Source organism: Coenobita brevimanus, chromosome 8 (assembly GCF_032717465.1).
Source record: "Coenobita brevimanus isolate Jiangsu-jjx chromosome 8, ASM3271746v2, whole genome shotgun sequence".
NCBI classification, from domain to species: Eukaryota; Metazoa; Arthropoda; class Malacostraca; order Decapoda; family Coenobitidae; genus Coenobita; species Coenobita brevimanus.
The window spans coordinates 17,888,989-18,013,415 of NC_136961.1; the positions used below are offsets into that span (position 1 = coordinate 17,888,989).

The 124,427-nt window shown below is 41.4% G+C and overlaps 1 pseudogene across 1 annotated transcript; it reads left to right on the top strand.

Annotated features, from left to right (window-relative positions):
- The first annotated feature begins 26,344 nt into the window (after positions 1 to 26,344).
- Positions 26,345 to 119,230, top strand: LOC145408093 (carboxylic ester hydrolase-like; annotated as a pseudogene). Its single transcript, XR_013898856.1, has 12 exons — positions 26,345 to 26,557; positions 36,464 to 36,628; positions 38,050 to 38,197; positions 45,569 to 45,624; positions 49,282 to 49,411; positions 50,244 to 50,437; positions 54,345 to 54,495; positions 57,679 to 57,857; positions 58,750 to 58,903; positions 109,602 to 109,755; positions 111,494 to 111,608; positions 119,021 to 119,230. The product of XR_013898856.1 is annotated as a carboxylic ester hydrolase-like (transcript).
- Positions 119,231 to 124,427: the final 5,197 nt, after the last annotated feature.

Here is a 124,427-nt window from a genome sequence, read left to right on the forward strand (position 1 = left end):
GAGGAGAATTCCATGGGAAGGTTATGTGCATAATAACTCCTTGATCCAACAAATTGCTTCCTTCACTATGGCCTGTCTTTGACATGAGGGAGGCGATAAGCATATACTTACACTGGATGCGTCTCTGGCTTAAGAGAAGTATGATGTTGTTTTAAATCTGACTTATCTAGTGGTTTACCTGGCTGGGCAAGAACGCCAGAGAACTCATTGAGAAGATCCAACAATCTTTCTGTCTCGTGAGGATGATCAGCAAAATTTATATGGGGGGCTATTAATCTTTTCTTGTCTAGGGGCTGTTATAGGAAAGACTGGACTGAAGCAATGACGAAGTTACTCTGCACCTTTTTTACTGTAGTATGGTAAGCCAAGAAACTAGCTAAACAACAGCCATCTTCCAGTGTAGTGGGGCCACCAGTCCAATTAAGAACAAAAATGTCTGTCAGACTAACGGCCCTAACTATGCTTAAGGTGGCCTCAAGCGACAAGCCGTTCACATGTGCTATCTCACTCAAGTACATCACATCTGTATCCTCACGCACATTTGGCAGCCGGACTGGGACCCTTGTAAGGGTCTGACTATGAAGTTGTTGGCCACCCGAGAGCACAACCGAAACCAAGGTCCAATCTGAGCCTCTAGCAATCGGGATGCCACTGAGGCCACCAGGAGGAAAGTCACATGAGATGTGGGACTTCAGATCTAGCCCTGATAACTCCACAGACAGATTCTCCAAAATCTTCGAAGGAATAGCCGCCAGAATGACACCCGAATGAAACAAAGATCTGGAAGGAGACAAGGCATTATTATTCACTTGATTATGAGTAACAAAATATGTATGAAGGTGAACATCAATTTCATATTGGTCAATAGTTTCAAGACCAAGGAGGCCATTTCCTGGTATACGAAACTTCCTAATAATGTGAAAATTAACAATAATAAGTTCAGCAGAGAGTGACGTTCGAAGCATAAGAATAACGATTCCAGCAATATCTAAGAGATCCTCAGTAACACTGGACAACTGAGTGTCAGGTGGGTGAATGGACCAATGTGTGTGAGGCATGCGATACATTAGTCCATTTATTGAAGACTGGGAGATGAGGTTAGTGCATGCACCAGCATCCATAGCGAGTGACTTACATCTGCCAACCTGCCAAGAGACAGACAAAATATCCATCTTTAGTAGTGCAACTATTGAGTGAAGCAGCGGTGAGCTTCTTTGAAGATCATTTGACTGGCAGCACGGACCTTCCCCCTACTGACGTGATCCACAACTTGCATATTCGGTCTGTTGTTGAAGACCATTGCAGCACTGATCTGTATCATGACCAGATGACTGATAGACAACTCACCACTTAGTACTGCCACGACGTAGTGGAGTGCGAGTCAAAATTGTCCTGAACTGAATAGTTTTGGTTGTGCTGAGAAGCCGAGTTGGAGAATAACTAAGATGAATTCCGATGAGGACGTGTAGTGTGCGACGCAGAGGCAGAGACCGAGTTATCTTGGTCCTTCCTAAAGAAACATTATTCTGTTGTATGACTACATCTCTTCTATGGTAGGACAAATCTAAACTGGCGGCTAGGGTGGGGCACAAAGCTCTGTACAGTGTTGCCACGTTTTCCATGCGTGCAATGCCCCCCCCCCTCTCTCTCTCTCCTGGGATAGATGTGCATCACCCTGGGGAATTTTGTTTCTTTTATGAGTGACTCATAAACTTATGCTTTCATTTAGTTATTTTTTTATTATATCTAATTATATTTCAAAATATTTATTATTGTTTTGTATATGTCGCCAGATGACCTCGCTGGTGCGGTGCCTTGATTTTTCATTCAATCACTCTCTCCCTCCTTCCTTCCCTCCCTTCCTCCATCCCTTAACACCTCCTCTGGCCTACCTTCCTCCCCCCCCCTTTCTCTCTCTCTCTCTCTCTCTCTCATCTATGGTGTTTTAGGATACATTTTGGTTATTTTCTTTAACATTATATTGTACATATTGTAAATTTGACTTTATTTTCACACCTCCCAGGAGGTAAGGATACAGTAAAGGCTCTCGGGTTAGTCTGGGTCTGTGTGAGTGTTGCCGCTCAGGAGGGTTTAATGTATTATTTTTTCTTTTACTAAGAAATTGGCATATTTTTACTTATATTCCCGCACATTATCTTATAATCATAATTGTGACATTATTACCCACCCCAGAAACGCGGTAAAAGCCAATAAAAGTGACTACATTTTTTTTTTTAGCAACACTGTAAAATATATATGCCACGTTTCTGTATTGCCGTATAAATATTTCATGCATAATGAGTTTACTGTTCTTTCATATACAGTATTATAATACACATGTTAACATTGTATTCATATGTGTTTATCTTATTCGTGATGCCTTTTACATATATAACTGCCGTTTCACATCGCGGGGTTTGGGAAACATAGCACCACTGTACAGAGGGTCGCGCCACACCCTAGCCGCCAGTTTAGATTTATACCACCATAGTCAGCACAATTTTTTTTAAGGTTTTGTACCTGTGGTAGCTAAAATGGGAGTATTTCCACTGGAAGTAGTTACTGGAGAAGTGGCACCTGGGTATTGTCACGAGTCGGCTCGTGACATCATTTGGTGGGAAACCGTGAACTCTAGTGGAATTCCAGTGTTTATCGTTCAGTTTAATTGCTACGTATTTACCCGGTCGGGAGTGTTTTCAGAACAATTTTTCACTGTCATAAATAATCATCTTTGTGCGAGACATTAGTACTTCCACTGAGCGATTTATTATGGGCGTGTTTCGCTCATTCTAGCCGTTAGTAATGCAGTTGGATGCTCGCCTCTTTCCCACGATTTGAAGTCAGGCGAGGTTTGAGCACCGTGAAAGCAGGTTGGGCCCAGAGCGTATTCCTGTTGTCCAGTTCCTGAATTTCCACCTAGACGGTGAATCGGCGAGAGACTTAGCGAGTGCAGTGTCCTTCCAGTAACGATGTCCAGTCATCCGCTTTGTCCACTTTTCTGACCTGTATTTTCTTTTCGTATTTTCCTAGGTTTAAGAGTTTAGCTTTTGAGTGAGCGAGTGAGTGTGATCTCCTTAGTTTGAATTCATTTTGAAATGTAACGTAAATTTATTTTATTGTAATCAATAAATTTAACAGTTCTTTTTCTCGAGCTTAATGTAATGTAAACTCGTGTTTTATTTTCCATATTAAGCTTATTTCACTTATAGCTCCTAGTTTGCATAAACGCTTTGCTATTCATAACTGGTACTTACGCCAGTCCTTTTGTATTAAGCTTAAAATCCGTTGTGCCATCTAGGAGTTAATGCATCAGCAAGAATCTGTTATCATTAATAGCATGTTATTGATTGTCAGGGGTGAAGTCACTTTCTCCAGAGGCTAACAGTACTAACAAACAGCAATTGTGAGGAATTAGTGTCTGCTGTGTACTGTTGAGAAAGTTTATGAATTCTCGTTCTTAGAGAATCGGCGAAGCAAGTCAGAATAAAGTAATCATTGCTTGATTTTTAGCAAGACAATTCATTGTCCTGTTCTCAGTATTACTGAAAATTATCCTTAATATTATACATACTTTAAAAACCCCATGACAGGTATGAATGAGAGCCTTCCAACGTTCGATCAAAATGTCTGTTGGCTCATATTTACACCTAGTGGCTTTCTCTCTCTCTCTTGGTCACGAAGACACAAAATAAAATTACATGTCCTCAATTAAGCTTATCACATTTTCTTTAGACATGCCTGTGTCGCCATCATTATACCACCCATAATTTTCTAAGCATTCTAAAGCATCGGAACCTGTATCCCCAGTTCTTATCAGAGCTCTAAGCAGATCACGAGATCCAGTATTTTCCTTGGTCCTGTCATATATACGAAGCCTCCAATCCAAGGAACCAGACACCTTTAGAACATCTGCTGTGAGACTACAGACTTGTCATATGAAGAAATAAAAGAAATCGTATCCTCTGTATTCGTAATGCTACTTTTCCGCAGTGTGTGAGGTAAGTTTGAATGCTATAATTAATTATCATCCTTTCTAGGAAACCTGTGTACGATGTGGCTTTGTGGCAAGACATTCATTGTTGTACCTAAAATGAAGACATGCTTGATTCAGGGTCAGCAACTGTGAGTGAAACAGATGTAAGAAAAGTTCTTCCTGAACCTATGTTCACGGGGATGTAGACTTGTAATTTCAGAATAAACAGAAGAAGTGTCCAAAAATGATTCTAACACCTCGACAGACTAAGGGCTAGTTTTAGGATTGGCTTCAATTTTATTTACAGGTGAAGCTGAAACGCAGAGAAGCCTTACAAGGGAAACTTCACATTCAGGACATAATTCATCTTTGTGCCACTCTGGTAATGACTTGACTGGATGTTATTTGCTGTCAAAGGCTGAACAGAAATTTAAATGAGACCAGATAAATACGACTCTTCAGACAACTATGAGGCTGAAGAATCACGACACCTACACTTCTCTGTTTTGCATTTAAATGCACAGAACAAATGCGTCATACTCGTACAAGGAGATCCATACCACTGACAGTGACAGTTCCGGAAAAATAGCAGTGAATATATATATATATATATATATATATATATATATATATATATATATATATATATATATATATATATATATATATATATATATGGAGAGAGAGAGAGATTACATATACAGTACTACTGTCATTCATATACACAAATTACGGGAAGTAAGGCTTCAGTATTCGTTATTCTGAGCGAGCAAGTGCAGCGAGTGAAATGATTTTTACTGTATGTTCAACTGAGAAATGTACGGCCCAACAAGACCTGGTCTGCCCGACATGACACGGCCAGACTGCAATGGTTTTCAGAGGCTAATTACTTTTCTACTATGCGAGATAGAGAAGAGATTCATTCAGCTGGTAGTAGATACATTCAAAAACTTTTTTTTTTTTAGCTATATATTTACTCATGGGACCAAAAAAGCCCCTTGGAATCTCAGCTTTCCAAGGGAAGGTACTGAGGACTTCAACTGACATGCTACACTATGAAATCGAATTTAAATAGATTTCCTATAGTAACACCATGTTTTACTGCATGAATTCTAAAAATTTAATATCGGATATTACGCTCAAAATTCTACATGAACGTTCCTTTCCATGTTTTGGGGGTGAAATCAGCAGGGATAATCATCCCATTTCTAGGTTTTATCATTCGATTAAAATACTGACACAGTTCATTGACACGGCAAGTCGGCAGCAGAGAACTGAACATTGCACGTGTGATAAACGCTATGGCGCCTGGCTATATGCAGATTCAGAGAGAAATCGTGAGAGAAAGAAAACGTGAGAAAGTAAATATTTTAGCTCAGTTATTGTTCTGTTTCTGTTCAACTACCAGAAATGTTGAAAGTTTACACCATGATGAAAATACAATGACAGGAGTATGCACAAACGCTCGCTCGTTCGTCATGGCTCACAAAGCGCACTTTACTGGTATATTTATGAATAGATGAAAATGTATGAATAACCTAGTTTGGAATAAGTGGATGCAAATTGAGGTGAGCCCCATTACAGAGAACAAATTATTGTGGGTAACCTATTGTAAATGAGAAAATATTTTATCAAAGTATTTTACTGTTAAATTCACTTTCAGATTACGAATTTAAACAAACATTAAACTTGTGTGGACTGCTAAGTATCAGTGTAGTATAAAGATATTTAATGTTGCCATAACTAACCAAAATATATTAGGCTGACTCTTGAAATTCTTGACCATTCATCACCCTGCCTCAGCTGACAGCCACGGGGCCACTACACAGGGAAAGGAAGGAGTTGAATGGAGGCTGCCCGTGATGTTGTCCATGACTAACCCCTGACATCGTTTGATATTGTCCTTCCTGGCTGGAGCACAGGCCTTCCCATTCCTCCCATTCCATGACGTAGTCGAGACATGGCATCAGAGCATTGCTTTGGCTCTACTTGGTTACAGTCTGCAGAACCCGCCGGGAAAAAGAAAAGAAAAGAAAAGAAAAAGAAAATACTTGTCAGCAGTCACACACTAGTAATGACGAGTGAAAAGACTAATCTAGCATGAAACTGGGGTATTTTGAATTGGACAGTGGACAGGAATAATTAAATAAAAGAACATGAGGCGTCAGAGATCTGTAAGACAAAGCAGATGAATGACTGGAGGAAAAAAAAAAAAACATCCCTACAACAATCAGCAGAATGCGGAGGAATAATCTAGGTGCCTATGTTTATAAAACGAATGCATTACAAAACTGGTAAGTTTCCTTGCCTCTATATAATGATGTGCGCCCGAATGATTGTTAAAAGGAGGCAGGATTGAATAATGATACTACTGTAACAACAACAAGTACTACTACTGCAACTACTACTGCTACTATTAATGATGATGATGATAATAATAATAATAATAATAATAATAATAATAACAACAATAATAAATAATAATAATTAACACAATATTTAAAAAAATACTAATTATAATAAACACAGGAAATAACATTACCGCAGATCTGTTACTTATGGTTACCTCCATATGATTTAATGTAAAATAAAAGTTTCCTTTCGTCTTGGGAAGACTAATTGTGCATTATCAAGTGAAGATTTAAACGTTACTGTAGAAACTGTTGATCTTGAACGAGACGCAGGTGAAACAATGCCATCCGAACAACTGTTTGGGAGTTATAGTGGGGTGGAATGGTGTGAAGGAGGTGAATCGGAAAGCTTCATTTAACCGAGCTGATGTCGTTCCCTCTCGTCGGAAAAAGAATAGAGGATTCAGTAATATGTAACAAACTCTAAGATTTGCATACTATATTCACAGCATGTAAGGATGTTGAGAAATATAATTAGCCAATTGATTAAGGAGTATGCTGATGCAAAATAAATATAATAAAATTTAGGAACAAAATAACATGCCAGAAATCTATGCCACTGTTTATTCATACGGTGATGTCTGTAGTGCCCTTAGATGAAGGATGTATTACAGGGTAAACCAAAAATATCCTCTCCCAGTCGCACAAGGCGATAATTGAACCTGGAACCTTCCAACTGCGTGTTTATTGTAACACTTAATAGCTCTACCATACCGGTGTCTAAAACTGTAAATCTAATCTCTTTGGAGGGCAACCTTTCTCTCAAAATATATACGATCTTTCATATTCTTGTCTTATGGACTGTTAGGGTTGAGGATGTTTTAGTTTAAATACGCATACAATAATGCGATATTAAAGTTCTGAATGATGAGGGACAACATTAATATTGCTTCAATTGGCGATTCTCTTTATATCAAATATTTACAAGGTTCCTTAGCCTTTACATCTATACCTTGCTTAATGATCCATAAAGATGTTAGTTTCTTGAATAGTCTCATTGGTTGGTGTTTTGTTTAACGGTGTGGGAACGTATCTGTTCACCGAATAACATGCTACGATTATGAGGTGACTGTAAATAATCATTAAGGCCCTCTCCCACTTCGGCGTAAATAGGCACGATGAAGCCACGATGAAAATCGTGGCTGAAGTCGGTGATGTGTCGACGATTCTGACCAAGAATCGTGGTGTCGGTGTAATACCGGCGACACCAGTACGACAAAACGCCGAAACCTCGGCGAAGTATACGATATAACCGGCGACTAGTAGCCGACATATCGCCGATATGTCGGCGTAATGCTCAAGCACTATTCTAAATTCAAATTTTAACGTTTTTTTTTACTGCGATTCAACGGCGATAAAGGTAAAACGGCGGTGTGCTGTCGACAATGTATCGTCAATGTGTCGGCGAATGCATCGGCGCCAATGTGGAATAAATCGCACGCACCTCGCAGACAAAACGCCGAGGCCATCGCAGGTGCCTCGCCGTCATCGGCGTATTTAAGGCGATTAATCGACGGTTCATCCGCGAAATGTCGGCGATATATCACTGACATTCATAAGATGAAATATTACTGTCGCACAACCCGGTACGTATCGTACGGTTTACGTAGGCTATGTCGTATTAACCTCACCGATGCATCGCCGATACATTGCCGACGCTTCGCCGTATGACCTTACGACATCTCAATGGTTTTTTTCACCGCCGACGCCTCACCGATGTCGGCGATCATACGCGGTTTATACGCTGGGTAATCGCCGACGTCGCCGAGGCGTCGCCTTGTTGTCAACGACTAATCTGCGAAATTTTACAAAATCGTGGAGGGCCACGACGTTTTCATGAAGCACGAAAACGTCGTGGCCCCCCACGACAAATTTCCACCTCGTGCGACGTATCGGTGACATGGCACGAATGGACAAGATTTTGATCACGAATACCCACGATTAGGGATTTTTGACACATCATGACTTTATCGTCCCCACTTTCGCCGAAGTGGGAGAGGGCCTTTACGGAGGTTATTCTGTCGGGCATGGAAGCATGCATTCAATTCTCATATCCCTTGACTAAGGCAAGAGATCCTTGATTTATTCATGCTTATTCTAATGATGACCGCAACAAGGAGGGGGCCTATAAAAGATACCAGAGTCAACCCTCCTCTGAATCACATCTTAATTATGTTTCTGTCCCCGAAATCGTGCTAAGTCTGTTCTTCGCTCTGGTAAAAATAATTTCATCCGTACTAAATGCTCTCAACTCTCCAACTCGACTTCCCGCTCCTTCTGGCACTTTGCCAAAAACCTTTCAAAGAACTTTATCTCATCATCCTTCCCTCCTCTTTTTCTACTCTGATGGCTCTGTAGCTTTTTCTTTTATTCATAAAGCAGATCTCTTTGCTCAGACTTTCTCCTCCAATTCCACCTTAGACGATTCCGGTGCTGTTCCTCCATCACTTCCCCCCCTCTGACTTCCTCATGGCTGACATTAAAATTTCTTCAGCTGATGTATTTTCTGCCATCACTGGCCCTAATAATAAGGCATATGGGTCTGATGGAGTCGCTCCTGTTGTCCTCAAGAACTGTTCCTCGGTGCCTACACCCGTCTAGGTAAACTCTTTCGCCTTTGTCTGTCAACTTGTACCTTTCCTACTTGCTGGAAGTGTGCTCTCATTCAGCCAGTCCCAAAGAAGGGTGACCATTCCAAACTCTCTAACTATCGTCCAATTGCTTTAATATCCTGTGTCTCAAAAGTTTTCGAGACAATTCTTAAGAGAAAAATTTTAAAGCATCTTTCCTATCACAACCCTCTTTCTGATTGTCAGTATGGGTTCCGTCACGGACGCTCCACTAGCGATCTTCTCACCTACCTTTCACTCTCCTGGTCATCCTCCTTTCGGGACTTTGGCGAAGGCTTTGCCATTCCACTTGACATCTCGAAGGTTTTTGATCGAGTCTGGCATAAATCTTTACTTTCCAACCAGCCCTCTTACGGTTTCTATCCTACCATCTGTGCCTTCATCTATAGCTTCCTTTCTGGTCGTTCTATAGCCGCTGTTGTAGACGGCCATGTTCTTCTCCTAGACCTGTCAACAGTGGTGTTCCTCGTGACTCTGTCCTATCACCAACTCTCTTCTTGTTATTCATGAATGACCTTGTAAGCTGTACATCTAACCCTATCCACTCGTACGCTGATGATTCCACCCATCACCTTTCCATTTGAAGCCCGCAACGTCATCTCAGCAGTTACTTCAATAAACAAGGGTTGAGGCTATGGCAAACCTAATTCCTGACTTGGCTCGTATCTCTGACTGGGGTAAAATTAATTTTGTTGTTTTTAATGCATCAAAAAATCAGTTTTTACACCTATCAACCCGACACAATCTTCCATAGAAGTACCCACTAATGTTTAATAATATCTAGCTCAATCCTGCATCATCCTTGAACACACTTGGGGTTTCAATCACTGGGGACTTATCTTGGAAAGATCATATTGCATCTCTTGTTAAATCTGCTTCCAAGAGATTGGGTGTGCTAAGCTAACTCCGTAACTTCTTTACCCCTGCACAGTTGTTGACTTAATACACGAGATTTATTCGCCCCTGTGTAGAGTACAACGCTCATGTGTGGGGAGGCTCCCCACATACAGCTCTTCTCAATAGGGTGGAGTCAAAGGCCCATTAATGCCTCATGAACTCTCCTCCTCTTACTGGCTCCCTTCAACCTCTGTCTCTTTGCTGCACTGTTGCATCTTTATCTCTTTTCTATCGCTACTTAATGGTCATTGCTTCTCTGATCTGTCTGCTTGCATCTCTCCACCTCTATGAAGGGCGCATAGCACCTGTCTAGCAACAAACTCTCATCCATTTTCTGTCAAACTCCCTAATGCAAGAGTTAACCGTTACTCCCAGCCCTTCATTTATGCAACAATTCAACTCTGGAACTGTCTCTGTATGTCTGTATTTCCTACGTCCTATGATCTCCGTTTTTTCAAACGCAGTGTGTCCGGGCATCTCGAAATGAATGGATCTTAAATTTGGCTCTTTTTTGTATTGTTTTGTTTTTTTCTGGGAAGGAACGGTTTGTGGGCCCCTGGCCTTTGGTTTATTCTTTCTTGCGTAAAAAAAAAAATCCCCATTCATGGCCTAGCTGAGGATCGACTCTGGGCCTCTCCTCGGTGATTTAGTAATTTTCCTGCTCCGCAGGATAACCCCTTCCAGGATAGTTTACTCTGTAACTCTTGCTTGAGAGAGAGAGAGAGAGAGAGAGAGAGAGTTGGGAGGGAGGGCATTACTCCATTAACAAGTGGCGGGATTTCTGGTGGCGAGGGAGGGAGTGCCAGAGGGGAGGGAAGGGGAGAGATGGAGGGAATTACAGTGTTACCAATAGAGACCTATCTCTTGTTTTCCACACCTGTGCCAGGACTTCTATCCACGATACCACATGATCTTTCTAGAATAGAAAGAAATATTGAACTAAAACAAGTAGGATTAGAGTGTTTGCCTTTTTCGTCCGTCAACGCCGGATACCCCAGCTAGTGTATATATATATATATATATATATATATATATATATATATGTATATATATATATATATATATATATATATATATATACGTGTGTGTGTGTGTGTGTGTGTGTGTGTGTGTAAAACAGGAATTACAGATTATTATCCCGTTCACTGTCTATATATGGAAACTTTTTTATTATTTTTGCAAATAAACCCATATGATTATATCAAGTGGATTTTATAAACTACATTGTTACCCAGCAATTGCTCTGAAGGCTGTGTATATGATAGCGCAAGATAAAAAAAAACCTGAGTACAAATGCTTGTTGGTATTCAAATACTCGTGCTTGTTTTAGTGCTTCGTATATTGACAGTACATTAACAGCGCAATTTATTCCGTACACACTGTGATTATAAAGAAAAACAGTTTTTACCATTAGTTTGTTTAAATGTAACTTCATATCGCTTTGAATTTTGTGAGTACACTATAAAGACCATGAGTTAAACCCATCTCCACGGAAAGGATCATAGACTGGTAAATTACAAAGATCCCGACTAACACCATAATGAAACTTTGTTTGGCAAGTGATTTTATCCTGACTTGAACAAAATAGCCACTAAAATGCCTTGACTGCTCGTTAGCTGCATTAATTATGAGATGCTTGGTAAATAATAGCATGTTAAACTCATAGAAAAACAATGCAATTGTCTTTGGATGTAATTCAGTATACTTGTAATAGCTTGGGGCCTGGGAGTGTAGGAAAACTCTTCCGTCTGTCATATGGAGTAGCATATAGGAGGCAGTTTCTTTCTTGCATTGTGTCAGTGAAGAACAACGGCAGCAGCTCAGTTAAAGATCAAGGTAATATTTATTATTATCAGTTATCTCTTTGGGACAACAAACTTCTGCCTCTGGTAAGAGCTTGTAGCCTTGTCTCTCTGTTTTTCTACATCATTCTTACAATCAGAATCTTCATCAGTCAGCTCATAACTTAGGAGGCTCCAATTATTCGTCACACGTTATCCTTATGACCAACAATGCGCCTCATCCCACTGAATGCAAGATTCGAACAACAGCAGATTGTTGTTGTTGAGCAATTCGTTTGTCTGGCCAAACAGACCTATCAACTGCAGACAATCAACCGCCCATCAGGGCCATTCCATGCAATGAACCAATGTCTTCCTGCGGCAGACGGCCCCTCGCCACAGCGAGGCACGGAGAAGAGTGCTGAGTTTAGTGTTCTATATGGATGCCGCATTTGCGTCTCCACCCAGTTAAGCGGGTCACCATAACAGACTCCACGTCACCCCCTTACTTGTCTACATGGTTCCCATCCAACGTTGTAAACTGTTTCTTAGATTACAGGAGAACATCAGGCTTGTGACTGTGTGTAGAGACACCTCAACTGGAAAAAGAGAGAGAGAGAGAGAGAGAGAGAGAGAGAGAGAGAGAGAGAGAGAGAGAGAGAGAGAGACTAATATAAAATAACAGGAAGAATGGGAGAAATTGGGTGAGAGGAGGGCAGACAGGAAAAAAAATGATACAGGTGAAGGAAGTAGTCGGTACTACATGATGTGCGAGTATAATGGTCGCCACGACGTACGACCACCAATAACAGGGTGTTCATATGAGAACAGTTAACACTAGCATTGTACATAGCTGGGTGGCAGGTGGTGGTGACCATCAGTCACTCCTTCTTATAGTATTGCCTACTTCTTCGTTCTCCTTTATCATTCTCTTTCTGTGTCTGTCCTCTTTTCCTTCTACTTTTCCCTTCCCTGCCTTTCACTTTTAATTCCACTTCAGGTGCTATAACTCTGGGTGTTGGCCATATAGCCAAATAACTGGGTGATGTGGAGCCTACTAAAGTAACTTAGTTAACTCGGTGGACAGACGCAAATGCGGCGTCTATCCAGTAACCAAACCTCCACATTTTCCCCAAGCTTCGCAATAGCACAAACTTAGGGAACATCGGTTCACTGCATGGGACGGCTCTGCAGCTGCGGTTGCTTGTCTGTGGTTGATAGGTCTGCAGGATCGGACAGATCCAGGCTAATCAGCAACAACAATTATATAAAGTAAAATTTTTACATAATATACAAACGGTAACAGGAATATATTTAATTCTGCAGATTAATGAAATGCTAAACCTTTCGGGTTCGATATTTTGTAGATAACAAAACAAATACAGTATGTCCACTTTCCATGGGGACTGACTTCCACTTGACAAGTTTGAGTCAGAACATAATTATACTGTACAGTATAAAGTGGGAGGCGACATGTTTGTGCTTTATAAGAAGATGGAGCTAAAAATATGAAAGGAGAAAGGGTCCTATATTTCTGGCTGATGTCATACCACAACGCTACAAGAGAAGAGGATAAGGAGCTGTTTATTTATAGTTCAGTAATTTTTTTTTTTTTTTTTTTTTTTTTTCATGGCAGAGAGCCTTTTAGTTTGCAGTAACTGGTTCATTACCGCATTAAAGCAACTCACATACCGAAGAGTAAAGGGGAAAAAAACTTTTGAAAAGAAGACAGGTTTTGGCAGATATTAACAGGGCAATAGCTATCCATGACAACATGATATCTCACACCTCTGACACAAAAAACACAACACTAAAAAGAGCAGAGATATTTCAAAATAATTAAAAAATATAAAAATTTATAAATAGAAATTAAGTATAACTGTTGGAAAAAATAGCAAGTATATCAAGGTTACAATTTATGAACCTAAGGTAAGATGAACAGTGTTTCAATAGGATTAATCCGCTGACGCATAAAAATAAGACCAACATAACATCAGTTCATATCAAATCATCGAAACAGTTCCAGTTTACTCTGTTAGTATAATGTTAGGCTATCAACATTCATGCTCTGACAAAATGTTTGGAATATCACGTTAGCTTTCTCGGTGTTTGAATGTGTGCCTGTGTACATCAGTTCCAATTCAGTTTCAGTTCAATTCACAGTTGATCCCATGTCAGGCTGTAATGTATGCAGATGTATGTGTGTGTGTGTGTGTTCTTACCTAATTGTACATTTACAGGAATGAGTCAAGCTCGTATTGTCCCGTGTCTTAAACCATAGTGATCGTACATATCCTTAATTTTGTAAATTGTTTTGGCACACACTATTTTATTCGGTAGTGCATTCCATTGATCAATTGCTCTGTTTGGGAAACTGAATTTTCTTACGTCATTATCACCTCTCTTCTTATGCAGTTTTTTGCAGTGTCCTCTTGCTGATCCTTCTCCATATGTTAAGTAATCATTTATGTCTATTTTCTCCTTCCCTGATATGCACTTATGTAGCATTATCATGTCACCTCTTTTCCTTCTCTCCTGTAGTGTTGATAGATTCAGTTTATTTAGTCTTTCTTCGTAGCTTAGGTCCCTTAAGCTTGGTATCCATCTTGTAGCGGCCCTTTGAACTTTTTTAATCTTGTCTATGTGTTTTTTGAGATGAGGACTCCAGACTACTGATGCATATTCCAGGGTTGGTCTAATGAATGATGTTATTATCCTTCTTAGGATGTCTTCATTTATGTATGTGAATGCTATTCTCATATTTGCAAGCAGTGTATACATGTTCCGTACCTTCTCGCTGATGTGGTCAGCCGGAGATAGTCTGTTATTGATAATCACACCTAGGTCCTTCTCTCTTTCTGATGTGTATAGGGTTTTATTTCCTAACTTATAATCCCAATCAGGTCTTTTTCCACTTTTACCAAACTTGATTACATGACAGTTGTCCACATTGAATTCCATTTGCCATGTATTACTCCATTCATGACGTTTATTTAATTCTTCTTGTAGCTCTTTACAAGAGTCTTTGTTAGTAATTCTCCTTTGTATTTTTGCATCATCTGCAAACATGTTCAGATAGCTCTCATTTCCAGTGTTACTGTTTATATCATTTATATACACTAAAAACATGATTGGTGCCAGCTCTGAACCCTGTGGTACTCCACTAGTCACTTCTTTCCATGATGAGTAGTTTCCTCTTAGTACTGTTCTCATTTCTCTTTTTATGAGAAAATCTTGCATCCAACAAAACAGTTTGCCTCGAATTCCTTCTTGATGGTACAGTTTCCATAAAAGTCTTTGGTGCGATACTGTGTCAAAAGCTTTCTTGAAATCTAAATAGATACTGTTCACCCATCCTTCTCTTTCCTGTATTGTGTTTCTTACTCTGTCATAGTAGCTCAACAGATTAGTAACACATGATTTTCCTTTTCTGAAACCAAACTGTCTTTCTGTTATCATACTGTGTTCTTCTAGATGATTTACCCAAGCTTTTCTTATAAGCTTTTCTAATACCTTGCTTACAACACTGGTCAGTGATACTGGATGGTAGTTGAGTGGATTTTGTCTATTTCCTTTCTTGAATAAGGGGACAATATTTGCTTTCTTCCAAACATCAGGTAGTTTACCTTGATTCAAGGATTTCTTGAAAATTAAAAATAATGGTTTACTTAACTCCTTTGCACATTCTCGTAGTACCCAACATGAAATTTCATCAGGACCACTTGCTTTTCCTCTGTCTAATTTACTTAACTCCTTCTGTATTACTTTTTCTGCTATTTGTATATCTGGTAGTATGTGTGGACATGCATGTTCCACATAGTCCCTCTTAAAATTTTTTTCTTCTGTTAAAATTAATTGGAAATTCTTATTTAGTGCTTCACAAATATCTTTCTCTTGCGTATAAGTGATTCCCTCGTCCGTAATGGATTGTATTATGTCTTTTATTTTGGTTTTGCTTCTGACGTAGCTGTAAAACAGCTTTGGTTGATCACTACTTTTATTTATTATATCCTTCTCAAACTGTTTTTGGGCTTCCCTCCTTATTCTTGTATAATCGTGTCTTGTCTGTTTGTAATTATTATACGCCCTTTCACTATTGTCTTCTGTATCTATTCCACAACAAATCTTTTCTATCTTTCGATTTTTTACATTCTGTATTGAACCATTTCTGTATTTTCTTATCTGCTTCTTTGTGCTGTGGGATGTACTTCTGGACTCCTATTTCATAAAATTCACAGAATTTTTTATATACAGCATTTTAATCTTGTCCTCTAAGCTCATTTTCCCAATCAGCTTCTAAGAAATACTTCTTTAGGTCTTGATAATTTCCCTTTTTATAGTTTAGGCTCTTTTTGTAACTTTGATTGCTGTTAACTATGTCATATGCTATCTTGAAGTTGCAATTTAGTACTGCATGATCGCTTTTGCCGAGTGGAGGGTGATATATTAAACTGTCAATATCATTTTCTTGCCTAGTAAATATTAGATCTAGTACTGAAGGTTCATCGAGTCATCTTTTTCTAGTGGTTTCCCTCACATGTTGCGTTAGGAAAAACTCTTGCGCGAGATCCAGGAGCTTTTGGTCTCAACAGCTTTCTTGGCTAATTATATCTAGAGTATTCCAGTTTATATTTGTATTAAAATCTCCAGTTAGTATAATTCTTTCCGATTTTTCTTCCATTCTATGTAGTAATGATCTGAAATTCTGAATTGTACTCTCTGCCAGGTCCTCATATTCGTCTCTTTCCCATGTGTTTGATCTGGGTGGCATGTACAAATTGGCTACAATTACTTTCCCTTCAGGTGTGTTGATCTCTACTGCAATCAGTTGTACTTGTGATGGTATATCTAGTTTTATTTCATTGACTTTTAGATTTTTCTTAGTTAATATTATAATTCCTCCTCCTTTTTTTAAATTTCTGTCTCTTCTCCATATATTGTATTCCTCTAAGTTTAGTATGTAATTGGATATCTTTGGTGTTAATTTTGTTTCGGTTTGGCATATTATTTGTGGTTCATTTTCTCTGACATAATCATTCATCTCTAGTAATTTAGATACCATTCCATCCACATTTGAGTACATCAACTTTATCATCTTGTTTATATACTTGTCATGACATGGTTCTACTACCTTCCTCATTTTTATTCCATCCTGTTCGTGTACCACTTTCGTACCTGCAATCCTATTACTTTGTAAAAAAATTTGTTCTCTTCTGATCTTCCCTCATTTTTTGTTTTTGCTTCCTCCCTCTTCTCTTTCAGTAATTCCAGTTCCTCTTTTGTTAGGCATCTTTTTATCCATACATTTTTGAACTCCTCTTTTTCCATAAGATTCTTTGCATTTTTTTAGTATCTCCTCCACAGTGTTTACACTCTGGAAAGTCACCTTTAGAGGTCTTGTCTTGCTTTTCTCGTATTTCCCTAACCTTTTGCGTTCCTCTATGTCTTTACTACAGATTTCCTCTGATACTTCTTTCAGTAATCTCATTACATCTGCCATCTCCTTTTTGTCTCTTGTGATCTTGCTTTTTACTTCTTCCTCTTCTATACCAGTGATTACTATAGATTTGTTTATATCTACTGAATCTCTGATTAACTTTGGGTTGTTTTGGATTATTCTTTTCACTTCCTGTTTAATGCTTTTTTCCTCCACACTTGTTTCTAAGTCTTTCTTTACTTTCACCATTTCAGCATACGTGTTTTCCACATCATTTTTATAGCTTTGCACAGCTTCGTTCACCTGTATTATCTTCTCCTCAATATCACTGCTTTGGTCTATCAGACTGCTTACTTGCCTAATTGTCTCTGTATCATTTTTGAACTCCTCCATAACAATTTCGTGATTGACTACTGTATTTGCCATTTCACTCATTTTCTTCCTAAGTGTACTCAATTCAACTGTTAGTTCACTGATGAGTGTGTCTTTCTTGTTGGCCTCCCTTCCTAGTTTTTCTATTTCTTCCTTTTGCAAGTGCATCTGCTTCTTTATTTCATCAATTTCATTTTTGAAAGCCATTTCTAGTTTGTGTACACGTTCAACCAGTCTATGGTGAGTCTCCACTTTAACCAGTTCTTGGTAGAAATCATCATCTTGCTTTCTACCTTTAACCTTTTCTTTTCCAAATTTCCTTTACTAAAGTATGTGTCCATTTTGCAATACTAAAAGCACAGAGTACATGTACTTACATTGCCCGTGCGGCTGTAGTCTAAACAAACCTCAGCTGACTGAGCACATTCTTTCGCCTCATGGTTCCTTTTCTGTTTGGACAAGTCTTGTTTAAACTTTTTTTTTTCTTTTAATAATGAAAAATCATTTAGTCTAAGCTGGTACAGAGCTTGACTCATATAAAGATACTAATTTAGGTAATGCCACTGGCCGTGCTGGTTCGGTACGGAGCGCCGACGTCGCACGTCTGCTATCTCTGACTCCCTCTGTGTGTGTGTGTGTGTGTGTGTGTGTGTGTGTGTTTTACCTTTCTTCCAATTACAAACGTACTTTGCTATTTCTTCAGACTAATTCCGGACTAATTTTATCCACACGAGGGAAATTCAAGCGTTGAAGGGGTTACTCGAGGCAGTTTTCAACTCTCTGACCTCCAGAATTTTCCTCAGGAGAGGAAAATTATCTTTTTTTAGGCTGACTACAGGACCATCCCCCTTTCAGAACTTTTTCAGTGTTTCAGTAACACAGAGAGTAGGCCAGCATGCTCTCCAATACAAGTTTCTCTATCAACACCAAACTACATGCGGTATCTAATAACCAAGCCTCGGAGTCACGGAGGGGGGGACCATAAATGTCCCCACCATCTGCCTCTATCCCGGTGACGACTCTATGAGCTGCCTGGAACCACTGTCTGACTCACTTCTTCATTTCTGCAACATTCGTGGCCTATCTTCTAACTTTCCCTCTGTTGAGCACCACCTCTCCTTCTCTAAACCTCAACTTCTTTTCTTAACTGACACTCAGCTGTCTGATGCAACTGACAGCAAACTCTTCTCTGTATCCTCCTACTTTTTCTATACTCATTTGCAAGCCAAAGGTTGCTGTTGTGTACATGAACACAACGGCTTATATTATTATATCCTTCTCAAACTGTTTTTGGGCTTCCCTCCTTATTCTTGTATAATCGTGTCTTGTCTGTTTGTAATTATTATACGCCCTTTCACTATTGTCTTCTGTATCTATTCCACAACAAATCTTTTCTATCTTTCGATTTTTTACATTCTGTATTGAACCATTTCTGTATTTTCTTATCTGCTTCTTTGTGCTGTGGGATGTACTTCTGGACTCCTATTTCATAAAATTCACAGAATTTTTTATATACAGCATTTTAATCTTGTCCTCTAAGCTCATTTTCCCAATCAGCTTCTAAGAAATACTTCTTTAGGTCTTGATAATTTCCCTTTTTATAGTTTAGGCTCTTTTTGTAACTTTGATTGCTGTTAACTATGTCATATGCTATCTTGAAGTTGCAATTTAGTACTGCATGATCGCTTTTGCCGAGTGGAGGGTGATATATTAAACTGTCAATATCATTTTCTTGCCTAGTAAATATTAGATCTAGTACTGAAGGTTCATCGAGTCATCTTTTTCTAGTGGTTTCCCTCACATGTTGCGTTAGGAAAAACTCTTGCGCGAGATCCAGGAGCTTTTGGTCTCAACAGCTTTCTTGGCTAATTATATCTAGAGTATTCCAGTTTATATTTGTATTAAAATCTCCAGTTAGTATAATTCTTTCCGATTTTTCTTCCATTCTATGTAGTAATGATCTGAAATTCTGAATTGTACTCTCTGCCAGGTCCTCATATTCGTCTCTTTCCCATGTGTTTGATCTGGGTGGCATGTACAAATTGGCTACAATTACTTTCCCTTCAGGTGTGTTGATCTCTACTGCAATCAGTTGTACTTGTGATGGTATATCTAGTTTTATTTCATTGACTTTTAGATTTTTCTTAGTTAATATTATAATTCCTCCTCCTTTTTTTAAATTTCTGTCTCTTCTCCATATATTGTATTCCTCTAAGTTTAGTATGTAATTGGATATCTTTGGTGTTAATTTTGTTTCGGTTTGGCATATTATTTGTGGTTCATTTTCTCTGACATAATCATTCATCTCTAGTAATTTAGATACCATTCCATCCACATTTGAGTACATCAACTTTATCATCTTGTTTATATACTTGTCATGACATGGTTCTACTACCTTCCTCATTTTTATTCCATCCTGTTCGTGTACCACTTTCGTACCTGCAATCCTATTACTTTGTAAAAAAATTTGTTCTCTTCTGATCTTCCCTCATTTTTTGTTTTTGCTTCCTCCCTCTTCTCTTTCAGTAATTCCAGTTCCTCTTTTGTTAGGCATCTTTTTATCCATACATTTTTGAACTCCTCTTTTTCCATAAGATTCTTTGCATTTTTTTTAGTATCTCCTCCACAGTGTTTACACTCTGGAAAGTCACCTTTAGAGGTCTTGTCTTGCTTTTCTCGTATTTCCCTAACCTTTTGCGTTCCTCTATGTCTTTACTACAGATTTCCTCTGATACTTCTTTCAGTAAGCTCATTACATCTGCCATCTCCTTTTTGTCTCTTGTGATCTTGCTTTTTACTTCTTCCTCTTCTATACCAGTGATTACTATAGATTTGTTTATATCTACTGAATCTCTGATTAACTTTGGGTTGTTTTGGATTATTCTTTTCACTTCCTGTTTAATGCTTTTTTCCTCCACACTTGTTTCTAAGTCTTTCTTTACTTTCACCATTTCAGCATACGTGTTTTCCACATCATTTTTATAGCTTTGCACAGCTTCGTTCACCTGTATTATCTTCTCCTCAATATCACTGCTTTGGTCTATCAGACTGCTTACTTGCCTAATTGTCTCTGTATCATTTTTGAACTCCTCCATAACAATTTCGTGATTGACTACTGTATTTGCCATTTCACTCATTTTCTTCCTAAGTGTACTCAATTCAACTGTTAGTTCACTGATGAGTGTGTCTTTCTTGTTGGCCTCCCTTCCTAGTTTTTCTATTTCTTCCTTTTGCAAGTGCATCTGCTTCTTTATTTCATCAATTTCATTTTTGAAAGCCATTTCTAGTTTGTGTACACGTTCAACCAGTCTATGGTGAGTCTCCACTTTAACCAGTTCTTGGTAGAAATCATCATCTTGCTTTCTACCTTTAACCTTTTCTTTTCCAAATTTCCTTTACTAAAGTATGTGTCCATTTTGCAATACTAAAAGCACAGAGTACATGTACTTACATTGCCCGTGCGGCTGTAGTCTAAACAAACCTCAGCTGACTGAGCACATTCTTTCGCCTCATGGTTCCTTTTCTGTTTGAACAAGTCTTGTTTAAACTTTTTTTTTTCTTTTAATAATGAAAAATCATTTAGTCTAAGCTGGTACAGAGCTTGACTCATATAAAGATACTAATTTAGGTAATGCCACTGGCCGTGCTGGTTCGGTACGGAGCGCCGACGTCGCACGTCTGCTATCTCTGACTCCCTCTGTGTGTGTGTGTGTGTGTGTGTGTGTGTGTGTGTGTGTGTGTGTTTTACCTTTCTTCCAATTACAAACGTACTTTGCTATTTCTTCAGACTAATTCCGGACTAATTTTATCCACACGAGGGAAATTCAAGCGTTGAAGGGGTTACTCGAGGCAGTTTTCAACTCTCTGACCTCCAGAATTTTCCTCAGGAGAGGAAAATTATCTTTTTTTAGGCTGACTACAGGACCATCCCCCTTTCAGAACTTTTTCAGTGTTTCAGTAACACAGAGAGTAGGCCAGCATGCTCTCCAATACAAGTTTCTCTATCAACACCAAACTACATGCGGTATCTAATAACCAAGCCTCGGAGTCACGGGGGGGGGGGACCATAAATGTCCCCACCATCTGCCTCTATCCCGGTGACGACTCTATGAGCTGCCTGGAACCACTGTCTGACTCACTTCTTCATTTCTGCAACATTCGTGGCCTATCTTCTAACTTTCCCTCTGTTGAGCACCACCTCTCCTTCTCTAAACCTCAACTTCTTTTCTTAACTGACACTCAGCTGTCTGATGCAACTGACAGCAAACTCTTCTCTGTATCCTCCTACTTTTTCTATACTCATTTGCAAGCCAAAGGTTGCTGTTGTGTACATGAACACAACGGCTTATCTTGTTCTCGTATTCCTGAACTTGATTCTTCTGAATTCTCTACAGTGGGGCACCAATTTTCGCGCCTAATTGGGTCCAAAAATAATGCGCGAAAGTGGAATTAGCGAAAGTTGGGGCATTGTCTTTATGGCAAAAAGGCTAATTGGTTCCCGGTCATCCTAAAGTAACATCAGATTTTCATTTTCACTTGCAATACAGTACATCAAATCACTATTGTACATTGCATTGTGAGATACAAACAATAAAAACGGTACAGTACACATTATATGAGGAGAAACATACCACAGAGACCAGGTTGAGGTGTTTAATGGATGTTGGGGGTAAGTATCCGAGGCACGTGGCGGGCTTATTTAGCCACACCAGACGTATTGGCGCCACCTCTTGCTGCCTCGCTACCACTCTCTCTCTCTGCCTCCTCAGATGCAACTATCTTCCTTTTCATTTCATTATTATACTGCCGTTTCTTCACTCCAACACGATACTCTCTTTTAGCCTTGGCCTTTACTCCTGACCTTGAATGTCCCGGCCACTTTTTATCACCACCACTGCCTCCCGGCCCTCCCCCTATATCACCAGGCTCTCCCCCCACACCACCAGGCCCTTTCCCCACACTACCAGGTATAGTAGAGGCCACTGAACCGTGAGAATCCAACACAATGGAGCTAGCACGCTCGTACACAATGGCGGGAATGGGTGGACAGAGTGTTGACATGACGTCATTCAAGATGGCGGTGGGTTGCGGGCGGGCGGTGCAGGAAATTCAAAGTTCAAAATATTGTCCCAAACCCAAAATTTGTGCGCGAAAATCGATTTTTTTCAAGCGAAAGTGGAAGTTAGGGAATATTTGGTGCATGCCGCGAAAGTGGATTCCGCGAATCCTGCTGTAGCGAAAGTTGGTGCACTACTGTACGCTCTGGCTTCGGCTTTCATGACATTTTGTGACTAAATATATCTGTGCTGTTTACTTATCCCCTAATTCTACAATGAAAAATTCTTCAACTATATTTTCTGTAATGGAACACATCCGATCCATTTCTCCTTTCTCTGAAATCTTCATTCTAGGAGATTTCAATGTTCACCACCACCTTTACCTCTCCTCTCCTTTCACTGATACCTGGTGAAGAAGCCTAATTCTTTTTTATCCTCAGTGACCTAATGCAGCTTGTACAGCACCTTACCCTTATCCCTGACTGCCTTGGAGAGAGCTCCAACATACTTGACCTCTTCCTTACAACTAATCCTTCTGCTTACACTGTTAATCTTTACTCTCCGTTGGGCTCCTCTGATCACATCTTTATTACCTTAACCTGTCCTATCACTCCAGTACGGCCTGTGGACCCTCCAAAGAAACGTCGATTGTGTCACTTTGGAGCTGCTGATTGGGACGCCCTCATGCAGTACTTTTTTGATTTTCCTTGGAATGATTGTTCCTTCCATGGCCGGGAGCCATCTGAATGTGCCCTGCCCGTTGCAGAGATTGTTCTCTCTGGCATGGAAACATACATTCATCCTCATATCCTTTGACTAATGCAAGAAAGACTTGGTTTAATCACGCTTGTTTTAATGCTGTCAACAAGGAAATGACCTATAAAAGTTACTGGAGCCAACCCACCCCTGAATCATATCTTTTTTATGTTTCTGCCCTGAATCGTGCTAAATCTGTTCTTCGCTATGCCAAATATAACTTCATTCGTATTAAATGCCCCCAACTCTCGGACTCGAATTCATCTCGCTCCTTCTGGCACCTTGCCAAAAACCTTTCTAACAACTTTACCTCATCATCCTTCCCTCCTCTTTTCTACTCTGATGGCTCTGTAGCTATTTCTCCAACTGATAAAGCAGAACTCTTGGCTCAGAGTTTCTCCTCCAGTTCCACTTTAGACGATTCTGGTGCTGTTCTCTTCCCCCCTCTGACTTTCTCATGGCTGACATTAAAATTTCTTCAGCTGATGTATTTTCTGCCATCACTGGCCTCAGTACTAACAAGGCATATGGGCCTGATGGAGTCCCCCCCGTTGTCCTCAAGAACTGTGTTTCTTTGCTTACACCCTGCCTAATTAAACTCTTTTGCCTTTGTCTATTAACTTGTACCTTTCCTTCTTGCTGGAAGTGTACTCTCATTCAGCCAGCTCAAAGAAGGGTGACCATTCCCAACCCTGTAACTATCTTTCAATTGCTTTAACATCCTGTGTCTCAAAAATTTTCAAATCTATTCTTAACAGAAAAATTTGAAAGCATCTTTCCTATCAAAATCTTCATTTTGATCGTCAGTATGGATTCCATCAGAGATGCTCCACTGGCCATCTTCTCACCTACCTTTCAGGCTCCTGGTCATCCTCCTCACGGGACTTTGGCGAAAGCTTTGCCATTGCATTTGACATCTCAAAGGTTTTCGATCGAGTCTGGCACAAATCTTTAATTTCCCAATCGTCCTCTAACGGTTCCTATCCTTCTATCAGTGCCATCATCTATAGCTTCCTTTCTGGTCGTTCTATAGCTGCTTCTGTAGACGGCCATCGTTCTTCTCCTAAATCTATCAATAGGGGTGTTCCTCATGACTCTGTCCTATCACCAACTCTTCCTTTTATTCATCAATGACCTTCTAAGCTGTTCATCTAACCCTATCCACTCATACACTGATGATTCCACCCTCCACGTTTCCATTCGGTTCTTGCAACGTCCATCTCAGCAGTTACTTCAACAAACAAGGTATGAGGCTATGCCACGCATAATTTCTGACTTGGCTCGTATCTCTGACTGGGGTAAAAATAATCTTGTTTTTTTATGCATCAAAAACACAGTTCTTATACTTATCCTGACATAATATTCCACAGAAGTACCCCTTAATGTTTAATAATATCCAGCTGAATCCTGCATCATCTTTAAACGTACCTAGGGTTTCATTCTCTCGGGACTTAACTTGGAAAGATCATAATACATCTCTTGTAAAATCTACTTCAAAGAGATTAGGTGTGCTAAGTCGACTTCATACCTTCTTTACCCCTGTACAATTGTTGACTTTATACATGGGTTTTATTCGCCCCTGTGTAGAGTACAACTCTCATGTGTGGGAAGGCTCCTCACATGCAGCTCTTCTCAATAGGGTGGAGTCAAAGGCCTATTAATGCCTCATTAACTCTCCTCCTCTTACTGGCTCCCTTCAACCTCTGTCTCTTTGCCACGCTGTTGCGTCTATATATCTTTTCTATCGCTACTTCAATGGTCATTGCTTCTCTGAACTGTCTACTTGCATCCCTCCACCTCTACGACGGGTGCATAGCACCTGTCTATAGTCGATCTATTTTATGAAGGCAGTTTGGGTGGGGTGCTCTGGGACCTCACTCTGTTAGCTCTGTTGTCACATCGTCGCCACACATGTGCTCTCTCTCTCTCTCTCTCTCTCTCTCTCTCTCTTATATTTATATTAACTTCTACTAATTTTCTTTTCTTTATTGTCTTTCTTGTTTTCAACTTTTTTCCACACCACTCTTGAGGTAAAAGTCTATAGGTGCGTTTTTTTTTTTTTTTTTTTTATAGCTTCCATGGCGGGAGACTCACCGAGTATGACCCGCTCACGCAGGGCTGTCCCTTGTGTCACCACCTGACAACGTCGCAAAAGCAAATCTGACAAGTCTTACGAGATTTATACTATACTATAGCTTTTTTATTGAATTACATCTATACAGAGTGTTTAAAATTCATTTATAAGTAGTTACTAGCTTAAAATAGGAGAGTGAGACAGAGAGAGGTGAGCACAAATAATTACACGTGTGTCGGCGGCAATGTGGCAACAGAGCTAACAGTGTGAGGTCCCAGATCGCCCCACCCAAACTGCCTTCATAAAATAAAACGACTGTAGCAACAAACTCTCATCTCTTTTTTGTCCAACTCTAATGCAAGAGTTAACCATAACTCCCAGTCTTTCATTTATGCAACAGGCCAACTCTGGAACTGTCTCCCTCTGTCTTTATTTCCTACTTCCCATGATCCCCAGTCTTTCAAAAGCAGTGTGTCCAGGCATCTCAAAATAATCAGATCTTGAATTTGGCTGTCTTTCATATTGTTTTTGTTTTTTTTCTTGGAAGGAATGGTTTGTGGGCTTCTGGCGTTTGTTCCTTGTTCCTTGCATTAAAAAAGGAAATTTTGTGACAATACATTTTATTCTTGCTTAGGCTATGGCGCAAAAACAGTTATAATCAGTTAGTCGATAACTACAGTTCGTCGGTCTCTACCTGGATGAGATTTTCGTCTCTTGGCTGCTTTTTTCTTGTTGTTCAAAAAATAGAGTAATGTGGCTCTACCACTTCTGCGAGTCACTTGTTCATTTTTAGCACTATATTAGAATATAAATCTCTAATTACTACTCAACAATCAAGAAGAGGAAAGGGCGATTTTAGTCCCACCTTTCAAGGTGTAGACATGGCAGTCCTGGGTCAAGCTACAGTGGCCCAGTGCACTATCGCCTTTTTCTTTGTTTTGTATTTTTGTCAGGTTGATCAAAGAGGAGGAACAATGAGGGTTGGCATCCTTGTGGCGGCGCTGCTGGTACTGGTGGCGGCTGTAGGAGGGACTAGCCAGGCACCCATTCTGAACATCAAACAAGGACACATCTCTGGCGTGGTGGAGCAGGCAATTAAGGGCAGGACCTTCTACTCCTACTACGGCATACCCTTCGCCAAGCCTCCCCTCGGACCCCTACGCTTCAAGGTATGCCATGTTGTTGTGTTTGACCACTTACAGCCCACGGCAGCAGTTTCTAGAACATAGCTTGTTGACAGAAAGTGTTAGAATGTCAATGATCTTGCCTCTTAACCCCTTCGCATGCGATGAGGCGTTTGACGTCATTTGTTGTGGTGTAATATACTGTTTATCTCATATATTGATAGATTTGGTTATGTTTTCATGTGAAAGACAGTAAATAACTGACCCAACTGCTCGCAGGGAAGAGTGCGTCTCGTACATCTGAGTTAGCACAAAGGTAGTGACATGCAATGAGAGGTTAGGAACAAGTGCATTTACATTTCATTGGTGAAATATACTATGTATCTCATACAGTGATATTTTTTGTTATTTGTTTTTGTGAAAAGAAGGTGAAAGTGAACCAAGTGCTCCTCCAGAAATCATCGTCTGCTACACCTTATCGGCAAGGTTTGGGCCACGTAATTGACCTACGTAGGATGTGCATTTACATTTTATTGGTGAAATAGACTGTGCATATCATATATTGATAGATTAGGCTACGTATTATGTGGAAATAACGTGAAAGGCTGAGCCACGTGCTCGTAATGAAGAGTGACGTACACCTGAACTAGCACAAAAGTAGCAAAATGCAACGCGAGATAAGTAATTTAGATGGTATGATATACCGTGCATCTCATACAGTGATATATTTTATAATGTTTTAATGTGAAAAGAAAGTGAAAGTGAACCACATGCTCCTCTAGAAATCATCGTCTGCCACACCTTACCGGCCAGGTATGGGCCATGTAATTGACCTACGTAGGATATGCATTTACATTGTATTGGTAAAATATACTGTGTATATCATATTTTGATAGATTCGGCTACGTATTATGTGGAAATAATGAGAAAGACTGAGCCACGTGCTCGTAATGAAAAGTGTCTTTTTTTTTTTTTTTATATGTGACCGACTCTGGGCATAGGCTTCACAGCCTGCTTTCAAGGCCCAGTAGTCCTCCTACGTACCGCACACCTCTACATGTCACCACTTCGGCGCTAACACCCACCGTCCATATTGAATACATGCTAGGGCTGTCTCATACAGGACTGGTGTATTGGTATTAGCGGGGGTATTTTTACGACATGTCGGCGGGCCTTCTGGTAGATCAGTAAAGTCTGATTTTATGAAATTCAAATCCTTAAACTGTTCCCTGCCTCAGCGGGATTTGAACCCGGGTCCGTCAGGACTGCAGACCAATTCTCTACCGATTGAGCCACCGCTTCCCCCAACTGAACTGGCACAAACGTAACGAAATGCAAGGCGAGGTTACGAACACGTGCATTTACATATATATATAATATATATATATATATATATATATATATATATATATATATATATATGTTTTTTGTGAAATATACTGTATATTCCATGATATATATATATATGTTTTTTGTGAAATATACTGTATATTCCATGATATATATATATATATATATATATATATATATATATATATATATATATATATATATATATATATATATATATATATATATATATATATATATATATATATATATATATATATATATATATATATATATATATATATATATATATATATATATATATATATATATATATATTAGCGGGGGTGTAGCCTATACACTGTATATACACTGTATATAGCCTATACACTGTATATACACTGTATATGGCTAGTGAGAGAGTGATTGCCCTCTACCTACACAGATCAAAAGCCCTCGGGAGCAGGGGGGTGGTTGCTTTCTCAGGCAGAGGAACTCCTTGAGAGTGAAATGGCTGGGAAGCATGCCGGCACGTGACTGGCAACAGCATAGCTGGGTCTTTCGGGTGTGGGCAATCAGGCAAGTTAGCTGCCTACTGCGACTGCAACACAATGGCTAGGTGTTCAGGAAGTTAGCCAAAGAAACCTTGATGGACTCTGAAAGAACAATAATGGCCCCCAGTCCCGTGCAGCCCTTAAATGGGCAGGGGGTGCTAAGAATCTCACGGTTGCCTCAATTACAATCTAATTCCTTTGTCAATGCAAAAAATACAATTAAAATTGGTAACTGGAATGTGAGAACGCTAAATCATGACGGTAAAATCGATGAGTTAGTGAAGGTTTTTCAAAATTACAGACTTGATATTTGTGCTCTGACAGAAACTAGATTAACTGGAGTCGATAAGTTGGATTTGGAGGATGGTATACGTTTATTGATATCTGGTCGACAGGACGGAATGCATTATCAGGGAGTAGGATTGTTGCTGGGTTGTAAGGCAAATAAGGCTTTATGTGAGTGGGATCCTATCGATGCGCGATTGTTATACGCACGGTTTAAATCAAATCATGGCAACATCAGTCTGTTTGTGTGTTATGCACCTACTAATGATGCACTCGATGAAAGGAAAGACACATTTTATGAAAAGTTGCAAGAAGGAGTAGGAAGGGTACCTAGACATGATGTTTTGATCTGCGTTGGAAACTTTAATGCAGTAATGGGCTGTTCAAATGAGGGATTTGAGGCATGTATGGGTAAGATGGGAGTTGGTAGTAGGATGAGTGAAAACGGAGTGAGGTTTGGAAGCTTCTGTCTAGCAAATGACTTAGTCATCGGGAGCACACTCTTTCAGCATTGCAATATACACAAGACAACTTGGGTGTCGCCGTGTGGAAAATATAAAAATCAGATTGATCACATCGCTATCAGTAGGAGGCATAGAAGTTCTCTGCTAGATGTTCATGTTAAACGGGGAGCGGATATTGGTAGTGACCATCAACTCAGCATTGCAAAAATAAGGTTTAAACTTAAAAATCAGAAGAAGGAAAAATCTGGTGTTGGTAGATACGATATTGTTAAGCTTAGAAGGGAAGGAGAAGAAAAGAAGGAATTCAGATTAGAATGCAGAAATAGGTTTTTGGTGTTGGAAACGTTGGAAGAGGGGGAGAGAAGTGTAGATGAGATGTGGGAGGATGTGAACAAAGTTTTGCATGAGACTGCTGAATGTACGATTGGAAGGAGACATAGCTTCAGGAGAAAGAAATGGATATCAGGGGAAACGTGGGATATGATAAAAAAGAGAGGTGAGGCTAAATTGAGGAGTGAGATGCAATGCGTTGATGAACAAGAGATTGAATTAGCAAGAGCTGCGTACTGGAGTTTGAATTCAGAAGTAAGAAGGTTAGCTAGGAGAGATAAAAGAAGATGTGTGGATGAAAAGGTTGCAGAGACTGAAATCTTAATAAACAAAAATGATGGACAGAGTCAAAGAATAGCATATGAATCGATTAGAGAACTGAGTGGTAATGCAGGTAAACGCAAGGAAATACCAGTTAGAGACAGGGAAGGAAATTTATTGACCAAAGATGGAGATATTAAAAATAGATGGAAAGAGCATTTTGAGACAGTTCTTAATAGACCAATACCACCAGAAGAGGATATACCGTCTGCTCAGGAAGATTTAAATATAGAAACAGAAGAGTTGAGGCTTGCAGAAGTGGAGAAAGCAGTAAAACAGTTAAAGAATAATAAGGCACCAGGGGAGGATGGTTTATTTCCGGAAATGTTTAAAGTGGAGGGGGATAGATTAATAATGATCTTGACCAAACTATTCAATAAGATATGGGTGACGGGGTTACTACCATCAGTTTGGAAGAATGGTGTAATTGTTAAAGTTCCGAAGAAGGGAGACCTGAGTGAATGTGGTAATTGGAGGGGAATCTCTTTGTCACCGATAGCTTTGAAAGTTTTCAGTAGTGTTGTTAAATAGGTTGGAGCCGGTGGTTGAGGGTATTCTGAGGGATGAACAGGCTGGTTTTAGAAAGGGACGTGGTTGCAATGATCAGATCTTTATAGTTAGGCATTTGATGCAGCAAGTTAATGAAATGAGAGTACCGTTAAGTCTTTGTTTTGTTGATTTTGAAAAGGCTTTTGATAGTGTTTCGAGAGAGACTATGGGGAAGATCATGAGACATTATGGAATACCAGGGGAGTTTGTGAGGGTCATTATGAACATGCATGAGGACACATTTTGTAAAGTGATGGTTGATGGCTGTCTGAGTGATTCGTTTGAAGTCAAGTCCGGAGTAATTCAAGGTGGTGTTCTATCGCCTTTACTATTTATATTGGTCATTGATTACATTATGAAACGCGTTGGAACAGAAACCGGTGCAGGTATACTTTGGGGAGAGAACAGGAAACTTTTGGATTTAGATTATGCAGATGATATAGTTTTGATTTGTGATGGGCCAGAAGAGATGCAGAGAGCGTTGGACTGTTTGGTGAGTGAAGGTCGCAAGGTGGGTTTGGTTATTAATTGTGGAAAAACTGAAATAATCAATATGAATATGGAAAATGCGCAGGAATGTGTAATTGGAGGTATGGTTGTAAAGCAAGTTGATAGGTTTAAATATTTAGGTACTTATTTAGCCAAGGATGGTTCTTTGAACTTTGAATTCGAGGAAAGGTTAAAGAAGGCTAATCAGGCAATGGGAATGCTTAAAAATATTTGGAATAATAACAATTTCTCTGTGCATACAAAAATCAAACTTTATAAGGTAATGGTTAGGAGTATCTTAATTTATGGACACGAGCCTTGGTACAGCACAGTGACTATGGAAAATAAATTCTTGGTGTTTGAAAATAAAGCACTTAGAAGAATATTAGGAGTTACTCGTAAGTGATGGGAAATGATACCAAATAGTAGAATTAGAGAAATAACGGGAGTGCAGCCGATCGATGACTATGTTAGATTCTCACGATGGAAGTGGCTAGGACATGTGTATAGGAGACAGGAAATAGTACGAGGTACACCAGGGTGGGTGGCACTTGGTAGGAGAGGTAGAGGAAGGCCAAAAGAGACGTGGGTGAGGACAATGAGACGGGAAGCTGGAGATGAGTGTTGGGGAGATCTTGAGGAGTTAGCACAAGATAGGATGTGGTGGTGTGAGTTCATCGAGGCCCTATGCATCCCCGAGGGTGCCACAGGAAATGATTGATTGATTGATATATATATATATATATATATATATATATATATATATATATATATATATATATATATATATATATATATATATATATATGTTTTTTGTGAAATATACTGTATATTCCATGTAGTGATATATTTAGCTATGATTTATGTGCAGAGACTGAAAAACTGACCCACGTGCTCATAATGAAGAGTGTGTGTTGTACACCTGAGCTAGCAATAAGGTAGCAAAATGCAACGCGAGGTTAGGAACACATGCATTTACATATATGTATACATCCTGGGGGGTGAAATATACTGTGTATCCCATGTATTGATAAATTTGGCTATGTTTTATGTGAAAAGACAGTGAAAAACTGAACCACGTGCTCGTAATCTCGTAAGGGAAACACCATCTGCTACACCTTAGTGCACAGGTAACGGCCTACGGAACACGTCCATTTACATATTACTGGTGAAACGTACTGTGTTTCTCATAAAAATGATAGATTTGCTTATGTGTAATGTGCAAAGAAAATGACAGAGGTAACCACGTGCTAGTGGCCCCTACTTGTGCGCTAAGTCAGGTGCAGGAAACGATGTTTTTCAAGGACATACACGTATATCATGAACCCTTGCGTTGTGCCAGTGTTGAGCCAAGTTCTTGGCTGGCTGTGAAAAATATCTTGACTCATACAAAGTGATAGATTGGGTTATGTTTAATTTGTAAAGACAGTGAAAGACTGACCTACTGCAGTGTGTTCTCGTAAGGGAAACATCATATGCTACACCTTTGTGCACAGGTAACGGTCGACGGAACATGTCCATTTACTTGTTACTGGTGAAATGTACTGTGTATCTTATAAAAATGATAGATTTTATTATGTGCAATGTGCAAAGAAAAGAAAGAGGTAACCATGTGCTAGTAGCCCCTACCTGTGCACTAAGTCAGGTGTTGGAGACGATGATTTTCAAGGACATATACGTATTTCATGAACCCTTGCTTTGTGCCAGTGTTGAGCCAAGTTCTTGGCTGGCTGTGAATAAAATATCTTGACTCCTTTATTTCAGCTCACACTCCTACAAGAGCATTGGACTGCCACAGGGTCCACAATCCCTCAGACAGCAATTTATTCTCCAGTTGGTTTGCAACGACAGCAGTCTTGCAAAGATGAGACATGGGTTGGCACCACACGAGTGGCATCAGATCCTCGTTGAGGTAGAGTCTGAGAGCGACATTGAGACCAACCGTTCTGGGGTGGAGGAGGTTGAGCTGACGCCATCCAGTCAGCAAGTGGAGCTGCTCTGCCACCTTCCATCGTGGGAGACCACATCACCATCATCAGCCGGCTTCACCGGAGAACCCTTCCCACCTGTAGGACCTGCCGGTCCCACCACTTTATTTGTCTGCTCCAAATCTCCAGGCTCCTCTGCCCCCCTTGGCCAGCCAGTGTGCAGAATGCTACGGTGACATCCTTGCCGGCCAGGCCAAGGAGACTTGTGTCCCCAGAGCTCTCTGTCTCATCCTCGTCCTCGTCTGAGGCGTCACCTCCCAGACGAGGGTGCTGTGGTCCACTGCCTGGACATGGGGGACATCCAAGGGGTCGGAGGGCAGGCTGACCCACTGCCACCTCCGCTAAAGAGGATCCTGGGTGGCCCATTCAAACCGAACCACAGGCCGTTCACTGGCTCCCCAGGGATCCATGTGGATATTTCAACAACTCCCCTGCAGTTCTTCCAGCTCTTTTTCACGCGGAAGTTGTTGTCATACCTCACCTTGGAAACCAACCAGTATTCCACATTCCTGGGGACTCTGCTGGATGCCTGGTTCTCCTGCAATGAAGAGGAGATGACCAAGTTCCTGGGGTTATACCTTTTCATGGGGGTCATGCACATGCCGATCATCAGGCACTACTGGTGGAGCTCCGAGCTGCACAACTACCCTAGGGTCTGGCGGGCGATGAGTGGAAGGCGCTTCAACACCATCCTGAAGCACTTCTATGCCTTCAACTCGCTTGCCATTCCCCTTGACAACCAAGATCGGCTGATCCGCATGCACACAGTCATGGAGTACCTCCTTCAGCGGTTCCAGTCAGCGTACCTACCTGAGGAGCAGCTCTCTGGGGTGGAAGGGCCGGCTGTCCTTCCGCATCTACAAACCCCTGAAGCCCAACAAGTATTCCATCAAGATGTACATGCTGGCTGAGTCATCCTCGGGCTACATCTGGAACCTTGAGGTCTACTCGGGGGTGCAGCGTACCCTCCAGATCACCATGTTGGGTCTCGTGGGACTGTTGAAGGACCAGGGCTATAAGTTGTTCATGGACAACTATTACAATTCTGTAGCACTGTGCGAACGACTTCACTGCAGGATTTTACGTGTGTGGAACCCTACGGTTGCCTAGAGGAGCGTCACGCCAGCAGCAGGCCATCACCAGGACTAAGAGTCTGCCTGAGGGGGGCATGGTGTACAGGCACAAGGACAATGTGCTAGTCCTACCGTGGAGGGACAAGAGCATCGTGAACATGATGTCCACCTTCCACATTGTGGGCACCATTCCGAAGAGGGTTCGAGGAAAGGTGCGGAGCATGACTGGCGGACAAGCTACGTGGAGAAGGTTGTTCACAAGCCCATCATTGTGGAGGAGTACAACAGGTATATGGGTGGGGTGGATCATTTCGATCAGATGGACCAGTACAACCCCATCCAATGCCGAACTGTCAAGTGGACGAAGAAGATCACATTCTACTTCATCCAAATGGCACTGTTCAACACGTTTGCCTTGTATAAGAAGTACAGATGCACGCAAGTAACTCTCCTTGAATTTGTGGAGCAGATCATCTATGATCTTCTGCATTTCCATGAAGAGAACTGGCCCGCATCTGGACACACATTCCCCCATGCCCCAGACCTACCTAAATGGTGGTCAGCACCAGCATCACCTGGCACCCAGCAGGGACAACCACCAGCACCAGGATGGGCCCAGCCATCACCAGCACCAGAACAGCCTGCAGGAGACCCCACACCAGCACCACCAGAAGCAGGGCCATCACAGGTGCCACCATGACCACCAGAACCCAGAACCACCTGCAGGAGGCCCATCAGGGGTGCCAGAACCACCACCACCTCCAGTTGCTGGTCCGTCGGGAGAACCCGTGCCTGGGCCTGCAGCTCCCGCATGACAGGACCACAGAGCACGAGGGTATCCAAGCAAGCATTGCCGAGTGATTGACGACGACGTGAGGTTGGATCGCACTCTGGACCACAACCGGGCGAGGATCCCTGACAAGAAGAAGCTTAGATGTACCTTGTGCTTCAAGTTGGGGGTGAGGAAGGACACAAGGAACATGTGTCCTGTATGTGATGTGCCGTTTTGCATGGGTGATTGTTTCGACTGGCACCATACTGAGCAATGCATTCACTAGTGGAGCACACACACACACACACACACACACACACACACACACACACACACACAACGGTACAAAACTCCTCACCTCCCAACCGATCTGGTCCTGCAGGAGAATCATCACCACTGGAGAAGTATGTGATATTCTTTTTTTATTAATCTATTTACCTCTATTTATGTCAGTATATTTACAGATACAGATACAGTATATTGTGGTTTTCCTCAACACTAGTGACAGGGAAATAAGTCCAGCTTCAGTTTCAGTTGCTTGCAACAGGTTAAGTGTCATGTGTAGTTTCTGAGAGGACTAAAAACAAAACAAAAGTAGTTATATAAAATAGTTGTTGGTATAAAAGCAAAGAAAACATAGCTAGCAAGCATAAAAGTGTTAGTGCGCTACGGGAAAATAACATAAGTAAGCGCTGCTGACAGTGGGTCAGCGAGCAGCAAAATACACTGTAGTTTTCTGCATTTTTCTCAAAAACTATGAGGCCTAGGATCACCGTTCTTTACTGAGATGAAAGAAAATGAAGTTGTGCATAGGATGATGAAATAAAAACATAACAGTGCCGAGAAAATTTCTTCGCAAACCCTCCTCGAATAAAAAAGTTGTTTTCTCTCGAAAATGGGTTTCAATTTTTTGCTTATTACTCGAAGACCATTCCTCATATCAAACTGGGACCCCCCTCATTCGAAAGCTAATAAAATTTTCTTTCGATTGATGGTATAACATGTAGAGATTGGTTAATAAACATTCCACTTATGATGTTGGGAAGTGAAATCTGTGATCCTGAATGTTTATTCCAAGGGCCCTAACATACATATAGTGTGTTTTTCTTGTTTGTTTTTGTTTTTTTTTTGCTTATCGTGTAGAACAAACATCGACGAATAGGAATACGTGGGTTTTGTGGCAAAATAAATATGCTTGGGTGATGAAAATAAGCCGAGAATACACATTTTTGGAGTGCGTGGCAGCCGGGGTGGAGGGGAGAAACGCCCGCACATCATAGCCCAGAAAACTTAAAAACTTATCCGCGCGTGCGGAGGGGTTAAACTTCGAGAATGTTGTTAGGATTGCCTTTCAAAAATTTTTATGATATCACCATAATTGCTTTTAAAAAGTATTATAATGTTGCCTAATATGACTATCAGTGTTGGTACGTTGTTATACTAACCTTCAAAAGTTGAAATATGACCATAGCTGATCAACTATTAGTCTAATGTTAGGCTATCAACATTCATGCTCAGACAAAATGTTAGAATATCACTTTAGCTTTCTTGGTGTTTGAATGTTGTTAAATACCAATAGCATTACATAGTATTAGGGTAGTTATGGTACAGCATATTCGGTGTAACCTGAAGATGATCCACTGATGGTCAAGTGTAGTCAAATTTAAAGGTTCATTTCACTTGTAAGGAGGAGTCTCATTCCGGCCTTATAGCAAAGTTTCATCGATTTCCATGCAATTTATCTCTTGTTTGATGGTGATGATGATGATGATGATGATGATGAACCACCCGTTCCAGGACCCAGAACCAGGTGAGAAGTGGTCGGGTGTGCGAAACGGGTCGGTGATACCTGAGCCTTGTTTACAACTCAGCCTCGAACCATTCGTCACCAACCGCAAAGCAGAGGAAAAGGACTACTATGGCAGTGAAGACTGTCTCTACCTCAATGTCTTCACACCTAAGGTAAAACGATTGGTCTCATTCTATGTAGTCATGAAGATTTCGTTATACAGTGCAGTACATTTTCGTCAGTAATTCATTCAGTACATTATACCCTAGTATCTTTTGTGTGCTATTAATGCAAACTGTTTCAGTATTACTGCGATAAAAATAACATACAAGAGCACACTTAGACGTACTGTGCATAAGAATTCTCTATGAAAGACACACAATTTAGCATTTCATGTCCAGCTGGTTGACCCTCTCACGGATTTCATATACATTTGACTGTACGAAGAACTTTTCACGCTGAGGTTACCACAACCTTAACCCTTTGTTAGTCAGGTGGGGTGTTTTAGAACCCCCATTCTTTTTATTTTTAAGTTGATATTTCCTGCCAGTAATTCGAATATTCCTCTCCGTTCCAGTACTCTCCTGATTCAGTGAGGGGAAGGAGCATGTGGATTGGTTTAGTTCTGCCATTGCTCTAGTGAGAGAGAGGGGCATTTTTTCCTCATCTGGGGTGTCCAGTCACCCCATCAAACTAACCGGTTAGATCATATTGTGATAGAGACTGATTTTTAAATCTTGTTTTCACATACAGTTTATCATTATACTGATGTCAAAAATCACAAAAAAATATTATCCTGTGAGTGTTTACCTGATAAATGAGATTTGAGTCCATTTGTTGCTTTTTTACTGATATTATAATTTATTGTATTTTATTATAAATTAATAAACGTCAGCTATAAGGCATTCAATCTTTTCATTAGTGGTTGCAGAGATTTGTTGAAGCGGTAGTATTAATATATTTTACATATTAATAACACTACATGTATTTTTGTACTGGGGTGTTGTAACACCCCACCAGACTAATCACGTTTGAAAACCCCGCAGGACTAACGAAGGGTTAAAAGACTTTATGTAGTGGATTCGTGGTAGAGAAATGGCTAAATTGGATGTTCAAGTTTCAGATTCAAAATTTTGTAGAATATTACAGAACTTCCTTAACAACTACACTGGATCAGTTGGGAGTAGTTCATTAGATACTGATATTTCGTTCTACTTGTACACTGTAGAATATAGCGGTTAACCGAGGGACGAGGCTATGGCTGTCTCAGTGTGAACATTCGCACTAAAGGACATTTAGTTTTTATTTTGGCTAAATCCAGAAGACTTTATTTAGCATAGGAAATACCCTTCAGGATGAAGGTTTTCAATCATTTAGCAAAAGTGATGTACTTCGCATTTTCTCTTGCTATACTGTATTCTGTTCAAGCACGCTTATTGAATCCTAGTATGTATGGAAGTGACGTTATGTGTTAACTCTTTCAGTTAAAAAAGAAAATATCTAATCAGAACAATATAATCTGAAAATAAAGAATAAATGTATAATCACACCATGTTATCTGATTCCTGATGTTAATGACGTGTTCGTGATACAGCCAAGGGACGACCCTCAAAATCTACCGGTGATGGTGTGGATCCACGGAGGCGGATTCTTCTCTGGTGGCGCCAACCATTACCATCCACACTACCTTCTGGATCACGATGTGGTGCTGGTGGTGGTGCAATACCGCCTTGGCATCTTTGGTACGTACAAATGCCGACGTTTATTTACCTGTCTAAACTCTTTTACTTCTCACATCCCTCCATTGACTAATGTTCTGAAGGTGAGCGAGGTTTGGTATGTTTCTCTTCCGATAGATACAAAAATTCTCTCTTTCCTCTCCTGGCTGCTGTTCCTTAGCTGAGAGGAAATGGTATGTTTCTCTGTCTACAGATGACTTTTGATAATGTTCCATTGTGGAGGAAACATGCGTTATATAAAGTATTTGTAGTACAATACTGGGCGAAGATTTGACCCAGACAGTACCTTTCTGGTCGAAAATATTGCTGCATTTAATAGTGAATAATAAAGTGAAAGTGAACTGACTTTTCAAAACCAGCGAAGCGACATTCGGAATCCAACAAGCTCTTCAAAAGACTGGTTAAAATTTTTATATTTGTTTGATTAAGTGGACTGATGCTGCTGACCGCAATTGTCTGTCTATCTATTTATTGCCTGACGCCTTAATCCCGTAAAAGGTGGCCACAGACAAATCACCTCCATGTCATTATGTTCTCAGCCTTTTCACTGCCCCGCTCGCAGATCCTCCCCCCCCCTCTTATACCTCTCCAGTCCATCCCGTCATCTCATTCATCCCATCCTCGGCCTCCCCCTCCCTCTTTTCCCCTCCACTTCACTCGATTACAATCTCCTCGTTAGTCTCTCGCCCTCCACCCTCTCCACATGGCCAAACCACCTCAGTGTATTTCTCCTAACGCTTTCTATCACATCCACATCCACATCACAACTCTTCTTCACTTACTTATTTGCCAGTCTGTCTCCATGTAATTTCACATGCTCCTGTCATATGCTCTCAATATTGACTTAAGCCATTCTAACAAGGTCCAAGCTTCACTTCCATACATTAAAGTTGGTATCACAATACTATCATGCAGCAACTTTTTTACTTCCATGCTCACTTCCCTGTTTCTTATCACTGCTCTCAAAAAACCAGGCACATTTCTTCGTTGTTGCACCCTTTCAAGCTTTTCATCCTCCAAACTTCCATCCTTACTCATCACATTACCCAAATACTTAAATGAACTCAAATTTTCCATTTCCTCATCATGCAAATTCACTAGGCATTCAGTGACATTATTTCCCACGAAGACCATAACTTCACTATTCCTTAACACTGATTCTGTTTCTTACACACTCTCCCAAACTCATTCACCAAACCTTGCAGTTACTGTACCCTTCGTCTTCACCTATCAGTACGGTACCATCTTGAAATTAAAATATAGAACTTTCCCAAACGCTACGCTCTATCTTATTGGGGCCGCTCCAGCATCCACTGCCCTATCTTGTATCTCTTTTATAACCCCATCCATATACAGACTGAGCAACCATGGAGACATGACACATCCCTGTTTCAGTCCAACATTCAGATAGAATAATTTCACTCAGTTCATTATCCACACGCACTGCAGCCTTAGCACTCTCATACATACTCTTCACCGCATTCAACAACTTCCCATTTACTCCATATATTCTTAGTATTTTCCACATTCCTTGTCCATCCACTCTGTCATATGCTTTCTTCAAATTCATGAAGGCAGCATACAGCTTCTTTCCCTTTTCTAGAAACTTTTCCACTAAAGACTAAAACTTCCATGTTCTTCTCTCACTAGTTCCTCTGTTATTTACCTAACTCTGTCAGTTAGTATCCATATACCTTGCCTGTTTCACTACACTTTTTTTTTTCCTTTTCCTTTGTACAAGCGAATAATTATACATGACTTCCAATCCTCCAGGACTCTACCTTCCTCCCAGGGCAATCTGCACATCTTCCATATCCATTCTACTACTATCTCTCCTCATTGCTTTATCATTTTACCACACACTTCATCAGTTCCTGGGGCTTTCCCCATTTTGACCTTCATTGCTTCCACTACTCCCTTCCTACTGATCTCTTCCTCCTTTCTCACCACCCTCCTTCTCCTAGCCATTCCCCAGCCACTTATACTCGCATTGCTTCCATTTTTTATGTTTTACAGTTTTTGCAAATGTTCTCTCCATGTGCTCACTTTTTCTCCTTTCACAACTATCAATCTATGATTTTCATCTATTACTCCCCTACTAACTTCTTTATCACCTTGTCTAACTCTCTTTACCTCCTTCCAGAACATTTTCTTACATTCCCTCCACTGTATACTCAAATTCCTTACAAATTCCTCATCCATTCTCTTCTTACTCTCTCCTACTAATCTTCTTACTTCTTTCTTCATCCCTACATATAATTCTCTCTTCCGTTTCTGAGCTTTCTCCATGCCTCAGCTTCCAAAGCACTCACTATATGCTTTCTTCGTTTGTGCTACAGCTTGCCTCACCTCTTCCTTCCACCATGCTGTTCTGTGCATCCCCTTTCGTCTTCTCTTCACCTGATGCACCGCCTGAAGTGCTGCACAGATATTTTCTTCTGTGAATATCTTACACACACTTTCCACCTGCTCCATCTGCTCCAAATCATATTTGCCCAATCGCTCCTCCGCTCATAATATTCAGCTTTCTTTCCATCCTTTTGGAACCTTTCTACCCTCCTCTTATGGACTACTTTCTCCTTCAACTCCTCCATTGCACTTGAACCCTGATTTTCATCACCACCGAGTGGTGGTCAGAAAGTCCAATTCCCCAACCTCTGTAAGCTCTTGCTTCCATTACATACTTAGTCATTCTGTCATCCACACACACATAATAGATCGCTGCCTTCCTGTCACTCAGTTCACCACCCACCTTTCTCATCTCTCCAGGTATACCACAACTGTCTTAAGACTGAAAAAAAAATAATAGTATCATGCATGAGTGACTATGCCCTTCATGATCATCATCACAACTCGTGATGTCCCAGGAAGGCTAAACCTTTATCGTCTGAATGAGCATAACAAGCATGTCTACTGACTGCTTCTGACGGGCCCTCAGGGAAAATATAGGGTCTGGTAAAAGTAGAAAACAGAGCTTATATTTTATTGACAGTCGGCTCCACAGCAATCCGCCTCAGAGCTGCCATACACTTCCGCTACTCATGTATTAATGTATCTGGTCTTTCATTTAATCATCTGTGCAATTATATCTAATCTATTTATGGGAGGCCCTCAGGCAGTACTTCTATGATTTTCCCTGGAATGATTAGGCCTATTGCTTCCATGGCCCGGATCCATCTGAGTGTGCCTTGTGCATTACAGAGGTTATTCTCTCGGGCATGGAAACATACATTCATTTCTCATATCCTTAGACTAATGCAAGAAAACCTTGGTTTAATCACACTTGTTCTAATGCTGTCCACAACAGGGAGAGGGCCTATAAAAGGTACCAGAACCAACCCACCCCTGAATCACATCTTTTTTATGTTTCTGCCCGGAATCATGCTAAGTCTGTTCTTCGCTCTGCTAAAAATAATTTCATCCGTACTAAATGCTCTCAACTCTCCAACTCGAATTCTTCCCGCTCCTTCTGGCACATTGCCAAAACCTTTCTAACAACTTTACCTCGTCATTCTTCCCTCCCCTTTTCTACTCTGATGGCACTGTAGCTATTTCTTCTACTGATAAAGCAGATCTCTTCATGCAGACTTTCTCATCCAATTCCACCTTCGACAATTCCGGTGCTGTTCCTCCCTCACTTCCCCCCTTCTGACTTCCTCATGGCTAACGTTAAAATTTCTTCAGCTGATTTATTTTCTGCCATCACTGGCCTCAGCACCAACAAGGCATATGGGACTGATGGAGTCCCTCCTTTTATCCTCAAGAACTGTGCTTCTGTGCTTACACCCTGCCTAGGAAAACTCTTTTGCCTTTGTCTTTCAACTTATACCTTTCATTCTTGCTAGAAGTTTGCTCTCATTCAGCCAGTCCCAAAGAAGAATGACCATTCCCAACCCACTAACTATCGTCCAATTGCTTTAACATCCTGTGTCTCAAAAGTTTTCGATTGAATTATTAATAGCAAAATTTTAAAGCATCTCTACTATCACAACCTTCTTTCTGCTCGTCAGTATGGGTTCCGTCAGGGACGCTCCACTAGCGAACGTCTCACCTACCTTTCATCCTCCTTGTCATCCTCCTTCCAGAACTTTGGCGAAAGCTTTGCCATTGCACTTGGCATCTCAAAGGTTTTTGATCACGTCTGGCATAACTCTTTAATTTCTGAACTGCCCTCTTACTGTTTCTATCCTTCTATCTGTGCCTTCATCTACAGCTTCCTTTCTGGTCGTTCTATAGCCGCTGTTGTAGACGGCCATTGTTCTTCTCCTAGATCTATCAACAGTGGTGTTCCTCAGGGCTCTGTCCTATCACCAACTCTCTTCCTTTTATTCATCAATGATCTAAGCTGTACACATCTTACCCTATCCACTAGTATGCTGATCAATCCACCCTTCACCTTTCCATTCGGTCCTCACAACGTCCATCCTAGCAGTTACTTCAACAAACAAGGGAAGAGGCTATGGCAAACCTAATGTCTGACTTGGCTCCTATCTCTGACCAGGGTAAAAATAATCTGGTTGTTTTCAATGCATCAAAGACTCAGTTTTTATAACTAACAACCCGACACAGGAGCCAAATGTTTAATTATATCCAGCTCAATCGAGCATCATCCTTGAAGATGTTTGGGGTTTCATTCACTCGGGTTTATCTTGGAAAGATCATATTACATCTCTGGTAAAAACTGTTTCCAAGAGATTAGGTGTGCTAAGCCGACTCTGTACCTTCTTTACCCCTGCACAGTTGTTGACTTTATACACGGGATTTATTCGCCCCTGTATTGAGTACAACTCTCATGTGTGGGGAGGCTCCCCACATACATCTCTTTTTAATAGGGTGGAGTCAAAGGCTTTTCGTCTCTTTAACTCTTCACCTCTTACTGGCTCCCATCAACCTCTGTCTGTTTGCACTACTGTTGCGTCTTTATCTCTCCTCTATCGCTACTTCCATGGTCATTGCTCCTCTGAACTGTCCACTTGCATCCCTCCACCCCTACGACAGATGCGTAGCACCGTCTATCAGCAAACTCTCATCTCTTTTCTGTCCAACTCTCTAATGCAAGAGTTAACCGTTACTCCCAGTCCTTCATTTATGCAACAGGTCAGCTCTGGAACTGTCTCCCTCTGTCTGTATTTCCTACTTCCTATGATCTCCAGTCTTTCAAACGCAGTGTGTCCAGGCATCTCAAAATGAACAGATCTTGAATTTGGCTCTCTATTGTATTGTTTTTGTTTTTTTCTTGGAAAGATCTGTTTTGCGGGCTCCTTGCCTTTGGTTTCTTCTTCCCTGGATAAAAAAAAATTATCTGTCCATCCACTAATCTGATTCTGCCACTACCCACAGTTTCATCCATTCCATCCATTAACATTATCTGTGTCTTTCATTTATCCATTTATCTGTCAACCTAACTATCTATCTCTCTAACCTTAACACCAATACTTATATCAACTTCTACTAATTTACCTATAAACTACCGACAGACTTATCTCAGCAAAAAAACATACTAGTATCTAAACTTAACCCGTCCCATCCCATCGACGTATGGACAGGTTGCAACATTTTGCATTTGCCAGTCCCGGCGACGTGCTGTTACGTCGTGCAATTGCAAGGTCCCTAATTTGCACAATTTTCAATTTTCGCATGTGATTTTTCGTACATATACACGGGACACCTTCCTCTATTCCTCTTCAAGATGCCAAGCAGGAACAATGCCTTACACCGCATAACCTCCCCCCTCCCCCCCCTCATGCCACTGTCTCGGCAATTCACCTGTTATCATTGACCTGGCCAGTAAAGACATTCAGGGCCAGAGTGATTCCCCAATCGAGGACAATGTGGAGGACAAAGTTTACATAGCATTAGAGGAAGAAACAGTCAAAAATAATGATCAGGTAATGTGGCAAAAGAAGGTCAGGTATGGTGATGAGTTAGTGAGTGAAACAATGCTTATAATGCCTATATTACTGTTTGAAAACCAATATACTCTCGTACTACATGTAAATTCGTATCAAGTAAATAAATAAATACTGTTTATGAGTGGTGTGAAATAGTTACCCTCCCATAGAACTCGTTTTCTTTGGTGCCAGCTTGTTACAAAACCCAGTCAGGTACTGGTACCTGGATCGAGTATTTTAAACCTCAGGTGAGCGATTTCTCTATGAATTTTCGATGTTTCTAAACAAAAGAGGAGGTTTTAGCCAAAAAAAATTTTTTCGAAAGTACCTCGGGATTGGGGGATGTCAGAGGTGCGAAATAGCTCGGGATGTGACGGGTTAAACAAAGTAATGAATACTTACCAATGGGAAGTTGACATTAGAGAAACACCTTAATAACTCAACACCACGCATTCAAGAGCAGAGCTAAGGGACATCAACCCCATTCCAAAACTAGCTCATCAGATTTTAATCTTCTCTTCACATCCTTAAAGGTTAAACACTGAATTCTTCAAATTTTGAAACTTACCTACCCTTATAAGAGACAACAAATCACATGGTATAACAATGTAGGCGTGCTGGGTGTTGGTCTGGCTTATGTTTGATAAGCGGGTCATTAGTATTTCAGTAACCAAATAATTTAGTACTTGAGAGACAAAAGCAATTCTAGGACAGGCCTCTGGGAGGGTCTGGCAACAATACAGACATGCAAATGTCATAAGCATATGAGATATGGCATCATCATGATAACAAGTTTACCGAAGTTACTGACGTGGGATAGAATCATCTGGCATATTCCAATAGCCATCGTCTGTGGTGTCAAATATTTACATAAAATGTGCACATGTTATATGTCAATGGAGAGTACAGTTTTGGACACAGCTATGAATACACTTTACAGTACCATGTATTTAAAGTGAACAGTGACTTTAACCCCCAATTATACTGTCTTCAAAACTCAGTAAACATACCAGATAATTGTGTATGAGGTTTGAAGTTGTTCGACTAAAATTTTTAGCAGTATTACTGACCACAGTTGTACTATCTGTCGTTTGCCAAAATTTCTTTGCCAGATGTGGCAGTAGAAAGTGTAACATTAAATACATTTGTGATTGCAACATGAAGCACAGAATAAATGATGAGGTGACTTCCCTAACGTATGGAGAGAAATGATATATATGAAAGGCAACACCTAAAGCCTTCAAGGACTGTCCGCAAACTTTGCTTCTGAGACAATACACAGTCAAAAACGTGTATCGGTGGAAAGGCCTGATGATATCCTAAATTATCAGAATAGCTTGTCAGCACACACACACACACACACACACACACACACACACACACACACAATATAATCTATTGGTACTGAATTTGCATATACAGTAATAACAGTACTGACAACTACTGCTAATTACTACGAAACAACTACTCTTTTATCACACAGGCTTCCTGTCAACTGGTGACCAAGTGATGCCTGGCAATTTAGGACTCAAGGACCAGGTACCGTATTCAAAATCTGCTTTATGATATTCACTATACCTGTGTGTGTGTGTGTGTGTGTGTGTGTGTGTGTGTGTGTGTGTGTGTGTGTGTGTGTGTGTGTGTGTAAATCTGCTGAGTCATTGTCATACTTATGAGACAGAGTACACTTCGTGAGGTTGTGGGTATGTGAATGGGTGAGGTGGAGAGTGAGTACGTGGGAAAATAGATCCATGGTTAAGTCCATGGTGTGAATGGATCCCGGGTAGGGGTAGGTCCGTGTGAGAAATAAAGGTCCGTGGGAAATACATCTCTGGGGAAATGTGCCCAAGTATGAACATAGGTCCATCAGGTTAAAACTGGGCAGTGAAAGGAAGGGTTTCAAGGGAGAAAAAAAAGTTCCATCTGAGGATTCTGTTTCCTCTTGGATGAAAAAAGGTCCGTGATGAGAAACAAGTTCGTGGGACAAATAGTTCCTGTAGGAGAAAAATAGGTCCATAGTGAAAATGTCATAGGGGAAATAATGAAGGGAAACTAGGTGAACAGAGAAAATACGTACATGGCGGAATATAGGTCCTTGTGGAAAAATAGCTTGACGCGGAAATAATTAAATGGAAAAAAAATAGGGCGGAGGAAAACAATAGGTCCGTGGGAAAATGGGTCTATCTGAAATATATGTCTATGAGTGAAAGTACGAGTGGATCCATGGAGAAAATATGTCTATAAGGGATAATACGTCCATGGAGAAAAATATGCCGACAGTGGAAAATACTGCAAGTCAGTGTAGCTGCAAGTCCATGGGAGATAATATGTGAGCAGGAGTTAACACCTATGGGGTGAAGATGAAGACAGGTTTATATGTTAATCGTGCTTGAGCTTAAGTACTGTATAAGACTGTTTGTTCATAGATTTATCTTGCTAAGTTCAAATTGTGAGTTAGGTTGCTTGTGTATATTTTTGCAAAAGAGTGCTTGTTTAGAATGTTATCTTCTTAACCCAGTGGTGCCCAGGGCTAATTAAAAAGGACGGATTAGGCATTTTTATAAGTTAATAAAGGGAGGAACCCCAGAATATAGACGCATAAGTTTCGCGGCTAGGAGCCCATAGGTGGACGGCGGTACACTAAGTGCCTGCCTAGCGAATTCCCCCAAACATTAACCCTTGCCACTAATGGGTTAAGTTGCGTTTGAGATTACTTTTGCATACTTCTGTCTTCTCCAGGTACGTACGGTATTGCTTGTTTATGGTTTTATCTTTCTTGAGCATCAATTGTGTGTACGATAGCTTATTTATATCTCCACTGACAACATCTACTTTACAGTTCGTAACCAAACCACAGTCAATATTTTCGGATCACTCACACACACACACACACACACACACACACACACACACACACACACACACACACACATATATATATATATATATATATATATATATATATATATATACAAAGGTGGGCACCCGTTACACAAAAAGTACCGTCGGTACCGGTACAGGTACAAAACAAAAACAAAAAAGTACCGAGCACCGACTCGGTACTCGGTACATGAATATGAATCAAGTAAACTTGCTCAGTATTGATTTTTTTTTTTTTTTTTTTTTTTTTTTTGCCACACTGAGGACCCAGAGACCGGTCTTGTTAGCAGAGCCGGACCTGAGGAGAGATGAAAGATGTCAGACAATTATCACAGTTACATTAATTATGGGATGATCAAAGCATAAGGTTTTGCGACCGTTCAGTCCTTTACTTTCAATAAATAGATCGTTAACTTTAACCGGCCACTGTAATTCACATTCTTATACACCTAGTTTAATGCCTATCAAAATAAACACAATTTTATGACTACATCGTGTCATTATAAGCACAATAATCTGATTAATAATTACACAGTGCTCTTCAATTTTCTTTTTCAGTGTTACCCTTGAGGAAAATGAACACTTTAAAATGATATTCACTGAGTCCCACCCGTTTTGGTTTGAGCACGTCCTTCCCCAATGAAAGCAAACATTCCACAGCAGCACTGGATGGTATTGGCGTGTTATAAGTTACAAATATGTCTCTGAAAACCTTGCAAGGAAACCAGTCCTTGTTGATTTATGTTTCTGTGGTTCCTCAAAAAATTTCTTTACTAGCTTTATCCCAGTCTCCCCTTTCTTCCTCCCTTTTACATAAAGGGGTTCGAAAAACTCTTCCTTGACATCCTGCTCGTCATCATCATCAGCGGTGCTGCTCTCCGCGTCCTCTAGCTTGCTCTCCAGTAGTGACACCATCTTCTCCACCCTCCTCCTCATTTTTTCTAAGTCGTAGGAGGCAGGCTCAGGTAACCACGCCAACCACGATAGCTTGAATTGGGGATGAAAGGCAGCAGCAGGCAGGCAGTCAGTGTCCTCGAAACGATGGCCGAACCTGCCTTCCACACCCCAATCACTGCGTTTACAAGAGGCAGGCACACCGTCAGATCGGTGCTTTTCTTCACCTCTTTTAATTTCTTGAGGCACATGGCCAGGGTCGGCAAAAGCACTTCCATGTAGACCTTCTCACTTTTTTTTTTTTTTTTTTAATCACACGATGAGTGAATGTAGATAAATAAGATGTACCGGTACCGAGTACCGACAGAATATGTTTAAAAATGTACCGTCGGTACCAATGTTGGTACATGACGAAAAAAAGTAGTGTCACTACTGCTACTGGTACTCGAACTGTAACTCGGTAGTGTAGCTCGGTACTTTTGTACCTCGGTACTGCCCACATATGTATAGAGAGAGCGACACAGACAGACAGACAGACAGATTGGTAAGTAGGTAGTAGGTTGATAGATAGGCAGATGTTCCCTTAACCAGATAACAATAACTTATCAGCCAGACATTCGTCCCATGATGTAATTCTTATTTTAAGCTGGCTACCATAAAGATATTTAAAGGTGGAATAAACTTTAGTGGTGAAGAGGTAACTGTATTTCCTGTTAGCTATGATCTCCAGTCTTTCAAACGCAGTGTGTCCAGGCATCTCGAAACGATCGGATCTTGAATTTGGCGCTCTCTTGTATTTTGTTTTCTCTTGGAAGGAGCAGTTATTGCTGGCTTGTGGCCTTTGGTTCCTTCTTCCTAGCATTAAATATATATATATAAATATATATATATATATATATATATATATATATATATATATATATATATATATATATATATATATATATATATATATATATATATATGTAACACCTTCTTTCGAGAAGTCCCTTCAAAGCTGCATGAAATCATCTCGACATAGATCAAATAAAAAAAAAAAATAAGTGGTTATCATGATGTCATTAAAGTAAAACTACAACCAAGAAAAATATTGATTGCTGGTGATGATGCACTGCTGTAAAGATCGCCTCTTTAAAATGTTAAAGACAGAGATTCACAGCCAAACCAACGATATATTCTTCCTGTAAATGAGAAATGTTACATCAGGGGGAACAAGAGATCCGGGATAATTCTAAAGCTTTGGTTTTTTGTCTGATTTGGAAGATCTAAGTAATTTATGTTGTTTTGGAATCAGCGTCTGGCTGTTATGATCCGACTTTGAAACATTCCTTGTCATTCCTACAAAAACAAAGATACCAAGCGGAGTTGATCGTAGGGTCGTTAGAGAAGCTTCCTCAGAAGCCTTTATTAATACTTCCCCAGACACAAGCTCTGCACTGGATCCACAAGAACATCAACCACTTCGGTGGTGACGAAAATCAAGTTACTATTTTCGGTGAGAGCGCAGGAGGAGGATCTGTCACCCACCAAATGTTGACACCAGCTGCTAAAGGTACGGGAGGTTCATTTATCTATCCTTCTACCAAGTTACTGTGCCTGCTTATCTATTTATTTGTCTCTATTTCCAGACACCTTAATCCAGGAGGGAGTGGCAGCAAACAAATCACATCCATTTCACCCTGTACTCTGCATCTAGTCTGTCTCTCTTCCAGTTTACACCTGATGGTGGAAGACAGACTGACATGGTGACGATTTGTTTTGTGATACTTGCAGTTAAGGTTTCAGCTTTTTCTTTGATTGCAGTTGTAATACTACTGGAAATCTGTATACGTTTATGTGTTTCACTGAAAATACTTGAATTTATGTTATTATTGTCATGCACTGTCATGTCCAACAGTTTGCCGACAATTCTCCGACTCTGACCATAAAAGGTGTTACACGAGGCATTAGTTTATGAGATAGTTACCGTGACACTATGAAGCACAGAACAAATTGGTTTAAGTAAATATATTCTCTGATATGTGGGAATATAAGAAAAACGTTCAAGTGTATAATACTGGCAAGGGAAAGTCGGCGAACTATTGCTCATGTTAGTACTTAATTCGTTCGGTAATAGAAACTCCTAGATACAGCAATGAAAAGTAGATCCAATTATAGTCGGTTTCTTTTTATCCGATGGAACTGGCCCCCTACGGCAACTTTTGTACTTAATCATGGTTACAAGAACTTCATGAGCATTAGTTATGAGGGAAAAAAAAAAAAAAAAGGTTCCTTGATTACTTACAAAATCGATACCCTAGTCTGGCTATGCAGCCTTCACTGAACCGAAAGAGGATATGGATCATTGTCAGGTCTCAGTAAATGTAATAACTACTCCCCCACAGGACTATTCTCCCGAGTGATAGCTCAGTCCGGAAGCGCCCTGTGTCCTTGGGCAGTCACCCGCACTGCTGCCCAGACCGCCAGAAGGGTCGCCGAGGCCCTATCTTGCCCCATGGACTAAGGCAGCCAGAAAATGCTGAAGTGTCTCCAGGTTCTCGACGCACGCCAGATTGCCTACCAAACATACAACTTGTTCGTGAGTGTCTGTACTGATGATATAACACATCCGGGTCCAGACTAACAATGTTAAGATTAACTTCGTATCTTATCTCATATTTTCATTTGCAGAAAAAAAGGGAAGTTTCTGTCTATCTGTCTATTGCCAAACGTCTTAATTCCGTAAGGGATGGCCACTAACAATTCGCTTCCATGTCGCCCTGTCCCCTGCCATTTCACTGCCCTGCTCACAGCTCACACCCTCCTCTCTCGTATACCTCTCCACTCCATCCCTCCATCTCATCTTTGGCCTCCCCCTCCCTCTCTCCCCGTTCACCTCACTCACATACATTCTCCTCGTTAGTCTCTCACCCTCCATCCTCTCCACATGGCCACACCACCTCAATATGTTTCTCCTAACGCTTTCTATCACATTCACACCACAACGCTCCTTCACTTCCTCTCAATGTGACTCCACATGTTCCTCTCAAATAACTCATTTCCACTTCTCTCACTCTAGACTTCTGTCCCTCCAACAAGATCCAAGCTTCAATTCCATACGTTAGAGTAAGTATCACAATATTATCATGCAGTAACTTTTTCATTTCCATGCTCACTTCCCTGTATCTTATCACTGTTTTCAAGCAACCAGCAACCTTTCTTCTTTGATGTACCCTTTCAAGCACTTCTCCCTCTAAACTTCCATCCTTACTCGTCGCACTACCCAAGTACTGAAACGCACTCACATTTTCCATTTCCTCTTCATCCAACCTCACTGTACATTCAATGACTTCATTTCTCTCGAGGACCATAACTTTACTCTTCCCTATATTCATCTTTAGATTCCGTTTCCTACACACTCTCCCAAACTCATCCACCAAACCTTGCAGCTCCCCTTCGTCTTCACTTAACAACACAGTATCATCTGCAAACAACAGTACAAGGAGTTTCCAAACATTGCCCTCTCTCATTAGGGCCGTTCCAACATCCACTGCCCTACCTTGTACCTCTTTTATAACCCCATCCATGTACAGATTGAACAACCATGGAGACATGACACATCCCTGTTTCAATCCGACCTTCACATAGAAAAATTCAGTCAGTTCACTATCCACACGCACTACAGCCTTAGCACCCTTATACATACTCTTCACGGCATTCAACAACTTCCTATCTACTCCATGTATTCTTAATACTTTTCATACTCCTTGTGTATCCACCCCGTCATATGGTTTCTCCAAATCCATGAAAGCCCCATACAACTCTCCTTTCTCTCGAATCATTTCCACTAAAGATCTAAGAATTAAGTTTCTGCATTCTAATTTCAATATCCTTCTTCCATTGGTAAAAGAACTTCCTCTTATTTATGCTCTGTACTGTGATTTCATTCTGTTGAAAGAAGGAGAATGCAGAGGGTTCTGTACTCTTTATCATTCGGGCAAAAACAAACATGAGTTACAGAGGGAGTTGTTAGTAAGCTTGTTCATGAATTTCAACCGTGATTTGTCCTAGATGAACCTTTATCATTGGGTCTGAAAGTTTCGTAGCACCTTAACAAAACTTTCTGTTCCACGTTACATGGTAACATCCTCTAGTATCTTTCCTACAAAAGTTGCTGTGTCCTGCTCTCAGTTTTTGTCTCTCTGCGCAGAAACAAGTTGTCATCCTGCTGAGGAAAATATATCCATGGGGAATTTAGGTACACTGGGAATGTAGGTCCATGCAGTGAAGAGGAATCTCATTTCATGAAGGTGAAATGGGTCTATCAGAGAAAGACGTAATTCCTACCATAGGGGACAGGGGGTCCATGGGGGAAAAGGTATGTCCCACAATAAAGGCAATGCATCCATGGAGGAATGGGAAGATTCCTCTCAAAAGGGGAAAATAGGTCCATGAGAAATAGGTATGTTCCCCAATGTGGGCAACATAGATCCATGGTGGGAATAGAACATTGAAATAGGTCCGTAGAAGAATAGCTCCCAGTGAAAAATGGGCTGAGATGGGCTAGAAGGACCACTGAGTAAAATTAGGACCATGGGGGAAAGAAGTATATGAGAGAAAATAGGTTCTGGAGGGAGTAGCTGCCTCCCCATAATAATAAGATTGGTTTACGGACAGAATAGATCTATAAAGGTGAATATATCCATGCAGAAATTACGTTCATGGGGAAAAGTAGCCATGCAGGAACAAGTTCATGGAAAAACAGGTAGATAGGAGGTTGATCCCAAGGGGGCATAGCCGGTGACTGCTTACATTGCTCATCTTCTCGTCATATATGTATCAGAGGATAAGTAACATCTATCTATCTATATATTCCTCCCAAGGAAAGGGAGGTAGCCGAGACAGGACGACACACTCCCCATTTACTCATCCATTTAAACACATTCATTCGCATCTTAGCCCCAAGGGGAGAACGGACAGATCCTCACCACACCACACCGCACAAGGGTCAACTGCGCAATGCAATCAGTGACATCCGCAGCAGGGCCCGACAGCAGAGATGGTTTACCCCTGCCACATCATAACAGACCCATTCCCTTACCCGCACCTGACCTGACTAGCTGATCAGACCAAATGCGGAAGAATATCCCCTCAGGGCTGCGTCATCACTTATTCATTCACAATTTCTCTCCATTTATTTCTGTCACGCACAGCCACTCTTCCTTGCTCAACAGACATCCCTCTCGCATCCAGTGCTCTCTTCACACTGTCCATCCATCCTATTCGTGGTCTTCCTCTCAGCCTTACACCTCTCACATCAGATCTAGTTATCTTTTTCACCAATCGCTCATTATCCATTCTCTCCATAAGCCCATACCATCGCAACACCCTCTCCACAACTCTACCAGCCATCTCTCGAACAACTCCAGTTCTCCTTCGCACTTCATCATTTCGCACTCGATCCATACGCGTCACTCCACACATACTCCTCAGACACCTCATCTCCATTACATTCAAACTTTTCCTCTCTGCTACACCCATATTCCATGTTTCAGCCCCATATAACGCAGTCGGTACCACAACACCCTCATACAACCTTCTCTTTACATCCATTCTAAGCGAACGACATCTAAACACTTTTTTCATTCCTCCCAGCACCTTTCCTACTTCATTTATTCTAAACTTCACTTCTGCATCTATTCTTCCATCCACAACAACATGCAAAAGGATAAAAAAAAAAAAACTTACTGAGGAATACAATATACTACAACTGTAATCCTGTGTGTGTGTGTGTGTGTGTGTGTGTGTGTGTGTGTGTGTGTGTAGTACAAACAAAACTGGAAAAACGGTTTTGACGAAATTTGGCAGGATGGTTGGAACAGGATCCCAGATGGACCAGTTTCAATTTCATGTCAATTAAAATGTTCTGAATGAGTGTATTGTTCCCTAGAAATTGTTCCCAATGGTGTTACATGTCTCATATGCGGTAAAGTACGACAAGAGAGAGGGAGAGAGAGAGAGAGTGTGTGTGTGTGTGTGTGTGTGTGTGTGTGTGTGTGTGTGTGTGTGTGTGTCCTGTTGTTGAGGGTGGTGTTGCTGATGTTAGGACTGTCACAGTCCCCAAGACCCCTCTTCAGAAGATTTACAAGCTAGTCTCAGTCATCGAACAGTGGCAGAGCAATAGTGGTTCATCGTCACTTGGATGGACACCTTTAAAGGATGCATTGTGTGGAATCTAAATAACTGAAAAATTACCAGCCAAACCTTCTGGATATACTCGTGAGATTTTTTTCTCAGATCCTAATGGTTGCTTGTACAGTCGAGAGAGAGGGATGATTGGGGTTTCAGGAGAGGTTTGTACAGTTGGCAAAAGTTGATTCGATGACAGGCTGGAAATGGTAGTAGGTATTTTTGTTGTTGACAGGAGCACTAATATGTGTTGGTGCTGACAAGTTTTCTAATATATGTTGTTGCTGACAAAAATATGAATATGTTATCATTTGCAGGACTGGTTCTTGCTGCCGCTGCTGATGGCACCCAGAGTGGACGGGGTGTACCTGCCTGCCGAGCCTGGTAGGCTGATGAGAGAAGGCAAAATCGCCAAGGTGGACCTCATGGCAGGCACTAACAAGGACGAAGGCGCTTTCTTTTCGCTCCGTAAGCATTGCACGGACTGTGTTGTATGTATGCAATGTCACGGGTTAGACGACCGTATCCTTAACCCCTTTATTCTGGGTTATTCCTTTTTAATTTATTCTTGCTGCTACCAAACAATTAAATCCAGGTTAAGGGTGGCTCTTTGAAAAACAGGGCTTATGTATCCCTTCCCTATCCCTTTCAGAACAGGATATAATTCCGGGTTTAAAATTGTCTAAGGTACCATAAATAGATGAATAACATTACCAAAGAGTTGAAGGGACTGAAACTCCGGGACGATGGTGCAGTGCATGCTAAACCCCACCCACTTTTATTTTTGCAATATTTACGGCATACATGATGTGAGGATTTTTTTTTTTCACTTTTGATTTTGATACATGTGAACTATATCTTATCCGTTCAGGGCTTCTAAATATGAGCATCGAAATCTGAGGTACTGCCTGAACAGTAGTAATCATGGGTTATCTTAATGCCACTGAGAATCCTGAATAATAGTTTGGGTACCCGAGTCATTCAAAGACTTCACGAAGAAAAAGTAGGTTTGCTTTTATAATACTATGGGGGTACGATGGACAATTACACGCAAATGCGTCTGGCTACACTTAGTCTTAAAAAGGAATAACCTAAAGAGGAATCAGATCATTAGTATACAACCTATAAAACAGACCTTCAGAAATTTCGCCAACGGATACTTGCAAACACTCCCATCTCTATAGTTAACTTACGGCCTTTTTTCGTTCTGTTTGCAGTTTATTTAAACTCCATAGGAGAAAAAGGGCTCTGTCTGTCTGTTTGTCTGTCTGTCTGTCTGTCTGTCTTCTGTCTGTCTCTCTGTCACTGTCTCTGTCTGTCTGTCTGTCTGTCTGTCTGTCTGTCTCTGTCTCTGTCTCTGTCTCTGTCTCTCTCTCTCTCTCTCTCTCTCTCTCTCTCTCTCTCTCTCTCTCTCTCTCTCTCTGAAATCGAATTAATCAATAAAGTAATTACTTAAAATATGGATGGGTGGAGAACAAGCAAGTCTGAGAGGTGATGGTTGTTGTTAATTAATTAATCAATAAATATTTAAGTAAAATGTGGATGAGTGAAGAGCGAGCAAGACAGAGAGGTTGACTGGCTGGCTAGCTGTGACATACACATGATGTCACAGGGGGAATCTCACCTGATTGGTTCATGGCTTTTTATCGGTCATTGTGACCTTGGAGTTGACTCGAACTGTCGACCACTAAGACAAGTACACATCAGCAGCAGGAGAGGATTCATTTGACACCTCAGTCGTCAAGATCGGTCCATAAATTCGAACTAAACAACGCGGACGAATGGGCTGATGGACAAAAAACATAGCTGAATTAGTCTCACCAAAGCCCGAGATTTCGTATCCGAGAATGCGAACATCACACTGAGGGAATACGGCATAACTTTGAAGTGAGTTAATGCAGGTATTGTTTAATGGTTAACTATTTTTATGACCTACTTGGCATCTAGCTTTCGTCCAGTAGTCAGGTGATCAGTACTGTTACATATCTGTTCACACATTGCACTTTTTCTTTTTTGCTATATCATAGCTCAAAAGATATGATTTTCCATTCCGAACTGTAATGCAGACTCCCTAATGAAGATAATACAGGCACACTTTCACTCGAGGTGATAATTGTTTTGATGGTCATCTGGAATATTCCTGCTAATCTTAGTATTTCTCCAGGATGGTGTTCCTTAAACAGACAACTGGCCGATCTGTCTATCTATCTACCTATCTGTCTATCTATCTATCTATCTATCTATTTCTCTATTGCCTGACGCCTTAATCTCGTAAAGGATGGCCACAAACAAATCGCCGCCATGTTTCCCTGTCCCCCTCCATTTCACTGCACTTCCCCAAGCTCACCCCCCCCCCTCTCTCATATACCTCTTCACTCCACCCCTCTATCTCATTCTCGGCCTCCCCCTCCCTCTCCCCCCTCCATCTCATTCTCGGCCTCTCCCTCCCTCTCCCCCCTCCACCTCACTCACGTACACTCTCCTCGTTAGTCTCTCACCCTCCATCCTCTCCACGTGACCACACCACCTCAATGTGTTTCTCCTAACGCTTTCTATCACATTCACACCACAACGCTCCTTCACTTCCTCATTTGTCAGTCTGTCTCTCCATGTGACTCCACATGCTCCACTCAAATAACTCATTTCCACTGCTCTCACTCTAGACTTCTGCCCCTCCAACAAGGTCCAAGCTTCAGTTCCATACGTTAGAGTTGATATCACAATACTGTCATGCAGTAACTTTTTCACTTCCATGCTCACTTTCCTGTATCTTATCACTGTTTTCAAGGAACCAGCAACCTTTCTTCTTTGATGTACCCTTTCAAACACCTCTTCCTCTAAACTTCCATCCTTACTCATCACACTACCCAAGTATTGAAACGCACTCACATTTTCCATTTCCTCCTCATCCAACCTCACTGTACATTCACTGACTTCATTTCTCTCGAAGACCATAACTTTACTCTTTCCTACATTCGCCTTTAGATTCCGTTTCTTACACACTCTCCCAGACTCATCCACCAAGCCTTGCAGCTTCCCTTTGTCTTCACTTAACAAAACATTATGATCTGCAAACAACAGTACTGTACAGGGAGTTTTCAAACACTGCCCTGTCTCATTAGGGCCTCTTCAAAATCCACCGCCCTACCTTGCACCTCTTTTATAACCCCATCCATATACAGACTGAACAACCATGGAGACCTGACACATCCCTGTTTCGATCCAACATCCAGATGGAAAAATTCTCTCAGTTCACTATCCACACGCACTACAACCTTGTCACCCTCATACATACTCTTCGTGGGATTCAGCAACTTCCCATATACTTCATATGTTCTACATATTTTTCACATTCTTTGTCTAGCCACTCTGTCATATGCTTTCTCCAGATCCATGAAGGCCGCAAACAGCTTCTTTCCATCCTATAGAAACTTTTCCACAAAAGACCTAGGAATTGAAATCTGATCTACACAAGTGGCTGATCACTTGTTGGAAAAGGGGCGACGAATGTTGAAATTCGTTAAGACGATATACTTCATACTGGAAGATCGTACACCGGAAGTTTCCTGCCACCTTCATAAAGTATTTCCTTTATGCTTAAGTGACTTGTGTATCTACTCACAGTCTTCTCCATCGTGTTTCTATCCTCAGCTCTGTACGCCTTAGAGAATGTTACGAAAGCAGTTGAGGATAACTTTTCTGTGATTGGACCCACCACAACTGGCTTCACAGAAGACATCCCTGGTAGAGAGAGCTTAGCCAGGGAGGTGTACCAGTATTACCTTGGAGGCACACACATCACAGGAGACAATGTTGAACAAGTCACCCAGGTAATAACACAACCACAGTTCTATTTTCAACGGTTTCACTGTACTGTATACTTTTTCTATTCAATGAAGTAGTTCCAATATAAAATTAGAGACAACAATTCGTCAGATATTCGAACACTCTCGTTTCTTGTCTTCTGTCAGCTAATCTTCCCAAGCATAAGGCTTGATGGCTTCCTATTTTATGCTTTAGGGATGTAAGTAACAGACGTGTCACATGTGTGAAAGTAGATACAGGAGTAGTGGAATACTATTATATTATTATATTTTCTCTCGCTTCTCTTGTTTCAACCTCAGTAAACGTGAAAAAAAAGTAATGCATCCAAAGCAACCAACAATGATGGCATTGATGTGTGGAAGGTGGAGGTTGAGGGACTGCAGAAGTATTCTGCTGTCGGAGAGGACACAAGTTTGATCCCAGGCTGAGATACGGAATCAGGGGAATGACTTCAAATACGTTACAACAGACTTTACTTATCTTCTACAAGACCCACCGACGTTATTCAAACGTCTCACTTATACCACCATCCTCGTCCCAACTGGAAGAGCTCTAACATTATGTTTAATATGGACAGTAGGTAATATTGCCAAAGTAGTGACAGGTGGAAGTGTGTGGCATTTGAGACTATTGAGCTTTAGGGATTGGAACATTAGGTTTATGCTTCACATCACACTGGAAATATAGCTAAAGATAAAGTCAGCAGCACGGGTTCCCAGGTAATCAAATTTCCTTCTGGAGTCAACTGAGAGCGTAGGAAGAGAAAAGACAGGACTTTTGACTGTGAACAGTACATGTCGACTTCAAAATTAAGCATAAATATAAGCCTTCTTTTTCATCTACAGTGTATAAGCGATTGATGAGCGTAATCTAATTCCAGTCTATCTTCTCCAACAGATGCTCGGCGACGCCCAATTCATGGTATACCAAGATCTTACCGCCATTCACCACGCCTCTGTTACCGAAAACAAAAAAACGTTCAGCTACGAATTCCGCCACAAAGGACAACAAACAATTCTTGAAGGCATGCCAACAAAAATGGGCAGGGAATGTAAGTGGTCAAGGCCTCATTATAAGTGGCACAGCAGGTTACGTAGCAAATTTCCTTTACAATTAATTTTGCGTGTTACGTATTACCATACATTTGTCCTTGCATGATTTTAACATCAATATAGTTTGCATCAGTAACAAGCAAGAGATACTGAAGTGCAGAGTGCACCACAACTTCCTGATAAAACATGCCGCTAAAACTACCACACCATTGATGATATATTTAAACTGCAAGTTGAGATGTTTAATTCTTAACACTTAGACTGAGGAGATGCTCTTTAAGTTCATATATTTGTTATCAGATTGAATAAGACTGAAAGTACTTTATTCTTGCCCAAATGTTTATATGTGATACTTTTTAGCATTACTGGTTCACTAGATTTGTCCTGTGTATTAGCAACTGACAATCCACCAAGGAGAAGGAGAACTGATTCCAGACCTGGATTGTCAGACCAAGTGTTTAGGGTTACCGAAATCCTGTTCATAAGCTAGTCCCTTCTCTGACTTGGGAGGCTGGTGAGAGATATGCACCCCATCTCCGTAAAAAAGCTACAAAAATTGAGAGGCAGGACTCGGGTCAAGTGGTTTCGGCTGACCCTGACCCAGATTTCCTGGGGGATCCCTCCTCAGATGCTGGCAGGCAGAACTCTTGGAGCCCTGTCAGGCTGACTCCTATAATGATAGCTGCTTGGTAAAGCCTTCGGGACGCCAGCTGCTGGATGAAAGGAAAGGATCTCCGCTCCCCAGTCCTGTTTTTTAATGGACATCATGGTGATTCGGAGGACCCACGAGTCCGAAGTTCCACACGCTGGTTCAGTCTGAAGGGCACTTTAGGTGGGAATTTTGAATGTTCTAAGGCTTTCAGAGAATGATCAACTGTCTTTATTGTCACGAGTGATCAGACGACTAAGAGTAGGCACTTTCCTCACTCTATGAGGTGAAACGATTTGACCATGGCCGCATAAATGGTTAAAGTCACACATACTACTGGTCTGGTTGTGACAAAGCTGTCCATATTATGGGAAGTGCTATGACGATTTCTACTAAATTTGCCTCTTCTGTTGACTGGGTTACCCCACTTGGCGAATGTATGATGTTCGTGAGGCTGAAACACACTTTGAGCTACATCACTCTTACAGCAGTATATGCTCGTGTTGAAATGAGTGATCTTGAAAAGAAAGAGCTGTTTTATGCCAAACTCGATTCACTTGTGGACACTGCTTTTTATGGGATATGTTGTTTATCTTGGACGACTTCAGTTCTGTCAGAGTAGGATTCAAGGAACGTGTAAGTCCTCGGGGTTTTGTAACCAAAATTTCACATTGTCTTAGTGTGTGGACTTCACATAATCTTGTAAACTGAGAATCTCTTGATCTTTGTTTTGCTGGCCTGATCTTTATTGCTGGACTAGGTTTTCTTTTGTCGGAGGTGCTGCTAAGGCGACTGACCACATTCCTGAAAGATACTCGATGGACAATCATTCAGAATTGTAGGAGTTTCAGGAGGACCGCTGTTCACAGTCCTGTTCCTACTTTAAGGCTGAATATCAAAACTTAGAGACCCGAATGATTCCACTTAAAGAGGTTTCGTTTTGAGAAACTCAGGAACCTGGAATGTAAGGGGAGCAAATGATGAGGTGAAAGAGAGAGAGATTGTCCAGGTGCTTGAGGATGCGAAAGTGGATGTATGTGGAATAACTGAAACAAAATGGAGAGGAGAAAGTGTGAGAGAATGGGAGTATGGATGGGGTATATGTGCAGGAGTAGGTGAGAATGAGAGGGCAAAGGAAGGAGTATGTATAGTTGTGAGTAAAAGATGAGAGAGGAGCATAAGACAGTATGGATCAGTTGGGTCAAGGATTGTGTGGGTAAAGTTGAAAGTTGGAATACAAATGTGGGCGATTGTGTGTGTGTATGCGCCAATGCAAGATCGTGCTAGAAGAGTGAGAGAAGAGTTCTGGACAAATGTAGAAGTGTGCATGGAAAAGTTTGGAAGGAATGAGAGTGTTTTGGATTGGTGATATGAATGGTAAAGTTGGGAATGTAAAGGTGGATGGAATAGTTGGTGAGTGGGGTGTGCCTGCTGAGATAGATGAGAATGGGAGTGCATTAGTGGACATTTGTGCTGGGAGGGGGTTGGTGATAGCCAATACCTTTTTCAGGCATAAAATGATCCACAGGTATACATGGCGAGTGATGAGAAGGGTGGGTGGTGAACTGAATGAAAGGAAGGCAATGATTGATTATGTGTGTGTGGATGAAAGGATGCGAAGATGTGTAATGGATGCAAGAGTGTATACAGGCTGGGGGAGTGGACTTTCTGACCACTACTTGGTGATGGCCAGAATTAAAGTACAAGAAAGTTGGAGGAATAGAAGAAGGGAAAGACGAGAGGAAGGAGTAGTTGCAAGGAGAGTGGAAAGGTTACAGGAGGATGAGAAAAAGGCAGAGTATAAGAGAGAAGTGGAGGAACGATTGGGCAAATATGAATTGGACCAGATGGGAGACGTGGAAGGTGTGTGTAGAATATTTACAGAAGAAATATGTGCAACATGTGATGTGGTGTGTGGAAGGAAGAGAAGACGGAGGGGTGTGCAAGGAACAGCGTGGTGGACTGAAGAGGTGAAACAGGCTGTGGCACAAAAGAAGAAAGCATACAATGAATGGATGAGAAATAGGGGCGTGGAAGAGGTTGAGAGGCGGAAGAGAGAGTTATGTGTAGAAAGGAAGAGAGAGGTGAAAAGATTAGTAAGAGAGAGTAAGAAGAGAGTGGATGAGGAATTTGGAAGAAATTTGAGTGTAAAGTGGAGGGACTGTAAGAAAATGTTCTGGAGAGAGGTGAAAAGAGTAAGACAGGGGTGGAAGTGAAGTTAGCAGGGGAGTGAAAGATAAAAATGGTAGATTACTAGTGGAGAAGGGAGAAAAAGTGAGCAGATGGAGAGAACACTTTAAGGAATTGTTGAACGTAGAGGATGGAAGTAATGCGAGTATAAGTGGCTGGGGAATGGCTGGGAGAAGGAGGGAGGTGAGAAGACAGGAAGAAATCAGTAGGATAGAAGTTGTGGAAGCAATGAAGAAAGTTAAATCTGGGAAAGCCCCAGGAATTGATGGAGAGTGTGGTGAAATGCTGAAGCATGGGGGAGAGATAGCAGTAGAATGGATGTGGAAGATGTGCAGATTGGCCTGGGAGGAAGGTAGAGTCCCGGAGGATTGGAAGTCAGGTATAATTATTCCCTTGTACAAAGGAAAAGGGGAAAAAGAAGTGTGTGGTAACCATAGGGGCATTTGTCTTCTTAGTATAATACGAAAAGTGTATGGTAGGATACTTATTGACAGAGTTAGAGAAAGAACAGAGAAATTAGTTGGAGAAGAACAGGGAGGCTTTAGGAAGGGAAGAGGTTGTGTAGATCAGATATTCATTCTCAGATCTTTAGTGGAAAAGTTTCTAGAGAAGGGAAAGAAGTTGTATGCGGCATTCATGGATTTGGAGAAAGCATATGACAGGGTGAATAGACAAGGATTGTGGAAAGTGTTAAGAATACATGGAGTAGATGGAAAGTTGTTGAATGCTGTGAAGAGTATGTACGATGGTGCGAAGGCTGCAGTGCGTGTGGATGGTGAACTAAGTGAATTTTTCTCTTTGAAGGTTGGGTTGAAACAGGGATGTGTCATGTCTCCATGGTTGTTCAATCTGTACATGGATGGGGTAATAAAAGAGGTACAAGGTAGGGTAGTAGATGTTGGAGTGGCCATGGTGAGAGAGGATAGTGTTTGGAAACTCCCTGTACTGTTGTTTGCAGATGATACTGTGTTGTTGAGTGAAGACGAAGGAGAGCTGCAAGGCTTGGTGGATGAGTTTGGGAGAGTGTGTAAGAAACGGAATCTAAAGGTGAATGTAGGGAAGAGTAAAGTGATGGTCTTTGAGAGAGGTGAAGTCAGTGAATGTACAGCGAGGTTGGATGGTGAGGAACTGGAAAATGTGAGTACGTTTAAGTTCTTGGGTAGTGTGATGAGTAAGGATGGAGGTTTGGAGGGTGAAGTGCTTGAAAGGGTACAGCAGGGAAGAAAGGTTGCTGGTTCCTTGAAAGCAGTGATAAGAAACAGGGAAGTGAGCATGGAAGTGAAAAAGTTACTACATGACAGTATTGTGATACCAACTCTAACGTACGGAAGTGAAGCTTGGACGTTGTTGGAAGGACACAAGTCAAGAGTGAGAGCAGTGGAAATGAGTTATTTAAGAGGAGCCTGTGGAGTCACATGGAGAGACAGGCTGACGAATGAGGATATAAAGGAGCGTTGTGGTGTTGATGTGGATGTGATAGGAAGCGTTATGAGGAACACACTGAGGTGGTTTGGCCATGTGGAGAGGATGGAGGGTGAAAGACTGACGAAGAGAGTGTATGTGAGTGAGGTGGAGGGGGAAAGAGGGAGGGGGAGGCCGAGGATGAGATGGAGGGATGGGGTGGAGAGGTATATGAGAGAGGGGGGTGTGAGCTGGGAGCAGGGGAGTGAAATGGCGGGGGACAGGGCGACTTGGAGGCGATTTGTTTGTGGCCAGCCCAAACGGGATTGAGGCGTCTGGCAATAGATAGATAGATAGATAGGAAAAAGATGTGTGCTTATGAGTATGCATTAGCGGTCTCATTTTGGTTTGAGGTGCTCAGTGTTGTGGAGGATGTTGTTGAACAGTGAAATATCTTTAGGTGTTCTCCCTACGTGTCAAGTGGGGTTGGTGGAGGATTAGTGCCCCTCCCTGTAAAACAATTAACTCTAAGCCCTTTTCCACCCCGTTTGGGATACATGGCGTCTGGCAATGAATGAATGAATGAATGTATTACTCTGGCATGCTCATGAATGCATTCGCTGGATTAGACATGAGTTTTGTTATCCCTCTCTGGAATAGGAAATAAGACCAACGTGACTGCAGTAATTACCGCGGTGTTCAGTGTGCCAAGCAGGGTTCCTGCTTATGTGCTCTTGACGTGTATCCCAGTCCATTTGTTGAAGTTTCAAAGGCGTGATTAATTCGGATTCACGTCCAAGTAGTCTACAGTTGACCGGATCCTAGCATTTCGAGTTTCGTGGAATGCGGTCGTGAGTTTCATCAATGACTACTTGCTTCCTATGTCAGTCTCATGAAGGTGTTTGAATCAGCAAATTGGGTGGTGCTACTGGGAATTTCCGTAATTCCATTGGATCCCCATGGGAAAATTCAGCCGACACCTGACTTGAATTCAAATACTGTCAGTGCTGTCAAGTGTGTGTATGGGGAAGGGGGGGGACAAGGGCGGGGGGAGACCCGATTTCTCTCTGGTAAGAGCCTGAGTGAGACAAAGATGAGTCCTTGCCACTTCTCAGCACGTGCATGGATTGGGTGCTGGATCAGGCTGTGAGTCAGAGTCACTGTCGAATATCGAATGGTAATTTTAGTGTTACTGACCCTGACGTTCCCAATGATGTATTTATTCTTGCAGAGTTGCTGGAAACACTCCTAAGTACTCTCAAGGCATGTGAAGCCACTGTGACTAAAATTATCCTTGTCCATGACCAGGGTCTAGGCATTCGTTGGCTTGTTGGATGAAGCATTACTATCTAGGCAGGCACGTGATGACGACGGAAAATTCTTAGTAAAATTTGCTTATCTTGGTAGTGTGATCCATAATACCGGTAGGTCAGATGATAGTATCCCTTGCCGCATTGGTCTGGTCTTTAGTGTTATGAATGCACTCAGTCTGAGTATTTGGCATTATCGATATTTGTGTAAAAGCTCAAAAATCCACATCTTCAGGGCGCCGGTGCTTTTTATTGTTTTATCGTTAAGACATGAATATTAAATGGCGCCTTGGATCAACGAATTGATTCCTTTCGTACAGAGTGCCATCACAGAATCAAGGGATATCTCTGATATGATCAAATGTACCATAAGTGATTACTCCATGAAACCAATTCAAGAATATGCACATTTTACCAGAATGTCAGTTTCAGTTAAGTGAACACGTGGCGTGTTTCCCTGAAGTTTACTCTGCTCATTGGATGATATCTGAAAGAATCAACCTGGAAGGAGACCATGGGGAAGGCCACAAAACTCATTGCTGAAGCAAGTCAATCGTTCCTGTCTGCAGGTACTTAAGGAAGGAAAAGTCACAGCCTTAAGGTTTTACAAGAGAGATCCCTGTGGATGGACTCACAGGGTGAGTGGGGCTATGGACCATACTATAAAAACTACACGCAGGTATTGCCGAAAGTTATCGTCTGACGTTTCTGTTTTTCGTACCATAAATAAATTTGTTGTTCACGCCAGGCATTCATCACCTGGTTATGGCGTAAAATCGTAGTGGAATGTCACAGAAGGATAAACGCCACCAGAGACCCCGTTTTGTGCACTAAACTTAAATATTCATAAATGTGACAGCTGGTTTGTCCATTTATAAACACTGGATAATTCAGAAATAAAATTTTATTTAGCTGGCAATATATATATATATATATATATATATATATATATATATATATATATCTATATATATGGTGGTCCAACTCAGTAGGTCAAAAAATCGAAGTGTTCATGGACATTCTCCACAAGAATACTTTTTGTCCACGTGGACTGGCAAAGCTATAGGCAAAATCTTAGCATGATTTAAGCCGCCGCATCCCGGCAAATGTTTCACCAATGACACTCTCCCCCCCAATCCCGGCAGATTTTTTTTTTTTTTTTTTTTGTGCTAAAACCTCACTTTTTATGAGAAACATCGAGAATTCAGAGAGAAAGTGCTCAGCTGAGTTTAGAAATACGGTACAGGTACCAGTACCTTCACCTTGGTACCACGTTCTCTCAGGCCAGGGTCCAGAGAAAACGTATTCTATGGGAGGGGCAACTATTCCATACCACTCATATTTAGTTAGATATTTATTAGGTACGAATTTATATGTAGTACAAGAGTATATTGCTTTTCAGTCAGTAATATAGGCAATATAAGCGTTATTCACCCACTAAACACATCAACATTTTGCACCTTCCTTTACGACGTTACTGCCTCATCACTTCTGCTTGTTTCTTCCTCTGGCTTGTTTCTTCCTTTGTCTTCCACCTCAGGAATCACTTTTGCCTTGAATTTCGTCATTGGAGAGACCGTGGCACAACATGTCTTTACTGGGCAGGTCACAGCTAATAGGTGAGTTGCTGAGAAAATGGCGTGCGGGGGGGGGGAAGGGGGGGTCAGGTGGGGCCAGGCAGTATCCCCACCTGATGGCGGATAGAGGAAGGTCTCCCACATACGTCTACCAAAAATCACCCGTGAAACTTGAAAAATGTGCAAATGATGGACCTCGCAATTGCAAAACGTATGGATACGTTATCGGGTGTCACTGTGACAAAACGTGGTGACATCCACACGTCAACGGGATGTCTCAGGTTAATATTTAGAGGTCGTTCAAAAATGCTTTTTTTTTAAATGCAAGGAAGAATGAACCAATGGCCTGGAGCCCGCAAACCGTTCCTTCCAAGGAAAATGAAGAAAAACAATACAAAAGAAAGCCAAATGCAAGATCCGTTCATTTTGAGATGCCTGGACACACTGCATTTGAAATACTGGAGATCATAGGATGTAGGCAATACAGAGAGAGGGAGACAGTTCCAGAGTTGACCTGTTACATAAATGAATGACTGGGAGTAACGGTTAACTCTTGCATTAGAGAGTTGGACAGAAAAGGGATGAGAATTTGTTGCTAGATGGGTGCTACGCACCCATCGTAGAGGTGGAGGGATGCAAGTGGAAAGTTTAGAGGAGCAGTGGCCATTGAAGAGTGATAGAAAAGAGATAAAGATGCAACAGTGCGGCAAAAAATGAAACAGAGGTTGAAAGGAGCCAGTAAGAGGAGGAGAGTTAATGAGACAAAAAACCTTTGACTCCACCCTATTGAGAAGAGCTGTATGTAGGGAGCCTCCCCACACAGGAGAGTTGTACTCTACACAGGGGCGATAAAATCCGTGTATAAAGTCAACAACTGTGCAAGGGCAAAGAAGGTACGGAGTCAGCTTAGCACACCTAATCTCTTGGAAGCAGATTTTACAAGAGATGTAATGTGATCTTTCCAAGATAAGTCCCGAGTGAATGAAACCCCAAGCATGTTGAAGGATGATGCAGGATTGAGCTGGTTATTATTAAACATTAGTGAGTACTCCTGCGGAGGATTTTGTCAGTTTGATAGGTGTAAGAACTGAGTCTTTGATGCATTAAAAACAATAAGATTATTTTTGCCCCAGTCAGAAATATGAGCCAAGTCAGCCATTAGGTGTGGCATAGCCTCATCCCTTATTTGTTGAAGTTACTGCTGAGTCTTGTTTGACATTAAAGATAGTGGCCTGTGAACAGCAGGTGATTTTCTTATGTACTTGTCACTCCGATTCTTCTGACTCCTTTTTTGCTTTTTTATGTATGATGGCAGGATCTAATATTCTTTGCACCATTTATGAGCAGGAATTGGCAGCACTTGATGTCCATCCCTCAGATCAGCACTAATGCTCAATATGCTAGGTAGGTCTCTTTCTGTGGCAGTACATCGGTCAGAGGTGATTGGCTTATCACAAAAAGCACAAATATCACATTGTTCTTGTGCTACCATCTCGCTTCATTCACACTGTCTTCAACCCATGTATGTACTTCTGTCTCAACACTTCAGTCTGTCCCTAAGCTGAAAAGTAAAATCATCTGATGAAGTAATCTTTAGTTGATAAATTCAAAGCAAAAATATCAATATAGATTTATGATTTTTTGCGTTTGGTGCACGTTCTCTGTGAATATCAGTGACAAAGAATTTTTTGAATAATACTGTTGCAGAAATGGATTTATCACTCCTTGAAACCCATAAAAGGTGGTATGATATGACCAAGTGTGAATTTTAGTCACTAGGCTATATAAGCTTCCCATACTGATGGTAGCCATCTTGGATTTTTCGTCCCCCACGGTTAGCTTACGTGGAATGTTAAGATTATCCATTGACTTTGACTTTGGAGGCTTCTATGTAGCATTCTTGAAAAAAATCAGGTTTTTCTATTTTTTTCCAGGTGTATTCTTAATGTTCCTGGGCTAAATGAGTGACCAAGGCAGACTCATGCTCGCATGTTGGTTCTGTAAACGAACTTTTGTTCCATTATTATTAACCCCTAAACTGCGGCCATCGACAGCCGATCCCCCCCCCTGTGGCGGGGTTGTATCGCGGTCTCAGTACCTGTAGGAAAATATTTGCCAAAAATTAGAGATTAACCCTACAACATTTTAATTTTTATGGCAGATAGTACTTACATTCAGCTTTCTCCAGAGACGGGTGTTGAGCCTTCGTGGACTACCCAAGGACTTACATTCAGCTTTCTCCAGAGACAGGTGTTGAGCCTTCGTGGACTACCCAAGGACTTGTGGAGACTTGCAAAGTTGGGTAACAAAATCTTCACTTTCACACCTCCAGCAACCCGGTTTCCCCTCTACCACAACTCAACTCAGTCTGTCACAGTACACTTTATACTACAACGTACAGGTAGTTTGGAATCCGTATTTGTACAATAAGCACTGGAAATAAGGATAAAATCAACGGAGCGTACGGCCGACATGCAGCGCGGCGGCGGTCTTCCCGTCACTGAACAAACATTTCCCTTTTCACAACTAAAAACACGTATGCTACATCATTTTCCATCATAGTACATCCCAAAGGCTGGCATGTCACTATTACGGCCATAAAGATCACTGTCACTGCCAGTATTGTGAAGCAGGAATGAGAAAGACCACCGCGGCGCAATTTTATTCTGCCTTACGCCAGTCACTTTATTTTCGTTCCTGTCGGCCACTCGCACTTCATTTCTATCACTCACTTTCACTCTCGCTGTCAGTTTAGTGCCTAATTCATCACTGTCACTGTCATTACTTATAAAAATAATATTTCCTACGCACCAAACTGTCACTGTCATAACATAGAAGAGAAAAATATGCTTTCAACTTCTTACACTGGAGTGACTGTCACTCTCAAAACTTATATTATTACTATGTACAATTATTTACATTGAAATCACTGTTACTGTCAGTGCTTTTACAACTATATACACTAATTTACACTCAACTGACTGTCACTGTCAGTACGTACAAGAAAACTAAACACTAGTATCACTGTCATTCTCAGTATTATTTATATATTTCCACCCTTATTTTCAATATCTACTTAGGCTGTGGTTGTCAAATAAACACGGGTAAGCGCACAGGGGAATCTGACACTCTTTGCACTGCAAGGAGGTGCTTCTAAAAGTTCGTTCTTGCCGGTTTGTGTGGCTGCAAACATAGCACCTCCTCAGTGCTTTCCCCCTCTTGGCAGTGCTAGGCAGTGGCTCCAGGCGGTGTCGCTGAAAGTAGTCCTGGCACTGTAGGTGTCTGTGAGTGGCGCCTGGCACCTGATGGCAGTACCTGCCCAAAACGCTGAAGCAGCTGGTAGACACAAGTCTTTGAAAACTGCCTGAGAGAGTAGTTACTTCCTGTTCTTGATCTTATACAGGATGAAGGCGTTCAGCATGCACATATCCAGCAAGTGCAAGAACACCTTCTTGTACCAGCGCCGGTTCCTCCTCAGGCAGTCAATCTCTCCGATCATCATATCGGACTTCTCCACCAGCCGCATATTGATGTTGTAGTCAATTACAGCATCAGGCTTCATCACAGGATCGCCAGTCCTTCTGTCGACCTTCCCTGTGGCTTGCATTTACCCCTTGTGGACTGTGGTGAGCATATTGACGATCCTCTTGTCGTGCCACCGTATTGCCAGCATCTTCTCTGATTTCTTCAGGTGCACGTCTCCCTGCTTTGATCTTGCAGCCTCTGGGAAGGCAGGGTAGTGTGCCCTATTGCTTCTGACAGTGCCACAGGAGCCGACGCCGTGCTCTGAAAGGTACTTGGCAAGTTTGGGTGCTGTATAATAATTGTCCATATACAGGACATGATTCCCGCCGAAGTACTTTTCCAGAAGCACTTTCACCACAGAGCCAGAGAATCCAAGGGGGTCGGTCTTGTCCAAGTCCACATTGCTGGCGGTGTAGATAACGAAGTCTAGGATGAACCCCATCTTGCAGTCGCACAGCACGAAAAACTTTATTCCAAAGCGGTGGCGTTTCCTAGGAATATACTGCACGAACCGAAGACGGCCCCTGAACAAAACCAAGGACTCGTCGATCACTACTTTCTTGAAGGGCCGAAGGAACGTCATAAACTTGCCCTTGATCATGTTCAGGATTTCCCTCACTATCCATAGGGGGTCAGTCTGGGAAGGCTCATCGTTGTTTGCGAAGTGAAGGTATGTCATGAGTTGCCTGAAACGATCCCGAGTCATGTACTTGAAGATGGGTGTGGGGCAAAGATCGTCAGCACTCCAGTACTCCTCGAGCTTGTGCTTTCAGTTATGTGGCATCAGAAGCATCAAGCCAATGAATACAAATAGTTCCCGGATCGTCACAGGAACCCATGCTGCCATCCGCGACGTGGATGGCGTTGCACCTTCACTTTCACGAACTGCAGCACATTGTCCTTCGTACCTGTTGGTCTCGATACAAATCTGCTGCATGACTTCGTCATCCAGGAAGGCCAACAGGTAGACCAAGCATTCACCACCCTCGGGGACAGGGAAGTCAGCCTGGATCCCACACCCAGTGGAATCAAAGGGCAGATCCTCTGGCACAAAATCAGAGCCCTCAGACCACACAAAGGCATCCAGAGTGCCCTGCCTAGGCTGGGAGTGGGTGGGTGCATCGGAGCGTGAGGCAGGCCGTGTGGCAGTGGGTGAGACAGGCGGTGAGGCAGTGGGTGAGGCAGGCCGTGTGGCAGTGGGTGAGCTAGGTCGGGCCTGTGTGGTTGTGATGGTGGTAGGGAGAGTGGGAGAAGGTTCAAGGTCACTCGCAGTAGGCTGGGTGGTGAGTTGCCTAGTGCGATAAACCTTACCACTAATTTTAGAACTAGGAGACACTTTCCTACTCATGCCAGTACGAACACAGGGCCTATGGAAACCTCTACGAATACCAGACTGCCTACTTCCCTTCCGAGGTGGTGAAGGAGACTCCGAAGACTCTGGAGAAAGCACAGCAGACGATGATGATGAGAGAATGGGGCTGGGGGTGCGAGGCAGTATGGCGGCGGCGTGACCTGAGGTTGGGGACAATGGCTGGCCTGAGGAGATCAATGACTGGGAACCGGGGTCACCACTTCGCTTCCTCTTTGCCCCCTTGCCATACGCCACTCCCTTCTGCACTGGAGCCTTGCCTGATGAGGTGCTAGGCACAGCAATTATCTCTTCCTGCACCTCAGACTCAGCACTCGATAAAGTGTCTGATTCAGCAAGGCTCGACAACACCGCAACATCACTACCATAGTCCATAGAGGCTTTCAGTAATTCTAGGCCTATAGCAGACTCACTCAGGCCCTTTCCACTCCTTAGTATGGGTTTTGAAAGGGTAAAGGTCACAAAGTCCTTTTTCGGAGGGCTTGAAGGGACTGACTTGGAAGAGCTAGAATTCGAAATAATGTCACCTTGAAAGCCTGCGGTAAACTGCGGCTAAACAGGGGCAAACCACGCTAAAAAAAAAGCTAGTGTGATGACTGGGGAAACAAGAGTTTCCAATTAGCATAAACTGCTTGCGAGAGGAAAGCGCAGATTGACATTTCTGAGCAGTCCGCGCGCTACCATATATCACCGTGAGGGTGGCCGGGCCGCGGTGTGGGGGTGGGTAAAAAAAAAAGATACTTGGCAACAACGGAGGTCAGTGGTACAAAGGTCAAGTATGCTAATAGTAGCAAAAGGGTGGCGGTACTGATAGACAATACCAGCTTGAACCTGCTTGCCCACGTTTATTCAAAATTAACTCGAATCGCAAATGCGACGATCCGCTGTTATGTCCTTTTCGGCGAGCGTCGCAAACGCGACTCCCCGCGTTTTAGGGGTTAAGAATTTCACAGAATGTGGAGTTCTTATTGATATTGTAAATAATATATATATATATATATATATATATATATATATATATATATATATATATATATATATATATATATATATACATAAAGAGAGAGAGAGAGAGAGAGAGAGATGGGGCGCCCATCATCCATCCACTTAGTGTAGTGGTACTCTGCTTTAGGGTTGCTCTACATTGAGTGGCAAGCCAAATGATTTCCTGTAAACAAGGAAAGCATTTACAGTGCTGGATAGTAACCTTATAACCAACCGATACGTGTTCCCTATGTGACAGTGGGTTGGCGCAGGGTTAGTGCCCCTCCCCAGAAAATGACTAACTAAAAATACGAACAGGAAGCCTCGGAGCAGGACTGACCAAAAGATGATGATTAAGGACCGAACAAAGGACATGATACGGATGGCGACGTGGTATGTAAGAGGTGCATATGACAAGGTGAAAGAGAGAGCGATTGTCCAGGTGCTTGAGGATGCGAAAGTGGATTTAGGTGGATTAACTGAAACTAAATGGCGAGGAGAGAGTGTGAGGGAATGGGAGTATGGATGAGGTAAATGTGGAGGAAGTAGGTGAGAATAAGAGTGCAAAAGAAGGAGTGTGTATTGTTGTGAGTAAGAGATGGAAGAAGAATATAAGAGAGTATGGATCAGTTGGCTCAAGGATTGTGTGGGTAAGATTGTAAGCTGGACTACAAATGTGGGCAATTGTGTGCGTGTATGCACCAACGCGAGATCGTGTAAGCAGAGTGCGAGAAGAGTTCTGGACAAATGTGGAAGTGTGCATGGAAAAGTTTGAAAGGAATGAGAGAGTGTTTTGACTGGTGATATGAATGGTAAAGTAGGGAATGGGAAGGTGGATGGAGTAGTTGGTGAATGGGGTGTGTCTGCTGAAATAGATGAGAATGGCAATGCTTTAGTGGACATTTGTGCCAGGAATGGGTTGGTGACAGCCATAACCCACTTCAGGCACAAAATGATCCACAGGTATACGTGGTGAATGATGAAAAGGGTGGGTGGTGAACTGAATGAAAGGAAGGCAGTGATTGGTTATGTGTGTGTGGATGAAAGGATGCATAGGTGTGTAATGGATGCAGGAGCATATAAAGGTTGGGGGAGTGGACTTTCTGACCACCACCAAGTGGTGGTCAGAATCAAGGTCCAAGTAAAATGGAGAAATAGTAGAAGGGAAGGACAGGAGGAAGGAGTAGATGCAAGGAGAGTGGAAAGGTTACAAGAGTATGAGAAAAAGGCAGAATATAAGAGAGACGTGGAACAACGATTGGGCAAATATGGGTTGGAGCAGACGGGGGATGTGCAAAGTGCGTGCAAGATATTCACAGAAGAAGTATGTGCAGCATGTGAAGTGATGTGTGGGGTGAAGAGAAGACGAAAAGGGATGCGAGGAACAGCATGGTGCAATGAAGAGGTGAGACAGGCTGTGGCACAAAAGAGGAAAGCATATAATGAATGGATTGGAAATAGGGGTATGGACTAGTTGAGAGACGGAAGGGAGAGTTATATGCAGATAGGAAGAGAGGGGTGAAAAGAGTAGTAAGAGAAAGTAAGAAGTGGATGAGGAATTTGGAAGGAATTTGATTGTAAAGTGGAGGGACTGTAAGAAAATGTTCTGGAAAGAGGTAAAGAGAGTTAGGCAGGGTGACAGCGAAGTTAGTTGGGGAGTGAAAGATAAAAATGGTAGATTACTAGTGGAGAAGGGAGAAAAAGGGAGCAGATGGAGAAAACACTTTAAGGAATTGTTGAACATAGAGAATGAAAGTAATGCGAGTGTAAGTGGCTGAGGAATGGCTGGGAGAAGGAGGGAGGTGAGAAGTCAGGAAGAAATCAGTAGAATGGAAGTTGTGGAAGTAATAAAGAAAAACAACATGGGGAAAGCCCCAGGAATTGATGGAGTGTGTGGTGAAATGCTGAAGCATGGGGGAGAGATAGCAGTAGAATGGATATGAATGATGTGCAGATTGGCCTGGGAGGAAGGTAGAGTCTCAGAGGATTGGAAGCCAGGTATATTTATTTCCTTATACAAAGGAAAAGGGGAAAACGAAGTGTGTGGTAATCATTGTGGCATTTGTCTTCTTAGTGTAATAGGAAAAGTATATTGTTGGATACTTATTGACAGAGTTAGGGGAATAACAGAGGATTTAGTTGGAGAAGAACAGGAAGGTTTTAGGAAGGGAAGAGGTTGTGTAGGTCAGATATTCATTCTTAGACCTTTAGTGGAAAAGTTTCTGGAGAAGAGAAAGAAGTTGTATGCAGCCTTCATGGATTTGGAAAAAGCATATGACAGGGTGGATAGACAAGGACTGTGGAAAGCATTAAGAATATATGGAGTAGTTGGGAAGCTGTTGAATGCTGTGAAGAGTATATATGAAGGTGCTAAGGCTGCAGTGCATGTGGATAGTTAACTAAGTGAATTTTTCTGTTTGAAGGTTGGGATTAAACAGGGATGTGTCATGTCTCCTTGGTTGTTCAATCTGTACATGGAGTGGGTTATAAATGAGATACAAGGTAGGGCAGTGGATTTTGGAGTGACCCTAATTAGAGAGGGCAGTGCTTGGAAACTCCCTGTACTGTTGTTTGCAGATGATACTAACCCTCCCATGCACACTGACGCGAATTGTGTTCTTTGTGGTTTGGGACATAAATGGACACAGACACGAATCACATTCCTAAGGAGAAAATCCACCGTCAAAAGAAAAGTTTTGGGCTGTTTTGCATCAAATATTGGTGCGTTCTAGCAGGTGCATCCCTCTTCCAAGCTAAACACTTGGTAACATAGTAGAGCCTCCTTGGACTCTGTCTGTAGCGATAAACATCAGTATCTCACAAGCAGTCAGGCTGTATGGTTGCACCGCATGTGTTGTCCCTTTAAACATCACTCATTCTCCCCCTCTCGCCCGAACCAAAGCCCCTATGGACTGAGTGTGATAATATATTATTTCTGAGCATAATTTGATGTGATTTTGTCGATGGAACATTGATATATATCTTGAAAACATATGGTGCCTGTTATTAGTCGTTAGGCCTAGGGGCAAAATGCGTGTTCACTGTAGCGGGGTTCTGCCACTAGTCCCTATGCTGTGAATACATTTATGTATACAGTGAATACATTTATGTATATAGTGAATACATTTATGTATATATGTGACTACCATCATAATCTGATGTCAGTTTTTTCTTACAGGTCAGGATTCAAGATGGAGAGATGGTAATTTTAGGCCAAGTTTAAGTAAAAAGAGTATAGTAACCAACAGCAAACTGTATTTTGTGTGAAAGATATAGTGGCTGGGCTTTGTGATATATTGGAACTAGCATGCCTTACATACGCCATAGCCATAGTGTGGAATGGGGCAGGTGTTACCTGTATGCCGTAGTTGGGAAGGGATTATTAGAGGTGTTTAGGAATGGAATTTGATAGTGATATTCTATATGTGTATTAAGTTGTTCGAAATATACGTCAAACATGCTGCGAGTGTTCGTGAAGGAGTGTGGTGTGTGCCAATATAGCGGTGCGTCATAAATCTCGAGGCAAAGGTGCTGCATCATGGTCACATTGTACCTTAGTATGGAACGGAATAATTGCAGAGGTAGGGGTGGAATCATTGTGGTAGTCATGTATTTGCATATGATTTAGTGTGAAGTGTACGTGAATTGAGCTGCGAATGTTCGTGAAGGGATAATTTTAGGGTGCATAGCGTATGTTAGAGATACCTTAGCGGCAGGTGTAGGGGTGACATAAGGATACCTGGGAAGCACGGGCATCATTGAACAGGTACTGTATCATGCTTAGACATTTAGTGAGAAGTTATACTTTATGTAGAATGTACGTGAAATGTGCCACGAGTGTTCGTGAAGAGGATATTGTGGGTGCGTAGCGTAGATAAACTATGCCTTAGTGGCAGGTGTGTGGGGACGTAAGGATACCTAGGAACCGTGTGCGTCATTGAACAGATACTGTACCTTCCTCAGGCATTTAGTGAGAACTTATACTTTATGTAGAATGTATGTTAAATATGCAGCGAGTGTTCGTGAAGAGATATTGGGGGCGCGTAGTGTAGGTTAGCGATACCTTAGCAGCAGGTGTGTGGGGACGTAAGGATGCCTAGCAATCACGTGCATCATTGAACAGGTACTGTACCTTGCTCAGATATTTAGTGAGAACTTATACTTTATGTAGAATGTATGTGAAATGTGCCGCGAGTGTTCATGAAGAGATATTGTGGATGCGTAGCGTAGATTAGCGATACCTTAGCGGCAGGTGTGTGGGGACGTAAGGACGCCTATGAACCACGTGTGTCATTGAACAGGCACTGTACCTTCCTCAGACATTTCGTGAGAACTTATAATTATGTAGAATGTATATGAAATGTGCCACGAGTGTTCGTGAAGAGATGTGGGTGCCTAGCGTAGGTTAGTGATTCCTTAGCGGCAGGTGTGCAAGGACATAAGGATGTCTGGCAACCACGTGCGTCATTGAACAGGTGCTATACCTTGCTAAGACATTTGTTGAATATTTATGATTTACGTAAAATGTTAGTGATACGTGTCACGAATGTTTGTTCTGGGATATTGTGGGTGCACAGCATATGTCAGTGAAACCTTAATGACAAGTGATCAGGGGATGTAAGGATGCTGGGCAACCATGGACGTCAGTGGACAGGTACTGTACCTTGCTAAAACAATTGCTGATTATTTATGATTTATATAAAATGTTAGCGATATGTGTCATGAGTGTTCATTCTGGGATGTTGTGCGTGCGTAGCGTATGTCAGCGATACCTTAGCGGCAGGTGATCAGGGGATGTAAGGAAGCCAGTCAGCCACGGACGTCAGTAGACAGGTACTGTACCTTGCTAAGACAATTGTTGAAATTTATAATTTCTGTAAAATGTTAATGGTATGTGCCACGAATGTTCGTGCAGATATAGTATCATGTGTTGGGGGAACCTTAAGGCAAGGAGGACAAATAGAGAGAGAGAGAGAGAGAGAGAGAGCAGAAATTTGATATATATTTATAGATAGATAGATATATAGATAGACAGACAGACAGATAGAGATATATAGATATACACTATATATACATAAGGCTGCATGGCACACATCCACACAGACGTCTGTGGACAGGTATATACTGCACCTTGCTAAGACAATGGTTGATAAATTATGATTTATATGAAATGTTAGTGATGTGTGCCGCGAGTGTCTGTATAGCTATTGTTAGGGTGTACATCATGTGTGGGGGGAACCTTAACCCGCCCCGTCCCGGCCACTTTTCAACCACTGGTACCCCCCAATCCCGGGCAATTTTCGACCTTTTTTTTTTTTGCTAAAACTTTCGCTTTTGGTGAGAAACATCGAAAATTCATAGAGAAATCGCTCACCTGAGGTTTAAAATACTCATTACAGGTAGGAGAGCCTCCTTACTTTACTGGGTTTTCTATCAGGCTGGCAGCAAAGAAAACGAGTTCTATGGGAGGATAACTATTTCACACCACTCATAAACGGTATTTATTTATTTACTGTTACGAATTTATATGTAGTACAAAAGTATATTGGTTTTCAAGCAGTAATATAGGCATTATAAGCATTGTTTCACTCACTAATACCTGACCTTTTTTTGCCACATTACCTGATCATCATTTCTAACTGTTTCTTCCTCTAATGCTATGTAAAGTTTGTTCTCCACATTGTCATTGATTGGGGAATCACTCTGGCCCTGAATTTCGTACCGTGGCATGACATGGCTATACTGGCCAGGTCACTGATAACAGGTGAATTGCTGAGAAAAGGGCATGCAGGGGGGGGAGGAGGTCATGCTGGGTAAGTCATTGTCTCTGCCTGGCATCTTGTTGAGGCAGGTGTCCCGTGTATACGTACCAAAAATGACTCGCGAAAATTGAAAATTGTGGAAATTATGAACCTTGCAATTGCAGGACGTTGAAGTACGTCCTCGGGATTAGCTGTGACAAAACGTGAGGACGTGGAAGTACGTCCTCGGGACGGCGCGGGTTAAGGGAAGGAGGGCAGAAAAAAATTATATATATATATATATATATATATATATGTGGCCTCTGTGGTACAGTGGTAAAGTGTGCGTTTTCGTACACTGAAGAACGAGGGTTCATGCCCCGCCAGGATAATAAACTTTGGGAGCGTTCTTAGGGCCATGTACTGCATTGGCGGACACAAGGGGTGCTGTGGTTGAACTAGAGTCACATACTATAAAGTATGCTTGCACCCAGCTGGATTGTGTGGGCCAATTACACTTGGTTCACAGACTACTGTACACACACATCCAAAACCACTCCAGCACTACAAACTCAATTACAAGCACTTCTCACCCTACATACAATCTCTACTGGACAGCCTTAGCCAATTGGTAGAGATACATTGGCTGTATCGTCTCCATTTCTGTCGGGATAGGCCAGTCCTGCAGTGGACATACAAACGGCTGATGAGATGATATATATATATATATATATATATATATATATATATATATATATATATATATATATATATATTCAGCTTAATCCTGCATCATGCTTGAGGTTTCATTTACTCGGGACTTATCTTGGAAAGGTCATATTACATCTGTTATATCTGCTTCCAAGAGATTAGGTGTGCTAAGTCGACTCCGTTCCTTCTTTACCCCTGCACAATTGTTGATTCTATACAGGGGTTTTATCTGTCCCTGTGTGGAGTACAACTCTCATGTGTGAGGAGGCTCCCCACATACAGCTCTTCTCAATAGGGTGGAGTCAAAGGCGTTTCGTCTCATTAACTCTCCTCCTTTTACAGACCTCCTTCAACTTCTGTCTCTTTGTTGCACTGTTACATCTTTATCTCTTTTTTTATCACTACTTCAGTGGTCACTGCTCCTCTGAACTGTCTGCTTGCATTCTTCCACCTCTACGACAGGCGCGTAGCGCCCGTCTAGCAGCAAACTCTTATCCCTTTTCTGTCCGACTTTCTAATGCACGAGTTAACCGTTACTCCCAGTCCTTCATTTATGCAACAGATCAGCTTTGGAACTGTCTCTGTCTGTCTGTATTTCCTGCTTCCTATAATCTCCAGTCTTTCAAACGCAGTGTGTCCAGGCATCTTGAAATGATCGGATCTTGAATTTGGATCTCTCTTGTATTTTGTTTTTCTCTTGGTAGGAACAATTGCGGGCTCGCGGCCTTTGGTTCCTTCTTTTGGGAAAAAAAAAATATATATATATATATATATATATATATATATATATATATATATATATATATATATATATATATATATTGTTACGGAACAGAGAAAGATAATGTACACTTTAAGTGAGAATACTAAAAATCACTACTGTCCCGTAAAGTTCCAGGTTCAAAACAAATGAGTTTGGTAAAATTACAAGTTAAAGTTTAATGCTCAAACTAACAACAAAACATTCAGGACTCATAAGGATAATGTAATGGCAAAAAACAGGTTAAATATATGGTTAACTGCAATAGCCTCTATTGACACGAAATTAGCATGAGTAAATTTATCTAAGTTAGCCCTGATAAAATGACAATACCAGATAATACTCAGTGAATGCAAGATATATTATTACAGATACAAAATATTATTAATAAGGGCTGACACCCAAAACACATGAATCACAAAAACCTTACTAGGCCCAAGAATCAACACCCCACGCTACACAGTACTAGAAAAAATGCAATAACAGTTATACTCAAATTACACAGCTGCTAGATGGTTGGAGACTTCCTGAGCACTCACAGTAATAACAACTGTACAGGGGAGGACAGAGATGTGAACAAAATGAGGAGTAGATCTAAGTGGCAATAATGCAGAGACTGAGCTCATTATATAGGGGCCGGCAGAGCTTGATACAACTTGTAAGAAGGACGCGCAAATGAAGCCATGGGGACAAAGAGTTGACAATCCTGCTCTGAACAACAGAAAGAACGATTTGCTCTACTATAAGGGAGGAGGGGGGGAGTGAGGTAGAACACGCTCGTGATCAAACATGCAACATACTGTACGTTAGAATTACACAAAGGATGATGAAATCATAGGCTATGTAACACCTCCCCACAAAGAAAAAGAAATTTACAAAGGAAATTTCTTATTACTCTAAAATAATCTGTCTAAAGTCTAGATAAGCAATCTGCAATAACATTTTCTTTCCCCTTGATATGTTGTATGTCTAATGAATACTCCTGAAGAAGTAGACTCCATCTTGTCAATCTCTGATTTTTATCTTTAAACTTACTAAGGAATTTCAGTGGGTTATGATCGGTATAAATGACTATGGGGCCAAAACCAGAACACAAATAAAATGAAAAATGCTGTAAACCCAAAATCAAGGCCAAAAGCTCTTTCTCAATAGTTGAGTAGTTCTTTTGAGGTGGAGTGAACTTCTTACTGTAATAAGATACAGGGTGTTCAATACCCTGATCATCCTCTTGCAGCAAAACAGCCCCAGCCCCTGTATCACTTGCGTCAACAGCCATCTTAAAAGGCTTAGCAAAATTTGGAGTAGCGAGCACTGGCTGACTTAATAGGATAGCTTTGAGTTTGCAGAAAGAGGATCCACAGTTATCGATCCAGACAAATTTAACTCCCTTTTTCAGTAGGTCTGTAAGTGGTGATACAAGAATTGAAAAGTTAAGAACAAATCTCCTGTAATAACCTACCATTCCCAAAAATCTTTGTAGCTCTTTCCTACTTTTAGGTCTGGGAAGATCACTTATAACCTGAACCTTAGCTCCTGGTGGTGCAACATGTCCATCACCAATTACGTACCCAAGGTACTGAACTTTAGCTTGACCAAACTCACACTTTGATAAATTAGCTACAAGATTAGCCTGAACCAAACGCTCAAGAAATTTACTGACATGGCATAGGTGATCTTTCCAGTTGTCACTGAAGATTAATACATCATCAATATAAACAACACACCCTGCCAAACCCTCTGTTACAACATTCATGAGCTTCTGAAATGTGGCTGGTGCATTCTTCACATCATATGGCATTACAGAACATGCAAAAGTCTTTCCTAGTGTTACAAAACATGAGATCTCCCTAGCACGTTCAGTCATAGGTACTTGCCAGTATCCCTTTAACAAATCAAACTTACTTATGTACCTAGCCTTTCCGATCTTGTCTATGCAATCTTCCACGCGAGGGAGAGGGTAAGTGTCTGTTTTGGTTATCTGATTAACACGTCTGTAGTCGATGCAAAGCCGCTGTGACCCACCTGGCTTAGGGACTAGAGTGACAGGAGAACTCCACTCGCTCTGACAGGGCTCAATCATCTTGTGGTTCAACAGGTAGCCAAGCTCCTTCTGGATGAGAGGAACTTTCACTGGGTTCACACGGTAAGGAGGCAGTTTAATTGACTTTGCGTCTCCAACATCGACATCATGCATCAACACAGTGGTTCTTCCTGGAGTGGCACGGAACACTTGCGGGTACTCCTGCAGTAATGCCGAAAACTCCTGCCTTTCCTCGGGAGGTAGATGAGAAAGCTTAGTCTGGAGATCATTCATGATATCAGGATTCTTCCCCAAACTATCACTCAGGCTCATACTGCATGGGAGAGCTTCACTTGCAGACTCGGGTGGAACAGCTACAGTGCAGACTGGATTATTTTCGTCCCGCCTGTGATATAACTTTAGCATGTTGATGTGACAAAGTTGCTTGTTCTTTCTACGATCTGGTGTGGCGATGAAATAGTTGACATCACTGAGTTTCTTCTCCACGAAATAAGGACCACTAAACTTGGCTTGAAGAGGTTGCCCATGCACCGGTAGCAGAATCAAAACCTGATCTCCTGGCTGAAAGTGGCGTAACCTGGACTTCTTATCATACCAAGTTTTCATCTTCTCCTGAGCAGCTCCTAAATTCTCTCTCGCCAGCTGTAAAGCAGTGGACAGCCGTTCTTTGAACTTCATCACATACTCCAGCAGGTTGACATCATCATCCTCCGACAGCCAGCATTCCTTGAGTAGCTTAAGGGGTCCTCTTACTTCATGGCCAAACAGTAGTTCAAAAGGTGAGAAGCCCAGTGATTCATCTGGAGATTCTCTTGCGGCAAATACAACAAATGGAAGACCTTTATCCGAGTCTTTCTGATGTTCCAAACAGTATTTCTTGAGCAACGATTTGAGTGTTTGATCATATCTGTGGGAAATATTTCCCCCCAGAGCAGTTGCGCTCTCTAAATTGATCATAGCTATCCCTGGTTAAAGGCAGAGAACGTAGAGACTGTTGTTAATTATTCAAGCGGTTTTAATAACCCAGAAACCACGTTCTCTTTAATAATTCTTGTTATTGATAAATTAAATGCTACTGCATTTAACCCCTGAGGACAACTATGCATTGTAAATACATGTAATTATGTGGTATTTTCCACTGACCTAAGCTGCGTCTGCGCGATAGGTGACGTGGCCAGCAGGGAAAGATTCCCCTGTTAAGGCAGATGTGGAATTAAGATATTTACATAGTTAAAGGGAATAATTGGTCTAACTTTAATTTAAGTGGAACTAAGATTAATTTGTTAGATTTGCCCTGTACATGTCATGATGAAATTTGACTGTATTTAGTACTGTAAATAACTAAAAGTTGGCAACCTACCATATTATGAGGGAGGTAGAATTGCCGCGTTCAATCACTCTGTTCCTAGTCACTCTCAAGCTAGGTTGTACATACGCACCATAAGGACGCTTGCTTGCTCAAGCAATTACACTAAGCAGCCTCATCGTCATTGGTTATCGATCACTCCCTCTTCACTAGCTAAGTATCCTTTACGAATTGGCCAATTCAAGGGGGGATTAGCTATGAGATAGAAGAGAAATAGTTATTGTAGGTGAGTTAAGGTTAAGTTACGTTTCACCTAACTCTATGAGACTTGTTTGATTTACTTAAGAACAACATTATAAACGAGTAACGACCTACGAGTTGTTATTAGTAAATACCAGAAATTTCTTACATAGCGGTGCTCCGGCAGGGATACCGACTTGTATACATTAAACAGTTTTCACATTTTGGTGCCCAGAAAGAGGGCCCAGATTTGTTTACCAGAACTATTAAACATTTTTCACATTTTTGGTGCCCCGACCGAGTGAGGAAAACCGATGTGTGCCGAGGCGCTGAATGTGTTTAAAGTTGTTTTTTGTGGGGCACAGTTTACTACCACGTTCGGTTGAAGTGGAAGACGTGGACGTACGTGTCTATAGAGCTCCGGGAGGAACGGCAAGCGCTTTCTGTGAAGATGAAAGGCTGAATGCCGTGATAGACTGGGAGCATGACCGTACGGTCCTTTTCTTTGGAGAAAATGATATCCATGAGGACGTGGAGGTCAATGAAGTTGTGGAGAATATTTTAGCAGTGGTAGGAGCCATAGAGGGCTCTTGTAAATCCTAAGTAGCCATAACCCTCCTCGAGCCAAGGAACCTGCCATATGGCTCTCCAGTTTGTTATGGAACATATAAATTAGTTAGCAGAGCTGTAAACCGGAAGTTGCAACGGGCCAGGAAGGGAAGGGATTTCATACATTTTAATGCCAAGCCCTTCCAAGCAATGTTGAAATCCGATGGTATACATTGGAACCATCATGGTAGGGAAGCGGTTCTGCAGAAATTTATAAATTATGTAGAACATAAGAAAGGAGAGTTCTATGCTGTACAAGCTATGGGTGGGCCTACGGAGTATTGAGGTAATAAATTCTGAGCTCTGGGAATATGGGTGTTTTGGCAATTGAGTGTGGGGATGAAATAAAACCCTTGAGGTTTAATAACCCTGGGGAATAGGTTAAAAGTATAGACCTAATCCCTACACTCCTCAAAATTAAACTAAATAATTAGCTGAGCTGTAATGAATATTACGAAATTGGGAGAGGGGATAATTTGCACAATGAGGACTTAATCCCTACCCTCTTCAAAATTTAAAATAATCAAATCATTACTAAGTTGAGGTAAAATTGTGGTTGGAATTCATAATTAAATTATTAAATTAGAACTCCGTCAACATGTCTGTTTCTTTATTGCAAAGATCTTCTAGTAGTAAGGCAGGATGGGTAACTAGAGCCATAAATGATTGTAACCAGTCGCTGGACCAAATACCTCTGTCCAAGGAGAGAATAAATAGTCTCCTAAATATTCTGAAAGATCGATGGAGTAAGTACGAAGAGAGTTACTTAACTTTAGAAGCGGCTATAGTAAAGGCTGAGAATAAGGAACTCTTAGAGTCAGAAACTACGAAGTTTGAAAACCAATTAGAAGAATACTTAACTGTAGTAAAGACACTAGAGTCAGAATTAGCTGACACTGCCGTGGAAACACATGTTGTGGCACAGCAGAGTGGAGCTGTGTTACCACAAATAACGCTTCCGGAATTTGATGGAGAGCAGAACTGGAAATCTTTCTGGGATCAGTTCAAATATTTGGTACATGATAGAACAGATCTCCCTAAAGTCACCAAACTTACTTATTTTTTAGGACAGGTCAAAGGAACACCATATCAACTGATAAAAGAATTACCAGTAGAAGAAAATAACTATGAAGTGGCTTTGACCATCCTTAGACAAAATTACGAAGACAGGGAACAAATTATAAATCATTTATTGCGGGCTCTAATAGAATTACCCACGCCTAGGCACGATTTTGATTCCTTGCAAAAATTTAGAATTGCACTAAGTTGTACTTTAAAGGCCTTAGGTACTTACGAAGATATTAAGACATCAGATTGGGTGCTTTCAAGAATTGTGTCCTTAAAGCTACCACCGAAAACCAAGGATGCTTTGTATGGTAGGTACCAGAAGGATAATTTCTCCAGTGAAGAGATAGAGGAAGGCTTGATGCAACTCTGTAAACATTTGCAAGGAACATTAAACACTACTGAGGTCAAACAGAAGACTGAAGTAAAGAAAAAACCCACTAACCAACTGATAGGGAAAGTTAAGTCAGAGAAGACTAAGTATGTGCCTAAAGAAGAGATAGGTACTTTCCTTAGCTCCACAAAGGCCGAGGATAAAGTATTAAAGATAAGGAATAGACATGCTGAGGATATTAAGGAAATAAAACCTTCCATGGTAAAAGACAGGAAAGTTTGTGTCTTTTGTGGTGAGCAACATTCCAGTGTATTTTGTCAACACTACCCTGATTATGCTTCTAGAGTAGGGAAGCTTCAGGAACTGGGGTGTTGTATAATCTGTATGAACTCCGAACATGCTGCCGCGGACTGTAAGACTAAATTAAATCTTTGCTTTAAATGCAAAAAGGATCATCATCATAGTGCTTTATGCCCTAGGATGAAAATTGAGGTTCCTAAACCTGCAAGCGTCAATATGACAATTGCAAAAGGGAATGCTCCATTAGTAATGCCAGCTGCAGTACCAATAGCAGATGTGAAAGTATTGTTTGAGAATAGAAACCAATTGGTATGTACCCTGTTTGATACGGGTGCTCAGAAAACTTTCATTTCTGCAGACATTGTGAAGAAATTAAAGTTACCAGTTATCGACAAGGTAAATCTAGCCGTTACAGGATTCTTAACAACTAGGAAAGCTCAGTCTTTTGATTTAGTTAGACCTGTAATACAATTAGGCAGATATAAATGCCGTATAACAGCAGCTGTGCTTGATACTATGGAGACAAGTATATACATAAAGGGATTGAAGGAAACCTCTGATCATCTACAAAGCTCAGGGATAAAGTTGGCTAAACGGAATGTTGAATCAGATACTGTGGGTCCCATAAAAATTATAATTGGTTCTGATTATTGTGGAAGATTCCTACGTAGGACTTTCAAAAGGAATAAGGTACAGTTGTTCAAGAGTCCAGGAGGTAACCTTATTATGGGTCAGTTGCCTTTTCCAAAACAAGATAAAGGAGAGGCCAAACTAATAGACTCAGTGTTTGTTACCCCCACACAGTCATTGATGGCAGCTAGAATAGGTGCAGAATTAGAACCTAAGATAAATGACTTGTTGGATGAAAACATTGTACCTGTACACAAACTGTGGGACCTAGACAGTATAGGTATACACTCTGAGGAACCAACCCCTGAAGATAAGATAACTCTGGATCTGTATAATCAGTCTGTGGAATTTAAGGATGGACAGTATTGGGTAGGATTACCATGGAAACTAAACCAATCAGAGTTACCAACAAATTTCCAAGCAGCTAAAGCTCAGTTAAATTCTCTTCTAAGAAAGTTGAGAAATAAACCAGAACATCTGACCCTATATGATAATATTATAAAGGATCAATTGAAGAATAAATTTATTGAAGAGGTAGAAAACCCTGTTAACCACAAAGAAGGACACTACTTACCACATCATGCTGTAAGCAAGGATTCAGTAACCACTCCCATAAGGATAGTATTCAACTGTAGTAGTAAAGCTTCCAAGGGATCAGCTAGCTTGAACGATTGCCTATACTCTGGACCTACACTAACAGAGAAGTTAGGGAATGTGTTACTAAGATTTAGAGAGAAACCTTACGCTTACACAGCAGACATTAGTAAGGCTTTTCTCAGAATAGGACTGAGAGATGATGATAGGAAATTTACAAAATTCCTCTGGCCTCATGATCCTCAAAATGAGGATAGTCCATTGAAAACTTACTGTTTCCGATCGGTGCTCTTTGGCTCTTGTGCTAGTCCTTTCCTAATTTGCAACACTTTAAAGCATCATTTTGAAAATGCCAAATGTCCAGAAATAGGGCAGGCTTTTTATATGGATAATTTGCAAGGTGTTGCTGATACAGAATCGGAAGTCTTGAAGGCTTATGAAGTAGCCAATTCCGAATGTGGGAAGGCAAATTTGCCGTTACAGAGCTGGAATCAAATTCACCGCATTTGAGGAATAAAATACAAGAGGACTATCAAGATTTTGACATTCCCAAAACTCAAAATGTGTTAGGTCTTAACTGGGATACAACAGCCGATGTAATAAGTTTGAAACCAATTAAGTTCTCTGATGTCACTCTCACAAAGAGGTCCTTGTTAAGTCAGGTTTCCAAGCTATTTGACCCATTAGGATTGGTCAGTCCTATAGTTATTAGGGGCAAATGTTTAGTACAGGAGGCTTGGCGAGAAAAGTTAGACTGGGACACTGAATTAGGTGAGACATATGTGGAACAATGGGAACAGATTAGAAAGGAGTTTGAAACTACATCAAGCATATGTATTCCCAGGAAAATAAACAGTAATGAGAAGTCGCACTTACACATATTTTGTGATGCTTCTCAAAGGGCCTATGGAGCAGTAGCTTATTGCGCAACAGGAAAGGATAGTAAGATTATAATGTCCAAAGCCAGAGTTGCGCCAATTAAAGAAAGAACCCTACCTCAAATGGAATTGGCTTCCATAGAAGTAGGAACTAAATTGGCCAGGTATATAACCACAACTCTTGATACTCAGTTTGAGGATTTTTACATATGGACTGACAGTGAGATTTGTCTTTACTGGATAGGAAAGGAAGACAGTAAAATTCCTTTCGTCCGTAATAGAGTTAAGACTATTAAAGAGCTGTCTTCCAAATTTAAATTCATGCATGTGTCCTCCAAACAAAATCCAGCTGATCTGCTCTCAAGAGATTCGACCGTAAGGAGACTGATCAAAGATAACTTGTGGTTTAAAGGTCCTAAATGGTTACTCACTAAGGACTGGCCTGAACAGAAACAGTACAGTATTGCTGAGATTAGTGCAGTGAACTTGGATCCTGTAGTACCTGAGCCAGAAGTGATTGACATCAGCCGATTTTCATCAATAAGACAACTTCTAAATACTACTAAATTGGTTGTTGAATTTTTGAATAAGAAGGTGGGGTTTCAGAAATTAGATCCCCTAGAATACTGGCTGAAAAGAGTACAAAGAAATTCTTATGGGGAAATATATAAACTTTTAGGCCAAGACACTGGAAAAGGGAATAAGCTGATGAAGAAATTAGGCTTGTTCTTAGACGGAAAGGGTCTGATAAGATGTCGAGGCCGATTGGTAAAGGCTGACTTGCCCATCTAAACCAAACATCCCATTTTATTACCTAAGAGTGGGTGCTTTGTACAACTTATTATAAAGGAAGCCCATGATTCCACTCTCCATGGAGGTGTACCGCAGACCTTAGCCCAAATTCGGGAAAGGTACTGGATTCCTAAAGGTAGACAGGTTATTACAAAATATCTCAAAAACTGCATCATTTGTAGGAGGTATGAGCAGAGACCTTTTAACTACCCTGGACCACCAGCCCTACCGAAGGAAAGGGTGTGCATAAGTCGGCCCTTCCATATAACAGGAGTGGACTACACAGGGGCTATAACTGTTACGGGTGAGAAAACTCCCCATAAAGTTTACATTTGTTTATTTACTGGTGCCTACACAAGGGCAGTCCATCTAGAATTAGCGGAAGACCTAAGCTCAGAGACATTCCTCAATGTCTTTCGCGGATTTGCTGCTAGAAGGTCTTGTCCTGGCAAGTTAATAAGCGACAACGGAACTAATTTCGTTGGAGCAGCTCCCTTACTGTTGAACATAATGAACGACCCGAAGGTTAAGTCGGCGCTGGGAATCAGAAATTGTATTTGGCAGTTCACAGCTCCAAGAGCTCCATAGCAAAATGGATTTACCGAAAGAATGATTGGTATTGCCAAGTACTGCCTGAGGAAAACATTACATAGAATTAAGATCACGAGAGAAGATTTAAGAACAGTAATAACTGAAATTGAAGCCAGGATTAATAATAGACCTCTGACTTATCAAGATGACACTAGCGACTCGCTAGAGGCCTTAACACCGGCTCACATGTTATATGGCAGAAAGCTCCATCCAATGCCTTGTGTGGATATCCAGGAAGAAGTTGATGATCCTAACATAGAAAATAATGATTTAGGACAACACCTTCGGGAGGGATATCAACGTCTGAAAAGGGTGCTGGATACATGGAATAGACATTGGAGCGAAGAGTATCTTTTGAGCCTACGCGAGAGGTTTTATGGAGCTCAAGCTGCCAGCAACAAATCAGTTATTAACATAGGAGATGTGGTCTTAGTGAAGACTGAACAGCCAAGATCCCAGTGGCCATTAGCTAAAGTGATCTCCACACACCCAGATTCTGAAGGGGTGCTGAGACTCGTAAATATAAAATGCAGGGGACATACCAGTATAAAAACTATTGTTAAACTGGTACCCCTTGAGTTAGCAGCCACTCCGGATTCAGAGAATGGTGAAGATCAAACGGGTCAAGAGGCGCGACCTAGTAGGGCCGCAGCACAGGGTTCTCGAGAACTATGGAGGGAACTCTTGGCTAAGGGTCATATTACATGATACAACGTATCATTTTCCGCCGGCCCCAAAACTGTGGAAAATATTTTCCCCCAGAGCAGTTGCGCTCTCTAAATTGATCATAGCTATCCCTGGTTAAAGGCAGAGAACGTAGAGACTGTTGTTAATTATTCAAGCGGTTTTAATAACCCAGAAACCATGTTCTCTTTAATAATTCTTGTTATTGATAAATTAAATGCTACTGCATTTAACCCCTGAGGACAACTATGCATTGTAAATACATGTAATTATGTGGTATTTTCCACTGACCTAAGCTGCGTCTGCGTGATAGGTGACGTGGCCAGCAGGGAAAGATTCCCCTGTTAAGGCAGATGTGGAATTAAGATATTTACATAGTTAAAGGGAATAATTGGTCTAACTTTAATTTAAGTGGAACTAAGATTAATTTGTTAGATTTGCCCTGTACATATCATGATGTAATTTGACTGTATTTAGTACTGTAAATAACTAAAAGTTGGCAACCTACCATTCTATGAGGGAGGTAGAATTGCCGCGTTCAATCACTCTGTTCCTAGTCACTCTCAAGCTAGGTTGTACATACGACCATAAGGACGCTTGCTTGCTCAAGCAATTACACTAAGCAGCCTCATCGTTATCGGTTATCGATCACTCCCTCTTCACTAGCTAAGTATCCTTTACGAATTGGCCAATTCAAGGGGGGATTAGCTATGAGATAGAAGAGAAATAGTTATTGTAGGTGAGTTAAGGTTAAGTTACGTTTCACCTAACTCTATGAGACTTGTTTGATTTACTTAAGAACAACTTTATAAACGAGTAACGACCTACGAGTTGTTATTAGTAAATACCAGAAATTTCTTACATAGCGGTGCTCCGGCAGGGATACCGACTTGTATACATTAAACAGTTTTCACAGTTTGGTGCCCAGAAAGAGGGCCCAGATTTGTTTACCAGAATTACTAAACATTTTTCACAATATCTCTCCAACGCTCCTTGGGTCTGGGGATGGTAAGCTGAAGACGTGATCTGGGTGATGCCCAACTCTTTCAGAGACTGCTTGAAAACATTTGATATGAAATTACTTCCCCGGTCTGACTGTACCTCCTTGGACAGACCAAACTTTGGGAAGAACCCCAGCATTTCCTTAACCACGTTCTTTGCTGATATATTTCTAAGTGGAATGGCTTCAGGATAACGAGTAGCCACATCAATCAGGGTCAACACATAAGAAAATCCTGAAGAAGTCTTAGGAAGAGGGCCCACAATATCCACCAACACACTGGTGAAAGGCGCCTCAAAAGGAGGAATGGGAACTAGAGGTGCAACCTTTTCGGTCTGATTACACTTCCCCACAACTTGACAGGTGTGACAAGACTTACAATACCAGGAAACATCCCTGAAGATACCTGGCCAGTAGAAGTGTTTCAAAATGCGTGCCACAGTCTTCCTCACTCCAAGGTGTCCTGCCAAACTGGAATCATGAGCCACTCTAATTATATCCTGCCAACAAACAAGAGGGATGACAACTTGATGTACAACCTCCCATTCACAGTCGGCTGATGCTGTTGGGGGTCTCCACTTCCTCATAAGTACTCCTGACTTTATATAATAACAAGTAGAAGCACCAGTTGACTCTTCCTCACTGCAAGCAGAATTAGCAAGACCTTTCAACTCAGGGTCAGCAACCTGCAACTCAACCAACTCTTGACGAAACAAATTATCAACACTACGGGGTACTGCCTCATCTGGTGAGTGGTCCAAATTAGCGAGAAAAGTGTCAGCTAGGATAACATCATCATCATCATCATCCTCTAAGTCACCAGTAACTTTAGACTTAGCCCTAGTGACAGCACATGCAGGGAACACATCAGGGACATCACAATCCTGGGTCGCAGCCACTGGCTCACTAGACAACTGAGGAGCTGGACACACTTGACTTCCACCAATATCAATTCCAAGTAAGAAAGTTACACCTGACATTAGGAGTGTCTCAACCAACCCAACCATAACAGAACCATTAACAAAACCAGACTCTAAATTCACTCTGCACAGAGGGACAGAGAAGTAATTATTCCCTACACCTTGTAAGATTACAGTTTCATCAGAGGAATTAACATTAGAGCCTAGAACACTGGTCAGCATAAGGGATTGGCAAGCACCTGTATCACGATATATTTTAACTGATTTCCTGTCATTACTGTCCAGAGGACTGACAAAACCTTCAGACAGGAAATTAGCACATGAACTCTTGAGAGTGTCACCCACGTCACTGCTCAAAAGAGGAGCTTCATCATGAGGATTTAATTTACCCCTCAAAGCAGGTTCAGTTAACTCAGTTAAAGAATTCTGGGAACTCTCAAGGGTGGACACTAGACCAATTGACTGAATATTTAAAGACTCCTTTTTGTTCACATCACGCTGTCTCCTGAAACATTTCTCCGTAGTATGACCAAGCTTACTACAATAAGTACATTTACTTTTCTGAAATCTAGAGGTGAAGCTGGTATTTACTTCCTGAGAAACATCATCTTTATTCTCTTTCCTGTTACTTGTACTCTGAGTCGAGGCAAAGTACTTACTCTCAGCATTCCCTTTTTCTTTAGAATATCTCTTGTGAGTGAGAACATATTCATCAGCTAAAACTGCAGCATCTGACAAATTATCTATTCTTCTCTCATCAAGATATAGGCTTACATCTTTACTAATACACCTTTTGAAGTCCTCCAGCAAAATCATCTGCTTAAATTTACCAAAATCAGAATCCACATTCTTAGAATTTAACCACTGCTCTAACAGATCTTCTTTGATTTTTGCATACTCAACATGGGATTGCTTATCTTGCTTGTAAGTTGTCCTAAATTTTACTCTATAGGCTTCAGGAACAAGCTCATAGGCCTTAAGAATCAAGCTCTTAACTACATCATAATTATCAGATTGATCCTGAGGCAAAGATGCATAAGTTACTTGAGGTTTACCGGTGAGAACAGTTTGAAGGAGTACTGGCCAATACTTTTTGGGCCAATTAAAACCTGTAGCTACCCTCTCAAACAACTGAAAATACTTTGTTAAATCAGATTCATTAAAAGGAGGGACAAGTTTAACATTTTTAGCCACATCAAAATCATCAGAGCTAGATGATCCAGTTCCACCTTGTTTCATGCGATACTCATGGTCTACCTGAATCCTAGCAATTTCAACTTGTGCCTCAGCCTCCTTAGCTTTTGCCTGAAACTCAGCCTCCTTAGCTTTTGCCTGAAACTCAGCCTCCTTAGCTTTTGCCTGAAATTCAGCCTCCTTAGCACGAGCCTCTTGCAGGGCTAGCTGTAACTTAGCTAATTCAATCTGCGTTTGCTCATTTGGAGGAGTTACATTAAACAAGCTTTCATTAATCATGTCAACAATTTGATCTTTAGAATGATGACAGCGAACAGCAATTCCCAATTGTTGAGCAACAAGCTTAAGTTCATTCTTTGTTCTGTTTCCTACATCACACACTGTTTGCACATATGACAAAAAATCTTTGGCTTCATCAAGCGTAGTAATAGTAGACATCATGAATAAACCACAGTCACAAAATATCAAGCAATATCCTTATGATAATATCCTGAATATCCTGATAAGAGGTCGCCAAATTTATGTTACGGAACAGAGAAAGATAATGTACACTTTAAGTGAGAATACTAAAAATCACTACTGTCCCGTAAAGTTCCAGGTTCAAAACAAAAGAGTTAGGTAAAATTACAAGTTAAAGTTTAATGCTCAAACTAACAACAAAACATTCAGGACTCATAAGGATAATGTAATGGCAAAAAACAAGTTAAATATATGGTTAACTGCAATAGCCTCTATTAACACGAAATTAGCATGAGTAAATTTATCTAAGGCAGCCCTGATAAAATGACAATACCAGATAATACTCAGTGAATGCAAGATATATTATTACAGATACAAAATATTATTAATAAGGGCTGACACCCAAAACGCATGAATCACAAAAACCTTACTAGGCCCAAGAATCAACACCCCACGCTACACAGTACAAGAAAAAATGCAATAACAGTTATACTCAAATTACACAGCTGCTAGATGGTTGGAGACTTCCTGAGCACTCACAATAATAACAACTGTACAGGGGAGGACAGAGATGTGAACAAAATGAGGAATAGATCTAAGTGGCAATAATGCAGAGACTGAGCTCATTATAAAGGGGCCGGCAGAGCTTGATACAACTTGTAAGAAGGACGCGCAAATGAAGCCATGGGGAAAAAGAGTTGACAATCCTGCTCTGAACAACAGAAAGAACGACTTACACTACTATGAGGGAGGAGGGGGGGGGAGTGAGATAGAACACGCTCGTGATCAAACATGCAGCATACTGTACGTTAGAATTACACAAAGAATGATGAAATCATAGGCTATGTAACAATATATATATATATATATATATATATATATATATATATATATATATATATATATATATATATATATATGGCACAACGGACGCCAGAGGACAGGTATTACACCATGCAGACACTGAAAAGTTATCGTTTATGTGAACTGTTCATTGGTGGTGCAGCGATTGGTCGTCTATCTATCTATCTATTGCCAGACGCCTCAATCCCGTTTGGGGTGGCCACAAACAAATCGCCTCCAAGCCGCCCTGTCCCCCACCATTTCACTGCCCTGCTCCCAACTCACACCCCCCTCTCTCATATACCTCTCTACCCCATCCCTCCATCTCATCCTCGGCCTCCCCCTCCCTCTTCCCCCCTCCACCTCACTCACATACACTCTCTTCGTCAGTCTTTCACCCTCCATCCTCTCCACATGGCCAAACAACCTCAGTGTGTTCCTCATAACGCTTCCTATCACATCCACATCCACACCACAACGCTCCTTTATATCATCATTCGCCAGCCTGTCTCTCCATGTGACTCCACAGGTTCCTCTTAAATAATTCATTTCCACTGCTCTCACTCTTGACCTATGTCCTTCCAACAACGTCCAAGCTTCACTTCCGTACGTTAGAGTTGGTATCACAATACTGTCATGTAGTACCTTTTTCACATCCATGCTCACTTCCCTGTTTCTTATCACTGCTTTCAAAGAACCTGCAACCTTTCTCCCCTGCTGTACCCTTTCAAGCACTTCACCCTCCAAACCTCTATCCTTACTCATCACACTACCCAAGCACTTAAACGTACTCACATTTTCCAATTCCTCTCCATCCAACCTCGCTGTCCATTCACTGACTTCACCTCTCTCAAAGACCATCACTTTACTCTTCGCTATATTCACCTTTAGATTCCGTTTCTTACACACTCTCCGAAACTCATCCACCAAGCCTTGCAGCTCCCCTTCGTCTTCACTCAACAACACAGTATCATCTGCAAACAACAGTACAGGGAGTTTCCAAACACTATCCTCTCTCACCAGGGCCACTCCAACATCCACTACCCTACCTTGTACCTCTTTTATTACCCCATCAATGTACAGATTGAACAGCCATGGAGACATGACACATCTCTGTTTCAACCCAACCTTCAAAGAGAAAAATTCACTTAGTTCACCATCCACACGCACTGCAGCCTTTGCACCATCGTACATACTCTTCACAGCATTCAACAACTTCCCATCTACTCCATATATTCTTAACACTTTCCACAATCCTTGTCTATCCACCCTGTCATATGCTTTCTCCAAATCCATGAAAGCCACATACAACTTCTTTCCCTTCTCTAGAAACTTTTCCACTAAAGATCTAAGAATGAATATCTGATCTACACAACCTCTTCCCTTCCTAAAGCCTCCCTGTTCTTCTCCAACTAATTTCTCTGTTCTTTCTCTAACTCTGTCAATAAGTATCCTGCCATACACTTTTCCTATTACACTAAGAAGACAGATGCCCCTATGATTACCACACACTTCTTTTTCCCCTTTCCCTTTGTACAAGGGAATAATTATACCTGACTTCCAATCCTCTGGGACTCTACCTTCCTCCCAGGCCAATCTGCACATCTTCCACATCCATTCTACTACTATCTCTCCCCCATGGTTCAGCATTTCACCACACACTCCATCAATTCCTGGGGCTTTCCCCAATTTAACTTTCTTCATTGCTTCCACAACTTCTATCCTACTGATTTCTTCCTGTCTTCTCACCTCTCTCCTTCTCCCAGCCATTCCCCAGCCACTTATACTCGCATTACTTCCATCCTCTATGTTCAACAATTCTTTAAAGTGTTCTCTCCATCTGCTCACTTTTTCTTCCTTCTCCACTAGTAATCTACCATTTTTATCTTTCACTCCCCTGCTAACTTCACTTCCACCCTGTCTTACTCTTTTCACCTCTTTCCAGAACATTTTCTTACAGTCCCTCCACTTTACACTCAAATTCCTTCCAAATTCCTCATCCACTCTCCTCTTACTCTCTCTCACTAATCTTTTCACCTATCTCTTTTTTTCTACATATAACTCTCTCTTCCGGCTCTCAACTTCTTCCACGGCCCTATTTCTCATCCATTCATTGTATGCTTTCTTCTTTTGTGCCACAGCCTGTCTCACCTCTTCATTCCACCACGCTGTTCCTTGCACCCCCCTCCGTCTTCTCTTCCTTCCACACACCACATCACATGCTGCACATATTTCTTCTGTAAATATCCTACAGACACCTTCCACGTCTCCCATCTGCTCCAATTCATATTTGCCCAATTGTTCCTCCACTTCTCTCTTATACTCTGCCTTTTTCTCATCCTCTTGTAACCTTTCCACTCTCCTTTCAACTACTCCTTCCTCTCGTCTTTCCCTTCTTCTATTCCTCCATCTTACTTGAATTTTAATTCTAGCCACCACCAAGTAGTGGTCAGAAAGTCCACTCCCCCAACCTCTATAAACTCTTGCATCCATTACACATTTTCGCATCCTTTCATCCACACACACATAGTCAATCATTGCCTTCCTTTCATTCAGTTCACCACCCACCCTTCTCATCATTCGCCATGTATACCTGTGGATCATTTTATGCCTGAAGAGGGTATTGGCTATCACCAACCCCCTCCCAGCACAAATGTCCACTAACGTACTCCCATTCTCATCTATCTCAGCAGGCACACCCTACTCACCAACTATTCCATCCACCTTCACATTCCCAACTTTACCATTCATATCACCAATCAAAAACACTCTCTCATTCCTTCCAAACTTTTCCATGCACACTTCTACATTTGTCCAGAACTCTTCTCTCACTCTTCTAGCACGATCTTGCATTGGCGCATACACACACACAATCGCCCACATTTGTATTCCAACTTTCAACTTTACCCACACAATCCTTGACCCAACTGATCCCTACTGTCTTATGCTCTTCTTCCATCTTTTACTCACAACTATACATACTCCTTCCTTTGCCCTCTCATTCTCACCTACTCCTGCACATATCCATACTCCCATTCTCTCACACTTTCTCCTCTCCATTTTGTTTCAGTTATTCCACATACATCCACTTTCGCACCCTCAAGCACCTGGATAATCTCTCTCTCTTTCACCTCATCATTCGCTCCCCTTACATTCCATGTAGCCATTTTCAAGTCCTTTGTCCGGTCCTGGGTCGTCATCGTTTGGTCAGTCCTTGTCCGAGGCTTATTGTTTGTTTTTTTAGTTAGTTGTTTTCCGGGGAGGGGCACTAACCCTCCGCCAACCCTTTTAGTCTCCTTTTACGACAAGCAGGGATACTGGGGGAATATTCTTGAAAAAAAAACCCTACCCCCAGGGGGTACAGAAAGATATAACATCACTGTGTAGTGATATCCTCACTGGAAGGTGTTGCGTGACAGTGGATAATATCTCATGTTTTTCAGCTAAGAACCTTTAGCTCATACTGGACTTTAGTGTGTCAGTGCTTGCCATGATGGAGAATAACAGTCTGTCTTCTGCGGAGTGGCAGAAAGTTCTCTTTGAGGAGGAGACCGAGAGCGAGGAGGAGCTGCTGAGCAATGCTTCAAGTGGGGATGACTGGGATAATGTCCTGCACCGCTCCCCTCGGGAGGCTTTGCCCCGACCTCTACCACCATGGGAGCAGACACCACCACCAGCAATGGGATCACCAGCCCAGCCATCGTCTTCACTTGGACATCAGGCATCACCTTCGGTTGGACCTCTCGCTCCAGCAGCCTCCACCTCTAGCCTCCAATTCCCCTTGGCCAAGCCCATGTTGCAGGGCCTAGTTACGTTACACTGGCACCTACACACGGCGCAGTGTCTGTGGTGCAACTGGTGCAGGATGCGACTGTGTCATCGTCCCCTGCCTGGTCGACATGGGCGCTGTCTTCGACAGCATTCATCCACCCCTGACGTTTCGCAGCAGCAGGAGACAGCCTTGTCATCCTTATCGCCAGAGATGTCACCATCTTGACGAGACAGTCGTGGTCTGTGGCCTGGCTATGGGGGGCAGCCAAGGGGTGGCCGAGGAGGCAGAAGGGTGTCAGTAGGCCGACTCACTTCCACCACTGGGGAAGGTGTTGCTGCAAAGGATCCAGGGTGGAGCAGTGGCCCATTCACACCACGTAATGGGCCCTTCACAGGATCCCCAGGAATGAGGGTGGATCTGCCAACAACGCCATTGCAGTTCTTCCAGCTGTTCTTCACCTGGGAGATTGTTGATGTATTTCGCCCACGAGACCAACAGCTATGCATCATTCCTGGGGATTATGTTGGACGCATGGTTCATCTGTAATGATGAGGAGATGACCAAGTTCCTGGGGTTATACTTTTTCACGGGGGTAGTCAATATGCCGACCATCAGGATTACTGGAGAAGTTCCCATCTCCACAGTTACCCCTTTTTCCAGCGGATGATGAGTGGGAGGCATTTCAGGGCCATACTGAAACACTTCCATGCCTACATCTCACTCACATACCCCAAGCCAATCACAATTGGCTCATCAGACCACCATCTCCATCAGTTCCTGGTCTGTCGGGAGAATTTGCCACCACTGCCATGCCCAGCCCTGCAGCTGCACCTCCAGGACGACAGAACCAGGGAAGACCAGGCGGACCTCCAACCAAGCGTCGGAGAGTCATCAGTGACAGAGTGTGGTTGGATCACACACTAGGCCATCGATTGGAGAGGATCCCTAACTGGAGGAGGCTCCAGTGCACCCTGTGTGCCCTGGCAAAGATAAGGAAGAACATAAGTCACATGTGTCCTGTTTGTGATGTGCCGCTTTGCGTGGATGATTGATTCGAAATGTACCATGCCAATCGAAGTATTCCCTAGTGGAGCATATACACACACACACACACACACACACACACACACACACACACACACACACTACATAACTCATCTTCAAACCCCACAAGGTCCTGGAATCAGCTCAACACCCCTGGAGGAAGTGAGTTTTCCAAATTTTGTTGAATTGTACATTGGCCTATTTCAATGCCTCTATATTTTTCACACAAATAACCATTTTCTTCTACATATTACACATATGACAGAAAGTACAGCTTCATTACCAGTAACTAGGAAAAAGAGTAGTGGTCATGTCGAGTAGGTTATAGCACTATAAAAACAACCCTTGGAGATTTTAGCCTGTACATGACAAATAAACAAACAAACAAACAAAAAGCCTTTTGTAGCATATTCTTTAGGAAAAGGCAGGGGGAGAAAGTGTCTTTTTTCTTGCTTGCGGTAAAACTAGGCAGCGCTTGGAGGAGTAATCTAACTTTGTTGTCCAATTACTCAAAAACTATTGGACGTATCAATTTCCTGTAAGAACCATAACAAAGTTCAGTGATTTCTACGTATGTTCATAACCAAAATATAACCCTTTGGGAGCATATTTTGTAGGTAAAGGCGGGGGAAACAGTGTTTTTTTCTCGCTTGCTGTAAAAAGTAGGCAGCGCTCGGAGGAGTAATCTAACTTTGTCATCCAGTTACTCAAAAACTATTGGACGTATCGACTTCCTGTAAGAACCATGACAAAGGTCAGTGATTTCTACGTACGTTCATCACCAAAATATAAGCCTTTGGGAGCATATTTTGTAGGTAAAGGCGGGGAAAGGGAATGTTTTTCTTCTCGCGATAAAACTAGGCAGCGCTCGGAGGAGTATTCTAAAATTGTCATCCAATTACTCCAAAACTATTGGACGTATCGATTTCCTGTAAGAACCATGACAAAGATCAGTGAATTCTACGTATGTGCAGAACGCAACAATGTAATATCTCTGATAAAAAGTTGTTGTTACATGGGCAGGAATATAACGGCTGTTGCGTGCCTTGACGAAAGTGCAGCACTGCCGTGAGTACCAAGTAGTTTTTTGCGATTTACTCGGAAACTATGAGGCGTATAAAAAAATCTGCGGGTACCATGAGAAAGCTCATGAAATTCTACACAATATTATAAAATAAAAACATAAGGTGTGCAAGAAAACTTTTGCGGTAGAGCTCCCTGAACAAAAATTAGTTTTTTTTATGGCTTTCAGTTTTTGGCTGTTTTCTCGAAAACTGCAAATCATTTCACAACCGGATAAAGCTCAATAGAAAGCTAATGAAATTCGCTTTAAAAACTTCTAATAACATTTTTCTGTATCATGGAAAACATTCGAATCATGATGTTGGGAAGTGAGCTTGACATTCTGAAATGTTTATTCATGCCAGCCTAACGCACTGTTATTCGTGTTTTTCTGTTTTTTATTATTTATTTTTTTTGGTTATCAGGTAGAACAAACATCGACGAAGAAGATGCTGTAGGTTTTATGGCGGTATATTGAGGTTTGGATGGGGAAAATAAGGTGAAAATATGTTTTCAGCAGTGTATGGGCGGGCTAGCCGGGCAGGCAGTCGGATAAAATCGTGTCCCGTAAAACTTACTGAAAAATATCCGTGTGCAAGAGAGTTGAGTGAAGACGAAGGGGAGCTGCAAGGCTTGGTGGATGAGTTTGGGAGTGTGTAAGAAACGGAATCTAAAGGTGAATGTAGGGAAGAGTAAAGTTATGGTCTTCGAGAGAAGTGAAGTCAGTGAATGTACAGTGAGGTTGGATGAGGAGGAAATGGAAAATGTGAGTAGGTTTAAGTACTTGGGTAGTGTGATGAGTAAGGATGGAAGTTTGGAGGGTGAAGTGCTGGAAAAGGTACAACAAGGGTCCTTGAAAGCAGTGATAAGAAGCAGGGAAGTGAGCATGGAAGTGAAAAAGTTACTACATGACAGTATTGTGATACCAACTCTAATATATGGAAGTGAAGCTTGGACCTTGGTGGAGGGACACAAGTCAAGAGTGAGAGCAGTGGAAATGAGTTATCTGAGAGGAGCATGTGGAGTCACATGGAGAGACTGACTGACGAATGAGGATGTGAAGGAGCATTGTGGTGTGGATGTGGATGTGATAGGAGGCATTAGGAGAAACACATTGAGGTGGTTTTGCCATGAGGAGAGGATGGAGAGTGAGAAACTGACGGGGAGAGTGTATGTGAGTGAGGTGGAGGGGGGGAGAGGGAGTGGGAGGCCAAGGATGAGATAGAAGGATGGAGTGGAGAGGTGTTTGAGTAAGGGGGGTGTGAGCTGTGAGCAGGGCATTGAAATGGAGGGGGGACTGGGCGACGTGGGGGCGATATGTTTGTGGCCACCCCGTTTGGGATTAAGGTGTCTGGCAATAGAATAGAATAGAATATATATATATATTTTTTGAGGGGGGGGGGGAGATCTGGAAGGCTGGTATTCCAAGGTCGTTCGAGATAGAACCTTGATATTTTCAGGACTGACGTATCTTGGTTGCAGGCTTCTTTTGACCGATTTTATTTCTTTCTAGCACTTGCACCGTAATAATGCCTTCAATTTTATTTTTTTCAAATTTTGCTCTCCTGCACAGCAAACACTACTGAATCGATTGGTTTGCAAATGTTTCAATATGTATTCCAACTCTATCTAAGTAACCTTTACGATTTGGCCAAATCAGGGGGACTAGCTAGGCTATAAGTGGATAATTATTGGTGAGTTAGAGTATTAATCATATCCTAATTTTCTAACAGACTTCTAGTATTTAAATTTAATAATTGTTTTTGTTAGACTAACATTCGTCAGAAAAGAGAGTGCAAAAATTTCTGACATTCTGGTGCCCCGAGTGAAGAATACAGATGTGTGCTGTGACTTTAGCGGAGTTCAAGGTTGGATTCGTGGGTTCGACTCCGCACGGTAGCGTGTCAGACGCCGACCTTCAGGAGAAAAATCTAGTTCCCTGTCGAATGCTGAGCGGCGGTGTGCCATGTGGGATTCATGGAACAGAAACCGTACTATCCTTTTGGGGGAAAGTCCAATGCAATATTAAAATACCAACTGGTTCTGAGCTCAAAGTAATTTAGTTATTTTAGATATCTGATTGTGGTATATACACTTCTTGAGGTTTAACAACCCAGGGGAAGAGGTTTGAAATACAGTAAAGGCTTTCCCTCCAATCATCTAAATTCAAAATGCAAAGAATAAATATTTAAAATGTAAATAAGAAATCAGCCAAAATGTCTATTTCCTTGTTACAGGTAACGAGAGCTACAAATGACTACGAAGGTATTTGAGGAAATACCTCTGTCAAGGGAGAAATTAAATATTCTTTTGAACGTATTAAAAGACAGATGGACTAAGTATGAAGAAAGCTACATTAATTTAGAAACAGCATCATTAAAAGGAGATGATAAAGATCTGTTGGAGTTGGAGATTACCAAGGATGACAGTAACTTAGAGGAATATATAACAATTGTGAAGCTGTTTGAGTCAAAATTAACTAATTCCACTGCAGAAAATCAAGTTGTGGAAATGCGGAGAGAAGCTGCACTGCCACAAATTACGTTCCCAGAGTTTGATGGGGAGCAAAATTGGAAAGCCTTTTGGGATCAGCTTAAATACTTAGTCCATGACAAAACAGACCTCTCTAATGTAAGTAAACTCTCCTATCTGTTAGGACAGGTCAAGGGCATGGCTGTTGAAGAAAATAATTATGAGGCAGCTTTGACAATCCTTAGAAAGAAATATGAAGATAGGGAGCAGGTCATTACCCAGTTACTGAAAGCGCTAATTGAATTACCCATACCCAAACATGATTCTGATTCCTTGTAAAACTTTCGGATTACAGTGAGTTGTAGTATAGAAGCTTTAGGTACTTAAGAAGATGTAAAAGCAGCTGATTGGGTGCTTTCTTGAACTGTATCCTTAAAGCTGCTACCCAGAATCAAGGATACCTTGTATGGTAAGTACCAAAAGGATCATTGCTCCTGTGTGGAGACTGAGAAGGGCTTAAAGCAACTCTGTAAACATTTGCAAGGAACAGTAAAAACCTGCTGAAAGTAAACAGAAGGCTGAAATAAGGAAAGGAACCACTAACCAGCTGGCTGGGAAACCTAAGTCAGGGACAGATAAGCCTGTAAATAAAGAAGAGGTTGGCACTTTTCTCAGCTCCTTAAAATCTGAGAAGAAAGTATTAAAGACAAGGAATAGACAAGCTGGAGAAAATAAGGAAGTAAAAACTTCCGTGGTAAAGGACAGGAATGTTTGTGTGTTTTGTAGTGGACAACATTCCAATATATCTTGTCAGTGTTATCCTGATTATGCTTTTAGAATAGTGAGGCTGCAGAAATTGGGGTGTTGTATGATTTGCATTAATTCAGGACACATTTCCATGGACTGTAAGAGCAATGTAAATCTGTTTCAAATGCAAAAGAGATAATCATCACAGTGCTTTGTGATGAGATTCCTAAAACCGCAAGACTCAAGTAACAATGCCAGCTGCAGTTCCAAATGCAGATGTGAAAGTAATGATGGAAAATAGAAGTATATGGGGAGGCGTGGCTTAATCGGTAGAGAGGTGGCCTGTCGTTCTAACGGACCCAAATTCAAATCCCCGCTGGAACAGGGAACAGTTTAAGGATTTGAATTTCATTAAATCAGGCTTTACTGATCTACCAGAAGACCCGCCGACATGTCGTAAAAATATCCCCGCTAATACCAATACACCAGTCCTGTATGAGACAGCCCTAGCATGTATTCAGTATGGATGGTGGGTGTTAACGCCGAAGTGGTGACATGTAGAGGTGTATGGTATGTAGGAGGACTGCTGGGCCTTGATAGCAGGCTTTGAAGCCTATGCCCAGAGTCGGACACACACACACACACACACACACACACACACAAAGTGTACTCTTTTTGATACGGATGCATATAAAACCTTCGTGTCTAACATTGTGGAGAAATTAAAGTTACCTATTACTGGCAAAGTAAACCTAGCTATTACGGGATTCTTAACTACTAAGGAGACACATTCCTTTGATTTAGTTAGACCTTTGATACAACTTCAATTAATCAATCAATCATTCAGTCATTTCCTGTGGCACCCCACGGGATGCATAGGGCCTCGATGAACTCTCTCCACCAATATTTGTCTCTTGCCATCTCCTTCAGGTCCCATTAACACTCCTCTCCTGCTTCTCTTTTCATTGTCCTCAACCAGGTTTCCCTCGGCCTACCTCTACCTCTTCTTCCTCTAGCAGTCCACTCTGGCACATCCTGTATTAAACTGCCTTCTTTTCTGTATATGTGCCTGCACTTCCAGTGAGACAGTCTCACATATTCATTAACTGGTTCCACTATCGCAATATCCCTTACTCTTTTATTTGTAACTCTGTGTTGCCATTTTACCCCAAAAATCCTTCTCAGTATTATATTCTCAAATCCTAATACTTTCTGATCTGTTGCAATTGTACTGTACCATGACACATGCCCATAAATTAAAATTGGTCTAACCATGGACTTGTAAATTTTCACTTTAGTATGTACCGAAAGCATATTATTATTCCAAACAGATTTCAACATTCCAACAGCTCACCAAACCTGCCTAATCCTCTCCTCAATTTCATTGTTTAATGATCCATTAGATGATACAATCGTTCCCAGATATTTTAAGTTTTCTACATTCTTCACCACATTATTCCCAATTACACAATCGATTTGGTTTTCCACGTTCATATTAATAATTTCCGTCTTTCCACAATTTATTACCAATCCCACTTTTTCTCCTTCCTCCACCAGACAATCAAGCACCCTCTGCATCTCGTAAATACTTCCGCAAATCAGTACAGTATCATCAGCATAGTCCAAATCCATCAGCTTCTTATTTTCTTACCAGTTAATTCCTGCACCTGTTCTCCTTACAACCTTTCTCATAACATAATCCATAACCAAAACAAACAGCAATGGCGAAAGAACTCCTCCTTGGATCACTCCTGACCTACCTTCAAATGGATCATTCAAAGAACCACCCACCATTACCTTACAGAAAGTACCTTCATGCAGGCTTCTAATAATATTTACAAACTTTTCTGGTATACCATAGAATCTCATAATTTTCAACATAGCTCCACGTGAAACACTATCAAACGCCTTTTCAAAATCCATAAAACACATACAGCTTGTCAGATATAATTGCCGTATAACCGCAGCTGCAGTGGATAATATGGAAACAAGTATTTATATATAAAAGGACTGAAGGAAACCTATGATTATCTACAGAGCTCAGGGATAAGGCTGACTAAACAGAATGTGAAATCAGATACTGTGGGTCCCATAAAAATGAATATTGGGTCAGATTACTTTGGAAGATTCCTACATAAAACTTTCAAGAAGAATAAAGTACAGTTGTTCAAGAGTCCAGGGGGTAGCCTTATTATGGGTCAGTTGCCTTTTCTAAAGCAAGACAGAGGAGGGGCCAAATTGGTAGACTCAGTCTTTGTTACACCCACACAGTCATTGATGGTAGCTAGAATAGGTGCAGAACTGGAACTTACTCAGATAAATGACTTATTGGATTAAAAAAACAAAACATGAACCTGCACACAAATTGTGGGACCTAGTGCAGGAATACATTCTGAAGATTCAGCCCCTGAAGATAAAATAACACTGGATTTGTATAACCAGTCTGTGGAATTTAGAGACGGATAGTACTGGATAGGATTACTATGGAAACTAAACCATTCAGAGTTACCAGCTAACTACCAGGCTGCTAAGGCTCAATTAAATTCTCTTCTAAGAAAGTTGAGACAAACCAGAACATCTAACAATATATGATAACATATAAATGATAAACTGAAGAATAAAATTATACGAGTAGAAGAGGTAAAATTCCCTGTTAACCATAAAGATGGACATTATTCATCACATCATGCTGTAAGCAAGGATTCAGTAACACCTCCCACAAAGATAGTTTTTAACTGTAGTAGTAAAGCGTCGAAAGGATCAGCTAGCTTGAACGATTGCCTATACTGTGGACCTACACTAACAAAGAAGTTGGGGAATATATTACTAAGCTTCAGAGAGAAACCTTATGCTTATATAGCAAACGTTATTAAGGCTTTTCTCAAAATAAGATTGAGAAAAGAGTATAGGAAATTTACAAAACTCCTGTGGCCTCAAGACCCTCAAAATGAGGATAGTTCTTTGAAAACTTACTGTTTCAGATTGGTGCTCTTTGGCTGTTATGCTAGTCCTTTCTTACAATGCAACACTTTGAAGCATCATTTTGAAAATGCCAAATGCCCAGAAATAGGGCAGGCCTTCTATATGGATAACTTGCAAGGTATTGCTGACACAGAGACGGAAGCATTGAAGGCTTATGAAGTTGCTCTTTCCATGGAATACAAATTCACCGCTTTTAAGGAATAGAATACAAAAGGACTATCCAAATATTGACGTTCCCAAAACTCAAAATGTGTTGGGTCTTAGCTGGAATACAAGAGCTGATAAAATAAGTCTATAAAGCAATAAAGTTCTCTGATGTCACTCTCACCAAGTGGTCCTTGTTAAGCCAGGTCTCCATGTTATTTGACTCATTAGGATTGGTCAGTCCTATAGTTATTAGGGGCAAATATTTAGTGCAAGAGGCTTGGCGTGAAAAGTTGGACTGCTACACTGAATTAGTTGAAACATATGTTGAAAAATGGGAACAGATTAGAAAGGAATTTGGAAAAAAAGAAAAAAAAAAAACATTAATCATATGTATTCCGAGGCAGAGAAACAGCAACGAGCAGTCACAATTGCATATATTTTGTGATGCTTCTCAAAAGGCATATTTAGCATTAGCTTATTGTACAACAGGGGATGATAGTAAGATTATGATGTCCAAAGCCAGAGTTGCTCCAATTAAAGGAAGAGCCCTACCTCAAATGGAATTGGCTTCCATAGAAGCTGGAACTAATTTGGCCAGGTATTTAACCACTACTCTTGATACTCAGTTTGAGGATATTTGCATATGGACTGACAGTGAGGTTTGTCTTTACTGGATAGGAAAGGAAGACATTAATAATCCTTTCGTTTGCAGTGGAGTGAGGACTATAAAAGAACTGTCTTCCAAATTTAAATTTATGCATGTATCCTCCAAGCAAAAACCAGGTGATCTGCTCTAGAGAGGCTCGACAGTAAATAGACTGATCAAAGATGACTTGTGGTTCAAAGGTCCTAAATAGTTACTTACTAAAGAATGGCCTGGACAGAAACAGTATAGTATTGCTGAGGTTTGTGTTGTAAACCTGGCTTCTGTAGTACGTGAGCCAGATGTGATAGACATTAGTAGACTTTCATCACTAAGACAACTCCTTAACACTACTAAATTAGTTGTAAAATTTCTGAATACGAAAGTGGGGTTTGAGAAGTTTGATCCCATGGAATATTGGCTGAAAATGCTTCAAAGAAAATATTATGGAGAGATTTTTGACCTTTTACATTATGGCACTAGCAGCAATAATAAGCTGATAAGAGATTATGGATTATTCTAAGACGGAAAGGATCTGACCAGATGCCACAGCAGAATAGTAAAGGCTGATTTGCCTCTCAAACCTAGACATCCTATATTGTTACCCAAGAATGACTTTTTTGTACAATTAATTGTTAAGGAAACCCATGAGTTAACTCTTCATGGAGTTGTGCCGTAGACTTTGGCCAGAGTTCGAGAAAGGTACTGGATTCTTATGGGTAGACGGGTTGTAAAAGAATATCTCAAGAGTTGCATGTTATGTAAGAGGTATGAACAACGACCATATGACACTCCAGGACCACCTACTCTACCAGAGGATGGGGTAAATGTAAGTCGGCCCTTCGAACTAACTGGCGTTGACTACACAGGGGCTATAACTACTACGGGTGAGGGAACTCCCCATAAGGTGTATATATGTTTGTTTACTTGCACCTACACTAGGGCAGTCCATCTAGAAAAGGCAGAGGATTTAAGTTCAGAGATATTCCTGAACGTATTCAGAAGATTTGCAGCTAGAAGGCCTTGTCCTAAATTAAAACGCGACAATGGAACCGATTTCGCTGGAGCATCACCTCTACTTTTAAATATATAATGAATGACCCAAAGGTTAAGTCGACACTGGGAATCCGAAATTGTACCTGGCAATTCATAGCTCCTAAAGCACTATGGCAAAATGGATTTGGGGAACGAATGATTGATATAGTGAAGAAATGCCTGAGGAAAACCTTACACAGAACTAAGATCACTAGAGAGGAGCTGATAATAGTATTAACTGAAATAATATGAAGCTAGGATTAATGATAGACCTTTAACCTATCTGGATGATCCTAGAGTATCAAATGAAACTCTGACACCAGCCCATATGTTGTATGGCAGAAAGCTCCATCCGGTGCCTTGCGTGGATATCCAGGAGGAAATAAATGATCCTGCCATAGAGAATAACGAACTAGGGCAACATCTGTATGAGGGATATCAACTTTTGAGAAAAAGTATTGGACACCCGGAATAGACACTGGGGCGAAGATTATCTTTTGAGCCTAAGAAAGAGATTTTATGGGGTTTAGGCTGGCAGCAACAAGTCAGTCATAAACATAGGAGATGTGGTCTTAGTAAAAACAGAACAATCAAAATCCCAGTGGCCATTAGCTAATGTCATCTCCACACATCCAGTTTCGGAGGAGGTGCTGAGACTCGTAAATATTAAATGTAGGGGACATAGCAGTATGAAAATCATTGATAAATTGGTGCCCCTTGAGTTAGCGGCTACCCCAGAGACTGTGAATGGTGGAGACCCATTGGGTCAAGATGTGTGCCCTAGAAGGGCTGCAGCACAGGGTCCTTGAAATCTATGGAGAGAGCTCATGGCTGGGGGTCATATTACATGATACAGTGTGTCATTTTTTGACCGGCCCGAAAACTGTGGGAAATATTTTCCCCCAGAGGGTTGTGTTATTTATTTTTAAAATATTTGTCCCTGTTGAAAGCAGAGGAAAACCCAAGAGAGCGTTTATGACTAATTCGAGAGGTTTTTAAACCCAGAGATTGCATTCTAGTTCTTGTTAATATTTCTTATTATTTATAAATTATATAAATGCTATTGTGCTTAACCTTTGTGGACAACTATATTGTAAATACGTGTAAATACTTAGGAATATTCCATTGTCATGACTGCACCTGCGTGGTAGGATGATATGTATCCTGACGAGGAAACAGAGGAAGGTTTAACATACCTTGTCATAGATGAAGTGAATATTTGGCTTTAGTTTTATTTAAAACTAAGATTTATTTGTTAAGTTGGATTATTCTTGCATATTTCATGAAGTAATTCACTGTATTTAGGTAATTGTAATTAAATAATATTTGGCATCTCTGAATTCTGTGAGGGGAGAGAGACTCGCCATTTTTTCATTCTGTTACTAAAGCTCGTTCGAGCCACACATTGTACAAATCCCACCAAGGACGCTTGGAAAGGCCCAGGCAAACCGACCGAAAATTCAGTCCCATCGTCATCTGTTATTGAGACTCTATCTGGGTAAGTAACCGCTATGATTTGGCCAAACTGGGGGGACTAGCTAGAATATAAGGAGGTAATTACTGGTGAGTATGAGTATTAATTATACCCCAATTTCCTAAGAGACTTCTAGTATTTAAATTTAATATTTGTTGTTGTTAGACTAACACTCTTCAGAAAAGAGTGCAAAAATTTCTGACAATTGCACAGTAGGCAGCTGGTAACCACAGGGATATATCGAAGAGTGTGAAGGAGTGGACAAGCATGAACATTTTTACAGCTTTGCTGTACCATGTGTTGCTGATGATATAATACATCTAATCCTTCTGCATTACTCTTGACAACACTATGGGACGCATCCTAATAAGAATCAACAGCAAGTAGGTGTTCAGATAAGGACCGTCAAAACCGGTAGCATGCTGACAACTTCGCTCCCTCAGCTTTAATAATAATGCCCCAAGTTCTTTCAGCATCACACATTTCCACACACACTCTGATCTTGTGATTTATAGTCAGTTACTTCTTTATTATTTATTACCTTACTCCCGCCTTAGTAACTCTCTCTCTCTCTCTCTCTCTCTCTCTCTCTCTCTCTCTCTCTCTCTCTCTCTCTCCGCAGGGGTATCGCACGCCGACGAGTTATTCTACCTATTCCCCGGAGGTCTCTTGGCAGAACCTTCCGCACCCTCTCGCCTTCAAGATCTGCTCGCTGGTGAGGACCTAGAAGTTAGGGACATCATCACTAAACTCTGGACCAACTTTGCTGCTACTGGGTGAGTTAGTCAGTGAGAGATAGTTTGAGAAAGATATTTAGAGAAGCTGAGAAATAATATGAGAGAAATGTTAAATATGTGTATTGCTGCTCTTTTTACATTGGGAGGTTCGTTCCACTAACACAGAGGAGGTAAGAAGGAGCGTTATGTAAAATGAATAGCTCTGAAAGAGGAGCAACGAAGCCTCCTATGCCACTCATAATACAGCCTTATTCACACATTGGTCCCCATTTTCTAGGGGCCAGGAAGCTTGGTATAAAGTAGTTGGTTTAATTTTTATTTGACGGAACTTGACAATTCACTCAAATTCAATACTAAGTTGCAATTGCATAAAATCAAGTTGGATTTAAGATGTAGGATGACTGTCCTTAGTTACTGATCAAATCAACCTTGCAGTCTAACAACACTTGGTATTTAGCCGAGCTAAAAGGGATTAAGGATCTTTTCATGATGAGTAAACACACTAGAACAACTCTTCCTTAGAGATTCATTTGCATATTATTCTCCTATAGATTTTACTGTACGATGTTGAAGCCTTTGTAATAATGGCATTGACTGTATAAAGTGATACACAAGATATTACTGAGTCACAGTACCTATACTGTTGCATCTTTATCTCTTTTCTATCGCTACTTTAATGGTCACTGCTCCTCTGAACTGTCTGCATGCATTCCTCCACCTCTATGACGGGCGCGTCGCACCCGTCTAGCAACAAATTCTCATCCCTTTTCTGTCCAACTCTCTAATGCAAGAGTTAACCGTTACTCCCAGTCCTTCATTTATGCAACAGGTCAACCCTGGAACTGCCTCCCTCTGTCTGTATTTCCTGTTGCCTATGATCTCCAGTCTTTCAAACTCAGTGTGTCCAGGCATCTCAAAATGATCGGATCTTGAATTTGGCTCTCTATTGTATTTTGTTTTTCTCTTGGAGGGAACTGTTATTGCGGGCTCATGGCCTTTGGTTCCTTCTTCCTCGCATAAAAAAAAAAAAAACTTGGTAAGGAAAAGTCGTTATTGTTCTTTTGCCTTAAATTGGTCAAAACTGTTATTTCTTTCTTCAGCTTATTTCACATTATTCAGCGGTAGACTAGATTATGGCAATACTGCGGCTTTACATCCTCTCATATATTTTTGTGACTGTCATCGTAGTCTAGTGTTAATCTATTGCTACAGCTCGGCTTTCAACATTGAGAGATGGCAATTTTAGACTAGGTGAAGGTGAAAGGAACCTCCTAAGACGATGAAAAGAATACGAGCCACTATCTATCTATCATTCAGTCTGTCTATTTGTCTATCTATAATTATTATCATCCGCCTTTAGATGCAGGACCAGCTATGTTTCTGTCTGCCTCTGTGTATGTGTGTGTGTTGTGTGTGTGTGTGTGTGTGTGTGTGTGTGTGTGTGTGTGTGTGTGTGTGTGTGTGTGTGTGTGTGTGTGTGTGTGTGTGTGTGTGTGTGTGTGTGTGTGTGTGTGTGTGTGTGTGTGTGTGTGTGTGTGTGTGTGTGTGTGTGTGTGTGTGTGTGTGTGTGTGTGTGTGTGTGTGTCTGTCTGTCTGTCTGTCTGTCTGTCTGTTCCCATTTTATGTCATGAACGGCCTGAGCAATCAACATGAAACCTTCAGGGTATAAAGACATGGCCAAAATTTTCGACTTGGCCAACAGCATATTCTGGCAGGCGATTATCATTCGGCTCTCGAATGCTTTTCTTTTATTCATTACTTATTTAATTTCGTTCAGGCATCCGACGCCAGATGCCACGCTGGGCTTCATATGGGAGGCCACAACCCCTGACACCTTCCAACTCCTAGCCATCACACCCAACCCAAAGATGATCCCGGACCCCAGGCAGAAGGTAAAGCTATCATCATCATCATCATCATCATTAACACCAGTCGTTAAACAGAAGGCAAGATGTTCATCATATTTTCCGCACGAAACCAGGTGTTTTGGTGCAACTGGTGCAACACGCCCAGATTTCCGTCAGTGACTATCAGGTACCGTCAGCGGCTGATGTGGATACATAGTCCATTTTAGTGTGGAGTGGATGGATACATGGAGTACTAGAAGTATGGAAACCCAACCTGGTTTATGTAATGCGGCCACAGTCGAATCAATGATGATGGGAAGTTGGGGTTCCGTGCTAATTTTACGTTTTCTCACATTCACTTTTTTATATTCTACCAGTATAAGGCACTGTAAACACTTCCATAAGGCACAATAAACACTCATGCTGCACACAGTCACATTAGTTACGGTGAATCACACATTTCTTGTTTTCCTTACATTACTTGATTTCATGATTTACTATTTACTTACATTTACTTATATTATTGTCATTTAATACACTATTTACTCATCACTGGCAGTTGGTTCATCATATGGAAGCTCTCCAACATCGACTGGAAGTCGGGAGTAAACACAATATCCTTGACATCGCGGCATCACTGAGATTTGTGTCAGATGGCTACTTTCAGATACAATCAGCGGCTGATGCGGATAGATAGTCCATTTTGGTGTAGAGTGGGTGGATGCATGAAGTACCTGTAGTATGGAAAAGCAACCTGGTGTATGTGATGTGGCCACAGGCGAAACTATGATGATGGAAATTGGGGGTTCCATGCTAATTTTACGTACTTTTTTTTTTTTTTTCAATATATTGGAATAAGGCTTGGGAGGGTAGGAGGGGTGTTCGTCATCCCATTATCTGTCACACATTAAAGGTAGGCTCAAATAATTTCGCGCAAATGTGCGCAAAACAGTGTCTGTATATGTATGGACTGGGCATTTTGAATATATATATATATATATATATATATATATATATATATATATATATATATATATATATATATATATATGACTATCCCTCTCTCTCTCTGTATATATATATATATATATATATATATATCATCATCACCAGTCGTTTGAGTATCCACTGCAGGACCGGCCTATCCCGACCGAAGTCGGGACGATACAGCCAATGTATCTCTACCAAGTGGCTTAGGCTGTCTGGTAGAGATTGTATGTAAAGTGAGAACTGCTTGTTAGTGTAATTGTAGTGTTGGAGTGGCTTTGGATGTGCGTGTTGTCTGTGAACCAAGTGTAATCGGCCCGCGTAAGCCGACTGAGTGCAAGCATTATTTTTTTATGCGAGGAAGAAGGAACCAAAGGCCATGAGCCCGCAGTAACAGTTCCCTCCAAGAGAAAAACATAATACAATAGAGAGCCAAAATCAAGATCCGATCATTTTGAGATGCCTGGACACACTGCGTTTGAAAGACTGGAGATCATAGGCAGCAGGAAATACAGACAGAGGGAGACAGTTCCAGAGCTGACCTGATGCATAAATGAAAGACTGGGAGTAACGGTTAACTCTTGCATTAGAGAGTTGGACAGAAAAGGGATGAGAGTTTGCTGCCAGACGGGTGCTACGCGCCCGTCGTAGACGTGGAGGAATGCACGCAGACAGTTCAGAGGAGCAGTGACCATTAAAGTAGCGATAGAAAAGAGATGCAACAGTGCGGTGAAGAGACAGAGGTTGAAGGGAGTCAGTAAGAGGAGGAGAGTTAATGAGACAAAAAGCCTTTGACTCCACCCTATTGAGAAGAGCTGTATGTGGGGAGCCTTCCCACACATGAGAGTTGTACTCCACACAGGGGCGGATAAAACCCCTGTATAGAGTCAACAATTGTGCAGGGGTAAAGAAAGAGCGGAGTCGGCTTAGCACACCCAATCTCTTGGAAGCAGATTTTACAAGAGATGTAATATGATCTTTCTGAGATAAGTCCTGAGTAAATGAAACCCCAAGCATGTTCAAGGATGATGCAGGATTAAGCTGAATATTATTAAACATTAGTGGGTATACCTGTGGAAGATTTTGTCGGGTTGATAGGTGTAAGAACTGAGTCTTAGATGCATTAAAGACGACCATATTATTTTTACCCCAGTCAGAGATACGAGCCAAGTCAGACATTAGGTGTGCCATAGCCTCATCCCTTGTTTGTTGAAGTAACTGTTGAGATGGGCGTTGCAGGAACCGAATGGAAAGGTGAAGGGGGGAGTCATCAGCGTATGAGTGGATAGGGTTAGATGTACAGATTAGAAGGTCATTGATGAATAAAAGGAAGAGAGTTGGTGATAGGACAGAGCCCTGAGGAACACCACTGTTGATAGATCTAGGAGAAGAACGATAGCCGTCTACAACAGCGGCTATAGAACGACCAGAAAGGAAGCTAGCGATGAAGGCACAGATAGAAGGATAGAAACCGTAGGAGGGCAGTTTGGAAATTAAAGATTTATGCCAGACTCGATCGAAAGCCTTTGAGATGTCAAGTGCAATGGCAAAGCTTTCGCCAAAGTCCCGAAAGGAGGATGACCAGGAGTCTGAAAGGTAGGTGAGAAGATCGCCAGTGGAGCGTCCCTGACGGAACCCATACTGACGATCGGAAAGAAGGTTGTGATAGGAAAGATGCCTTAAAATTTTTCTATTAAGAATTGACTCGAAAACTTTTGAAATACAGGACGTTAAAGCAATTGGACGATAGTTGGAGGGTTGGGAGCGGTCACCCTTCTTTGGGACTGGCTGAATGAGAGCAAACTTCCAGCAAGAAGGAAAGGTACAAGTTGACAGACAAAGGCGAAAGAGTTTGCCTAGGCCAGTGATGGCAGAAAATACATCCAATGAAGAAATTTTAATGTCAGCCATGAGGAAGTCAGAGGGGGGAAGTGATGGAGGAACAGCACCGGAATCGTCTAAGGTGGAATTGGAGGAGAAAGTCTGTGCGAAGAGATCTGCTTTATCAGTAGAAGAAATAGCTACAGAACGATCAGAGTAGAAAAGAGGAGGGAAGGATGATGAGGTAAAGTTGTTAGAAAGATTTTTGGCAAGGTGCCAGAAGGAGCGGGAAGAATTTGAGTTGGAGAGTTGAGAGCATTTAGTATGGATGAAATTATTTTTAGTAGAGCGAAGAACAGACTTAGCACGATTCCGGGCAGAAACATAAAGATGATGTGATTCAGGGGTGGGTTGGCTCCGGTACCTTTTGTAGGCCTTCTCCTTGTTGCGGACAGCATTAGAACAAGCGTGATTAAACCAAGGCTTTCTTGCGTTAGTCAAAGGATATGAGAAAGGAATGTATGCTTGCATGCCCGAGAGAATAACCTCCGTAATGCGCAAGGCACATTCAGATGGCTCACGGCCATGGATGTAATAATCATTCCATGGAAAATCAAAGAAGTACTGCCTGAGGGCCTCCCAGTCCACGGCTCCAAAATGCCACAGACGACGTTTCCCTGGAGGGTCCACAGGCCGTACCGGAGTGATAGGACAGGTTAAGGTAATAAGGTTGTGATCGGAGGAGCCCAACGGAGAGAAAAGATTAACAGAGTAAGCAGAAGGATTAGTTGTGAGGAAGAGGTCAAGTATGTTGGAGCTCTCTCCAAGGCGGTCAGGGATACGGGTAGGGTGCTGTACAAGCTGCTCTAGGTCATACTTTATAGTAAGCGACACTGGTTCAACCACAGCACCCCTGATGTCCGCCAATGTAGTACGTGGCCGGGTGAACACTCCCAAAGTTTATTACCCTGGCGGGGCGAGAACCCTGGGTCACCCGTGAACGAAACGCACACTCTACCACAGAGGCTCAATATATATATATATATATATATATATATATATATATATATATATATATATATACATATAGATAGATAGATAGACAGATATATATATATATATATATATATATATATATATATATGTATATAGATAGATAGATAGATAGATATAGATAGATAGATAGATAGATATAGATATAGATATAGATATATATAGATAGGTAGATATATATATATATATATATATATATATATATATATATATATATATATATATACAGACTTGGCATTTTGGGTCACTGTAGGTTTCCTCATATATATATGGACACGGCATGGATCGGATTAAGACAAGCTGAATGAGAGCAAACTTCCACCAAGAAGGAAAGGTACAAGTTGACAGGCAATGGCAAAAGATCTTTGCTAGGTAGGGTACAAGCAAAGAATCACATTTCTTGAGAACTAAAGGAGGGGCCCCATCAGACCCATATGCCTTGTCAGTACTGAGGGCAGTGATGGCAAAAAACACTTCAACTGTGGAAATTTTAACGTATGCCGAGATGAAATCAGAGGGGGAAGGTGATAGAGGAAAAGCACCAGAACTGTCTAAGCAGGAACTGGAGGAGAAAGTCTGAGTGAAGAGTTCTGCTTTATCATTAGAAGAAACAGCTGTAGAGCCATCACAGAGGAAAGGAGGAGGGAAACCTGAAGAAGCAATGTTATTAGAAAGATTTTAATCAAGGCGCAAGACGCAGCAGAAAGAATTTGAGCACTAGAGATAGGAGCATTCAATAATAATTAATTTTTTTTAGAAGAGCAAAAGACAGATTTAGCAAGATTCTGGACAGAAATGTAAAAGAGATGAGACTGAGTGGTCGGTTGGCCCCGGAATCTTTTGTAGGCCTTCTCCTTTTTGTAAACAGCATCAGAACAAGCGTGAATAAACCATTTTTTTGTGTGTGTTCGTCACAGGATAAGAGAAAGGAATGTATGCCTCCATGCCCATGAGAATAACCTTCATTATGTATTAGGCACACTCATATGGCTTCCAGCCATGGAAGCAATAATCATTCCAGGGAAAACCAAAGAAATGCTGCCTGAGGGCCTCTCAATCAGCATCACCTAAGCGCCACAGCTACTGCTTCTTGGGAAGGTCCACAGGCCTTACTGGAGTGATGGGACCGGCAAAGGTGATAAAATATGAGATCGGAGGGGCCCTTCAGAGAGTAAAGATAAATAATGTATGCACAAGGATTAGTTGTAAGGAAGAGGTCAGGTATGTTGGAATTCTCTCAAAGGCGATCAAGGAAATGGGAATGGTGCTGCACATGCTGCTCTAGGTCATAGAGGACAGAACAGATGTAGACTTGTTAACCAGGTGTATTAGAGAAAGAAGAGGAGAGCCAAAGGTGGTTGTGAACATTGACATTACCTAGAATGGACATTTCAATAAATGGAGAAACTGACTGATGTTCCATCTTAGACATATGAATGAATATTTCTTAGACAGTAGAATTAAGGGATAAATAAACAGCACAGATTCAGTTCGTCAGAGAATGACAAGATAGTCAAAATCAGGGAATAAAGAATTCAGAAGACAAGTCCAGGAACATGATAGCAAGATATGTTGCTGCATACATATATACAATAGGCACCTTTGGATTTGGAGTGAGTATAGGGAAAGCAGGATACAGGGATGGGTTGGCTATCAATTGACTCATAGGGCTGAGTTTCGGTGATGAAGAGAAGGTTTGGTTTAAAGAAATAGAGGTGGTGTTCAAAAGTGAGATAATCCGAGGAAAGACCAAGAGTGTTGTGGAAATGAACTAGAAGAGAGCAAGACAGTAGTCCCATGCATCTCTCTTGGCCGTCACTGGGAGAGGGGCGGATGAAAGGGACATTTATAGTCCCCCACCCCCATCATGGGGACTGAGGGTGTGTGTTGAGATTTTTTCCCTAGAAAAGGAAGTGTGGTGTGTAATGTGCATGTAGTTTGGTGTTGACAGTTGGAGTAATTCGTACAGGAGAGAATGCTGGGCCTACTCTCTGTGTCACTGAAATACTGAAAAAGTTCAGCTAGGTGGAATGATCAAAGGCTATTAGTGTTGGTTCGCCAATTACTTATGATTTAAAGAAGCAATGGGAAAAAATAGTGAAATTCTATACAAATAATGATTTGATGAAACAAATAAACATTAGAAAAGCTTTGAAAGATGGAAAAAGTATTACCATGATCGAGTAATGACGGAAAGGTTTTGACAGCGTCAGATGAAGTGGACTTGTCAGGTAGCATGATAACGAACCAGGCTTAGATGAAAATAAACTTCAATTAGAACATGAGTGAGATTATACTGAAGGATAGTGGGTCGGAAGAGTATTGCTGAATTATTACACTTGACCTTTATTGTTCCGTGGAATTATTATATTATTTGACCTTGGTTAGTCCGGCAAAACGGTTCCTCTGTCAAGGCTCTGAAACTAACTTTGCCAGATAATTGGCACTGCACCCATTCATATATATCAATCTGTCTGTCTGTCTCTCTCTCTCTCTCTCTCTCTCTCTCTCTCTATATATATATATATATATATATATATATATATATATATATATAAACAGAGAGAGAGAGAGAGAGAGATGATACCAAATGTCAGTAAATTTTGAAACATATTATGAGGCATTTTGGTACATTGATCATCCTGATACGAAAAAAAATAGTTTTGATAAGCACAGATGCTGAAAACTATGCAAGCGTTATACAGTCTGAGGTTGAAATGACAGATCCATCTTTTTCCCAGGTAATTTTTTTTTTTTTTTTTTTTTTTTTTAATGATCAGACTTGTGATGTCACACTTAACAAATGTTGCTGCAGTTGAATAACATCGTCTGGCGTTTGCAAGAATGAAATATAAGAAGTGAACACATCTGAAAAATTTCAGCATGTCGATGAGAAGATTTTCTTATATATGTCAAACAATACTCTTGGTATAAGTAAAGCATAAAACAGCATGATCTTATTCTGAATTATAATAGCAATTGCCTCTCCGACTTCTGTCTTAATGGTTTTGACAGCGAGCCTCTTGAATCCGCAGCAACATTCATGATTCAATTACCCGCGGACCATTGATGTCGGTAGCTCTTGTTTCCCACTGGCTACACTTTTTTCTACGTCCATGTAGAGTAAAGCAGGAGAGGAAACAGGGCCTGTTAAAGGCAGTAATAATCTAAGCTAACAACTTAACCAAACTTAACCCAGGCTAACATAGCCACTCTTTTTCTTACTTAACCTAATCTAACCTAAACTAAACTAACCAAATTTATCCTAACCTAACCGAACTTAACTTACGGTAATGTAACCTAATCTAACTTGACTAAATTTAACCTAACCAAACTCAGCCTAATTTAAGCTAGCTTTGCAGTATTTAATCCAGCTAAAAATTTATCTAACCAGAGGTAGCCAACTCTCACCCAGCCTTTCCTAACCTAAAGCATAATAAGGATGGGGAGTGAAAGGGTTGTAATTGAGTTTTCCTTCTTCCTATGATTTACAGAATCAAAGAAAGGAGTATGCCTTATACTAGATCTTCTAACTATATGATGATGATAATGATGATAATGATGATGATGATGAGTAAATATCTGTGATGTTTCAGGTGCGCAACTTCTTCTCGTCTCTGCCCACGCCAACCAACATAGCTCTCCACCCTTACCTCGTGGAGCAAAGGACGCCTGACGAGACTAAGCTGTAGATGCACAGGCTCTACAAGGTCTGCATTCTCGCTAGTTAACGGGGATCTTCGGCACCTCTTTCCTTACTAGTTTATCTCCACATACCATGGTTATTGTTCTCTTGTACGTTCATTATCATCCAGTCCTCCTTTTCTACCCAAAGATGAGGTGAAGAAAGGTCCAAGGGGGAAAAATACTTGTCAAAATATGGACTAACCAAGGTCTGGCCAGTTGTATGGGTCACAATCACTCACCATTCAAGCGCTGCCATACGTTCCTTATGTAAATTATGTTGATATTAGATTTATATACTCTTAAATAACACAGAATATATTTTGGTGTAATATGCAGAATGAATTGCCAAGAAAAATGTGCTAAGGAATACGGACTATAGGCTTGCTCCATACTTCTTCCTTAGCGATTTATTTTCCCCATTTCACCGTAATATGTCTTTTATTATTTCTTTGACGATGACATGGATAACATAAATACTCTACAAGAGAATGCTAACGCATTACATGCAGAAATAAACTGGTCAGCAGCTTGAGTTACAGAGCCTCCTTTATCCTGCTTTCACATGAGCGGTTTCTACCGTGGCGGCCTGTATGGCTAGACCACGGCAGCAATAAAACTGCTGGGCGGGATGGGAGGCCACACGTTGCTATGGGTCCATTCAAAGGAGATGAGCGGTTTTGTCTACAGCGGCAGTTAGGTTTCAGCTCTGGGACATACATCACACAACCACTGCTCTGCAATATCAATAGCTGGCATGTACTATAATTGTGCAAATATATATTTTTTTAATACCTTCATACTGAAAATGTACTAATGAATATAATTACAGACTTATTAGCCCTGTAGCTCTATGTTTTATAAACAATGATGACTTTAAATTGTAGAACTGTGTCATGGGATCATCAGTTTCAGGCCTTCAGAGTGCAAAATGCACGCTGCAGGAGTCGACTACTGTTCAAGGGATGCATCCAGAGTTTCCATTTTTTTAAATGACCTTGTTCTTTAAATAAACACGCACAACTCTTCCTCACGTCCTCCATCACGAAGAGACACTATAGTCATGGCGCGCGACTCTGAGGTTTTTATTATAGTGCCCTGGCAACTTACCATTCAAAAGTGCGTCTGATTTCTTGTATAATATGAGAAGCATGTGATTCGTGTATAATATGTACGTGTATAATAAATTCATGTATAATAATATGATTCGTGTATGATACGAAATTGGACGCAATTCTGAATGGTAGGTTGCCAGGGTACGATAATGACAACTTCATAGTCGTGCGCCACGACTGTAGTAGACTGACACCCAGCAGCTAAAACCGTCCCAGTGAAGGGCTGACCAAAATCGCACATCCCAGCGAGCAGGTAAAACCGCCACGGCAGAAACCGCTCATGTGAAAGCAGCCTTAAAGTCAAATTCAAAGATGAATCTGTGCATGAAGTTCTGTGTTCAACAGCAACAGTATATCAGTAGAAAATGTCTCGTACAAAGTAAAATATTTCAACAGTATTAAAATGCATTACCGTATAACCAGATGCCAGACCTGTTCAGAATGCAGCATCTGGCACCGAAATATTAAATGAAGTCTCTTATGGCATCACCAGCCTTTGTGTGTGTGTGTGTGTGTGTGTGTGTGTGTGTGTGTGTGTGTGTGTGTGTGTGTGTGTGTGTGTGCGTGCGTGCGTGCGTGCGCGTGCGCTTGTCCGGAATCCCGGAATCAATACTGGAAGATATGTAAATGAAAAATGAAACAGGTGTGTCTAGTGATGGAAAATGTGTTGCAGCAGGGGTTGATGTATCTCCTCGACAAGCCAACAGTATTTTTGTAACTGGCTCCTGTGATGCTACATAGGCGACGTTGGTTCTCGAATGCAAGTTGCTGATTAGTATATTTATTTCAGTTTATTGTGGATGGTTAAAGAGGAAAAAAGCCGATTTTCACCCAGTGGATGAGGAATTTGGAAGGAATTTGACTGTAAAATTGAGGGACTGTAAGGAAATGTTCTGGAAAGAGGTGAAGAGAGTAAGACAGGGTGGCAGTGAAGTTAGCAGGGGAGTGAAAGATAAAAATGGTAGATTACTAGTGGAGAAGGGAGAAAAAGTGAGCAGATGGAGAGAACACTTTAAGGAATTGTTGAACATAGAGGATGGAAGTAATGCGAGTTATAGTGGTTGGGGAATGGCTGGGAGAAGGAGGGAGGTGAGAAGACAGGAAGAAATCAGTAGGATAGAAATTGTGGAAGCAATGAAGAAAGTCTAATAGGGGAAAGCCCCAGGAATTGATGGAGTGTGTGGTGAAATGCTGAAGCATGCGGGAGAGATAGTAGTAGAATGAATGTGTTAGATGCGCAGATTGGCATGGGAGGAAGGTAGAGTCCCGGAGGATTGGAAGTCAGGTATAATTATTCCCTTGTACAAAGGAAAACGGGAAAAAGAAGTGTGTGGTAATCATAGGGGCATTTGTCTTCTTAGTGTAATAGGAAAAGTGTATGGTAGGATACTTATTGACAAAGTTAGGGAAAGAACAGAGGAATTAGTTGGAGAAGAACATGGAGGCTTTAGGAAGGGAAGAGGTTGTGTGGATCAGATATTCATTCTTAGATCTTTAGTGGAAAAGTTTCTAGAGAAGGGAAAGAAGTTGTATGCGGCTTTCATGGATTTGGAGAAAGTATATGACAGGGTGGATAGACAAGGATTGTGGAAAGTATTAAGAATATATGGAGCAGATGGGAAGTTGTTGAATGCTGTGAAGAGTATGTATGATGGAGCTAAGGCTGCAGTGAGTGTGGATGGTGAACTGAGTGAATTATTTTCTTTGAAGGTTGGGTTGAAACAGGGATGTGTCATGTCTCCATGGTTGTTCAATCTGTATATGGATGGGATAATAAAACTGGTGCAAGGTAGGGATTCGGAGTGGCCCTGGTGAGAGAGGGTAGTGTTTGGAAACTCCCTGTACTGTTGTTTGCAGATGATACTGTGATGTTGAATGAAGACGAAGGGGAGCTGCAAGGCTTGGTGGATGAGTCTGGGAGAGTGTGTAGGAAACGAAATCTAAAGGTGAATGTAGGGGAGAGTAAAGTGATGGTCTTTGAGAGAGGTGAAGTCAGTGAATGTACAGTGAGGTTGGATGGTGAGGAATTGGAAAATGTGTGTACGTTTAAGTACTTGGGTAGTGTGATGAGTAAGAATGGAAGTTTGGAGGGTGAAGTGCTTGAAAGGGTACAACAAGGTAGAAAGCGTGCTGGTTCCTTGAAAGCAGTGATAAGAAACAGGGAAGTGGGCATGGAAGTGAAAAAGTTACTACATGACAGTATCGTGATACCAACTCTAACATACGGAAGTGAAGCTTGGACGTTGTTGGAAGGACACAAGTCAAGAGTGAAAGCAGTGGAAATGAGTTATTTAAGAAGAGCCTGTGGAGTCATATGGAGAGACAGGCTGACAAATGAGGATATAAAGGAGCGTTGTGGTGTGGATGTGGATGTGATAGGAAGCGGTAGGAGGAACACACTGAGGTTGTTTGGCCATGTAGCGAGGATGGAGAGTGAGAGACTGACGAAGAGAGTGTATGTGAGTGAGGTGGAGGGGGGGAGAGGGAGTGGGAGGCCGAGGATGAGATAGAGGGATGGGGTGGAGAGGTATATGAGAGAGGGAGATGTGAGTTGGGAGCAGGGCAATGAAATGGCGGGGTACAGGGCGACGTGGAGGCGATTTGTTTGTGGTCACCCAGTACGGGATTGATGCGTCTGGCAATAGATAGACAGATAGACAATGGCAGAAGATGAATAGCGGTACTAGATCGAATATGGAACTCCTATTGCATTTTCATTTCCTTAACTGACATTTAACTGATGATAATACGGCTCGAAGAGTGGAATATCCAACGGGTTTGGAGGCACCTCAGCACCTCCCTATTACCGGTTTGTTACTGGTTGTAGCGCTGTAATATTTCCATATATGTTAATTATCCAATCTCTCTTTGAATTAACGAGTCATTAATCTAACACAAGAGGATAATATAGTGTAATATGCAAAATAAATTAATGTTGGGGAGTTAAAAAGATTTTGAAGCGCTCGATTTTGTTCTAATGGCAGAAAGAGTAAACAAATTGTTAATTGTTTGAAAAGTTTCTTTTAATGGAAAAATTTAATAAAAGAGACCTCTGATAATGATTCGATATTTTCGAGGTGCCTGGACACATTTCATTTAAAAGACTGGAGGTCAGACGAAGAGGGTAATTCGAACTGAAAAAGACAGTTCCAGACGTGATCATTGGTTAACTCCTGAAAGTAGAGACTAGGACGGTGCTGAGGAAGGACGTCTTCACTTGGTGGCACCGATAGAACTGGACGGCTTCTCTGCTCAATTACTGTACACAAAACTTCCTCAGATCCCTCTCTGTCTCCTAAAAGAAGGATGGCGGACGGCAGGAGGACAACCTCTGCCTGCTGTCCACTGGGTTCACCTTTAAGATGAACCTAAGGCTGCTGCAACTACGGCTATTACAACTACTACCAAAAATCCTGAGGAAAACAAATTGAAACTACGATACTTGTTAAGTGCTGCATGCCCGTCTTTAACTAGGTAGGTATATAAGCAGACACTGTACGGAAGCAGTGATAATCGACATAGCGATATTGTAGGGAAAGAGATGAAACTCTGCAGTGGGGGAAGAGAGAGAGAGAGAGAGAGAGAGAGAGAGAGAGAGAGAGAGATTAAGAGGACAAGAGTGGAAATAATATTGGACTCCATCCCGCTTAGTAAAACTGTATGCAGTAACCTATCAGTTATCAAAGACAAGGGTAAAATTTATGCCTAGGTACATGAAGCAGCTTAACCCCTTAAGACCGCAATTGTTTCAGGCAGGGTACCTCCCACAACCGCAATTCGGGGGTGTTTTGGCGACTTTCATCAAGGGCAAATTGACTGTGTTCTGGCCAAAGATGAAGAATTTACACACCTGACAACGCAATCCGTACCCCCGTAAGCCTAATGGTTACCGCACAATCGCGCGTCAAAGTTCAAAAAAAGTTTATGATAGTTACACCTCGAAAACATTCGAAAACATGAAAATTTTGATAACTATCTATTTTTCTTATTGAAACAGGTCATTTCAGTGTTGTGTCACACCAACCATGAAAACAGGTGTATGTAGGTGTGGGGAGATTACTAGACTGTGGGGAGATAAAGTACGCTGTGGAGAGTAGGCCTATAGGTACGGGGGTTGGAAATAGCCAGCTTTTCGCATGAAAAGAAAGCACTTCAGTGTGTTCTGTAACATCTACCATGAAAACGGGTGTGTATGTAGGTGTGA